We start from the raw sequence: 120,904 nt of genomic DNA, 5'->3' as shown, positions 1-120,904 counted from the left end.
CAGATAGGTAATTCTAACATTTTTGTCATGTCTGTGTTGGCATCTATTGTTTGTCTTTCTTCACTGTGTGATGTTTTCCTGATTCTTAGTGTGAAGAATTATTTTCGATTGAAAGCTGAACATTTTGGGTATTGTATTATGAGACTTTGGGTAGTACTTAAACTTTTTGTCTTAGCTGGCTTTCTGTTACATCACTCCAGCAGGGGAGAAGAGGTGAGCAACACCTCATTCCTTCCAGGTGTGGGGAAATGTTCAGACTCCCCATTGCAGGTGGAGATCTTTTCCCTGCTGGGAGGGGGTAGGAGTGCAGACTTCCCACCAAGCCTCCACAGATACTCCCTGGATGGGAGAGGTAGGAGTGTCTCCTTATTGATGCAAATATGCCTACACTGACTCCAGGAGAGCAGGGCAGCTCATTACCACATGGCAGTGATAAAGGTCCCCACTCTGCTCTTGGCCTGCTCTGTGTCTACCTCTGTGGGTATGTGGAGGAGCACCCACCCCTTCACTGCTGGGTGGAGAGTGGAAATCCAGCACCCACAAGCTCTCTACTGATGCCACAGGGAGAGGGCTGCATTACCACCTGACATTCCTCCCACTGAAAGCTGGGGTCTAGGTACCTCCCTCTACCCAGAGCTGACTCTAGTGCTCCTTGTCACTGCCCAATAGCTTGGAAATGACATTGTGTCATGCTTAAAGTTTTGTTTGAAATGACCATGAGACTCTATCTGGTCACTCAGGTCACTCCCCTGTGGAACCCTCATCTGAATGCCCTAGGACTGCCCTGTTGTGAGGAAGCCCAGGTCACTTGGGGAGGTCTCACGTAGGTCCTCTAGCCAAATCCGGCATCAACTACACACATGGGAGTGAAGTCACCTCCCCTGGATTCCAACCCCTAGTTTTCCAGTCAGGCCCAGCCAGGGGGTCTTCTCTGCTGAGGCCCCAACATGATAGAGTAGAAAGAAGCTGTCCCCACTACATCTTGTCTGAATTCCTATCTTGTGTCCATGAGCAAAATTAAGTGGTGTTTTTATGCCAATATTTTGGGGAAATTTAAAAATTTTTTCCTTGTTGATTTGTTTCGTACAGTAATAGCAATAAGAATAATGCTCTCATAGAAAACTCAAAATGTACAAAAGTGTGTGTATTAAAATCTGAGTTTCCTCCTTCCTTCCTGACAGCTTTCCAGTTTCTGCCACTGGAAGAAACATGGTTAAATTTCCAATTTACTTCTGGATTTATTAATTGAACAATCATTAGCACCGACTCTGTAACAGGCATTTTTCTAAGGGCTTCACAACACTGCCACCATGGTCATCCCCACAGGAGGTGACCTAGTGTGGACTGGGCCCTGACAGGGCGGAGGAGGGGAGGACCAGAGAAGGGATTGGAGGGTACACATTTATTCCTCTCTGACCTCACCTGATTGTAGTTACCTGGAAATCAGCCTGTCTCCTTGGTGGATGGGCTGCCATTTAGGGGACTTCTTCAGGGGTCAGCAGACAGCTCTAGGTCTGAGACATTTCTGTCCCTGTCCCTTTGGAGCCTCATGTTCTCACTCCCAGTGAGTCTGGCTGTGGCCACCTCACAGCGATGCTGTCGTAGAGGAGCTTGCACAGGTGGAGTGCTGGGCTGCGGGCCTGGCACCAGTCACTGTGAGATGCTGCGTCTGATGCTGCGCTCGGTTAGTGCTGTACCTGGAACCCCCACCCCCAGCATGGCCAGGGTTTGCAGACATCCCATCACAGGCTCCTTAGTTTCCAAAGTGACGTCACAGCTGCCCCAAATCTCTTACAGGACTCCAGCCCCAGAGCAAAGGTGGGGGCCCTTCACCCACATCTGCATCCTCTGATCTTTCTGTGCCTTTCCTGAGTCAGGGTGGGGGAAATCCCTCTTCTACCCTTCTTGTGTTCTTATGGCCGGACTAACAGTAAAATTGACACAAGACCAGACTAACAAGAGAAATCCCAGTTTAATATGTACATATTGGAGATCACAGAGAAATGATGCTCAGAGAGTGAACAAAGCAGGCAGTAGGTATATATTTTATACAGTGAAGCAATACATTTGTGAGGAATGACAGGACAAAGAAACTTAGATTTGGGCCTGTAATTGTGAGGTGTTTCAGCAGAGTTCAGCCTTTGGGGGGGCATCAGCAGGTCTATGTTGCTTCTCAGCCCGAATCCACAGCTCTGGAGCTCAGGACGCGGGGAGCGCACCCTCTACCTGGGGATGTGTGCCCTGGTTTCAGGGGAAACAGAACAGGAGGGCCAGGATGCCCTTTGTGCTTCTCAGGTAACTTTCATTCAAAGGAATGAATATGCTTGTGGGGTGTTCAGGGGCAGCCTGTTCTGGGCCCTGAGACCTGGATTCTGTTTACAGAACAATCTGAGATGAGCACTGAAAGAGGATGCAGCCTGAACCCTGAGTCCCCACAAAGACCCTGAGAGCTCAGAGTCTCAAGGAAGCACAGGGCAGAGATGCAAGGTTCCCCAAAGCGTAGGACCGCCACGGTGCACCACCCCAGGGCCAGGCCAGCACACCGTGTGCTGCGGGGACACTCTGTCACTTTCTGAGGCAGTTAGAACAGAAGCGGAGTGATCTACGATTTAATGAAAGGTTCTGGATTCTTTCCCCTGGAACTATGAACTTGGGTCCCAGTGATGAGCCTTGGAGACACAGTCAGGGATCCTGAAATCATATGTCATCTTCTGTAAAGAGCCCTCTGGGCCTTGATTCTCCTATGATGGGATACAGGTCACAGGGTCCTTCACTTGGGGGAGGTGATGCTCAGAAACAATCACTCAGGTGCACATTGCAGGTGTCGGCACAGGCCCAGCTGCAGAAGCACCAGCCCCAGGCCTGCTGTGCCCACGCTCTGCCACAAGGAGATATAGCTGCAAATTCTTTAGGTTTTCTTTAATTTCTTGCAGGAACGTTTCCTAGTTTCCAGTGTACAACACTTTCTATTTGTTCTCATATTTTCCCTCATTAATATGTATTTTTATGCTGTCATAAATGGTACTGATTTTTATTTTCAATGTTGAGTGGCTGATTGCTAGTATGTAGAACACAGTTCCATTCTGCGTGCTGTACTGTTTCCAGAAGCCCAGACTGAAACACTCAGACCAGAAGCACCTCTGAGTGTCTCCTAGATGCTGAGCTTGGTGTGACCAGATTCGCCCTACCCTCGTCTCCTCCACTGTCTCCACTGAGAGACTGTGTCTCTGATCAAGGGCTTTCTGCCTGTGAAACACGAACCAGGTGAGACACTAGCGGATCCACTCATCTGAGGAAGTCAGGTGCTGGCTGAGGAAGTGGCAACAGCAGTCACCCCCTGAGCTAGACGTGGGGGAGCCAGTGCAGGGTGGCTGCTCCAGGCCAGGAGGGTGGAGGGAGCTTTGTGTCTCACTCTCCATGGGGCTGTGACCTGAGTCAGTATTGGAGTAGCTGAGGCATGTGTCACAGTAATGTCACCCTCTTCAGGCTGCAGCCCAGAGAAATAAAATATCTGAGTCAGTGGAGGCAACTTTGGATCCAGAGAGGTGGCTGGGGAGCCTGGAACCCTGATTCTTACCTGAGTCTGACTTGAAACTCAGGAGATACTGGGGAGGGCTCCCTCCTTCTGCTGCTATGAGCTCATCCAGAAGCCCCCACCACTGAGAACACTGCTCAGGATGCAGATGAGTCTGGCTGATGTTCCCAGAGGTGCAGAGAGGGAGGACACTGAGTCAGCAAAGGCGGGGAGATGGGACCTGGAGACAGACAGACAGGAGTGATGGGGAGGGAACAGGGAGAAGATGCTGGGGTTCTGAGTCCAAGGGGCTGACATCTAGTCAGAGCTGGCTGGGTCGCTGAGGTCTGTCCCTGTTTGTGCAGTGAGAGAGGAGCAGAGGAGGAGAGAGGTCGAGGCCATGGGGACACAGCCATCCTGAGTGCCAAGCTGGGGCTGGATGGCCCAGACCTCTTCTATCTTCTCCAGAGGCCTGAAAGATGAGAAGCTGCTCACATAGACTTTCCCTTACTGGAGAATCTGCTCCATCCTGAGCATTAACTGAAGTCTGAGCTGGGCTCTGTAGACAGACTAGAGTCTGAGGGTGAGACCCAGAGTTTGCTGTGGAAGGGACCAGGCAGGAAGCAGCTGCTGGAACCCTACACAGCCCTGTGAGCAGGAGACTCTGCCCAGCCCAGACAGGACACAGCTGCAGGGTCCCCATCAGCACAGGAGGCTCCAACGCCCCAGCCCTGGGGAGTTTGTGGGATTACACAGCAGGGGGCACCCACTGTGCAGAGCCTGGGGAGATCAACAGTGCCCCCTTCTGTTCCCTAGTCAAACTTCAGTCTCTCAGCGGAAGTGATGTTGGGGGAGACTCGCCTGAAACCTGGTCACTGTCACCACAAACATTCCTGGGGCTTGCTGTGAGCGAAGTAATGGATATTATCTGATTGTCCAATTTATCAGAGAGCAAACACCTTCCCAAGTCAATAAATGATTTTAAAATCTACCACAGTCAATATTGAAGTTTAGAGAAGACTTTAAATTACACTATTAAAAAGGTAACACTTTTTCATGGTTAAGTAAGTGATACTCAAAATCACAAGGACTGAAATGCTTGAGAAATAGATATCAGGGAGCATGAACTATCTCTGGCAGCATTAAAAAATGAACTTTCCCAAGTGCATTTTGCCTTCATGATCTTCATTGTGCAATGATGATGAGCATCTGGCCTGTGAAACAGAACAGCAAATGTGCTGTGGATTCAGCTTATGTATATGAAGAAATGTTGAACATTAATTTGGTCTCTAACATCAAACTAATGCATGAGAGTAGGCCTGTTAACGCTCTGTGAGTCAGAAGAGTCTCACAGTCATGGTTGGGTCTCCGAGTCTCACTGTCGGTTGATGTATTTTGGAGCTGAACCTCCCTCCATCATCACAGGCAGAAAGGGAGAGAGGAAGGAAAGTCTTGGAGGAGTCACCCTAGAGGGATGGACACAGCCTGGGAGAACCTGGAAGGGGCACATGGAGATGAACCTCTGGATAGGAGGATGGGGGCATGGGCCTCCCTCCCAATGATGGTGTTACCGTCTCCACCTTCTCACTTGCTCTCCTGCCTCCGAGGGCTGAGCCGTTCTGAGCATAGGAGGAGGTTTTGGTTGCACTTCCCCATGGGTTTACATCACTGTGGAAACACCACGATCCACATACAGATCACAGTAATAGTTGGCATGTTTTGGTCTCGGTTCCCCATGGGTCCGGAGCACTGTGTTATTGCTGATGCTATCGTCCCATGCTGAACAGTAATAATCAGCCTCATCCTCAGGCTGGAGCCCAGAGATGGTCAGATAGGCCGTGTTGCCGGACTTGGAGCCAGAGAACCGAGCTGGGATCCCTGAGGGACGAGAACTTCTGAGCGTCACAGTTTTGGGGGCACCGTGAGAAATTTGGTACCAGCCCACATCAAATATTCCAACGTTGTTGCTATTTCCAGCACAGGAGAGGGTGACTTTCTGTCCCACAGACCCAGACACTGAGGCTTCCTGTGTCAGCCCAGACTGCGCCCAGGACCCTGGAACAGAGGAGGTAGAGACACGGAGAGTTGAGACTGGGGTTATTGCCCGCAGCATGTGCACAAAATTATGGTTAAAGAGCAGCCAAATTGTCCCCCATAATCACTTCTCCTGCTTTCCAAAGCCAGTCACCTGAGCAGTGAGTGAGGAGGGCGAGGAGGAGAGGGGTCCAGGCCATGGTGGAGACACCCAGGCTCTGCTTCGGAGCCTCAGGAGTGAGGGAACTGCAGAGTCCTCTTATCTCTTCCCTCAGGAGAGCAGAGAGGGCCCCTTCATGCAAACCACCCCCTTCCCCTGGAGTGCCTGGGCCCACATTTGGTGGAAGCTGAGTATGGGTGGGGCTGGGGAGCCTCTCCTAGGGCCCTGGGAGCTCCCAGCTGCTGGACCCCAGTGAGCACAGAGCAGATGCACAAGGCAGGGCTCCAGGCTCTGGGTTCCCAGCTGAGATCACCCCACAGACCCTCCGGACAGGCCCACAGCACCCCCTGCTGTCTCAGAGCCCAGATTCACCTGTGACTGGGATGGATACCCCAGGGCTGAGCAAGGAGAGAGAGAGACTCTGGACTCAGCCCTGCCTCGCACCCCACCCATCCTCACACAGGGGCCGGGGCTTCTCGTCCCCAGGGGGCTCCTTGCTGTGCTGCAGGTGTCACCGCATCTTTTCCTTACTTCAAAAATATGGCCTCTTCAGTATAAAGTCACCCTTCTGCCCCTTCCACCGTTAGTTAATTATGTGTTGGGGCCATGGGTGACTGACCCCTCAGAGAGACCATGTCCTGCAGCCAGTGAGCAGAGGGCAGAGGGCAGAGGGCTTTAACCCTCCTCCACACCCTCTCTGTGGGGGGCCTGAGGTGACCAGTTCCTCTCTCCCTCATCACAGGTCACTTCCAGCCATGGCAGGCCAGTCTCCATAACCTTCTTTACTTGTCCCCACCTTTACCCTCAGTGGGGCAGGGGTCCATTAATAACTACACTCAAGGAATTCTTCCAGAAGAACCTTTATTATTTAGGAGAGAGACCTGCTTCTCCTGTTGCTCGTCCACCCTGGGGAAGATGATCAGGGACATCAGTCCCCCCAGGAAGCAGCCAGGAACCCACAGCCCTGAGGGTGGACAGCAGGGTGAATGGGTCTCCCACACACGATGCGGGCTGTGCATTAGGACAGGGCTGGACCTCCGGGGAAGTGCAGAAGGGCTGAACCTGCAAGCAAACGGGTGAGGAAGGTGGCACAGATGTCCCCAGATTTCTTGTCTAAATCCTCTACTCTCAGCCCATGCATCATTTATTCCTACTCTACAGATCCTTCTGTGGCACTGCCATGTGTTAGATATTACCCTACATGCTTTATGAACATTAACAAAGTTATTTCTCCCAGTGAGCAGATCCACAAGTGTAGCTACAATGGCTTTAATAAACTTCAGTCGATTACATACATATATTTCTAGCCAAGCGCTTGCTTCTTGACCTCAGTCCTCTACACTCTATTCCTGCAAGGACTTACTGTGTCCGACTGACTGAGTCACAGAAAACATCTGCTCAACTTCTCCACCGCTGAGTCAGACTAAAAGCCAAAGGATGCCCGTGGCCTTAACAGTGTTGTTTCACTACTGTGGCACTCAAACCCGGGAGAGTGCTGAGACTTAGTAGTAGCCAGTCCAAAAGTAATTTTGAATGAAAACGTAAATGAGTCAACAAAAAAGACAAAAATGCCTCTCCCCTCCCCCACACAGGGTGAAGCATGGATAGAGACACTATGCCGGACCTCTTTTATCTGTGCTCTAATCGACTGTCCACATCCCCAGCTGTGTACATGAGTCATCCTAGAGACATCCACGCACCTCTCTCATGCATCCCAGCAACCCCCCAGCCTGCGGATCCTTCAACACAAAGACCCCCAGGGTCAGGCCCCTAGCCAAGTGGTTAAGTTTGTGCCCTCCACTTCAGCAGCACAGGGTTTCACGGGTTCAGATCCTGGGTGTGTAAATGGCTCCGCTCATCAGGCAATGCTGAGGCAGCGTCCTACATAGCACAACCAGAGGCACTCACAACTAGAATGTACAACTATGGACTGGGGGCACTTTGGTGAGAAGGAGAAAAAAAAAGTCAATATTGGCAACAGATGTTAGCTCAGGCGCCAATCTTTAAAAAAAACAGCTCTAAATTCTGATGAATCTTCTTTGCCGGTGGAGGCAGCCTCTCCAACCCCTGTGGAAACAGCCTCGTGAGGAGTCCCCTGTGATCAGCTTGGGAAGCAGGAGAAGCCTTGGGCCAGATTTCCAGAGCACTCTGTGATACGCAGGTCCCACCCAAAGGTGCACAGCAGCATCCCTGTGCCCCTTTCTGGGGCATCCACCAAGGTCAGTGATGAGGGGAAATCTTTCCAGTGAGCAGGACTTCCAGCAGCACTCCTGGCTGCTCACTTTGCTTGGAATAGGAAATGTGATCCGTGAGTGGGATCACGCACTGACACATGGGCTGTGGACAACTGCTTGGCCTGATGGTCAGGTCCCTGGAAGCAATACCGTTGGAAAACTGCTGACCAAGAAAATGCAGACAGGTCTCTCTGAATGGGCAAAAAATGCGCAGAGATTTGTATCACATGTGAATGCTCCCCAAAGGGTGACCTTGGCACAGGAGGATTTTAATCAAATGGATGGCCTGTTTGTGGATACCAATCAGCCTCTTCCCCAGCAGCCCTGGCATCACCCAATGAGCTACGAGCAAAGGGGTCCTGGTGGCAGGGATGGACGCGGTGGCAGGGAAGGACGTGGTGGCAGGGATGAACGCGGTGCCAGGGATGGACATTTTGCATGGGCTCAGCATCATGGACTTCCACTCACAGAGACTGATTTGGCTCCGGCCACTGCTGGGCACCCACTCTGCTGGCAGCGGAGACCCACACTGAGTGACTCACACAGCAAGCATCGCCACAGCCATCAGTCAGCTGCCTGGGGTCAGGGTAATGACACTGGACTGCATCCAACATGGAAGAGGTAGTGTGCTGTTCTACCTGAACAGACACTCACTGTGAATATGGACTTGGCTTCCCTGAATACAACATTTCTGCGAAAACTACCGTTAGTGAGCTCAGAATCTCTTTCCCACAGTTATGGTTTCCACATAGCCTTGCTTCTGATCAAGGAACTCAGTTCATAGCAAATGATGTGAGACAATGGGCCCATGCTCATGGAATTCACTTGGCTTATCATTTTTAACTGTCTATTCACTTGTCCATTCACTTGTCCATCCTGAAGCAGCTGGCTTGGCAGAATGGTGCAGTGGCCTTTTGAATTCCCAGTACAGTGTTTGCGAGGGGACGATCCCTTGTAGGGCTGGGGCATGGCTTTTCAGGAGGCTTTAAATGCACTGAATCGTTAATTGACATGTGATGCCCTCTCTCCCACATCCGGTATTCAGAGTTCCAGGAATCAAGGAGTGGAAATGGCAATGACATAACTATTACCCCTAGTGACCCACTAGCCAAGTGTTTAACCTCTGTCCCCTTGACCTTATGTTCTGTTGGCCTAAAGCTCTTAGTTCCAAAGGGATATATGCTGCCACCAGGAGACACAACGATGATCTCATTGAACTGGAAGTTAAGACTGACAACTAGCCACTGTGGGCTCCTCGTGCCTCTAAATCAACAGGATAAGAAGGAAATCACTGTGCTGGATGGGGTGACTTCTCCTGACTGCCTTACCAAGGAGAAATTAGACCATTATTTCACAGTGAGGTAAGGAAGAGGGTGTCTATAACACAGAAGACCCCTTAGGGTGTCTCCTACAATTGCCATGCCCTGGGATTAATGTCACTGGAAAATGACAACAACTCAATTCAGGCAGGTCTACTGATTGTCCGTACCTTTCAGGAATGAAGGATTGGGCCATCGCAGTGACATCTAGGAGGTCACACTGTCTGACCTGGAGCCAGAGAATCTCTCAGAGACCCCTGACAGCAAGCTGTTACTCCTGTGGATCAGGAGTTTGGGGACATGGCCCAGGAGCTGCTGCAGCCATGCTGCTCTCTGTTGGCCAACACTGTTGCTGTTTACCATGCAGGTGAGTGTGCCTGTCTATCCCAGGGACTTGGGCCCTGAGGGTGGCTGAGTCAGTCCCATCTGGACCCAGAATCAATAGCGGGAGACACAGGGAGAACAGTGAGCTGAGTGAGTGAGGGGGAAGCAGAGGTGAGCTGAGGCTCCCCAGAGTCTTGCACTCAGGAGAGGCCCCCAGCACCTGTGCAAAGTGAGGAGGCAGATGGGGAAAGGGGCCCAATGCACCATGCAGGTGCTCAAGAGCTCCCCTCCCAAGACCCCTTCAGGGACTCTTGGGTCCCCCATATCTCTTTCATTATCTAAAAGACCCAACAGGGGAGGAGTTCCTACATTCAAATGTGTGTGGGTCCCTGACCCCCTGTAGCACCCCTCAGCTCTAGGCACAGTCTCTGTTGCCTGGAGGAAGAGGAGGAGGAAGAGAATTGCACCCTCCCAGGCCCCAGGTGGTGAGAGAGCCTGGCCCTTCATGGCCCAGGGTCCCGGAGGTCCTGACTGCTGCAGTCTCATCACAGCACAGCTCAGTGAACTCACTGCTCACTTCCCTCTGGCCTGCGAGACTTTCCCAGGTGGCAGGGCCAGGCAGACTCACCTCTGAGATAGCCCCACGGTGCCCCCTGCTGGCCACATGTCCTTGCAACCTGAGTGTCCTGCAGGTCTGCACTCGATGGTGCAGTTGCTTCGGGAAAATTCCTTGCAGGTATTCAAACAGTGACACCAAGAGTTACCATGTGACCCAGCAATTCCACTCCTGGGTACAGACCCAAAAGAAATGAAAGCAGATCTCCACACAAAACCTTGTACGTGAATGCTCATAGCAGACAAATACATAATAGCCAAAAAGTGGACACAACCCAAATGTCCATCAGCTGAGGAATAAACAGACTGTGCTGCAGCCACACGATGGAATGCCATTCAGCATCGAAAAGAAATGGAGGGCTCACACATGCAGCAACATGGGTGGACCCTGAAGCCGTCATGCTGAGTGAAAGAAGCCAGACTCAAAAGGCCACACATCGTATGATTCCATTTATAGGCAATGTTCAAAATAGGCCAATCCACAGAAACAGAATATGAATTTCTGTTTGCCTAGGCCTGAGGGCTTAGCAGAAATGGGACTGTCTCCAAACGAGTAGAGTGTTTCTTCTGGAGCAGTGATGGAAAGCTTCCAAAATCGATTGTGGTGACATTGCACAATTCTGTGAGAATATTAAAAACACTGATTTACACACCTTAAAGTGTGACTCGTATTACATGTGAACTATATCTCACTGACGCTGTAATGATGACTAAAGACTGCACGGTGAATCAGCAACACAGAAAACATCCCCCAGAAGGGAGGACAGAGTCTCGTTCACTCACTTTAAAGGGTCCCAACCAGGGCAATGAAAACACAGAGGAATTCCAGTAGCGAATGTTCTAGGTACTAGGACATCCTGAAACATCCATGAGGATTTCTATGTTTTAATTTTTTTAAAAAAGGCACCTAAAGTTTAAAAAAACATATTCACAAGTGTCATAAAAGAATCATTGTAGCTCAGGGGGAGGAGAACACAGGGAACCATCAAATGGAAAAGAAGTGGAAGAGTTCGGATCATGTGGATCTGCACCCCGAACATGAATGTGGACCCGCGTTTATTACTGCTCCACCCCAGAGAGATGTCAAACAGCCCAATTAATGAGATCTCTTTCAAAAGCATCAGTTTATGACAAAACAAAATATTAGGAAATAAATATTTTGCAATCATGAATTGAATCTTCCAGATTCCAAGATTTATAACTAAAAACTCCTGAAGGTTCCATTTCATAGGCATTGAAGTGACTTTCCTCCTCGTCGTTGTAGTGGATTCCAGAAGTGACAGATGCCTTCAGGATCAAACTGAAAAGAGTCCAACAGTGTGTGTAAAAGGCTGTTCTCGAAGCTGAGTCTGACCCTAAACTCTATATAAGATCAGAGACATGAACAAAGAGCAGCACAACCAGCAGGCAGAGCAACAAGGAACTGTAGAAAATTCAGCTCTGTGTGCCGGGATATTTCAGGGCACGTGTCTATTAAAATTCATCAGGCTTTAACGCACCTTTCACGGTTAAACAAAAACAAATACAAAGACATTCTGGATTTGTCCAGGCGTGTGCCTGTTCCTGATACCAGCCTTTGGTGTCCCTTCAGTTCACATGACTATCACCGATCACAGTATGCACCCCTGGGTGAAGACACCGCTCACCAGGGCCAAGGTGACTGAGGCACTGGTGCCATGGAAGTCTGGGCTACTTAGCCAGGGGACACCTCCTACCTCCGCCTCCTCCACTTCTGTCCTGGGCAGTCAGGAGAACCCCACCCCACCCTAGGGGCTCTCAGATGGCTGTCATGACGTGGTCAAGGTTTTAATGACATTGTGGGCATAGGGTTGCCAGGTAATGAATGCACAATGAAGCTGCCCTCTATCTGTATTATGATCATATCAAGGGACATTACTCACACTAAAAAGGAAAGACATTGTTTATAGAATAAAGGACAGACTATCCTAGGACAGACCATTTGCCAAGCTTCCCCTGACGTGTGTGTACATAACACATAAATCGCATTCACCCACCTTTCTAAGGGGTTTCCTCATCTCTAAATGCAGATGATGATAAACCTCCCTCCCAGGGGTGTGGCGAGAAGGAAGCACAGGGAAAGTGTGGATCCAGCCCCAGAACAGAGTGAGAGGGAAGACATGTCAGCTGCTGGATTCTCACACACGCCTCCTCCTGGCCTTGATCTGCTCACTGCCCTCCATCAGGGAAGACTGCACAGGCCAGCCTGGAGAACCAGACCCAGGTGAGAACACCAGGTCACAAGGAAGAGGCCTGGCCCTGAGTCTGCCACCAGGGGCCCCACAGCTTCATTTGTACAAGACAGCTCTGGTCCACTCTGCACACCCACCTGAGCGCTGACCTGCTTTATACCAAGCACAGCACTGGGGGCCACGGTCGGGAGCAAGACAGCTCCTGCCCCCCAGGAACGTCAGACCCAGGGAAAGGAGAACCAATGACGGCCTCGGGTAACCAGTGGTCACTGATCTAGTGCTTCTCGTGGAGGTTTAAACAGAAACATAAAGAAGCAAGCCATTTGAAAGACAGTCTACAGAAATTGGAAAAAAAATGAAATCATCTAGCTAAATGAGCATGGAGGTATTATCCGCTTGTCAAAATCTTGGCAGGATGCTCATGAGCTGTGCAGGCTGCTGGCTGAGAGGGTAGTAGAGGCAGCGGAACAAACCACCCTGTGCGGGAACCAAGCGCACTGGCGGGAAATCTCCACCAAGAGCAGGGTTGTCATCACCGCTCCCCCAGATTACCTGTTGCACAATCTGACCCTCACCCAACATCCCCCCTGAGGGTCATTTTCATTGATGGAGACTCACGCGAGCACCATGTGCTTCCAGCTCTGGAAAGCAAGGGGTCAACTGACCCACACATATCAGGACCTGGCCTTGGTCCTGCTACCCTGCAGGTGCCCCAGTGCCAACAGTGAGCCTACCTGGATCTGCCTGAAGTCCACGGTGATGGTAGCAGCAGAGGTGAAACCTTTAATGATGGCACAGGAGACGAAGTCCAGCAGGAACCCTGGCAGCCAAGAGGGAATACTGTGTTGGTCAGAGCTCTGCCTGGTCCCAGAGGACATGGGTGGACATGGTGGGGAAAGGCAGTGTGGATGAGACTGAGGCTGAGGACTGGAATGACATGCCCTGTTTGGGCTGGTTGGAGAGCAGGAAAGGGAGGCTGGGGTCTGAGGCTCTGGGAGCTTCTCCAAGTGTCCTGGCCTCTCAGCAGAATAGGGGAGGGCTGAGGGGTGAGGGTCCCCCTGCCCCTACTACACGCCCACAGGGATAGCCCTTGGAATGCAAAGAAGGAAATGCTGAGGGCAGGGCCATCCTCAGGAGGCAGGGGCCTCAGTACTCTGGGAAGAGCAGAACCACACCTCCCCCACCATGGAATGAAGGCCTGAGAGTCTTACCCAAGCGCAGGGACCCCATGGCTAACTGCATGCAGCCCACAGGAAAGCCAGCAGCACAGCACAGGTGGGCTCAGGGTAACATGCCAGAAGGTGACCAGGAAGAACTACACGAAGCACCCATGAAGGCAGAGTAGAAGCCACACTGTTGGGGAGAGAGTGATGAGCACCCAGGAGGCACTCGGCACACCCATGGTGCCCCTGGTGTAGACATCTGAGCACAGGGGTCTGCGGTGTCCACTGTGTACTTGGGGCACACGAGCGCACACAGGCAGGGTAACCACTCACCCTCGATCATCCATGAGTGTGACCTGCTGTGATGAGGGGACCTCTTTTCTACCTGCACCCAAGTGGGGCCACAGGTACCACCTGTGGGAGCACAAAGACCTGCGTGTTTCTGTGTGAGTCTGCGAGTCTGAGAAATAATGCTTAAAGCTACAGTGAGTCATCCTGCTGGCCCCATCACACAACCCAGAACTGCCCTGATACCTGTGTGTGACAAGTGTGACAAGAGAAGTTATAAGGGTGCGCGTCTCCCCAAAGGCAGTCACATGCTCTAGACTGTAAACCAAGGCTTCTTGGTTCCCATGGGGCTGGAGCCCTGGGTGCCCTGCTGTCTGGAGGGGATACTGTGCATTTCTACTCTGCTTCTGGGCAGGTGATGAGGCCTAGTGTGGGGTCAGGGCGGGGATGTGGCCAGCAGCAGGGGCAGACATCTCACCTGGGGCAGGAGTCAGGTCACCTCAGCACAGGCCAGCGCGTGGGGAATGACCTTGAGCCCCACTGAAAGTCCAGTGATGAAGTCCATCTTCAGAGTCCAACAGCCAGGCCAGGATGGGCAGCCTCCTCTGCATGGCCGCAGGGGGGCAGCAGTGGTCTTGCAGGGCCATGCTGGAGCCTGAGGGCCTGGCCTCACTCAGCGTGGGATGGAGCAGGGGCAACACAGACCAGCAGTGTCTGGGCCTCAGAGGACCCAGCAATAGGGCGGGGATCCAGGGCATCAGGGGAGGCACAATCTGTCTCTCCTCCAGGGGGTCTGAGCTAGATGGCCTACATCCCACCTCCTTGCTGGTCTGAGACAGGAAGCCAGAAACCTGTGCAGAGGGGGCCTCCACCAAAGATGGAGTGTCCCCACACCCCTGCCCCGAATCCCAGAACCCCACTTGCCCAAACCCTAGCTGGTGAACAGTTTCTCAATAAGAATCCTAAACACTCAGTTTTTCCTCCAAGGAAAATCTGCTTGCTGCTTTTTTTTTCCTCCCCAGGGAATTTAAGGAGGCACAGTGCAGAGAGAAGCAGGGTCCAGGGGGCTCCCTCCTCTGGCTGGTGTGGGTGGGAGGACTGGAGGCCCTGAGGGCCCGAGGCTTTGCAAAGGCCAGCCATGGAGACTTCCACCCACTAAGGGGACTGCAGCGCTGGAGGGGCTGTCTTCCATTGAGGCCTTGCCTTACCCCCGCCCCCACCTGTGGCATTGGCATCCTAGGGGGCCCCAGGGGTTCTAGTTGGTTCTGGGAAGCTCAAGGCCCCTTGATTAACTCAGAGTGCACAGCATCCATAGGATCCTGGCACCACCTGCCCAGAGTTGGCCCCAGACTGCCCCTCATCCCCGCCCCTGTGAGGCTGCTCTGGGCACAACATGGCCCCCACCCCGAAGCCACTTACGGCGAGTCTAAGGGTGGGACACCACGCTGCCTAAGTGTCTATGGCCTGCGGGCTCCACCAAGTTCGGGGGAGGCGGCAACCTGGGTTGGGACGCAGTGGGTGGGGAGCGGGGTCCACGTGCAAGGCGCCCGCATCCTTGGCCCCTGCGCCGGGCCCCGCATAGGCCTCCCCACGCGGACCCGCTTTTCTCCCGGGAGCTCACCTACCCTTCCCTGGGCCCAACGCCACCCACTGCCGCCGCGGACTCACCAGGAACCGCAGCAGCTGAGGGTCTCCTAACATCACCACATCAGGGTCCACGGGAAGCGCAGTGGTTGAGCGAGGGGCGGGGCCAGGGCGCCTGGGGGCGGGGCCTGACGCGCACGTGTACTCGGGAGGGGCCAGAGCCCCGGGTGCGGGCCTGCGAGGCGCTGTCGGACCCTGAGCTCTGCCGTGCGCATCGGGCGCCTAGCCGGAAAGTGCTGCTGGTCCTCGGTGAGTGCGTCCCCCGCAGGCCCGCTGACGGCCTGAGCGCTGCCTTCCACCGCCGCCTGTTGTTCCGCCAGAAGTGGCCTCTCGTCCCTTTACACCAGCGGTTAGTGCTGACCCGAGCGTGCCCTGCAGCCCCACTGCCTTTCCCTCCCCATCTCCCCTCTCTGCTTCTCGGACTTCGTGGTCGGCTCCTTGGAGAGGGAGGCAGGGGCGGCCTCGCCCACCGCGGGGTGTGCAGGGGTGGGCACCAGCATTCAGCCCCCAACTCCTGCCCTCTGCTCTGACCCTGCTCTCCCACAAGTGCCAAGAGCAACCAGAGCTAACCCTGCGGGCCCCCAGCTCAGAAGGCTGGGCGGCTTTCCACAACTCAGGGACCCACAGATCCTGAAGGAGATGCCATAGGAGGGGCTAGTGCCCCAGTCCCCAGAGACCAGCCGGGGTGCCCTGGGGCTCTCATCTGCTCCCCAGTCCTTTTTTCAGACTCCGGAGCGCTGTACTTCAGCTCTCCTTCTCCTGGCTGAAAGGTGCAGCCCCTGACAATGCATCCCCTGGCGGAAACCCCTGGGATGTTTCCAGAGCCCTGCCGTTCAGGAGATTGGCTGCTGATGGGGATGTTTCCAGGGGCAGCAGGGCCCCAAGTGGTGGTGGTAGCAGAGGCAGCGGCAGGTTCAGCCTTAGGAGAAAGGAGGGCCACTGCACGGGGGTGTGCCAGGACCCGCGGTTGCAGGCTGTCTGGTCTGTCTGTCCCAGGAGCCTGTCCCCGTGGCATCTGCACAAATACAATTGTCAAGCCCGAATGCAAGGACACGAACTGTGGTACTCAGGCAGAAAACTCGAACCAAGAAATTCCTGCAAAATAAAAGTGGATACTGGGCATTGCAATAAATCATATCGGGGAGAATTGAAGAGTGTTAGAATTATTCAAAAGATTTAATATCTCTGGTTTCACAACTGCTGCAATGTTGCAAAGTAAATATCCACAAACAGAAATAGTAAAGAAAATTAAAAGATCATTGCAGTCAGCAGAAAACACTTTTTTCACATGAACCTTCAGAAGAACCACGTGTTAATAAGAAAGACAAGTATAAAATTAATATTCCATGTAACCAAAGACACAATGGTAGATGAATAAAAAGGCATTTTGAATTATATGCAAATGCAGAGCACGCTTTCAGTTATTTATACACCCTCCATAAGTTATGGGAAATGTCAGAGGAAACATTGAAATGCCAAAGTATAAATTTACATTTAAAATTAAATTCAGATGGCATGAAATTGATTTGTTTGAAGGGTTAAATCTTCTTAGAAAAATTTTTCCACAAGGATCATCAGCTCTAGGTGTAATAAAATTTGTATTTTGAAATAATTTATCAGAAATCCCTTCAATGTTGTCATAGCCTATAAAACACTCTTCATGGCTCCACGAGTGTTTATACCAACACAGACTCTTCTCCTCAGCATAAGTGAACGTGATCTGCAATCTTGCATCTGCCAAAAATAACAGATACCTCTTTCAACTGTATCAATTTAAAATAAAAGTTACTAACTTTATATATTTTCATGACATAATAAAGGAATTTGCATAAGTGAGACAAAAATCTTATGATCTGTTTCAACATATTGAGAAAGTGTCATGTACTGTATATGTTATATAAAGTAAGACTGATAAGATTGCCTTGTAATGTGTAAATTTATGTTATTCATGTCTTTTTCAGTCCTGTTATGTTTTATAAGTAATAAGATATTTTAAAGGAAAATGCTTCCTATTTTGGTACCTTTAACTGCGTATTTCCCCCTGCTTCCTGCATAAGGGGTTCTGAATGTTCATTTTTCAATGGGCCCCACAAAATATGCAGTCAGCCCTACAGCTGTGTGAAAGGTTTCCAGCCCCCCTGCATGACAGCTCTAGTGAGGGGACAAGGCATGTAGCCAGCAGAGGGGCCTTGGGTCCAGCTACACACAGCGACACAGGTTGAGACTGTTCACACTATTTAGAAGGACTTTAATCAGAGTAGGATTCAAACTGAGTCTCTTGGCCAGTACAAAGTTGTGTTTTGGGCCATGATTTTAAAGCATAAATACTAACTAAAAGCTGAACATTGTCTTCTTAAGAGCTCAGAATCATAGTCCTTGTGATGAGGATTTTTAGGCTGCTTAATTTTAAAACAGTTTATGTTCAGGATTTTTAGGCTGGTTACTTTTAAAACTACAGATAAGAAGCAGGCTCCGAGGAGTGGAATTTGTTTGCCCTTTGATCAGAGACAATTGCATTTGTGAAGGAAATCTCCATGCCTCCCTCTCTGCGCCAGGAGGAAGGGGGGATGGCTTTATCTCTGGAAACTCTTAATGGGGAAGGCAAGAACTTAAGTTGTTTACTGTCTGGCAACCTCATGTAACTAACCCCCCACCCCAAAATCCTCCTTTGTCTTTAGCTGAAGATAATATTTGAGCGGTGACTTCTGCCATTTACTCAATCCGGTTTGATTCTTATCTAAAAGTTGTGGGACCGCCCCATGGCCGGACCCTACCGGCACTGGTACCATTTTAACTTTTTTTCCTTTGTCTGGTAAAGAGATGACTCACATACCTATGCCTTAAATTTAGCCCTAACCCTCAACTCCGGGCAGCAGCAGGAGCTCTGACTGCCCGTGGGTCCTGTCCCCACGCACCAGCTCTGCCTGCCCATGGGTCCTGTCCCCATGCCAGCGGGGGCAGCAGCAGCGGCTCTGCCTGCCCATGGGCTCTGTCCCCATGCCAGCGGGGGCAGCAGAAGCGGCGGCAGCAGAAGCTCTGACTGCCCATGGGTCCTGTCCCCAGGCTATTCCACACTATTCTCTAAATAAAAGAGCACTACTGCCAGATCTTGAGAGTCTAAGAAATCTTTCTTTCGACTCCTCGGGTCACCAACCCCGCATCATTTTGTTTACAACTAGGGCTGCCTGATAAAATAGAAGACCTCTAGTCAAACTTAATTTCAGATGAACAACAAATAATTTTTAGTATAACTAGGTCCTAAATGTTACATGGGACGTATTTTTTATTTCCTATATCTGGCAACCCAATTAATAGCACTATCATCATTAGTCCATACATTGCCTTAATTAACTTAATAATTAATCTGATATTCGTGTTTTAGCTGCAGGAATTTTTAGTAACTATCCTCTTAAGAAACCTTGTGGCAACTCTGAGGCACTGAGAACTTATTTTAGATACTGAGAAGTGACTGATTCTCGATCCTGTTAATCAAATTGTGATTGACCCAGGGTATCAGCATCAACCTCGTGCTTGTTAGAAAAGAATCTCAGGTCCCACCTAGACCTACTGAATTCAGAATCTGCATTTTAACAAAATCCCTATGTGATTCATATGCACATTAATATTTTAGGAGCACTGATTTAGAAAGCTGTGCTTTGGGAAAATTCCCAGGGCATATGCAGGGTGGACTGAAGGGGAACTGACTGCAAGTATAGAAACCCCTTACAAGAATATTTTAAAAGTTCAGGCATTGCTTCAAGATCTGAATTCTGGTGCAGGCGGCAGGAATGAAAAGAAAGAAACTGAAATGAGAAACACTCTAATGGAAAAAAAATCAATGGGACTTGGTAACAGACCAGATGGAGGAGAGAAAGGAAAGATGTCAGAATCCGAATGTAAATCAAGTAGAAGCATCAAAGTGTTTCTAGTCTTCTTGGCAGGGGTTCTCAACCTTAGCTGCATTGTGATCACCATGAGCTTTAAAATACTCATGCCTGGGTCCCAACCCCAGAGACTCTGATTTAAGGTGAAGCCTGGGCATTAGAATTTCAGACTACTTCCCATGTGATTCTACTGTGCAGCCAAGGTAAAGAAACACCTGACAAATAAAAATGGCAAGCAATAGGATATATTGGAGTATATGAGGAAGCCATTTGGTATAAACCTAATTCGGCCTGACTTTTTTTTTTTTTCAAAAGGGCCTGACTGTGGCTATTGAGCACGCATTGCATATCTACTTAGACATTTCCTATGGCCAGAACAAAGGCCCTTGAGATAAAGGTGCAACTTTCCCCCACATTAGCATTTCCTTAGGGATAAGCATTTTTCCTTAGGCTAGGAACTGATTGCTGCACTCACCTCCCAGCTCACCTGTGACCACCCAGCTGGAGACAACAGACTGCCACCCTGCTGTGTTCACAGAGACAGAAGACCTACCTGCTATTTCCATCAATCGCTGTGGCGACAGAGCAGTCTCGCGACTATTGTAAAAGGGACATTTCAATCCTATGTGAAACATCCTCTTTGAGGGTGTATAACCACCCTTATACCCCCACTTCTTTGGAGTGCTCTGTTCCTTTGTGGAAAGACTCTCCCGGGTTATAATCCTCAGATTTAAGCTCAGAATAAACTCACCCAAATTTTCATTTATAGATTGGTTATGGATTATTTTTGTCGACACCACCTATGCTGGTGGAGGGCTGTGACGCTGAGACGACACTCTGCCCCCGAGCCTGGAGGAGTCACAGCACAGGAGGAGCACAACTCGAAAAGCAAATGAAAGCCCAGCAGCGAAGAGCTCCACTGACCACCCACTGCACGTGTTTGTCAAGTAACTTAAACTCCCCAAGCCTCAGTTTCCTCACCTGTAAATTGGAGGTGAGAGCAGGACATACCACTCAGGGACGCCATGATTCACATAAACTCTTCCAAGAGTGTCCACACTAGAGTACACCCCTAGGAAACTGGGCCCTTCAAGGGTTCAGAGTGGAGAGACAGTGTATTTCCAGCATCCACAGTCACATGGCTGGTGAGAGAAGTCAGAAAGCCTTCATGGATGCCTGAGCCTTCAGCTGAGTCATTTCCTGGCTCTGGGACTCAGTCTCCTCATGTTTTCGGTGAGGAAGTTGGACTCGAGTTGATCCCACCCAGCTCTTGCTTCCTGTTTGATTTGGGCCAAGAAAAATGAGCCAGATTTGGACTTGCAGAGATAAAGGAAGTAAGGACGTCCCCAGTGGGGACTGGAAGAGAGTGTTCTTTAATGAGGAAAATCACCTTTTCTGAGCACTATCCATAGAACTTCTAATTCAGCAATTGCTTCCAGGGGACCTACTGTGTTCAAAATACTTAACAGCCAGGCTTGGCGTCACACTGACCTACAGGAGTGGATGCTGGCCAAGGGGCTTGGGCAGGGTCCAGAGGCCCCTCTGGGCCAGCATTACCTAAGAGTGGATTTTGGAGAAGTTCTGGGGAGGAGCAGGTATAGGTTGGACGATAAGCAGGGGTGGTCCTTTGGCAGCTCAGGGTAACAGTTGCCAATCAACATGGAGGAATTCCAACGGCCCCTCCTATGGGTCAGAGTTGAAGAAGATCCAGCCCCTGTCCTCAAGGGACTCTGAAGGAAGTAATGCTCCCATGAGCTGGTAAGTTCAGCAGTGGGAATTGTGACCAGGCCCAGTGGAGCCAGCCAGCCCTCAGGAGACAGGGGTCAGCTCTCTCGAAGCTGTCAAGGAAGCGGGATCTGACACGTTCTTCACCTCCAGGTCCACTCCTGACCTAAACACAGTCACTGCTATGATCTGGGGGAAAGGGACAGAAATTTCCCTCTGTGTGGAGCCAAGTGGCAGACTGAGGGTGAGGTCTAGCCTCACAAACACAAATGCAGGATGGCAAATGAAGGCAAGGCCAAGGGTGTGAGCCCGCATGTCTGGGGTGGGGAACGTTCCATGTCAGTATACCCTGTCTCAGTCTGTTTGGGCTCCTGCAACAAAATGTCATAAAGTGGGCAGCTGATCAACAACAGAAATTTATTTCTTACGGTTCTAGAAGCTGGAAGTCAGAGATCGGAGTGCCAGCATGGTCAGGTTCTGACAAGGTCCCACTTCCAGGCTGCAAACTACAGACTTCTCATTGCACTCTCATGTGGTGGAGAGAGAGCAGAGAGAGAAACAAGCTTTCTCCTATCTCTTCTTATAAGGGTACTAATCCCATTCATGAGGGCTCCACTCTCATGACCTAAGTACCTGATTACCTCCGAAAGGCCCCACCTTTAACACCACCACATTGGGGGCTGGGATTTCAGCATATGAATTTTGGGGAGACACAAACACTCAATCAATAGCATACCCCTACCTCTATTAACAGCAATATCAGAAGAGACATTGGCCATAGACAACCAGGACAACAGACCAGCTGAAAATGGGCCCTTACATCCGATGGTGACAACATATCTACTGCGGGCCTGATGCTGTGTCAATGCATTATCCTGCTGGGCTAGCTCATTTGATCTTCAGAATAACTCTGTGAGGAAGGTACTTGATCATCCTCCAGTTAGAGAGGAGAACTGGGGCCTTAGGGGATTGCGTGCCTCTCCCACGTTCACAAAGCAAGTTAGTAGCCAAGCCAGGCCTTGCACTAAGGCCCGACTGGCCTGAGCCTGGTTCTTCATTTGTTTATTGAAGTATGATTAACATACAGTATATTAGTTTCAGGCGAACTCATAGTGATTGAACACTTGTATACATTGAGAAATGATCATTACAGTAAGGCTGGTTACCGTCTCTCACCTCTCAAAGTTAGTGCAATATTATTGACTATAGTCCGCAAGCTGTACATTACATCTCCATGACTTATTTAATTTATAACTCCAAGTTTGTAACTCTTAATCCCCTTTACTCATTTCACCTCCCCCTCAGGCTCCCCCCCACCTCCCCCTCCACCCACCCGCCCAGCGACCATCGACCTGCTGTCTGTGTCCATGAGTCTGGCTTTGTTTTGTTTTGCTTGTTTGTCTAGCTCTTAACCGCTGTGCTGAGCCAGCTCCGAAAACTTGAAAGGTTACCATGTAAGGCTGCCGTTAGCTGAGAACACATCGCCCGTGTGCCGGCTGACAAGTCCTCAGTCCTGGAGGCACCGTGAACACTTGGCCACTTTGAGATTTGTCTAGACCCTAAAATCAGACAAATGGAAACACCGCTTCTGCTCATGGAAGACGTCATTAGTCTTCCCAATAGGTAACATTACTGAGAGTTTTTCCCACTTTATTGTAGCTCTTGCCTTTCCCCCTTTTCAATCAGTAGGTCCTTTCCTGTCAACTTCCTGAGGGAAAGAATGGTCAGGGGAAGGAGACAGAGCAAGGCTGTGGGGCGGCATCCATGTCCCTTTGGGGCCTTACCATTTTCCCCTCTTGCCATATAGCATTTCTTTACCTGAGAGCTCTCTACCAGTGAAGGCCTGGAGTGCTGGGGAAATGACAACTTCTCACCCAGAAGCTACGGGAGCTGGTGGGCACATGCCCCCTGCCCGTCCTCAGGTGGGATCACTCAGGTCGTCTCCTGCACTCGCTCCAACACTCCCCAGCAGGAGGAAACCCCACTTGTCCACAGTGGTTCCTGGCTTGTGGACTTCCCCATCTTGCTTTTCCACTTCTCCATGGTGCTTCCTACAATCACCTCCCAATTGAGCTACTTGCACTTAAATCTTGGTCTCAGATTCTGGGCCTAGAGGAAGACAGCCCAAGGCAGGAGCCAGTTCTTCATTTTTGAATCTTAAAGTTTAGGCCCCATGGAAGTCAAGGCATAGAATATTAGGCTCAGAAAAGGCAGGTTTTTTACCCCCCAGAACTTAGAAAATATCCTTTTATTTTGAAGAAAGAAAACACCAGGAGCTTGGGGAGGCTGAGAAAGTGACGCCCAGCTCCATCACCACCTCCCCACCCCTTGCTCTGATCCAACTAGAGGGAAAAATAGAAACTCCAGAGATGTGGGCGTTCACGAGAGCAAGGGCTCCCTCCTCTGATTAGGAGCAGGGAGGCCCAGGATGCTAGAAAGGAAACACATGTGCCAGGGAGGTCCAGACCGACACACCAAGCAGCCTCAGAGAGCACGCAGGAACACAGCTCTTCCATGACCCAGGGCCCAGAGCAGAGCGTCTGCTGCCCACCATGGGAGAAGGGCAACCAGGTGGCAGGGACTTGGCACAAGACATCTGATACCCTGAGACTGAGGCTCAGACAGGGCACACATGTCATATACACTGAATAGGACACCCTACACACCTGCCTGTCTGTCTCACACCCTCTTGGCCACACCCCTGGTTTCACTGCGGCTGCAAGTGCAGCTTTGACAAACTTCAGGCTGACACTGTCTTGGACCAAGTGCACATGGTACTTCTGTAACTTTCTTTGCTGGGGCTTCTCCAACACTTCCAGCAGGGGGAGGAGGGGGCAGGAAGGAGCCCAGCTCAGCCATGGGAACATGGAACTCCTAGAAGTTTAAAGGAGTTTACCCCCGCCCTTGAGACAAGCCTCAACCAAGGTGGAAAGCAAGCGATGGAGAAATAGTGCTCAGATGGACAAGTCTGAGATGCTGTCCTCGTATTCCTCAAAGCGTCCTGGTGAGACTGAGTGCCACTACCCACAGTGTGACCGCTCGGTAACACACCATGCTCTGATCATTCCCTGGGTTACTCACTGTGTTGGCTCCCAAATAAACCACCTGCATACAAGTCCTTATCGCAGGTCCACTCCCAGGGGGACTCGGGCTAGGACATATGCTCAGAGAGGCCGAGAGGACAATGACCACACTGAGGGCCTGACCCTTGACACTATGGAAGCCCCTCAGAGCTAGATTAACCCCTGAACGTGCAAAACCCCAACTGATTAGAATTTCCATCCCTGCCAAGAATGGGGACTCACAAACGAAATTAAGTTTAGTTGTAGAAAGAACAGACAGAGTTGCATTTATTGTACACAGGAAAAAAATGATCTGCAGCCCAGAGACGAAATGAGAGGCCAAGGCGCTCCTGTTCATCTGTCCATGCAGGGCCCGGGGGACAGCCAGCCTGCAGTGCAGCCTGGACTGGCCCTAGCTCTTCATCCACAATTGACCGTGATGAGCTGGACAGCCTGTGTCTGCACATGTTCAGTCAAGAGGGCGTTTGAGGACGTTCTCCAGGTAAATCTGGACGGAAGAGATTTTGGAGAAGCAGGCATGTCACAGGGCATCACTGCTTCCACAGCGTGAAAGCTGACCTGGTTTTTCATTTCTCTTTACTTGTGTCCAGAGCCCACACTGGAGCCAGTGTCCAGAAGTCTCCCCTTCCACAGACAAGGGGTTCCAGGGCCTGGGTTTTCCATCTGGCTCTGTCACTAGTTGAAACAGGATCTGTAGACTAATGGGGGCTCTGATGGTTTCCAGGCTCTATCAGTAATGGGGTGGCCTGGCTGTCCTGCATTTCCATGTGAAAAATGGAGGAGATACAGGAAGAAATGACGAATGACAAGTGACTCCTATTATGCATAGCCAAATCTCTAGGTAATTAAACCAAAAATGGGAGGAAAATGTTCTTAAAGATGTTATTAACAGACCAACATTTTGAGTTTCCCAACTTCTGTTGCATTTTTCCTTAATCCTGGAGACAACGGACAGGTCGTGGCAGACGCTGAGGCTGGCCTCCCAACAGCTGTTTCACATTTCTGTCTTTTCTTACAGGATATTGACTTGTTTAGGTGTTGAGCTACAACTCTGTTTAAGAAAGGGGTAAAGTGACTCTGCAGCTCCAGAGGGCTCATTCTGATTGGTCCCAGCCGATCATCATTATTTCATTCACCTCTGCAGGGATTGGCCAGATGCCCACTCTTAAACAAATAAATGATGCAGAAGCACGTGACCCAGCTCTTATAAATAAGTTGTGAGAGTTCTGCTAGGTTGCTTCTAAGGAAAATGTTCTTTTCTGATACAAAGAAGTACATTTAAAAATCCCTCTTTGCAGCTGAAAAGTATTGTGCCTATGTGTGACGCCTGTAACGGTAGCAGCCATCTTGTGTCCATGAGGGGGAAAACCTATGGAATAAGCCAGTATGCTCTGCATGGCATAACAGAAAGATGAAGGAGCCTGTTTCCTTGAAGTCATTGCAAAGCCACTGAATTAACTCTGTCACTGCCGTGTTTTTGACTTGTTAAGATAAGAAGTCTTGTATTGTTTAAAGTATTTTTAGTTGACGTTTCAGTCTCATCTGTGATCAAATAAATTTGAAAAATGGTGGTTTAAATAGAATTGAACAAGTTACGACTACTGGCGTTTCAGAACCTAAGTGTTAAACACAAATGTTCACCATGAATTTTCAAGGAGGAAATCTTGCACATATGTCTGGGATGGAACTGGATCACTGGGGTTTCCAGGCCAGTGGAAATTACTGTATTGATTTCCCAGAACATTTTAATTTCACAGTAACAATTTAAAAAGGAAAGCCTAGAGGCCAGCCAAGTGGCGCAGCAGTTAAGTGCACACGTTCTGCTTTGGCAGCCTGGGGTTTGCAGGTTCGGATCCCAGGTGCGGACATGGCACCTCTTGACACACCATGCTGTGGTAGGCGTCCCACAAATAAAGTAGAGGAAGATGGGCATGGATGTTAGCTCAGGGCTAATCTTCCTCAGCAAAAAGAGGAGGATTGGTGGTAGATGTTAGCTCAGGGCTAATCTTCCTCAGCAAAAAGAGGAGGATTGGTGGTAGATGTTAGCTCAGGGCTAATCTTCCTCAAAAAAAAAAAATAAATAAATAAATAAAAATAAAATAAAAAGTCAAACCTACAGCATAACTTAAACAGAAATTCTAAATTTTCATGGAAATTTTTCTATAGTGGAATAATTATAACAAATTGTAATATTTATTTTAAAACTTTAAAAGTTTAATTCACTTTTTTAATGTGAAAAACAATATTATAATATAAAAACACTGAATCACTAAAAAACGTTAATTTAAAATAATTGTCAAGCCTGTGGCTAAACCATTCATTTGAGTTGCTCTTGCTGCACGTCCTCAGCCAAGAGCCAGGATCATTACGGTTGTTGTCAACAAAACCTTGAATCAAGCCTTGTTGCAGGAGAAGCTGAGAGTGAAGCAGTAGGTGATGTTTAGACCACTGGTTTTGGCTCTGCTATTTCTGTGTGGGCGGCCTTAATGTCTCCGAGCCTAGGCCCCCATTTGTAAAATGAGAGTCTCATTAGTACCCACCCCGTACAGCTGCAGAGGACAGAAACCGAGAGAATGCACAGAAAGATGCAAAGTGCTCAGCATGCCAGGCACAAGACTGATACCAGATGGAGTGGGACCCGGGTCCCGAGTCAGACCCGGCCCTTAGTGTGAGTTCTTGACCTAGAGCAGGAAAGAATTCAAGAGCGGGTCAGGAGACAATAGGCAAGTTTATTGAGAGACAAAAGCCAGGCAGATCAGAGAAAAAGTAAACTAATCTACCTAAGGAAGGCGAGCAGGCCAGACTGATGGGGCGGAAACTGACCAGCCAGCCCTGGGTGAGGTCGGGGGTACTCGTTATAGTGGTTGAAGTGGGGAGTGAGGTTGGCAGCTGGGGATGGTCAGTCTCTGGGCAAGGTAGTCACTTCCTGGAGGTCAGGCACTGGGCTCGTGCTCAGGTCACCGGTTGGCCACCTGGAGTCAGGCATCTGTTTGTGTGGTTCAGGCGCCCACCTCATGCATTCTCATAATAGAGGAGGATGTGGTCCCTCTTGTTGGTTCGGGAAATGGCTCAGAGGAAGCTGAATCCACGTAGAGGAACTGTTTCCCCTCCTGTATCACAGGGAGAATGCAATCATGGTAAATGTCATGGCTTTCAACCATCTCTCAGCCCTCCTCGTGGGGTCTTCCTCTGCACCCCGAGTAAACTTGCTTCCTCCCTTCCTTGAACCCGCAGCACCCTTTGCAAACTGCATACTCAATTACCTCTAATGTGTCTCTGATGGTCTCTAGCTTTTTCCTGTGTTGAAGTTTCATCTCTAATAACATTAGAATCCCCCTGGGGCAAGGCCCACTGCTCCCCCACCCATACCATCCCCCAGCCCCTTACTCCATGCCCGGTGTACGTCTGCTGGAATCAGTTTGCCTCGGCCCCTTCTCAGGTGGACAGGGCACTTGGGAGAGGTGTCACGTGAAGGGATTTGTTCCTCCTGAATGCCAGTTACTGGGTCCATATGGATTCTACTAGAAATTATTTCCAGTGTGCACTTCAGCAGATTACAGAATGAATAGTAGAGTTTTAAAAAAAAGCTTTCCTGCAATTCAACATCACAGATGACAGCCTTTCCTCTTCCTCTCATCACAGCTCATAGTTCTGGCTATGTGGCTGCAGCTGCTGCGAGAAGGTCTCCAAAGGCTTTCCTAAAGAACCATGAGCCCTGAGTTCAAGGGGATTAATAGCTAAATTGTCAAGAAGTGCTGTGTGTTAGGCCCCACGCCGAGGCTGCTAGAGTGGCTGTCCATCTTTTCAGAGTTCTGGACTCAAGAAGGAAGGTAGAAGAATACTTTCACCTTCTGTGGTGGACATCCACTGGTTTTGGTCATCCAGCCTGGTTACAGCTCTTCAGTTTTCTTTTGGGGAGCCACCTCTCCCCATAAGAACGGGATCTCCTCCCCTCATATGTCCAGGGATAAACACGTAGACCCAGCTAAGCCAAGTAGCACCGAGTGTAAGCAGATGCAGGGCCTCAGTGCCAAGAAGCATGCCCGGTCCTGACGCTGAGACGGCAGAGGCTCCCATGCAGAGGGAAGCTGCCCGCGAAGGAAACACAGGTGAGGTAGAGCCAAGAGCAGCCCTGAGCCCCTGGAGTTTCTGCTTATATGTGCAATCAAATTTCCTTCCACACTTTCTCTTAAATGTTTTTATAGTGTTTTTAAGACAAGTTGAAAATGTTCCCTGCAACTTAAAGAGTGTTAGGGAAGAAAATAATTTTCCCTCTACCTTTCATGATTTTTTGGCTGAGATACCCCCAGTGATAAAGGACAGGTTAACAGGAAAAAAACAAACACAAGTTTGCTAACATGTATACACAGGAGAAACCCAGGAAAACTGAGTAACTATCCAAAACAGCTGAAGCCCTCACCTTAAATACCATCCTCAGCTAAAGACAAAAGAGATGTTGGGCTTGAGGAGAGTCAGCCACTTCAAAGAGGAGGAGGGCAATTCACAGGTAGGTGAAAAAGGACAAATGCTTGGTAAACAAGTGTTTGCTCAGCCACACAGAAGCAAGGAGCACAGAGGGGGCCCCACAGGAAGGCTTCGCATGTTCCCCGTCCACCACTGGCTTCATGTTATGATGGTAGCTCTCTTCCTGAAACAGGTTCTCATCTGAATTAGTCTAGGTAGTTAAGGAGAAGGTAACACGGAAAACTTTCTGAGTATTTTGTTTCTTAAAAATAATCAGCCTAAAATAACCCTCATGTTAGACACTTTTGGAGTGGCGAATTTTATTCTCCTTCAAGAGTCTGAGTAACTAAACTTTCAAACAAACCAAATAGAAATTTCAGCTAGTAACAATTCATTACAAAAGCAGCCTTTCTTTTTTAAAGCAATCTCATATGTGTAGTCTCATTTTGTCCTGAAGCAGTAGGTCAGGAATTAGAGTTTTATCTTACAGATGAGGGAGCTGAGGCCCAGAAGGTGCTATGAATTGCGCCAGATCTGTCGGTGTTGGTAAAGGGCCAGCCCCACTGCAAGGCTGCCTGTACCGGGTGACGCTCTCCTTTGTAACTTCTACAAAGCATCACCTTCAAGCTTTGTAAGGTCAGGATGAATTTATTCCTTATCAGTAACCCAACTCAAAGCGCCATTTTTGTAATATGGCAACTGTGTTGAGATAAAGCACAGGTGAAATCTTTCTGCAAGCCAGCTTCTTTCCCAGCATATTGCTCTCGTAAACCGTGTGTGCTCTGCAATGCTTAACTCACTGATTTCCTGGACTCGCTGGGAGAATAAGAGGATTAGTAAGAGATTAGATTATACATCTTAAATCTGTGGGGGAAAAATACCAGTCATTCTGTCAGCTCCCGAAGATTCCGCGTCTGGGGAGGGCGGAGGGGCGAAGATTCCGCGTCTGGGGAGGGCGGAGGGGCGAAGACCTGGCCAAGGCTTTGCTTCACTAACCATCTTGGCTGCAAACATGCAAGAGAAAAGATTTTACAAATCTTGGGTGATGGCTAGATGTGTTTTGAACTGTGCAGTTCAAAACTAATCTTTAGGGAATTATGTTTTCTAGGTTTTCAGGGACTTCTGGGCCTCAGTAACTCTAGAAATGAGGAACAAGTTTCATGGGCAATGTTAACTGTCATCACACACACTGCACTAGTTAGGATAGACTAGGTTTTGCTGTAATAACAGATGACTTTGATAGCTCAGGGCTTAACACAACAAACTTTGGTTTCTTGATTATGCTCCAGGACAGTCTGACTATGCCAGAGTCTCTGCTCGTAGTGGTCCCTCTCAGACCCGAGCGAACCAGGGTCTAATTTTGACATGTGCTTCCATCATCACTGCAGCAAGGGGGAAGGAAGCTGGTGAATTGTGTGTTGGCTCTTACAGCCTCCACCCAGAAATGACACTGGTCACTTCCAGGGGCATCACTAGCTCGTCAATCACATGGCTGTGTCCAGCTTCAAAACAGGCAGGGACATCAGCCCACCAAGTGCTTGGAAAGAGAAAAGGAGAGCACAGACATGGCTTAACATTTTGTGACCCTCACAACAACTCTACAAGTTTGGAGAATCAGAGACAGTTCTTTCCAATTTAGATGGAGAAACTAACAGAGAGGCCATGTGAAATCGGAAGAAGGAGCCCAGGTGTCCTGTCTCTAAACCCAGCTTTCTTTGCACTATATCATGAACCCTTTACCATCAGAAATGGGATTCCCAGAGAGCAGTCACTTGTGGGCGAGTTAGCAAAGTGACATGAAAATAAGTTTAAAATATATCCTGGGAAGTCTGAGTTATTACAGTTGGCAGAATATCAAAGCTACGTGGGGTAGTGGAGCCCTGCTTGAAAACCACTGGGTCATCTCGCAGTGTGTGTGTGAGTCCACTCATCATGCTGTACGCCTTAACCTCACAGTGCCGGCTGTCAATTGCATCTCAATAAACTGGGGGAGAAATCCTTGGATGAGATGATGTCTAAGTGTCTCAGTGAAGCCTTGGAATGTCCTATGGAAAGTCAGAGAGGGAGGAGGGGCCCTCACAGCCAGTCCCCTTGCCAGTCAACTCAGAGGAACTTTGCTTTAGCAGTTTCATATATTAAGTTTCAGCACAAGATTCATTTAAAGAAAATCATCAACTTAATTATATTTTAAAATGAAAACTGCTGATTCCGGTCCACGTGCTTCATTTTGCAGATAGAGAGTGAGGCTCGAGGAAAGGAGAAGACTTCCCCAGGGAGACGGTGGCCGAGCCGGGACTAATCCTCAGACCCGGCCTGGGTGGAGAATCAGAGCCTCGGATCCACACTCAACATGCCACTCACTGGCTGTGTCACCACAGGCAAGACACAACTTCTCTGAACCTGTTTCCTCATTTGTACAATGAGCATAAAAATGTCTGTCCCGTCAAATATAACTGGAAAGTAAACATGGAAAGATGATCAACTTCATAGTAGTAAGACTGAAAATGAGAATATCAATGAAAAATTGTTTTTCACATATTAAATTAGTAATTTAAAAATTCCTATTTCCTATTTCTGGCAAGCATGTAGAGACTTAGTACTTATGAACCAGTATATTTGCTGCTTGCACAACCCTTTGAAAAACAATTTGGTAGTAAAAGTCAATAATGCTATAAATGTTCACGTCCTTTGCCCCAATAATTCTACATCTAGGAATTTAGTCTTAAGGGAAAAAAAATCCTCAATACCAAAAATTATGTGAACTGAAATGTTCCTCTCAGTTTTATTTAGAATAACAAAAAAATTGAAAATGAATGAAATATAGAGTAAAATATGATAAATCCATTAAAAGTCATGACTATAAAGAATATAGAAAAACACAGGCAAATGCTTGGGTGAAGAGATTCAAACTGATTAAGCAATATAATAAGAAAAGGACACCTTTTTAAAGACTAAACAGAAATAATGGAATATTGCTTTATTTTCCCCTCCTTTTCTCTATTTCATAAATTTTGAAGTATGCCAATATATTGCTTTTATAATGAAAAATAAACATACTAAAAATATTCCCAATATCTGTCCTTCTGTAAAGGTTACTGGCAGGAATAAATTATATAATTGGTGTAAAAGTACTTTGTTCTCCTTAAAATATGGTCTGCGGGTAAGAGATCATTATGATCGATGTTAAATTATGTTTGGTTCCAACCCACTCACTTTCAGTTGAACACTGCTGTCTCCTTTTTTCTTATCTGGAATTAAAGTGAAAGCATAAGAGAGCAAAGTCTCACCCATTCCATATTTAATTAAGCTTTTAGGATACATTCTTCTCTTGTAGATTTGATTAACTGCAATTCACCGGAGGCTTATCCTTCTATAGAACAGAATACAGAAGATGATTCTTTATGGCTCCAACATGTGTGATTAAAAGGATTTGAGTAAGTAACCTTTGTACTCACAGAGCCACGAAGAAGCTCCTCCAAGCACTTCCCTAGTCAGGGCCAGCACATAGATCAATGCTGCAAAGTCACTTCCTGAAGCTCAGAACAAGTCAAAATGCTCAGAATGGCTTCCACACCATGGGAGCAAATAGATGGGGACTGGAAGAGCGAGCCCGTTAAAACCCAGCAGGTGCCAGCCCGGGACTGTCCACCTGTCTCCGGAGACTCTCACTCCAGGCACGCGCTTCACTCTCCCCCATTACTCACCAGTCACTCTTCCTTTTGCCTCCCAGCATCTGAACAGCTTTATTTATGTTTCTCATAACAGTTTCACTTTCATATAAATGAGGTCTCTTCAAAAATTATCCAAATATTTAGATTTTATCATAAGAGCAGGTAAATCCAGGAATGAGGAAATACGTTAACCATCGTCCCCTTAACGTTCCCACCCACGTACAGTTCACACTGTTTCAAACATTTCATACCAAACGCAGTCTGTGAAATTGTAGTACTACTTTTTATACATGCATGTAGGATTTTAGAAACAAATAGCATACCGACAAATGACTTAGCTACTGAGTGAGCAAACACGCTCCAAAGTGCACTTCTGGCACTGTGCTGCATGCTGTGTGGGCTACAAAAGAAGGGTGCATTGGCTTTACCTGCCAAGAGTGTAGTTCAGTAAAAAGAGAAACATTCACATATAGACGAAAGGAGATAATACACCAGGGTTTTGCCCACACAATGTGGCACTGCAGGAAATACCAAAGTGTTAGAAAAGATCAGACTGAGGGAAGAACATTTGAGGCTGAAGGGGTCATGGAAGGCTTTCTGGAAGAGGTGGAAGTGGAGCTGGGCATAGATGGGTGCAGAGGGTTTGGCTGGACAGAGAAGATGAAGAACGGCTGGAACACAAGGACCAGCCTACAGGAACAGGGGTGAGTGGGAGCACGGGGGCTGGGGAAGCTTCCGGGGGAAGTTCAAGAGATTGGACTGAATATGAAACAGAGGCCAAAATACTCCTGAGAATTCTTTTCTTAAGTGAAATCCCTCATCTCAGCTTGCATGTGATGCTAGGAGCAGACTGGCCATCCCAAAGAGTAGTGGGAGGGTAGATGTGGTCCACCTTCCAGGTGAAAGCAACGTGCAAGGGCACCCAAGACAAAGAGAAGCATCGCAGCCACCAGACTGCTGGCAGGTGCAGTGAAAAGCCTGGCCTTCCCCAGAGCTAGCTCTAATTATCTGGAAACAATGAGCAAAGGGAGTGACAACTTTCCGCAGCCTTCATCCTCAGCAGCCTGCCGGACCCCCACCTTCCCGAGAGGAAAGCAAGCTTTCCAGACTCAGTAGCATTAGGGAAGTTTTAGGGAAGTGAGGTCTCTGAACAGAAAGATGCCCTCTATGCTGGAGGCTTTTTCAGATGGAGAGCAAGCAGCATCATACATAAGCTACGGCCAGGGGCCTCCTCTTACACAGAAATTCCCGGGAGTACTTTGGCCTGCATTTCCATTAAGCCCAGTCTCCTTAACTTTTTCATTCAAATCTACACAGCCAGACAAATCCATTGATTTCCCGAGTGATAACCAAGGGATGCTGGAGAAGAAAAATGTCTCCTATAGACATTTTAGAGAGAATTTCTGTAACACGGTTTAAGCAGCAGGGTTAAACCTCAGTTGTCTAGACCTCCAGGAAAGCCCATTTCTTCACCTGACCCTGAGTGGAAAGGTGTGAGCCCTTCGTGCCAAGCGTGGTGTTTGCTGCAAGGAGGAACACGCACAAGCTGCAGAAGCTCAGGGATGAGAGGAGTGTGAGTAATCGTGATAGACAAGAGACAGCTTGACTCCTGTCTTTCTTGTAAGCTACATGGCCAGCAGAAAATAATTTATCATAAATGTCCCCAATGGAAAAATGACTATTTATGGTTAAGAGAAGAAACAAAGGGTGTTGAGGCACCTAGACACTAGAAAGAGCTGGAAGCTGTTCCCAACCCTAGGACTGAAGAGGCAAAGGGGAGACAGTGGTGTCACCTGAGAGCAGGAGTCATGGGGAGAGCTGCCTGGAAGGAGCTGCAGACATGGAGGGACACAGCTGCTGCCAGGTCACAGCAATGAGCCAGGAGGAAGCAGTGCCCTTATATGTCTCCTCTCTCTCTTCTACCCTCTGATTCTTTGCTGGCACCTCCCCTTGGCCAAATTTAACCAGAAGCCAAAGGGAAGGGGAATCCCAGACGATGACGTTGGCAGGGCCAGCCTCCCAGGGCACAGAGCAGGGCAGAGAACGGAGGGGAATCGATCTGGGGATGCTAATGGAGAAGAAGCAGATTATTATTAGGAGAGCCCTTTTCAGATCAGATGCTACTGAGAGTATTATCCTTATCACTAAGGAGGAAGCAAGACAAAACTCCTCCCCTTTCCTCCAGAAACAGAAAGCAGAAGACAAGACACAGGCCCAATGTTCTTGACACAAAGCAAGCACATGCAAACACACACACCATTTCAAGTTGGTTTTCCATAATAGAAACAGGAGAAATACGTAAATGTTAACATTCTAAATATTGAGGATCTTGGTGTTCCTTGTTTACTCTGCCCCCAGAAAAGTGGCTACCAAGATTTATTCCTAGAAGCTAAGAAGAACTTTCTCTGGGGCATCTGACTACCCAAGAGAAGCAGCCTGAAGATCCAGACACAGACCCCAAGTGAAACGGTCCAGCCTTAATTGGAGCCTTTCACTAAAGTCCAAATATGAGGGCATCTGCATCCATATAGGCTTACAGCTTCCAATCACCATTTTAGTCTTCCCGCCATTGAGCATGAGCAGATAGCCAAGGATGACCAGACTTCTAAGGAAACACTCCAGTATTAATGACAGAGGCCAAGAAAAGAAAAAGACAGCTAAGATGAAATAGAGAGTGTGCAAAGAGAAGGAACTTTCAAAAAACTATTATTAACATCATCAGATAAGAGAAGGCAAACACTTAGAGAGCAAAAGAGGTATCTTTGGAAATAGAAAATATGGTAGCAGAAAAAAAGCCCTCAAAAGTCAGGAGGGAGGATAAACTTGAGAAGATATTCCGGGAAATAGAACACAACGAGATGGAAAGCAAACAGAAAAGAAAATGAGAAGACTAGTCCAAGAAGTTCAGATAATGGGAATCCTAGAAAGAGAAAAAAGATAATATTATAGGGAAAAAACATAAAGAAAATCTCACAGATCTAAAGGATGCAAGATTCTAATTTGAAAGGGTCCCACCAAGTGCCAAGCACAAGAGATAAAAATAGACTCACATAGTGCACGTCATTACAACATTTCAGAACAATGGAGTAAAACAGAAGATGCAGAAATTCTCCAGATGAACTGATGACTCAGCAAGGTGGAGGAGCAAGAGCTCCCTGGTTCTGGTTCCCCTCACAAAGATAGTAACTATCCACAGAGCAGAAGGCCTTTGTGAGAATCTCAGAGCCCAGAGACGAGGCAGAAACACCTGCTGGGAGGACAAATTGAGAAAGTTAATTCAAAGGGTAAGCGGAGTAACTTCACTTTGATGGTGTCCCCTCCCCCAGGCCAGCACAGCAGACACTAAGAGGCCCCTGGGCCTGTGGTGTCCCCACTGGAGAAAAGAGAGCCCAAGACAAACATCCAACTCCCCCAGCATTCCAGGGCAATCACTGGGAGGACCACTCTGTCTTGCCTCACAGGGAATACTGGAGGAACTGGCAGGGCTAGATGACCTGGGGTCAGACATATGGAACAAAGAAAGAAAGGAAGGCTCACAGTGACCAGCACATGCAGTACATGACAGCATCGCTACCTGTGACCTTGTCCAACCAGAGAGCCTAACTGGCAGTTCAGCCTACCCATGGAGCCAAAATGGCAGCCCCATCTGGTCAGGGAACACAGTCAGCAGTTCTGTCCAGCTGGGATCTCCAGCCAGTGGTACAGCTCAGCCACAGAATCTAGCCAGCAGCCCTACCCAGCTATGGAGCACAGGCTTCAGCCACACAAACCAGAAGGAACAGCCAGTGAACCTGCCCAAACATGGCGCCCAGCTGGTAAACCCCCAGGGCAGTTGCAGAGCCCAGCCTGAAGCCCTGACCAACAGAATGGTATAGTCTGTGGCCCCACCTACTCTCAGAGTCCAGCCTGTGATCCCACTCAACTGTATAGCACAGCTTGCAGCCTGCCCATCAGCAGAGCCCAGCCTGTGGCCCTGCCTTAACACAAAGTCCAGCCAGCAACACCAACAGGCCATGGCATACAGCCTATGGTTCCACCTGACCAGAGGCAATTGTGGAGCCTAGCCTGTGCCTGCCCCCAGTCAGAGTGTCCAGTCAGCAGCACCACTCACCTGCACCCCGACCTGACCAGAGGTGATTGTGAAACCCAGCCAGTGGACCCACTGAACTGCAGAGCCCAGCCTGTGGCTCTACCTGTCTAGAGAGCATAGCCAGCAGCCCCATCAGATCATGGAGCACAGCCTGCAGTCCCATCCAATTCCAGAGTCCAATCAGCAACACTATCAAGCAAGGGAGCCCAGCCAGTGGCCCCACTTGACTGTGGCATCCAGCCAATGACCCCACCTGACCATTAAGTCCAGTTAGTAGCCACACCTAAATGCAGAACCCAGATAATGCACCCTTCCAAGGAGTGAGCTTAGCCAGTGGTGCTAGCAGAACTCAGAGCACAGGCAGTGGCCCCCATCTACTAAGGGACCCTGGCGGCAAGCCCCATCCATGCATGGATGCTACCAGTTGGGCCATCCAGACCCCCAGAGCTGACTGGTTAAGGATTTCCCTGAAGAAGCAAACCTGTAAAGACTGGAAGAGGTGACCATTTCCACAACTGTACAGACACCAGCACAAGGATACAAGGATCATGAAGAATCTGGGAAACACCAAAGGAAACTATCCAAGCTCCAATAACTGACCCTAAAGAAATCTATGAATTGGCTGACAAAGAATACAAAGTAATCCTCTTAAAGAAGTTCAGTGAACTACAAGAATACACAAATAGACAACTAAATGAAATTAAGCAAACACGAACAAAATGAGAAGTTCGACAAAGAAAGAGTAACCAATAAAAGAAACACAACAGGGGCTGGCGTGATGGTGTAGCGGTTATATTTGTGGCTCCGCTATGGCAGCCTGGGGTTCACCTGCTTCGGATCCCAGGTGCAGACCTAGCACTGCTTATGAAGCCATGCTGTGTCAGGTGTCCCACATATAAAGTGGAGGAGGATGGGCACAGATGTTAGCTCAGGGCCAGTCTTCCTCAGCAAAAAGAAGGAGGATTGGCAGTGGATGTTAGCTCAGGGCTAATCTTCCTCAAAAACAAACAAACAAACAACAACCAGAATTCCTAGAGCTGAAGAATACCATGACTAAACTGAAAAATTAAAAACAGAGCTTCAACAGCAGATACAACAAAGCAAGAAAAAAAGAATCAGTGAACTCAAAGACAAGTCATTTGAAAGTATCCATTCGGGGAGAAAACAGAAAGAAGAATGAAAAGGAGTGAAGAAACACAACAAGACTTAAGAGATATGATCAAAAGAAACAACATACACATTATAGGAATCTCAGAAAGAGAAGAGACAAAGAAAGGGGAAGAAAGACTGTTTAAAGAACTTACAGAGGTTCTGGTTCAAGATGGTGACATAAGAGGATCCTGAACTCACCTTCTCTGATGGACACACTGAATCTACAACCACATATGGAACAACTTTCTCTGGAAAAAAAAAAAAAAAAACCTAAGAACTGGCTGAGCAGCTACAATGCATCAAGCAAATAAGAAAAGGTCCACATTGAAGTGAGAAGAGAGGCTGGGATGTGATGTCACCGTAAGCCACCCCCCAGCGCAGCAAACCACAGTCAGAGGGAGCTCAGAACCTGGAGCTTCTCCCTGAGGATGCAGGATTTGAACCTCACATCTGGAACACCCAACTTTTAAGGCCTGCACCTGAGAGATCAGCCCCCAAAACATCTAGCTTTGAAAACCAATGGGGTTCACATCTGGAAGGCCCACAGGGCTTTAGTGATCTGAGAAATGGCTCTTAAGGGCTTGTGTGCTTGGACTCAGCCTCCCCAGGGCCCAGCAAGGAAGCAGCCAATCAAGGGGCACCCAGACTTTGTGTAGAAAAGGCTCATGTGCTTGTCTTGGAGCATCAGCCTGAAGAGCAGGCATCTGATTTGACACACATTTGGGGGCCTGCTGGGTTGTTCTACGGGGATGAAGACTGGTGGGCACCATCTTTGCACTCTCCTTATGCCTTGCTCTAGCTGGTAGGCGCCATCATTTTTTTAAACTCTAGGCATTTTTTTCTTTCCTGGTGGCCACCATCTCTATGCTGTCCTCCTACCTCATACCCCCTGGTGGACACCATCTTTGTCCTCACCCTCCACCTTGCTCAAGCTGGAAGATGTCATCATTTTTTCTTTTCTCTCTTATTTATTCAAAATTCTTGCTCCATGGATGCCATTTCCACACCCTGCCTCTGCCTCGCTTGAGGCGTTGGATATCAGTTTCATGCTCTCTGCCTTGCTCCAGCTGGCAGCCACCATCTTTTTCTTTTTCCTCTCTCTTTTATTTCTCTTTCACCACTGGCACCATCTCCACACTCTCCCCTTGCCTCCCTCCATCAGGTGGGTGCCATCTTCACACTCTCCTTATTCCATGCTCCAGAGAACTAGTATCTCCAGGAGCGAAGTGTCGTTTTTACCCCAGTTTTATGTTTGGTGCTCTGGTTTTTGTGGTTGTCACTCAGGGGATACCTCTAGATATCCTGGCACTGGTGACCAGCAGGGTACACACTTGCAGTCCCATAGGACTGTATATACTTGCATACTTTAAAAACTATTGCCCTGGGGCCTGGTTTCCAATTAGCCTGAATCCAGGTGCCGACTGAGATCTTCCCCTTTGGGACACTGACGTGTTTTGGCACATGTTCAATTTCTGGAAGCCATAAAAAATAAAATAGGATGTTTGAAAAATCACAAAAGCTTGAGAAACAATCAAGAGCTAGGGCAGGGTTGAGAGATAAGTTTCATGTCCGATGCAAGGCCACTCCTTTAAGACTGGGAGAGGTGGATGTCTTATCTATTACATAGAAACCAACAGAGTCAAGCAAAATGAAGAAACAAAAGAATATCTTCCAAATGAAAGAAAAGATAAAACCTCAGACAAAAACTCTTAATGAAATGAAGATAAGTAATTTACCTGTTGAAATGACCAAAGTAATGATTATAAATATGCTCACCAAACTCAAGAGAAGAATGGATGAACACACTGAGAACTTTAACAAAGAGATAAAAAATATAATAAAGGACCAAATAGAAGTCACAGAGCTGAAGAATACAATAAATGAAATGAAAAATACACTGGAGGGGTTTAACAGCAGACCAGATGAAACAGAAGGAAGGGTCAGTGAATTCCAAGACAGGGAGTGGAACTGACCCAATCAGAGCAACAAAAAGGAAAAAGAATGAAAAAAAGTGAAGCCAGCTGAAGAACTTATGTGACACCATCAAGCAGACTAACATTCACATTAAAGGGTTCCCAGAAGGAGAAGAGAGAGAGAAAGGAGCAGAAAACTTGCCTGAAGAAATAATGGCTGAAAACTTCTCTAATTTGGGGAAGGAAACAGACATCCACATCCAGGAAGCCCACAGAGTCTCAAATGGGATGAACCCAAAGAGACTCACACCAAGACACATAATTAAATTGTCAATAGTTAAAGACAATGAAAGAATCGTAAAAGTTGCAAAAGAAAAAAAGCCATTACATCAAGGAAAACTCATGAGATAATCAGCAGACTTTTCAGCAAAAAATCTACAGGGTAAAAGGGGATGGCATGATATATTCAAAGTTCTGAAAGAAAAAAACTTTGAACCAATAATACTCTACCCAGCAAGTTACCATTGACAAACAGAAATGGCAAGCAATAGGATATATTGGAGCATATGAGGAAGCCATTTGGTGTAAACCTAATTCAGCCCGACTTTGTTTTTCCAAAAGGACCTGACATGGCCATTGAGCATGAATTGTACATCTGCTTTAAACATTTCCTAAGGCAAGAACAAAGGCCCTTAAGAGAAGGGTACAACTTCCCCCCACATTGGCATTTCCTTAAGGATAAGCATCTTTCCTTAGGCTAGGAATTGATTGCTGCACTCGCCTTTGACCACCCAGCTCACCTGTGACCACCCAGCTCAAGACAACAGACCTGCCACCCTGCTGTGTCCACCAAGACAGCGACCTACCTGCTGTGTCCATCAATCGCTGTGCCAACAGAGCAGTCTCCCGTCTATTGTAAAAGCGACATTTCAATCCTATGTGAAACGTCCTCTTTGGGGGTATATAATGGCTCTGTACACCCCACTTCTTTGGTGCCCCTTCTTCCTTCGCAAAGAAAGGCCCTGGGCCATAATCCTCACATTTTAGCTCAGAATAAACTCACCTAAATTTTCATTTATAGATTGGCTATGGATTATTTTTGTGGACACCATTCAGAATTGAGGAAAAGATAAAGGATTTTCTGGACAAGCAAAAGCTAAAGACGTTCATCAGCAATAAACTGGCCTTACAAGAAATATTAAAGGAAGTTCCTCAAGCTGAAAAGTAAAAAGTAAAGATAGTAAATGAATCACTTATAAAGCTAGTATGAAGGTTAAATGACAAAAGAGGTATAAATAACTATAACTACAATAATTAAGAGATACACAAGATAAAGAGATGTAAAATGTGATATCAAGAACATAAAATGTGGGAGGGGAGACTAGAAATGTCGAGCTTTAGAATTCATTCACATTTAAGTTGTTATCAACTTAAAATAGACTGCTACAGATACAAGTTGTTATATGCAAGCCTCATGGTAACCACAGAGGAAAAACCTATGGTGGATACACAAAAGACAAAGAGAAAGGAATCTAAGCATACTACTACAGAAAGTCATCAAATCACAAAGGAAGAGAGCAAGAAAAGAAGAAAAGAACAGACATGAACTATAAAAAGACAGAAAACAATTAACAAAATGGCAATAAGTACATACCTATCAATAATTACTTTAAATGTAAATGGATTAAATTCTCCAATCAAAAGACATAAAGTGGCTGAAAAGATAAAAATTAGGACCCATCTGTATGCTATCTACAAGAGTCTCACTTCAGATGTAAGGACACACACAGACTAAAGATGAAGGGATGGGAAAAGATGTGCCAATCAAATGGAAACCAAAAGAAAGCTCAAGTAGCTATACTTAGATCAGTCAAAATAGACCTTACAACAAAGAGTGTAATAAGAGACAAGGAAGGGCATTACATAATAATAAAAGAGTCAACTCAACAAAAAGATATAACATTTGTAAATATTTATGTACCCAACATAGGAGCACCTAAATATATAAAGCAAATATTAATGAACTTAAAGGGAGAAATAGACAATAGTGCAATAGCAGTTGGGGATTTTGATACCACACTTACATCAATGGATAGATCATCCGAACAGAAAATCAATACAGAAACATCAGCCTTAAATGACATGTTAGACCAGATTAACTTAACAGATATATACAGAACATTCCATGCAAAAGCAACAGAATACATCTTCTTCTCAGGTGCACATGAAGTCTTCTCTAAGATAGATATGTTAGGCAAAAATTGTCTTAAGAAATTTAAGAATATTGAAATGATATCAAGCATTTTTTCCACAGACCACAATGATATGAAACTAGAAATCAATTACAAGAAAAAAAACTGGAGAATTCATAAACACATAGAGATTGAACAACATGCTACTGAACAACCAATGGGTCCAAGAGAAAACAAAAGAGAAATCAAAAAACAGCTTGAGACAAATGAAAATGGAAATAGAATGAACCAAAACTTATGGGATGCAGCAAAAGCAGTTCTAAGAGGGAAGTACATAGCAAGAAAGAAGCCCAGAAATGAAGGATGGGGCAGGCAGAATTAGAGGAAGGCAATCCAAAGGTACAAACTTCCAATTATAAGATAAATAAGGTTTTAATGTACAACATGATGACTGTAGCTAACACTGCTGTATGATGTAGAGCAAAGTTGTTAAAAGAGCTAACCCTAGGAGTTCTCATCACAAGGAGAAAACTTTTTACCTTTTTTTTTTTATCTCTTTTTGCGTGTGTGTGTGCGAGGAAGATTGACCCTGAGCTAACATCTGTTGCCAATCTTCCTGTTTTTGCTTGAAGGAGATTGCTGCTGAGCTAACATCTGTGCCAATCTTCTTCTATTTTATGTGAGATGCTGCCACAGTGTGCTTGATGAGCAGTGCCCAGGATCCAAACCTGAGAACCCTGGCCCACTGAAGTGGAGTGTGAGAACTGAACCACTACACCACAAGGCCAGCCCCTCTCTTTTCTTTTTATTGCATCCTTTTATTGCATGAGAAGATGGATGCTGGCTGAACTTATTGTGGTGATTATTTAATGATATATGTAAATCAAATCATCATTCTGTACACCTAAACTTATATACAGTGATATACGCCAATTATTTCTTAGTAAAACTGGGGGTGGCACAAGAAAAATCTAAAAGAAACAACCCAAATTTACACGTCAAGAAACTAGGAAAAGACTAACTAAGGAAGCCCAGAGTTAGTAGAAGGAAAGAAATACAAAGATCAGAAGAGAAATAAATGAAATAGAGACTAAAAAGATCAACGAGACCAAGAGCTGGGCCTTTGAAAAGATAAAAAAAAATTGACAGGCTTCTAGCTAGACTCACAAAGAAAAAAGAGAGAGGACTCAAATAAATAAAATTATAAATGAAAGAGGGGGCAATATAACTGATAACACAGAAATTCAAAGGATTATAAGAGACTACTATGAACAATTATACTCCAACAAATTGTAGAACCTAGAGGAAATGGATAAATACCCAGAAATATACAACCTCCAAAGACTGAATCATAAAGAAATAGAAAATCTGAACTGACTAATAATAAGTAAGGAGATTGAATAAGTAATAGAAGTTTTCCAACAGAGAAAAGCCTAAGACCAGATAGCTTCATGGGTGAATTCTACAAAACATTTAAAGAATTAATGCCAGTCCTTCTCAAGCTCTTCCAAAAAACTGAAGAGGAGGGAATGCTTCCAAACTCATTTTACAAGGCCAGCATTACCCAGATACCAAATCCACACAAGGACACTACTAGAAAAGAAAATTATAAGTCAATATCTGTGATGGACAGAAATGAAGAGTCTTCAACAAAGTACTAGCAAACTAAGTTCAACACCACATTAAAAGGATCATGCACCACAATCAAGCGGGATTTATCCCTGGGATGCAGGGATGGTTCAACATATGCCAGGGCATGGGGAAAAGGATAGTTGTTAGTGTAAGGGTACAAACTTTCAGTTATAAGATGAATAAGTTATGAGGATCCACACACAGTATGATGACTATAGTTAATAATGCTGTATTGTATACTTGAAATTTGCTAAGAGAATAGATCTGAATTGTTCTCAACACACCAAAAAAAAAGTGAGGCGATCGATGTGTTAAATAATACAATTGTGGTAATCATTTAATGATGTTTATGTATATCAAATAATTACATTTGCACCTTAAATGTATATAATTTTACTTGTCAATTTTACCTCAATAAAACTGGAGGGAGAAATAAAATAAAAAATATTTTTTCCAGAAAGTGGTAAAATACAGGGGTCATAGAAAAATCAATATTCAGAATATTAATGAACTTCTCCAAAGCCACATTGAAAAAAGGAGACAATGGATAAAATGCCTTCAAAATACTGAGTATAAATTGTTCTCAAACTAGAATCCTATATTTAGCGAAATTACTATTCAAGAATAGAACAGGGCTATTTTAATACATGCAAAGTTTCAAAAAGCTTACTTTGATGGGCCCATTCTCAGGACACACTCTGATAAAATGAAGTAAATCCAAACAAAGATATAAACACATGTAAACACAAGACGCAATGCAAAAGTGAACAGGGGAAATCCTCCAGATGTCAGATCCATTACAAGAGAGCACTAGCAATAGAGAGCAACCAATGCAGATCAGAGCAGATCAAAAGCCTCAGGAAGATATTTCTTTAAAAAAAAAAAAAAAAAAGGAAATGAGAGGCTGGTGCAGTGGTGTAGTGCTTAAGTTTGCATGCCCCACTTCAGCGGCCTGGTGTTCACGTGTTCAGATCCTAAGTGCAGACCTACACACTACCCATTAAGCCATGCTGTGGCAGCATCCCACATACAAAATAGAGGAAGATGGGCACAGATGTTAGCTCAGGGCCAATCTTCCTCACCAATAAATAAATAAAGGAATTGGTAGACTATCTGTTGCGCTTAAATATAACAAGTAGAGATTACACAACTAGGGCGACCTTAGGGATAACTTGGTGATAACTACACAGAAAGCTAAGAAACTGGGAGGGAAAGGAATAAATCCAGAAAATACAAAAAGTTATGTACAAAAAGAAAAATGAGATGCCACACAGCTCAGCTGTGAATAGTGCTTAATAGTCCTAGTAATGTAAACATTGAATATTGATGCAACCAAAATTATCTCCATATTGACACAATGAAAGATGACATGCATGCAAATCCATGATGATAGCAAGGGGACAGGTAAAAGAGAGCCAAATCTTCATCTTTGATAGTGAGAATTAAATAGATAACAGAAAATCTGGGAAATAAATATATACGTGTTATTTAGAGATATGGAGTTAAATGTTCAAAGAGTCCATGGAAAGAGTTAACAGAGGTCACCTCCAAGGGACAGGAATAAAAATAGGGGTCTGGGGCTGCTTTTTGTCTTCCTAAAAATTCTTTTAGAACTGTTTGACTTTAAACGTTATGTAGGAACATCTTGGATAAAAATTTAATCTAAATTTTTAAAAGATTAAGGAAATAATTAGACGAACCCAAATTAAGGGATAGTTTACAAAAAACTTAGTTTCAACTCTTCAAGAGCATCAATTAATAAAAATCAAATAAAGGCTGAGGAACCGCCCCAGAGTAAAGTAGACTAAAGAGATTTGGCAACTAAATGTATTAAATGACCTGGGACTAGATTCTGGAATAGAAAAAAAGGTGATTTAAAAGACATAATTGAGATAATTCAATTGTAAATTTTATGAATTTGATAGCTGTATAAGGATTAGGTAAAAGATAGTTCTCTCTTAAAAAATGCACACTAAATTATTTAGAATGAAAAGTAATGCTATGCTATTTGAATTTAGTCTCCAATGGTGCATCAAAAATATATGGTATATGTCAGGCACTATATTGTTTATATTCCATCCATTGTCTTATTAAATACTTATAGTAACTGAATCAAATAAGTTGTACAGCCACTTCTATTTCATGGTTAAAGCAAACGAATCCCAGAGAGGCTCATATATCCAGTAAGTGGCAGAGCCAAGAATTGAATGCAAGTCTGTTCATTTTCCCACTTTCTCATTTTCTCCATTGTTCATTTTCTTTCTTTAATAGACTTTTATTTTGAGAACAATTTTAGATTTACAGAAAAACTTGAGAAGATATTGCAGAGAATTTCCATGTACTCTTCACCCGTTTTTCTTTATTATTAACATCTTACATCACCATGGTACATATATTACAATTAATGAACCAAGACATTAAGTAAACTCCATACTTTATTCACATTTCCTTAATTTTTACCTAAGGTCCCTTTTCTGGTGCATGACACGATCCAGGATACCGTATTACATTTCGTCATCATGTCTCTTAGTCACCTCTTCACTGCACAGCTTTCAAGATTTTCCTTGTTTTTGATGACCCTGACATTTCTGAGGGCTACTGATGAGACATTTTGTAGGATACTCCTCTGTCTTCTGATGTTCTTCTCATAAATAAACTGGGGTTATGGAGTTGGGGAGGAAGGCCACAGAGATAAAGTGCCATTTTATAAAATTATGTCAAAGTTAGATACTATCAGCATGGTTTATCTGTTGATGCTGACTTTAATCACCTGGTTGAGGTAATGTTTGCCAGGTTATACACTATATAGTTATTCTTTTCTCCTTTCCTTTTCATACTGTACTATTTCAAAGGAATCTACTATTTGCGATCCATGTTAAGCAATGAGGAGTTATGCTTCCTTACCTTGAGAGTGGAATATCTACATAAACTGTTTGGAATTCTTCAGTCTCTTATTCCCCATTTACTTATTCAATCATTCACTCATGTCACTGTAGACTGGTGGATATTTATTTATATTTTTGGTTATAATCCAATATGATTTTGTTGCTTATGTTGTCCAGTTTTGACCATTGGGAGTTTCACCTACTCAACCCTTCTTTCTCCTTCCAAACACCTGGCAATTTTTTTACTGTTTCTATAGCTTTGTGTTCTTTACAGAATGTCATATAATTGGAACCATACAATATGTAGTCGTATCAGACTGGCTTCTTTCACTTAGAAATATGCAATTGAGGTTCACCCATGTCTTTTCGTGTTTTGATAGTTAATTTATTTTTGTCACTGAAAAATATTCCACTGTATAGATGTATCATAGTTTGTCTATCCATCTCCTATTGAAGAATAGCTTGGTAGTTTCCAGTTTGGGTGCTCATGAATAAAGCTGCTATAAACACTCATATGTGAGTTTTTGTATGGACATAACTTTTTAACTCATTCGGATAAATACCTATTAGCATGCTTCCTGGATTGCATGGTAAAACTGTTTATTGTTGTAAGAAACTATCTTACTGTATTGCATAGCGGCTGTACCATTTTGCATTCCCACCAGCAATGAACGAAGTTCCTGTTACTCTGCATCTCTGCCAGCATTTAGTATTGTCAGGTTTTTGGATATTAGCCATTCTAATAGGTGTTACTCATATCTCATTGTTGTTTTAATTTGCAATCCCCTAACAAAAAATTGTGTTCAGTATATTTTATGTTATTAATTGCAAGTATGCATTTACATATGCAAATTTAAAAATTATTTAGGAGGTTTGGGGAACCCAGGAAGCAATCCTCTTTTATGAGATGTCTTTTTCCCATTTTTTAATTGGCTTCTCTATTATAGTTGAGTTTTAAGATTTCTTTGTATGTTTTGGGTAAAAGTCCTTTATCAATAGGTTTCCTCTCTATAATGATACTACTTCTCTACCAAAAATTGAGAGAAAACAAGTAACAGGTTCCAGTCCAGGCAGCCATAGAATTAGAGTCAACACAAGACTGAGAAGTTAAAAAGCAATTATCAGGATGACATCAGAAAAAGTGATGGATTAGGCACCTCCAGAAAGCCTGTCTCTCCAGAAAAGCAGTGAATAAACTGGTAAAACCTGTCAGAATGAACTTTATCAGAACATTGAAAACAAATCATAATTTTATAGCAAACAGGTAAACACTTAAGGAAAAAACACCTGAATCCCAGTAAGAGAGCTTCGTGCCATTGTAACTCAACCCAGCCCATTCACTGCCCCCTGGTTGGTGGAAGACTTGGAGACAATAGCCTGCATTCTCAATGTAGATTCCCAGATTCCTAGCAGCAGAGGGAGAAGAATGGACTTCAGTTTCAAAGAATTGTGGTTGTTTCTTGTGACTTGCTTGGTGGTTCCCAGAAAGACCAAATCAAAGAGTTTGCTTTTATTTAATCTACTTCAGACTCTCCCAGAGATGTGACAGCTACCCAGGGGCATTTATCAAAAATATTTGAAGGCAAATGTATTAGCTTCCACTGCCAGGGACAAGGGATAACAGTTGAGGAAAACAATAGACAAATCAAAAAGCTTAGAAGGAAAGCCTGGAGCATGAGACACTTTGGAAAATAAGGGCTTTGAAAAGCACTCACTTACTCCTGGGAATTGAGGAGGCCATACACATGCCATGGGCTGGCATATTCTCAGAAAAAACTTGAGAAAGACATAAGTTCTCCCCTCTGGATGACTTTCAGGCTCTGGAAGGAAGTGAAGGCTATAGTCGAGGTGTAAATGGCCAGGCTCACTGTTAACAGCATCAGCATAACACAAACAGAGCTGTAATAAATGACAAGGGATTTATTTCACCCCGTTTCTAGGGTTTAAGGACATCTCCGTTGAATTGGTAGCTGCCTTCAGTTGCTACACATGACAAAGAATACAGACTTTACAAAATTAGGTCCAAAATTAACTAAACAAACAACAACTACAACAGGGAGCAAAAGCAAACCCTGGGGAGGGGAGATAACCTCATTTTCAGACTTGCCACTTTATAGTATCCACAAGGTCCAGTTTGCAACAAAGTAAGTTATGAGGCATGCAAAGAAACAAGAGATGATTGCCCACACCATGGAAAAAATCAAATTGACAGAAATTATCACTGATGAAGCTAAACTGTTGCTTTTATTACACTAAGACTTCAAATCAACATTTTTAAATATGTTCAAACTGTTAAAGAAAATCAAGTACAAAAAACTAAAGGAAACCATGAGAATTATGTCTCACCAAATAGAGAATATTAAAAAAAAGAAAGTAACTATACAAATGAACCACATAAACAGTCTGGGGTTGAAAATTACAATAATGGAAATGCAAACTTTACTAGATGTGTTCAACAGAATATTCGAGTAGGCATAAGAAAGAACCAGATAGGTCAATTGAAATTACCCAATTTGAGGCACACAATGAAAAAAATGAACAGAGCCCAAGAGAGCTGAAGTCCAACATCAAGCATACCAACTTATGCATAGTGGAAGTTACACAAAGAGAGGAGAGAGAAAAATGGCAGAGATAATATTTGAAGAGATAATTTCTAAGCTTTTTGATTTGTCTATTGTTTTCCTCAACTGTTATCCCTTGTCCCTGGTAGTGGAAGCTAATACATTTGCCTTCAAATATTTTTGATAAATGCCCCTGGGTAGCTGTCTCATCTCTGGGAGAGTCTGAAGTAGATTAAATAAAAGCAAACTCTTTGATTTGGTCTTTCTGGGAACCACCAAGCAAAATTTTCCCAAATTTGATGAAAAACATTAACCCTCATTTCCAAGAAGCTCAATGAATCCCAGGTAAGACTAGCTCAAAGAGATCCACAGCAAAATCTTAAAACTCAAAGACGAAGGGAGAACTGTGAAAGCAGCAGAAGAGATGTGACGTCCACACAAGTGATTCTCAATAAGACTGACTGCCGCTTTCTCATCAGAAACCATAAAGGCCAGAAGGCAGTAGGATGACACATTCAAAGTGCTGAAAGAAAGACTGTCAGTCAAAAATTCTATATCTGGCAAAACTATCATTCAAAAACAAAGAAGAAATTAAGACTTTCCAGTAAACAAAAACAGAGAGTTTGTATGTAGCAGATCTATCCTATAAAAAATGCTAAAAGGAGTCTTCAGGATAAAAAAAGGACATTAGACAATAACTGAATACGCTGAAATATACATGAAGAAATAAAGAACACTAATAAAGGCAATTATACAGATAATTATAAAAGTCAATATGAATTTTTGTTTTATTTGTAACTTATTTTTTCTATATAATTTAAAAGACAACTAGATAAAACAGTAATTATAAATCCATGTTCATGGGCACATAATGTACAAATGTATAAAGATGAAATTTGTGACAACATAAAGAGGGGAATGAAGCTATATAGCAAAATTTTACATATTATTGAAACTAAGTTGGTATTAATTAGAAGAAGAGTGTTATAAATTAATTGTTACAAATGTTACCTGCAATTCCCAGGGTAACCACTAAGAAAATAACTTAAGAGAAGAGAATCAAAATGGTACACTAAAAATTATCTAACAGAAAAGGCATTAATAGAAGAAATGATGGCCCCCCCCAAAAAAAGATATGAAACATACAGAAAATAAATAGGAAAATAGAAGCAAGTCTTTCTTATAAGTAATTACATTACATGTAAATAGATTAAATCCTCCAGTTAAAAGGCAGACATTGGCAGGATGAATAAACAAAAATGATCCAATTAGATGCTATCTACAAGAAACTCACTTTAGATCCAAAGACACAAGTAACTTGAAAGTGAAAGGATCCAAAAGATATTTCACAAAAACAGTAAACTAAGAAAGCTTGAGTGTCTATATTAATATCAGAAGACAAAAACTTTGTTACAAGAGAAAAAGAAGGACATTATATAATGATAAAAGGGTCAACCATCAGGAAGAAACAATTATGAACATATATGCACCTAACAACAGAGCCCCACATACATGAAGCAGAAAGTGGCAGAATTGAAAGGGGAAATACACAGTTCAACAATAACAATTGAAGATATCAGTTCCCCATTACTTTTAATAATTGACAGAACAATACACAGAAGATCACAAGCATATAGACAACTTGAACAATATATATGCCAACTACATCCAACAGACACTCCATGCAAAAATAGAAGAACACACATTTTTCTCAAGTGCACATGGAATATTCTCCAGGATAGACCATATGTTAGCCTATTTAAAAAGTCTGAAATTTAAAATGATTGAAATCAAACAAAGTATCTTCTCTAACTACAATGGAATAATATTAGAAATAAATAACAGAAGGAAATCTGGAAAATTCACAAATATGTGGAAATTAAACAACATTCTCTTAAACAACAAAGTCGGAAAAACTCACAAGGGAAATTGGAAAATACTTTCAGTCAAATGACAATTAAAATACAACATACCAAAATTTAGGGGATGCAGCAATAGCAGTGCTCAGGGGAACATTTATAACTATAAAAGCCTACATTTAAAGACAAAAGAATCTCAAATAAATAAGCAAACATTCTACCTTAAAGAACTAGAAAAAGAAGATAAAACTAAACTCAAAGCAAATAGAAGAAGGAAATAATAAGGATTATAATGGAGATAAGTGAAAATAGAGAATTAAAAAACAATAGAGAGAAGCAACGAAACCAAAAGTTGATTCACAAAGAACAGTAAAATTAATATACCTTTAGCCAGACTAAGAATAAAAGAGAGAAAACTCAAATTGCTAAAATCGAGTGAAAATGAGGACATTACAACTGACTGACTCTACAGAAATGAAAAGGATTAAAATAGAATTTGATGAACAACTGTAGGCAACAGACAGAAAGGGCAAGTTTCCAGTAATATACAACCTATACAAATGTACTCAAATAGAAATACAAAATCTAAAGAGACCTATAGAAATAAAGAGATTAAATTAGTAATCAGGAAAACTTTCCACAAAGCCCTGTTTCAGATAGCTGCACTGCTGAATTCTACCAAACACTTAAAGAAATATTAATACAAATTCTTCACAAACCCTCCCAAAAAATAGTAGAGTGGGAAACATTTCCCAACTCATTCTATGAAGCCAGTATTACCCTGAAATCAAAGACAGACAAAGAAATCACAAGAAAATAAAACTACAGAGCAATATGCATTATAAATATAGAAACAAAAATCCCCCCAAAATACTAGCAAACCAAACCCAGCAGCATATTAAAAGGTTAGACACAATGAGCAAGTGAGATTTATCCCAGGAAAGCAAAGGTAGTTGAAAATATGAAAATCTCAATATAATACATTGTATTAATAAGGTGAAAGAACAAAACCACATGATCATTACAACTGATGCATGTCTTCATCTGCTCGGGCTGCCATAACTGAGTACCACAGACTGGGGGGCTTAAACAGCAGAAATTTACTTCCTCACAGTTCTGGAGGCTGGAAGCTCAAGATCAAGGTACCAGTGGAGTTGGGTTCCTCTGAGACCTTTTTCCTGCCTGGCAGATGGTCACCTTCTCACTGTGTCTTCAGATGGCCTTATACCTCTGTGTGCACACTTTTCGTGTTGCTTCCTCTTCTTATAAACACGTCAGCACTACTGGATCAGGGCCCCATCCTGAAGACCTCAGTTAACTTCAATCACCTCCTAAAGGCTTTCTCCAAATACTGTCACATCATGGGTTAGGGCTGCAACATAGGAATTTGGTGGGGACATATTTTAGTCCATAACAATGCAGACAAATATTTGACAAAATCCAATACTATTCATGATAAAAATATTCAAACTAGAAACAAAAGTGAACTTCTTCAATCCTGAAAAATGTATCTATGCAAAACCCACAATTAACATCATACTTAATGGTGAAAGACTTAAAGATTTCTCACTTAAAATCAGGAATAAGAACAGGATGTCTGCTCTCGTCACTTCTATTCAACATTGTACTGGAAGTTCTAGCCAAGGCAAGCAGGAAAGAAAAAGAAAGGAAAGGTATCCAAATTGGAAAGAATGAAGTAAACTCTCTCTATCCACAGATTACATGATCTTATATATAGAAAATCCTAAAGAAACCACACAAAAAAATATTAAAGTTAATAAACAAGTTTGTCAATCCATAACAATACAGAAAAGTGGCAAAATACAAAGTCAATATACAAAATTCAGTTGCATTTCCATACACTAGCAATGAATAATCCAAAATTGGAATTAAAAAACAATTCTATTTACAATAGCATCTGAAAGAGTAAAAACTAGCAATAAATTTGACCAAGGAGGTGCAAAACTTGTACAATGAAAAATACAAGACATCAGTGAATGAATTAGGATGAATCTTAAACAAAGGAAATCCATGGATTGGAAGAATTAATATTAGGATGGCAATATTACCCAAGGTCGTCTACAGATTCAACGACATCTGTATCAAAATTTCAGCTACCTTGTTGCAAAAACGGACAAGCTCATCCTAAAATTCATATGGAATCGCCAGTGATCCTGAATAGCCAAAATAATGTTAGAAAAGGAAGAACAAAGTTGGAGGACTCACATTCCCAATTTCAGAACTGACTACAAAGCTACTGTAATCAAAAAGTGTGGTACTGGCCTAAGGATAGACATATGGGTCAATAGGATAGAATTGGCAGTCCAGAAACAAACCCTTATATCCCCGGCCAAGTGATTTTCAAAAGACTGCCAAAGCCATTCAATGGGGAAAGAATAGTCTATTCAACAAATAGTGCTGGTACAACAGGATATCCACATGCAAAAGAATGAAGTCGTACCCCTACCACATACCACACGCAAAAATTACCTCAAAACAGATCAAAGACCTAAATGTAGGAGCTAAAGCTATAAAACTTAGAATAAAACATTGCAGTAAATCTTCATGACTTTGGATTGGTCAATGGATTCTTAGATATGATACCAAAAGTAAAAGCAACAAAAGAAAAATAGATAAATTAGACTTCATCAAAATTTAAAACTTTGGTTCATCAAAGGACAACATCGAGATAGAGAAAAAAGTACCTACAGAATTGAATAAAATATTTACAAATCATTTATTTGACAAGTTATTAATATCCAAAGTAGACAAAGAACTCTTACAATTCAACAACAAAGAGGAAAACAACCTTACTTTTTCAATGGGCAATGAGAGTGATGTCAGCATCACAGAAGAGTGAGTTGTTCCCTTTGTTTCTCTCCTCTAAGTTACAACCAATCAGACATCCATTGACCAACAGAAGGTTCCCTACATAGCACAACAGGACACCTAAGAGATCCACACTTCTATACATCTGAAAGTAAATGGACTGGACCTGCAGGAGGCAGTAGAACTAGAGGAGGAGCTCCCCTCCCTGTCCTCCAACAGCAGAGATCCAGGGTGAAGAGACTTATACTGGCGAACATGCCTGCAAGTGGCCACAGTGGGGGCAGAAAACAAAGAGAAAAAAAGCAGGCAAGGCTTTCTCCCTGCCCATCTCCTAGCAGATCCTGACCCCACACCTGCAAACAGTTGTGGCAGGGGTGGAGAAAATGGATGCAGCTTGCTCTCTGCCCACATCTCAGTAGATTCAGCCCATGCAACTATGAACAGCTGTGGTGGGGGCAGAGAAAGTGGGCATGGCTTGCTCTTGCCCATCTTCCAGTGGATCCAGAAAACATGTCCCCTCAGCCTCCCATAGGAGCGGCCAGGTCTTCCAATACTAAGGAATATATACAAAACTCAGATTTTCCCAGGTGAAGCAGGGCCCCCTGACCTGACTTCTCAAAACAGAACAGCTAGCACCAGAGACCAGAGGCAGCACAGAAAGCAGTAACCAAAATGTCTACCTGCTTAGTCCCTAATACACTGTAGCAGTGGCAAGTGGAACCTGTGTCAGAGGCTTCAGGAACCACAGAAGAACCAGTGACCCAGCCCCCAGTGCTGGGATCCCTGACACCAGCTCCACCAGCAGCAGGGGCTGCAAACAAGTCCCTGGATCCCTGGGATCCCAGCAGCAACAGCAACACCCATGAACCCAGCACCCCTAGAAGTAGTACAAACAGCACCCACGGACAACCCAGGATCAGAAGCACAGGCAGTGCACAGGGCAGCAGCACCCAAGCCAGCAGAGAGCCCACAGAGAGCCAGCAGAGGAACATGAAACCCAGGTGACCCTGGAAGCAGAAGTGCTCAATGCCTGGTGACCCCGGTGGCATCACCTGAGATTGCAGCAACATCAGAAGCAGCAAGACACCAACAACGTCAGAGTCACAAGTAGCACAAGGAGGGTACTGACAATACCTCTAGTAGAGGCAATGGAGGGTGGGAAGTGCAGGCTCTCAGGTACAACCAGAAGAAGCTCAGAACAAATGTAACCAAGCCTTACCCAAATAAGAAAGATGTTTACTACCACAAAGGTGCCAGCAGAGGATCAATTCATCAAGCACCATGAGGAACTACAGTAACACAGCAGAACAGAAGGAGAATGACAACTCTCTAGAAATCAAACATGAAGTCACAGAAGATTACAATCTGACAGCAAATTCAAAATAGCTGTCATGAAGGAACTCAATAAGTTACAAGAAAATCCAGAAAGATAGTTCAATGAGCTCAGGAATAAAATTAATGAACAGAAGGAGTATGTCACCAAAGAGACTGAAACTCTAAAAGAAAAAAAAACAAACAATTTCTGGAGATGAGGAACACAATTAATGAGATTAAAAATAATGTAGAAAGTATTAAAAATAGAGCAGACCACACAGAGGAGAGAATTAGTGAGCTCAGAGATAGAAAGAAACCTAGAAATGATTCAAGTGGGGGAGGAGAGAGAACTAAGACGTAAAAAATTTAAGAAATTCTTCAAAAAATATCCAACTCAATTAAGAAAAGTAATACAAGGATTATAGGTATTCCACAAAGAGAAGAGAGGGAGCAAAGAGCAGAGAGCTTGTTCAAAGAAATAAGAGCTGAGAACTTCCAAAACCTGGAGAAGAAACTAGACATAGCAGTATAAGAAGCTAATAGAACTCCTAATTACCTCAACGCAAAAAGACCTTCTCCAAGGCATGTAATATCAAAACTGTCAAAAGTCAAGGACAAAGAAAAAATATTAAGGGTAGCAAGATGGAAGAAAAGAATCTACAAAGGAAACTCCATAAGGCTTTCGGTAGACTTCTCAGCAGAAACCATAAAGGCTAGGAGAGAGTGGAGTGACATATTCAAAATACTGAAGGACAAAAACTATCAGCCAAGAATACTCTATCCAGGAATTGGAAACTCTATCCAGCCAAGAAAACTCTATCCAGAAAAATTGACAGCAATCCAGTGAAACTGTCCTTCAGAAATGATGGAGAAATAAAACCTTTCCCAGAGAAACCAAAGCTGAGGGAGTTCACTACCACTAGGCCTGCCTTACAAGAAGTGTTGAAAGGAGCCCTCCTACCTAAAGCAAGAAAACAAAAGTTTACAAAACTTTGAGCAAAGAGATAAATGGACAGGCAAAATCAGAAAATTACTGCTCTATATCAGAATAGCTTAGTAAACAACAAAGGTTATAGGTTCTAAATGACAAAGGGAAACAAAGTGTCAAAAATAAATATAACCACTTCAACTTTGCCACAAACTCACAACACGAAAAAGAATGATTTGTGACAACAAACACATAGAAGGTGAAGAGGAAAGAGATGAAAGCTGCTTAGGCTGATGGAGATAAGAGGCTATCAGAAAAAGGACTATCTCATCTATGAGATCTTTTATACAAACTCCATGGTAACCACGAAACAAAAAATCAGAGCAGAGTCACCTATCATAAATAAAGAGGAAACTGAGAAAACAATCACACAAAGCCACCTAACTGAAATGACAGACAGAAACACCAGGAAAGGAAAACAATGGAAACATAGATCAACCGGAAAACAAAAGATAAAATAGCAGTATTAAACCCTCACATATCAAGAATCACTCTAAATGTAAATGGATTAAATTAATCAATCAAAAGACACAGGGTGGCTGGATGGATTAAAAAACAAGACCCAACAATATTCTGCCTCCAGGAAACACATGTCAGCTCTAAAGACAAATGTAGGCTCAGAGTGAAGGGATGGAGGATGATACTCCAAGAAAATGGCATCCAAAAGGAAGTGGATGTAGTGATACCTGTTTCAGACAAAACAGACTTCAAGATCAGAAAGATAACTAGATACAAAGATGGGTATTAGATAATGACAAAAGGGACATTCCACTAAGAAGACATAACATTAATATATATGCACCTAACACAGGAGCAGGAAAGTATATGAACCAACCATTAACAGTCTTAAAGGGAGAAATTGACAGCAACACAATAATAGTAGGGCACCTTAACACCCCACTTACATCAATGAATAGATCATCCAGATAGAAAGTCAACAAGGAAAGAGTGGCCCTAAATGAAGCACTAGAGCAGATAGACTTAGTAGATATATATAGAACTTTCCATCCAAAAGCAGTAGAATATACATTCTTCTCAAGTGCTCAGTCAACATTCTTAAAGATAGACCATGTGTTGGAAAACAAAGCACAACTAAAAAAATTTAAGAAGATTGAAATCACATCAACCATCTTTTCCATCCATGATGGTATGAAACTAGAAATCAACTACAAGAAAAAAACTGGGAAAGTCATAAATATGTGGAGACTAACTAACATGCTTCTGAACAACTATTGGATCAATGAAGAAATCAAAAAATACCTAGAGACAAATGAAAATGGAAATACAAAATACCAAAACTTATGGGATGCATCCAAAGCAGTACTAAGAGGGAAATTTACAGCAATACAGAACTACCTCAAAAAACAAGAACAATTTCAAACAAACAATCTTACACTATACCTAAATAACTAGAAAAAGAAGAGCAAACAAAGCCAAATGTCAGTAGAAGAAAGGGAACAATAAAAATCAGAGCAGAGATAAATGAAATAGAGATTGAAACACAATAGAAAGATCAATGAAACTAAGAGCTGATTCTTTGAGAAGATAATAAAAATGACAAACTCTTGGCAAGATTCACTAAGAAAAAAAGAGAAAATTCAAATAAATAGAATGAAAAACAAAGTAAGAGAAATTACAATGGACACCACAGAAATAAAAAAGATTATAAAAGAATACTTTGAAAAGCTATCCACCAAGCAATTGGATAGTCTAGAAGAAATGGATAAATTCTTAGAATCATACAACCTCCCAAAAATTAATCAAGAATAAATAGAGAACCTGAATAGATCAAGCACAAATAACAAGATTGAAACAGTAATCAAAAACCTCCCAAAAAACAAAAGTTCAGGACCAGATGGCCTCCCCAGTAAATTCTAACATTCAAAGATTTAATACCTATCCTTCTTAAACTATTCCAAAATAGAGAAGCGGACAGAATGCTTCCTAACTCCTTTTATGAGGTCAACATTACCCTGGTACCAAACCAGACAAGAACAACACAAAAAAGGAAAATTACAGGCTGATACCACTGATGAACAATGATGCAGAAATCCTCAACAAAACATTAGCAAATCAGATAAAACTATACATTAAAATGATTATACACTACAATCAAGTGGAATTTATTCCAGGGATGCAAGGATGGTTCAACATCCACAAGTCAATCAATGATTAATTAACAAAATTCATTATTAACAAAATTCATTAACAAAATGAAGAATAAAAATCACATGATCATTTCAACAGATGCAGAGAAAGGATTTGACAAGATTAATATCCATTTATGATTAAAAACTCTGAATAAAATGGGTATAGTAGGAAAGTACCTCAACATATTAAAGGTCATATATGACAAACCCACAGCGAATATCATACTCAATGGTGAAAAAGTGGAAAGTTGTTCCTCTGAGAATAGGAACAGGACAAGGATTGCCACTCTCACCACTTTTAATCAATATGGTGCTGGAAGTTTTAGCCAGAGCAATTAGGCAAGAAAAAGCAATAAAAGGGATTCAAATTGGAAAGGAAGAAGTAAAACTGTCACTATTTGCAGATGACATGATTCTATACATAGAAAACCCTAAAGAATCCACAAAAATCTGTTAGAAATAATCAATGAATACAGTACATTTGAAGAGTACAAAATAAACATACAAAAATCAGTTGCATTTCTATACGCTAACAACAAACTAGCAGAAAGAGAAATCAAGAATACAATCCCATTTACAACTGTAACAAAAAAAAAAATGAAATACCTAGGAATAAATTTAACCAAGGAGGTGAAAGACCTATACACTGAAAACTATAAGACGTTATTGAAAGAAATTGAAGAAGACATAAAGAAATTGAAAGACATTCCATGCTCCTGGATTAGAATAAACGTAGTTAAAATGCTCATATTATCTAAAGCAATCTACAGATTCGATGCAATCCCAATCAGAATCCCAATGACATTCTACACAGAAATAGAACAAAGAATCCTGAAATATACATGGAACAACAAAAGACTCTGAATATACAAAACAATCCTGAGGAAAAATGAACAAATGTGGAGGTATCACACTCCTTGAATTCAAAATATCCTACAAAGTTATAGTCATCAAAACAGTATGGTACTGGCACAAAAACAGACACACAGATCAATGGAACATAATCAAGAGTCCAGAAATAATTCCACACATCTGTGGACAGGTAGTCTTCCACAAGGGAGACAAAGAACATACAATGGAGAAAGGAAAGTCTCTTCAATAAATCGTGTTGGGAAAACTGGAGAGCCACATGCAAAAAAATGAAAGTAGGCTGTTATCTTACACCATACACAAAAATTAACTCAAAATGGATTAAAGACTTGAATGTAAGACCTGAAACCATAAAACTTCTAGATGAAAATATAGGCAATGCACTCTCTGACATTAGTTTTAACAGCAACTTTCTGAATACCATATCTACTCAGGCAAGGGAACCAAGAGGAAAAATAAATAAATGAGACTACATCAGACTAAAAAGCTTCTGCAAGGCAAAGAAAACCATCAACAAAATGAGAAAACAATCCACCAACTCTGAGAATATATTTGCAAATCATATATCTGACAAAGGGGGTTGATTTCCAAAATATATAAAGAACCCGTGCAACTCAACAACAAAACGGTGAACAACCTGATCAAAAAAAATGGGCAGAGGATATGAGCAGACATTTTTCCAAAGAACATATACAGAGGGCCAACAGGCACATGAAAAGATGTTCAACATCACTAATTGCTAGGGAAATGCAAATCAAAACTACAATGAGATATCTCACACCCATCAGAATGGCTATAATTAACAAGACAAGAAAAGACAAGTGCTGGAGATGACATGGAGAAAAGGCAACCCTTGTACAATGCTGGTGGGAATGTAAACTGGTGCAGGTGCTATGGAAAACAGTATGGAATTTTCTCAAAAATACAAATGATTCAGCTACTCACTACTGGGGGTATTTATCCAAAGAACATGAAATCAATAATCCAAAAAGATATATGCACCACTATGTTCACTGCAGCATTATTCACAATAGCCAAGATGTGGAAGCAACTCAAGCGCCCATCAATGGATGCATGGATAAAGAAGATGTGGTGTATATATATATGATGGAATCCTATGCAGCCATAAAAAGGGACAACATCATCTCATTCGCAACAACATGGATGAACCTTGAGGGTATTATGCTAAGTAAAATGTCAGCCAGAGAAAGACAAATACTGTATGATTTCATTCATATGTGGAAGATCAACAAGCGAACACATAGATAAGGAGAACAGAATAGCAGTTACCAGAGGACAAGGGAGTAGAGGGAGGGTGAAAAGGGGTAAAGGGACAAATATACATGGTGATGGATAAAAACTGGACTCTCGGTGATGCAACAGGGCAATCTATGCAGAAACTGAAATACAATAATGTACACCTGAAATATACACAATGTCATAAGAGAATATGACCTCAATAAAATAATTTTTTTAAATAATAAATAAATTAAATGGACAATGAACTTAAATATACATTTCTGTAAAAAAGATATACAAACGGCCGATAAACACCTGAAAAGATACCTAATTTAACGTCGTTAGTCGTTAAGGAATTGCAAATCAAAACCACAATGAGCTACTACTTCACATCCAGCAGGATAACTCTAATCCAAAAAAAAAGCAGAAAATAATAATTGTTGGTGCGAATGTGGAGAAACAAGAATCCTCATACACTGATAAGGGGAATGTAGAATGGTGCAGCTACTGTGGGAAACGGTTTGTCAATTTCTCACAAAGTTGAATTTAGAGTTACCACTGGGCTCAACAATTTCACTCTTAGATATATACCCAAGAGAACTGAAAGCGTATGTTTACACAATAACTTGTACACCAAGTTCATGTTAACATTATTCATATTATAAGGAAGAAGTGGAAGCAACCCAAATGTCCACTGATTGATGAATGGATAAACAAAATGTGGTATACTTATACAATGGAATATTATTCAGCCATAACATGGAATTAAATTTTGATGCATATTACATCATGAATGAACCTTGAAAACATTATACTAGGTGAAAGAAGCCAGATATAAAAAGCCACATATTTATGATTCCATATATTTGAAAGACCTAGAATGGGCAAATTCACAGAAACAGAATGAAGAGCAGTGTTCGCCAGGGCACGAGGGAGAGAGAAATGAGGAAGGACTGCTTAATGGGTCTGTGGTTTCTTATTGGAGTGATGAAAATATTGTAGAATTAGATAGTTGGGATGGTATCACAACATTGTGAGTGTTTTAAAAAGCATTGAACTTTATACTTAAAAATCATTAAAGTGGTGATTGGTTAAAATGGTTATGTGAATTTTAACTATTTTTTTAAAAAAGCAATAGTCATACAAGACATTCTCCCTTCCCGTTCACATCTCTTTAATTCTGACACTTACTTTCATGGAACATGACCGTGGGAGAAGAGACTAAGTCTTACACATTGTGATATGTCTCCTTTCCCATCAAGAACTAAATTTCTTTCTTATTACTTGCTAAGAAATCCAGAAGAAGGCATAAACTTGACAGGAAATCACATCTCAGCCTCTTGTCAATGTTTAAACAATTTCCTTGCTAATGAAACTAGAGGTCAAGTGTCCACAGGGTCAACAGCAGCCCAAGTGAGTGTCTGTGCCTCAATCCCCTACCCTTTCTCATAAATATTTCTTGACTCTTTGTTGTTTGAATAAATGACTACAAGGCAAATGCTCCTGAAAGGTTGCTGATCAAAGTGCGCTTTATTGTTACAGACATAATTAAGTAATGCTTCTATGTATCCTTTCTTTGGGGAGATGGAACACAAAAGATACTAGAATCTCAAACAACTTAGTCAGAAAGGCATCCAATTACTAATACTTTTTAATTATCACGGCTAGCTGCTCTGCAGTCACATCTGCAAGGTTTAGCTGTATTTACAGAAATTAAACCGCAAATCAAGTTGTGAAACTCTCCCCTCTTATGAGTTGTCCAAAGACTATTAAACAAAATAGAATTTAAAAACAGCATGGAGTTATAAATAGCCTGCTGTTTGGTATAGCTTGTCAATCTGTTACCACTTACGCATATTCTCTAACAGCTCTCTAATTAGCACTCACTTTTGATACTACTGCTCCTAAAATGTTTACGTTGGAAGTTACAAATTACTGTCTAATTATACTGGCTACTTTGTTTTGCATAAAGTTTTAAAAAAATCCCATTCGTGCTATAAAAAAAGTGTGCTGTCATCACTTTTTCTATAGAATGACTAATAAAGTTTGCCAGTTTTAAGCTGGATATCAGCAATGAGCAACTTTAATTAAATTTGGCAGTGTAAGAATTCAAGACTTTACTTCCTTTAGGAGCGAACCCCTTGCAAGCATGAAACGTTTGCATAAATGAAGTCAAAAGATATAATGCCAGTAGAGTGGCAAACTCAGCATTTGACTCGCAAATTCCAGGAAAAACTTTTCTTTCGAAAGTTTCCAGCTTCCCAAAGGTTGCTGTGCGCAAGGAACTTGAAACATTTGTGCTTCTACAAACCCAGTCTGGGAGAACCTTGGAAATCAGTGCTGCGAGGGGTCAAAGCAAGAGAAAAACTACTGCTTTGGCAGAAAAATATCAGGGCGATGATCTTAATAAAACTGAACTTTGCCAGATCCATTTAAGTTCTTCACATTCTGTGAAGTCTCCCTGCTGTGAAACGAGCCAAACCATTCATCAAAACCAATCATCCTGTCACTGGGAACTCTTTATCCAGAGTCTCCTGGTGGTTACACTGATGTAAATTGTATCATTTGTTCAAAATATTCCTGCTTCTACTACCAGGGAGAGGGGATTCCAGAAGGACTGTAATCTCACTCCACTGACACCAGGGGGCGTTGTGACTTACTTTGACCAATGATGTGCGAGTGAGTGCTTCTGAACAGAGATTTGAGGGCCATCATGTTGTCCATCACAGCTCATGAAGCCAGCATGTATCAGATAAAGGCTGCTCCTTCTGCCTTGGTCCTGGAACGCAGATAACCTGGATGAGCCACAGCCAACCCATGATGGGCATGAATTTACAATGAACGGAACATGTAGCGGCCATTTGGTACTGCAGCATCACTCAGCCTATGCTGATTGCTACATACACTTAACTGCCATGTGCTATTTCAGTATTTAGTAAATATCCAATAAATATTGAAAAAAATGAATGAACTAATGGATGAAGGGAATAAAAACTGCAAAAATTGTTGTTATTATTATTATTATTAAGATTAAATCTGCATATTCAAATGCAAGTTGTCTGTGTTAAGAGGAAATTGTGTTACACTGTATTGAGACCAGCTTTATTTTCTAGGCACAAGGCCCACACCTCTCCATTTTACCCAAAAAGTCAGACGTGATCAACACACCACATGTTCTCTGATTACCAGGAAGTGTAGACCATGTGAGAGGCCAGCTTTCCTTCAGAACCTGATCAGTAGGGGCAGGCCTTCCTCATCACTGCGTTCCTGCCCATGCAACGTATCTCTAACACAACAGCACTGGTCCATCCCTTCAGTGTGTTTCACAAGCTCTTTTATGATGGAGACAGGGTCAAGTGGCAGCTCCAACGCATCTGCACAAGGGACATTTGGATTTGGAAAATAATCAGGGCACGACACAGGGTGAGCTGCCTTCCACATAAGCAATCTCCTGGCTAAGCCTCAACACACAGGATTTTGGATTGGCTTGTACGCTAATTATCAGCTGTTCTTGTCGGTATATAAATTATCAACACTCCATATAAAACCCCAGATTGAACTGCCCATAGTGATCCCCATTACGTGTCATACACTGTGGAAATTATTCTTCCTGGTCTGTAAGTGCTGGCCACCATAGCTTTCTGGTAGAGTTCTACTGGAAGATTATCTTCAGAACTGATACTGTTTCACATACTCCAAGTCCTCCACACAGCCATAATGAAGACCCACTTCTTGTGAAACCAAAAGCCCTGAGCAAAGCGAAGCATTTGTGGAACTGCTTTTCTGGTGGGAACAGTGTCACTTGGCACTCCCTGCCGCACTGGGCCTGGAACATTGTAAAAATGGAATTCCTTCTCGCTGGTGGCAGAACGGACTGAGACTGCTGCTCCCTGCCATTACCCCCAAACAGCTTTCAACATTTCACAAGCTGAGTTTGAGACGCCCATAAAATATTTGAACAGCCAAATTACCCCTTGGGAAGAAAGGAAACTTCCCCTTCTCCTGTACAATGAGCTCCTGCGATGTTCCAGGCCTATGTCTGCTTTGCTCCTTGCTCAAGCTGGGTAAGAGTTAAGAGGCACATAAAAACCTTCATACTAGAGTACTCAGTGTGGTGGTAGAGAAATCACAGCGTGCTGTGGGAGTAAAAAGAGCAGCTCTCAGCCTTGTCCATAGGGCGGGGTCAGGAAAGAAAGATCTCCTTGAGGAGGGAATACTAAGCTGAGGCAAAAAAGATGCCAACAAGGCAGCCAGGTAAAGGGTGAGGAGAAAGGAAGCTCCCAGCAGGAGACACGGCAAGTGCAAAGGCCTGCAGGGGAGGGTGAACATGGCGCCAGGAGAAACTGGAAAAGACTGACTGTCAGAGTCCAGAGTCCAGAGAGAGAAACGTGGGAGATGAGGCTGGAGAGCTTCAGTCAGTCAAAAAGATCTTTGACCAAGTGTTTGGAACTTTGGGCTTTATCATGAGTCAATAGGAAATCAGATTTACATGTTAGTAAATGTGCAAATTTGGCTACAGTGTAGTTTAGCAACAGTGGGTATGGGAAGTCCCGTTAGGATGCTGTATTTAGTTATCTACTGCTATTTAACAAATTATTCCAAAACTTAGGGGTTTAAAACAACACTTATTATCTCGCAATTGCTGTGAATCAAGAATCTGGGTACAACTTAACTGGATATTTAGGTTCACAGTTGCTTCCAAAGCTGCAATCAAAATGCCATCCAGGATTGCAGTCATCTCAAGGCTCAGCTGGAAAAGGACTTTCTTCTAAGTTCAGTCATGGTGGTTTGCAGCTGTTAGACTGAGGGCCTCGATATCTCACTGTCTGCTGATCAGAAGCCCACAGGGAGACTCACAACATAGCCGTATGCCTCATCACAGCCAGCAAGAGCGACGAGCCAGAGAGAGAGAGCAGGCAAGCAAAGCTGAGGTCGCAGTCTTTGATAATCTAGTCTCAGAAGTGGCGTCCCATCACTTTTGCCATATTCCTCTCACTAGAAACAAGTCACTACACCCAAACCCACTCTCAAGGGGAAGATATTACACAGGGTCATGAACACCAGGACACCGGGATCAAAGGGAGCCATCTTAGATTCTACCTGCCACAAAAGCTGTTGCAATGATTCACGTTTGAGATGCTGGTAGACGTAGTAGAAACGAAGAAAAGTAGACAGATGCGATGACTATTTAGACAGTAGAATCAACAGGATTTAGGCATTGCAGTGAGGAAGAGGTAGAAGGCAAGAATGACTCTCAGGTTCTGGCTTCAGCAAAGGGGAGAATGATGATGCTACTTGCTGAAATGTAAACACTTAAGGAGAAATTAGATTTCTAGGCAGAAATTTTATGAGTTTTGTTTTGTACATGTTGAGCTTGAAGTGCGTGTGAAACATCAGAGCAGAGTTGTCCTTCCAGGTCTGATCTGGAACAAGAGATTTTTGGGTCCTCCCTCAGAGGCCCAACTTCTGGTGAGTTTTTTATGAACACGTATATTAAATTGGATTCTACCCACCTGTTAATCTGGTTATGCGAAGCCATGGATGGATGGCCCTTCTGGTCCGAATATGGAAAGAAGACCCTAGTAGTCACTACTCTAACTGAATAATTATCCTTCAGGAAAAATATAGACTAGTCCAGCAAAAGCCTTCTCTAGTTGCAGTATATTGAGACTGTACAAATCCTTCTATCTTCACATTGGATATAAAACAGAGTCGTCCAGCTGGTGATCAAGTCAAATTTTAAGTTGTAAAGAATCATCAGGCACCTGAAATGCAAAGGACTTGAAAGACAAAACTTCCATTTTCTGACGTCTCTAGGTAGTGGGAGGGAACAGAGGGGCCTCAGTGGATCAGAGATGCAGAAGCAGAGGCGTCTCCCTGCAGAGATCCACAGACACCCCGTGAGGCAAATCAATTTGGGGGTGAGAAGTCTGATGCTCATTAAGAAAATGCAAGCACATGGTGGGAATCAGTGAACTGTTTTAGTTTCCTTGTTCAATAACATCTCTTTATTATAGCCTTCCCTGAAACACGAGATAGCTCTGAAACTTTATTGTGTGCAAAGACAAAAGATGGCAAAGCTTTTCAGAAAAGTCTCATGAGAAAACAGGTAGAATTATCTTGATCACATAAATTAGACCCAAAAAATCCAGGTCTTACTCAAATTGATGATGAAAAAGGAAGGGGAATACAGTACTGAAAACAAATGTTCCTGTGTATTACTCCACTGGCTTATACATGGACCGAGATCCTGAGGTCCATCAGTGTTCAAGATGGTAACCGGAGAGGCAGGTTCTTTGACCGCACTGCTGCTTTTCAGGAGTGCTAGAAAGCAAGCCACGTCCTTGTATTCCACTCAGTAATACCAAGTCAACCACTTCCTTTTGTTTTTGCATTTCAAGGATGCCTACAAATCTTTGCTAAGGAGAATTCTGGCAAAACTGCCAACAAAGACACAACAGAAAATTACGATAATTAGTTCAATTAGTTAGTTAGGGAAAATCAGTTAGTAATGATGGAGTAACTACTAACTAACCCAGAATTTTGCTAAGTGCAATTATAAATCACAAGAAGCTATCATATGTGCTGAATGTCTCCTTGAATATATAAGAACCAGGTATTCTATAAATAATAGTACTATATTAATTATCATTAATAATTAGCTGATTTATAATTAATCTAATTAGCCCGCTGGTTATTAATAAATGTTAAATATTTATTGCATACTTACTATGTGCCAGGCATGGCTCTAAGCAGTTTATGTTGAACCTCACAGCCACCTCATGAGGTGGGTACTTTGTGCACGAGGAAGCAGATGCACCAAGGGATGAAGCAGCTTTCCCAAGGTCACTCAGCAGGGAGATGGTGAATTTACTATGAGATGCGGAGTCTCTGAATTCAGAGCGCTGCATTATGACCTTTAAGTTCATCACAAAACTCAGGCTATACAATTGCCCTAGGAGGCAGGCACTCGAATCAGGCCATTTTATAAATGCGAGACTGATACTCAGAGAGAAGATATAACTTTATACTTTATACTGCATGAAGGCCAAGATATTTGCTCTCCAATAAAAAGATATACATTCTGTATAAGGAGGATTCCACACATTCCACACACCTCAGCAGGACAGAATTAGTGAGACACAGGAAAGCCGAAGTCACTCCACATGAAGAAGAACTCCACCACCACCAAAGCCTCCTAGAAAGGTCACAGCAGTGCGAGGGCCCCTTCACTGATACATCAGGTCAAGGCTGACGGGGCTGATGAAGAGGGGATTTTTGCATCAGGAAAAGGTTCTACCACTGACCTCTGAGGTCCTCTCCAACCTCAGGATGCTATGATTCACATGACTAAAGCACCGGTTCCTTTCATTCCTGGGAACCTTGTTCTTTGTATTCTGCACTCCTTACCATAAAATCGAGAAACAATGCAGGCTGGCAGCATAAAACTAATTTTGTTTTTTTTTTCTTTTTTTTCTATTTTTTCTATTTATAGAAACATAATTAGAGATCAGGTTAGGTGATCTGAAAAATATAAGAAACTAACTTCAGTGTTTGACTCTCCAAGGAATAAGACCAGTCTTAATATTAGTTGGAGTCATTTTCTAATTTAGCAGGGACATTTCATTTTTCAACTGCCAGTGAGGTGATTGGTGTGGCAGAGACAGACAGATCGAGCTGTGAGCAGCATGGATGGATGGTCCAGTGGGGACTGCATATGCTTGCCTTGGGTATTAGGTTTCGTACTTTCTATAGACGCATTCCTTTAAAGAGTTTTGCAAATTTGATGCAAGGTTAGAAACCTGCCTCACTGCTTCTGACAAACAATGCAAACATCCCAAGTGCTGTCAGCCTGTTCAGCCCTATGACACGAGCATACTATTCTTCGAGCATCATGCTTCTTTCTTTGTCAAGAACAAGCTTCTTTTGTCTGCAAAACTCATGGAGAGGATTATTTCCAGCAAAGGACAAAAGCAGAGAATAAGAGTAGTGGCCAATTTGCGTGTGTTCAGCTCAGAGTCTCCCTCTGTTACCCTACACAGGCTGAAATCAATCCTTCCAGATATGTGGGCCCAGGAGAAATAACAGTGGACTCTAGAGAAATACGTAGTTGTCAGAAAAAATAGAAGCCAGTAGATGGAAATTCTCTTATCTTCCATCTACCAAATCTCTAAACTTTGCTGCATCGGTACCTCTCCTCTTTCTCTCCCCTTGCAGTTGAGGAAGAAGTCCTTTCCCACATATGTGGAAGCCTCCTTCCCCTGCTTGTGCTGTGAACCTCAACCCTTCCATCCGTCTAAGGAACCCCACTGACTCTGTTGTTCTCTGCCCCTCCTGTAACTTCATCACCCCCTTATTCTTCAGATACATCCCATAAACATTCAAAAATGTTCTACTCTCTCCCATCTTTAAAAAAGGAAACTATTTACACCCCACATGCCTCTTTAGCATGTCTTATTCCTGTCTTATTCCTCTCCTCCTCGTTATAGTCAGTCTTCAAAAGAATTTGAGTTGTCTGTATACACTGTCGCCACATCTTCTCACTTCCATTCGTTCTCTCTTAGATCCACTCTAAGCTGGCCTCATCATCATGACTCCACCAAAAGTGCTCTCACCAAAGGTACTAGGGGCCTCCATGTTTCTAAATCCAATGGCTACATTTTAATCCCCACTTCACATAGCCTTTTGGGAGGATGTGTCATTTCTCTTGAAATGTCCTCTGGTTTCTGTGACTGCATGCTCTGCTGGCTTTCCTATATCTCTCAATCCCTGTCTCTTGGGTGTACCACCTCCTCCACTCAGTTTCACATATCAAAGTTCCTCAGGGTTTAGCCCTAACTGTTCGCCTCTTCAAATTTCTTCCTAGGGATTTCTCTCATTCTCAAGGCATCAAACACAATCCATCTGCAGAATCATGTCTGTCTTGTTCAGCAGAATTTCTCAATGCCCAGGACAGTACCTCACACATGTAGTCTCTCCATTATCTTTGCTTTATTAATTGACTTGAAGCCAGAAATTCCAGGTTAATCATGGAGAAAGGCACAGCAAGTGACAGGGAGTTAAACACAAGGGTTAAAAGTGACTTTGAAGTCAGATCTTGGTTCATAGCCCAGGTCTTCTTCTTACTAGCTTTGTGATTTTGGACAAATTACTTATGCTTTCCCCTTATTTCTAAAATAGGGTTCAGACTAGATTGGGTGTATTCAGGGTGGTCTGGCCGTTAACCATATGACTTCACTCCTATGTGGAAGATAAACAAACAAACACAGGGTTATAGAGAACAGATTGGTGGTTACCAGAAGGGAAGGGGATGAGGGGAGGGCAAAAGGGGTAAAGGGATACATATGTATGGTGATTGATGGCAACTAGACTTTTGGTGGTGAACACGAGGCAGTCTACACAGAAGTCAAAATATAATGACATACACCTCAAATTTATATAATGTTATAAACCAATGTGACCTCAATAAAAAATTAGCATGCTAAATAAATAAATAATAGAATAAAATAAGGTTAAATATGGTATCTATGTTGGATTTCTCTGAGAATTAAATGTACACTAGAGTTAAAATTTCATAAGGTCAGATATTTTCACCTATTCTGTTCAGTGAATAATCCATTTCACCTAGAGTCCAGCTATGCTCAGTAAACTCTTCCTGCACACCAAATGCAGCCCACCACCTGTCCATATGGCCCAAGAGCTAAGAAGGGTCTTTACATTCTTTAAATATTTGAGGAAAAGGAACAAGAATATGTGATAGAGACAGTATGTGGCTTACAAAGTGTAAATTATTTACTATCTCATTACAGAAAAAATTTTCTGACCCCTAGAATAATGCCTGACACAGATTAGGTGTCCAAAATAAACTTTTATTAAATGACTAAATGAATGAGTGAAAGTATGCACGCATCTAAAGTGCCGAGAGGCTAATGCGTACTGAGTGCTACGTGAAGCACTGTGCTGCCATCGTCATCACTGTCTTGTGTGTGAAACCTCTCTAACAGAAGGCAATGTCAGGGCTCCCACCACCCGTCAAAATAACCTGCTGAAAAATGAAGCATTCAAAATGCCCCCATTTATCTACCATCACACTCTTCATTTGATGATGCTTTAAAACTACTTTATTAAATTGAAAAGTTGTTTTAATAATTTTATATCTATTATGAATGATTTATTCCATTGCTAGTGATGCCGGCATTGTGATCCCCTCACCCTTAAGGACAGTGTTTTCTAAGAACTGACAGTCTTCTGATGAGTTTTTCTAGGCAAAAAAACCATATTTACTGCAAGGACACACATTGTTTTGATACACAACATCCGTACAACAGACAGTCTCCCTTCTTTGGGTAATTCTGCCATTTCTTATAGGAAATCACCCCTCACTACTCTCAGTCCATGAACATCAGGCAGAATTGACATCCCCTTGGCTGAGGAGAGGGCATGACACACAGGACTGACCAGCCAATGCATCACAGTCCCCTGGCCATGGCAGGTAATTAAAGGACAGGTGCATGGCCCAGCCAGAACTCTCTTTTTCACCAGCTTTTAACCCGAAACATTAAGGAGTTTGAACCACTAGCAGCCATCTTGCTCTTAGTAGAGTTTGATCTTGCAGCCAAAACAGAAAAGAATAGCCAAGAAATGGAGAGAAACTGAGCTCAGCGACATCTTTCTGAGCCTCTCTCTCAAGAGCTCACTTGACTAGTCTGTTTGGTCACCACGTGGCTTAATAAATCCCCTCTTCCCTGCAAGCCGGATTGAGTTAGAGCTGTTTGGTTTAGAATGAATGGAAAATCGAACTGACACACTTGTCTAGGTCATTCCTTTTCATTCTATGCTTTAAACTAGCTACCTAAGGAAGTGAAATTGTGCCTTTAGATGAAACACTATCAAGAAGCAGTCATTCACTCCAGAAACACGTCATAGAAGCCACTGCATCAGAGATTACAAGCCTGCAAGAGGCCACTATAGGATCTTTAGAGACAGAGTTCCAGAATTTGAAAGACAGATGTGACTTTAGAGAAGACTATATATTAAGGGGGTCACAAATCCAAAAACATACAGAGCCAGAAAGAGAACGTAACTGAGTAGAGGCCAGGAGTGAGAATAGAAATAGCACAAGGACAATGAAAAATGGCCAACATCACTCAGCTGCAGGGACCAGGAGCAGGAAAGAGTGGTGGCCCCCATCTGCACTGGAGGCACCCCCTGCATAAGCAGCCTCCACTTGGCGTCAGTTGACCATTGCATGTGGGAACTAAGGTTCAAGATGCAAGAGTTTAGGTGAAATTTTTCTGTCTTTAAATGATGTCAAATAAATTGCTTTCTTAAAAACTGTGTGACTCAAATATAATATATATTGAGGCCACACTCAGCCCATAAGTTGCCAGAATATCCATTGTGCAGGTGCGGGGGGTGGTCGCAGGGAGTAAACTAAACCCCACAATGGGCAATGTCTTACCCAGTGCCACCAACCTGCTGGCAAGAGGCAAAGACCAGACTCAAATTCCGCTCTCCTGATCTGTGCCCCAACGCTGAACAGACCAAAGATCACACTGTAATAGAGTAATCCTTCATACCTGGACAGCAACGCCGATTTGTATAGCATTCTCCCATAAGGTGAGACTTAATCCTTAGAATAACTCCCTGGAATGTAGATACTATTCCTACTTCTACTTTACAGAGAAGCAAACTGACGTTCCTGTTGCTTGAGTAATTTTCCTGAAGTTGAGTACAAAAGGCAGAACTCATGTACTGCCAGGACTTAACTCATCCTCTTTCCTTCTAACCATAACCTCCTTTTCTTCCTTGGTCTCAGATCTCAGCAAAAGGTAGCACCAGTCCCCCTCCCAGCTCTCAAGCCACACACACACATATACTCACACACACACACATATACACACACACACACACACATATATACATACACACACACACACTCACACACACACATGCACTCACACTCACCTCACACACCACACATACTCACACACACACACCACATACACACACTCACACACACACTCACACACTCTCACTCACACACACACCACACACACACACACACAGACAGCTGATTCTGCTCTAAATTTCTCTCTGATCTCTCTTTTTTTCCTCCACCTCCACTGCCAGTTGTCATCACCTCTCACCTGGATCAGGATCCAGACAAAAAGAGCCAAAGTGAGCTTCCTAAAATGCTATCCCCTCCTTGGCTTGTACTATCTTGCCCTTCTTTCACAGCACTTACACTGTGTTGTAATTGTCTTTTTTTATTGAAGTAACTTTGGTTTATAACATCATGCAGATTTCAGGTGTCCATCATTATAATTTGACTTCTGTATTCATTACCTCATTTTCACCACCAGAAGTCTTGTTTCCATCCATCATCAAACAACTGTCCCCCTTTATCCGTTTTACCTTCCCCACCTCTCCTCCCCTCTGGTAATTACTAATCAGTTCTCGGTACCTATGTGTTTATTTGTGTGTTGTGCTGTTGTTCTAACAGTTTTTGCACATAGCTCTCTCTCTCCCCCACTCAACTGAGAAGTCTTACAAAGAAGGGATTTGCCACTGTATTCCTAGGACCGAGTACCTGGCTCAGAGTAGATGCTCAGCGGATGAGGAGGAAAAGAGAAGGGAGGAAATGTGGAGGAAGAGAAAGAAGAGATAAAGCTTCCAGATTCTTAGGGGAAGTGAGTTCAGAGATCACCTAGTTTCACCCTAATATTTCACAGATGAAGAACCAAGGCCTAAAGATGAAAGTACTCTTTTAAAGTCTAAACAGGCTATTACTGGGGGAAACAATATCAAGTTTAGGTCTTCTCAAGCCCATTCCATGCACTGTTAAAAAATCATGCATCTGAATGAATGCTTCAACTTTTTAGAAGGTTGGGCATAATTTCCTGCTATTTCCAAAAAAAGCCATTGCAAATTAAGAGCATCTGATGCTAATTTCAAAGGCCTTAGTACTACCCTGGGTAAAAATGATGTTAGCCTTAAGAGAAAAGTTGGACACTCAGTAAACACTTGCTAATTTGCCTCTGATTTCAAAACAAGTCATACAGTATTAATCCAAGTAAGCTGGTATCTGTTCACAGACCAACGGGCATGAATGACCTTGGTCTCTTCAAGCTGCCCTTCCTAGGGGTTAAAACCTCTAATTAACTTTTAGCTGATCATTGTTTATCCAGGAAAAATGCAGAAGTATTCCCTTTATGTCCCTTAAGCCATTCAGTTTAGGGAAACATCTAAAACCAAATCTTTGCTGTCCTGAGATGTCCATGTCCAGAGAGGGATTTATTTTCACTATGAAACATGGCATGCCATTTGGTCCTAATTCTCTGTCACTATAACATTTTAGATGAGCTGTTACCGAATATTTTTGTTGCAAATGGTTATATAATAGCAACATTGGAGCCTGGTGCATAATCAGTCATGAAAAATTGTGTCCAGCTCATGAAATAAAAATCAGCAATCCTTGGAATTGTGGCCAGACACTTTTATTAGCTTCCTTGAAATTTGGAGGCTAGGAATCTGCTCTAAGAGTTAATGAAAAGGCAGGGAGGCAAAAAGGACAATTTCTTCTCTCTTAGAGGTACTCTGGCTCTTCTCCACCTCTTGGAATATGCAGTGGTGCTTTTCCAAAAAATACAACGACAGGAATCCAAGGATGGCAGGCTAGGTTTGCACACAGATGAAGGAAGGCTCTCCTTGGGGTACATCCACATTGTTATTTAATTCTCTCAGACGCAATTAGTTACCTGTTGTTTTCACTCTGCATATTGCCAAAAGAAAATGAGTTTATATGTGGCAAAAGCCTAAGGGGAGAAAAAAGTACAAGTTTCCAACTTAGGGCCCTGGCTTCAAGTCTTGGCTCTCTCTCTGACTGGCAAGTTATTCAATCTCATCAGTTTTAAAAGATCCAATAAGGGTTGGCCCATGGCCAAGTGGTTGAGTTTGCACACTCTGCTTTGGCAGCCCAGGGTTTCACCAGTTCAGATCCTGGGTGCAGACATGGCACCACTTATCAAGCTGTGTTGAGATGGCATCCCACATGCCACAACTAGAAGTACCTACAACTACAATATACAACTATGTACCGGGGGGCTTTGGAGAGAAGAAGAGGAAAAAAAAAGATTGGCAACAGATGTTAGCTCAAGGCTAATCTTAGAAAAAAAAGAAGACCCAATAAACTGCATATGTAAAGCTTTTGTTCAAATAAACCTGACCAAGACAAACCTCTACTAAATGCATCTGTCCTTAAGAAATCTTATCACAGTTGTCATTTTACGGGTTTTTCTGGGTTAATATTTAATTAATCTCTGTATCCATAGGAGATATTGTCAATGCCACACCCATTTCCCTCCAACACTATCATTTTAGGAGGCTCATCCAGTTTCTGTATCTCTGGTCCTGAGAGATTTTCTTGGAACCCTGGAAGGCTATTGTCCAGTGGGCTGAAGTACCAAGGAGTTAACAGCTTGTGGCAGCAGCACTCAAATCATGATCCTCTGGAGTTGGCATAGAAATACCATAACTCCCTTTCCCCTTGGGAGGGACAATTCTGAGGTGTGTATTTTACATGTTTCCTCAGTCTCCCATGGGTTTAAGCTTCAGTCGGTCACTGTGGTATCTGGCATAAACAGGACACCCTTTGCTGACTGCTTTCCCTTGCCTGTATCACTTTCCCCGTCTCACCTATTTCCTGTACCTCCCAAATAAACTACTGGCACTGGAATCTTTGTCTCAGGATCTGCTTCTGAGGCAGCCCAGACTAAGATAATCTCCTTCCTAAGACTGTAAGCCTATGATGACTATAGATGACTTATTTGTCGCTGCGTCTGGTAATAGATGCTCAGTCATTAAGTGAGGGAAAAAAGAGGAAAACATTTATTATCATTTTGTTGGTGTTGTCATTCTGCATAAAACACACAGCCCACCCTCCACTGAGAAGATTCAGCAACATATCTGATTCTTGGAACAAAATCAGGTTCTGGGACCCCTGTATTTCACTTCAGGAAAATGAGGAAAGATTTGGGATTTGGGATCTCTGAGGAAAGGCTGCCAGGTGAGAGGTAATGCCTGCCCTGTTCTTCTGTCTGAGTCATGGTTCCAAAGGCAGAGACTACTAGCTCTTCAGTGTGAAAATCTCCAAGACTGTCAGCTCTGTGATGGACATTTAACAAGACTTCAGAAAGTATTGACCTTAGCCAGCACAGTCTCAAGGAGCTAATTCAGCATTAAAGCCAAGTCGACAAGCCACTTGTATAATTGAGGCTGAAAGCGGGAGAAGTGGGAGATAGAGTTTGTGGCATAAAGGACGGGTATGTCACCTCTGGAAAAAATACGAGTCACGTCAGCATGTCACCTCCCACTGCTGGCTACACGGAGATTTTAATGAAACAGTCTTGGGATTAATCTGCACTAAAGGCCTTCCTCACCCAGCTCCAGACAGAGGGTAATTTATAGCTTTAAGAGATGTCATCAGGTTTAATAGGCTTCAAATCTCACCTGAAAATCACTGACTCCTTACAGGGTCCAGTTTTTCAGTACAGCTCTTACATGCCTACCCATTTCACCTCATTCAGGAATGGGAATGGAGAGCAAAAGAGTCAAAACAGCCTCAAGCTTAGGGCCTGGAGAGGACCTTACTAGCCAGGGAATCACAGAGTCAAATGCCTATCGTAGCCAGCAGGGAGCATGAGGGAATCAAGTGGCTGGTCAGGCTCCCTCAGGGAAAGAGAGGACCTGTAGGAGCAATGACTTTTCAATCACAAGTAATTGTTGCCAGGCAGGAATTCTGATCCATTGTGGCCAGATAGGTTTTTCAAGAGAAGATGTATATTGATGTTTATAAGTGAAAATGTCCCTGTTCTTAAATATTGATAATAAATTTAATATTTAAAAAGTAATAAAACCAAATAATAATATTAATAAAATCACTATACAGGTAAGAAAGATAGCCAGCAGGTACTCACCAGCTTTGCTGCAGGGTTTGTGAAATCGTTCTATTTAAATTGTCAAGTAGACATTATCCCAGGCCCTTCAAATGATCCCCACCATCACCCTGGCAGCCCAGCCTGCCCAGAACCTCTGTCAGACTGTACCATCATCCAGCGACTACAGGGTTAACACCTAACGACAGACCCCAAGGAGCCCGTTTCAGCACCACGGCCAGCGTCTGTGTGGCTTGGTGGGTGCCTGCACTATGCTTGTGAATTATTTTCACTACCATCTCTGTGTACAGTTCAAACAAAACACACGCCAGGAGCATTGGCCCTACAGGAAATCAGTTTGAGGCCTCTGATTTGTTCCAAATCTCCTTATTTATTAGTTATAGAAACAGAGGCCGAGACAGAAGAAGGTACTTGATTGAAGTCAAGATACAAGCCACTGACAGATCCCTGATAGGGACCCAGGACCCCAAGCTCATAGGCTGGGACTCTGTCCTCTTTGTCAGTAGCTACCAAACCTATGGAGGCTGTGGACTGTTAAAAACACATACTTCTTGGGGCTGGCCCCGTGGCTGAGTGGTTAAGTTCACGCGCTCTGCTGCAGGCGGCCCAGTGTTTCGTTGGTTCGAATCCTGGGCGTGGACATGGCACTGCTCATCAGACCACGCTGAGGCAGCGTCCCACATGCCACAACTAGAAGAACCCACAACGAAGAATGCACAACTATGTACCGGGGGGCTTTGGGGAGAAAAAGGAAAAAAATAAAATCTTTAAAAAAAAAAATAAAAAAAATAAAAAAAATAAAAAAAAAAAACACATACTTCTTTACTCTACCCACCCCTAGCAAAACTCCATAGTGGGCCCAGGCATGGTATTTTTTCAAAAGCTCCCCAAATAATTCTGATGAGCAGCAGATCTGCAAAACATCGCCACCAACTGTGCCATTGCACACCAACAAACTTTAGCCTGTGGAAGAAACTCAGAAAGAAGGGAGAAATCTCTGTGAACATATTATTTAAATAATTCTTATCAGAGACTCATGTAGAAGACGTGTGTATATATGTTAGGACCACAAAATGGTTTTTCCCAAGCCCCTTAGATCTGTCTTACTGTCATACTGAACGGAAGAAAATAAAAGGAGGAAATTTTCAAAGATTGATGGTGATTGAGCAGCAGAGGAATGAGGATAACACAAGCACCAGCATCAGAACAGGACAGACAAATTTCAGCCCTGTTGCTGACTAGTTGTACATCCTCAGACACCACACTTAAGGTTTCTGGGTCTCACATCCTCCGTCTGTCAAATGGGGAGAGCAATACTTACCAGGCAAAGTAATTACAGGTTTCAGAGATAAACCAGTCAATTCTGGATTATCTTGGCAGTGGATTCCTGAGAGACAGTAAGAGCCTCATCCAGAGAGCCAGGTGGATATACAGCTTCCACCCAGCCCACAGGGGTAGCAGCACAGCCTTATCAGCCCCTGCCCAATATCCAAGCCCAGTCACAAAGGGAAGGACAGCCAGGCCTCTGTGGTACCTTCACCACCTCTGATGAGCACACTGATGAGTCCAGTTCAGGTGTCAATAATTGACTCTGGAGGTTTGCTAGCAGTGATTTGCAATTACCCATGAATGACTACTGGTACACTCTGCAGGTAACTGTAGAACCACCCTTAGTCACTAGGTACTCTGCACAGTACCTGCCATATAAGGGCAGCCATTATGACCATGATTGTGATTGTAAGACATGGCATAGTGGCTCAGAATACCACTCTAGGAGCCGGAGGAGTCAGTCCGAGGGGCCAGCAGGAGCGATTCCGTAGGCAAACGGGTCAATTTGAGGAAAAATGACAACTGAGTCTTCCGATCCATGAACCAGTATCTCTGTCCATTTATTAAGATTTTTTTAAGATTTTTTTAAGATCTCCATGCGGAGGCACAAATCAACAACATCAAGCAATATGAAAAAATACATTAAATCTCCAGAACAGAAAGAAAGCAACAAATACACAGAAAACAATCCCAAAGAAAATGAGATATATAACCTAAATGACGATGACTTCAAAACAGCCATCATTAAGATTCTCAATGAGTTAAGAGAGAATTCTGACCAACAACTCAACGAGTTCAGGAGCTATGTCACAAAAGAGTTTGATACGATAAAGAAGAACCAAACAGAAATATTGGAAATGAAGAACACAATAGAGGAGATTAAGAAAAATCTAGATGCTCTGAACAGTAGGGCCGATAATATGGAGGAAAGAATTAGCAATTTGGAAGATGGCAATATAGAATTGTTGCAGGCAGAGGAGGAGAGAGAAGCAAGACTTAAAAGATATGAAGAAACTCTCCGAGAATTATCAGACACAATTAGGAGATGCAACGTAAGGATTATAGGTATACCAGAGGGAGAAGAGAAGGAGAAAGGGGCAGAAAACCTATTCAAAGAAATAATGGCTGAGAACTTCCCAAATCTGGTGAGGGAGATGGATCTTCAGGTGACAGAAGCCAATAGATCTCCAAACTTTATCAATGCAAGAAGACCAACTCCACGGCATATAGTAGTGAAGCTAGCAAAAGTCAACGACAAGGAGAAAATATTAAGGACAGCCAGGCAAAAGAAACTAACCTACAAAGGAACCCCCAACAGGCTATCAGCAGATTTCTCAGCAGAAACTTTACAGGCTAGAAGAGAGTGGAATGATATATTCAAAAATCTGAAGGACAAAAATCTACAGCCGAGAATTCTCTACCCAGCGAAAATATCCTTCAAATACGATGGAGAAATAAAAACTTTCCCAGATAAACAAAAATTAAGGGAGTTCATTGCCACAAAACCTCCTCTTCAGGAAATCCTCAGGAAAACCCTCATTCCTGAAAAATCCAAAAAAGGAAAGGGGCTACAAAACCAAGAGCAGAGGAGATAAGTAGAAGGACAACAACAGAGAGTAGCAGCTCTACATCAGAACAGATTAAACCATGGGACGAGAAACAAAGGAAACTGAAGAAAACCGGAAAACAAGACACAAAATGGGAGTGGTAGGCCCCCACGTCTCAATAATCACTCTAAATGTAAATGGACTGAACTCCCCAATCAAAAGACACAGAGTGGCAGGATGGATCAAAGAACAAGATCCAACAATATGCTGCCTCCAGGAAACACACCTCAGCCCCAAAGACAAACACAGACTCAGAGTGAAGGGATGGAGAACAATACTCCAAGCTAATAATGAACACAAAAGAAAGCAGGTGTCGCTATACTAATATCAGACAAGGTAGATTTCAAAGCAAAACAGATAAAGAAAGATAAAGAGGGACAGTATATAATGATAAAAGGGACTCTCCACCAAGAAGACATAACACTTATAAATATATACGCACCCAACACAGGAGCACAAAAATTTGTAAAGCAACTCTTAATAGAACTAAAAGAAGACATCAACAACAATACAATAATAGTAGGGGACATCAACACACCATTAACACCAATGGACAGAACATCCAGACAGAAAATCAACAAGGAAATAATAGAATTAAATGAAAAATTAGACCAGATGGACTTAATAGATATATCTAGAACACTTCATCCAAAAACAGCAGGTTACACATTCTTCTCAAGTGCACATGGAACACTCTCAAGGATTGACCATATTTTGGGAACCAAAGCAAACATCAATAAATACAAGAGAGTTGAAATAATATCAAGCATCTTTTCTGATCATAACGCTATTAAACTAGAAATCAACTACAAGAAAAAAGCAGAGAAAGGTGCAAAAATGTGGAGACTAAACAACACGCTTCTCAACAAACAATGGATCATTGAAGAAATTAAAGAAGAAATCAAATATTATCTGGAGACAAATGAAAATGAGAACACGACATACCAAATCATTTGGGATGCAGCAAAAGCAGTCCTAAGAGGGAAATTCATCGCAATACAGGCTCACCTCACTAAACAAGAAAAAGCTCACGTAAGCAACCTCAAACGACACCTAACGGAACTAGAAAAAGAAGAACAAACAAAGCCCAGAGTCAGTAGAAGGAGGGAAATAATAAAAATAAGAGCAGAAATAAACGATATTGAAACAAAAAAGACAATAGAAAGGATCAATGAAACAAAGAGTTGGTTCTTCGAAAGAATTAACAAAATTGACAAACCCCTAGCCAGACTCACCAAGAAAAGAAGAGAGAAAGCACAAATTAATAAAATCAGGAATGACAGAGGAGAAATCACAACAGATACCAATGAAATACAAGAGATCATAAGAGAATACTATGAAAAACTATATGCCAACAAATTGAACAACTTGGAAGAAATGGACAAATTCCTAGACTCCTACAATCTCCCCAAACTGAATCAGGAAGAAATGGAGAATCTGAATAGACCAATCACAAGTAAGGAAATAGAAACGGTAATCAAAAACCTCCCCAAAAACAAGAGTCCAGGACCAGACGGCTTCTCTGGAGAATTCTACCAAACATTCAAAGAAGACTTAATACCTATTCTCCTCAAACTGTTCCAGAAAATTGAGAAAGATGGAGAACTCCCTAACACATTCTATGAAGCCAACATCACTCTGATCCCCAAACCTGACAAGGACAACACAAAGAAGGAGAACTACAGGCCGATATCACTGATGAACATAGATGCAAAAATCCTCAACAAAATTTTGGCAAACCGATTACAGCAATACATCAAAAAGATTATACACCATGATCAAGTGGGATTTATACCAGGGACACAGGGATGGTTCAACACCCACAAGTCAATCAACGTGATACACTACATCAACAAAATGAAAAACAAAAACCACATGATCATCTCAATAGACGCAGAGAAAGCATTCGACAAGATCCAACACCCATTTATGATAAAAACCCTCAGTAAAATGGGTATAGAAGGAAAGTACCTCAACATAATAAAGGCCATATATGATAGACCCACAGCCAACATCATACTCAATGGACAAAAGCTGAAAGCCATCCCTCTGAGGACAGGAACAAGACAAGGGTGCCCACTTTCACCACTCCTATTCAACATAGTACTGGAGGTGCTGGCCAGAGCAATTCGGCAGGAAAAAAAAATAAAAGGAATCCAAATAGGTAACGAAGAAGTAAAACTCGCGTTGTTTGCAGACGACATGATCTTATACATAGAAAACCCCAAAGAATCCACAGAAAAACTATTAGAAATAATCAACAACTACAGCAAAGTAGCAGGGTATAAAATTAACGTGCATAAATCAGTAGCATTTCTATACACTAACAATAAACTAACAGAAAAAGAACTCAAGAACTCTATCCCATTCACAATCGCAACGAAAAGAATAAAATACCTTGGGATAAACTTAACCAAGGAAGTGAAGGATCTATACAATGAAAACTACAAGACTTTCTTGAAAGAAATAGGCGATGACATAAAGAGATGGAAAAACATTCCTTGCACATGGATTGGAAGAATAAACATAGTTAAAATGTCCATACTACCTAAAGCAATATACAGATTCAATGCTATCCCAATCAGAATCCCAAGAACATTCTTCACAGAAATTGAACAAACAATCCTAAAATTCATATGGGGGAACAAAAGACCACGAATTGCTAAAGCAATCCTGAGCAAGAAAAACAAAGCCGGCGGAATCACAATCCCCGATTTCAAAACATACTACAAAGCTACAGTGATCAAAACAGCATGGTACTGGTACAAAAACAGGTCCACAGATCAATGGAACAGAATTGAAAGCCCAGAGATAAAACCACACATCTATGGACAGCTAATCTTCGACAAAGGAGCAGAGGGCCTACAATGGAGAAAAGAAAGTCTCTTCAACAAATGGTGCTGGGAAAACTGGACAGCCACATGCAAAAGATTGAAAATTGACCATTCTTTTTCACCACACACCAAAATAAACTCAAAATGGATCAAAGACCTAAAGATTAGGCCTGAGACAATAAGTCTTTTGGAAGAGAATATAGGCAGTACACTCTTTGACATCAGTTTCAAAAGAATCTTTTCGGACACTGTAACTCCTCAGTTGAGGGAAACAATAGAAAGAATAAACAAATGGGACTTCATCAGACTAAAGAGCTTCTTCAAGGCAAGGGAAAACAGAATTGAAACAAAAAAACAGCTCACTAATTGGGAAAAAATATTTACAAGCCACTTATCTGACAAAGGGTTAATCTCCATAATATACAAAGAACTCACACTGCTTAACAACAAAAAAACAAACAACCCGATCAAAAAATGGGCAGAGGACATGAACAGACATTTCTCAAAAGAAGATATGAATATGGCCAATAGACACATGAAAAGATGTTCATCATCGCTAATCATCAGGGAAATGCAAATCAAAACTACACTAAGATATCACCTTACCCCCGTTAGATTGGCAAAAACATCCAAAACCAAGAACGACAAATGTTGGAGAGGTTGTGGAGAAAGAGGAACCCTCATACACTGTTGGTGGGAATGCAAACTGGTACAGCCACTATGGAAAACAGTATGGAGATTTCTCAAAAAGTTAAAAATAGAAATACCCTATGACCCAGCCATCCCATTACTGGGTATCTATCCTAAGAACCTGATGTCAGATATCTCAAGAGTCCGTTGCACCCCTATGTTCATCGCAGCATTATTTACAATAGCCAAGACGTGGAACCAGCCTACATGCCCAGAAACTGATGATTGGATAAAGAAGATGTGGTATATATACACAATGGAATACTACTCAGCCATAAAAAAAGACGAAATTGGCCCATTCACAACAATGTGGATGGACCTCGAGGGCATTATGTTAAGCGAAATAAGTCAGTCAGAGAAAGACGAACTCTATATGACTCCACTCATAGGTGGAAATTAGTATATTGAGAAGGAGATCTGATCGGTGGTTACCAGGGAAAAGGGGGGGTGGGGGGAGGGTACGGAGGGGGAAGTGGTGTACCCACAACATGACTAACAAAAATGTACAACTGAAATTTCACAAGCTTGTAATCCATCATAACATTAATAAAAAAAAAAAAAAAAAAAAAAGAATACCACTCTAGAGCCAGACACACCAAGGTGCAGCTATTGACTTTGGACGTTATTTCCAAATGTCTCTAAGTTTGAAATTCATCATCAGTGAAATGAAGGCAATAATGGTATCTCTGCAATGAATTATTGCAAGGATTATATGAACTAGCATAGAAAAGGGTTTAGCATAGTGCCTAGCATGTAATAGATGCTCAGTAAATGCTCCTCTTGGTGATAACACCATTAATGTTAGTATTAATTTCACCATTCAACCTTAAGTTTGAGGGAGCCCTGACAACAGCATGTAAGATTTAGAGGTAGGACTAGCAGCCTAACAGGCCACCAGGGCCTAAGCAGGGGCCAGGCCTAAGCCCACAACTTACCCCATATACAGCAGTGTCCCATCAGGCCCCATGTGGTGCACACAAGTACCAAGGAGTACAGGAACCTCCTTCAAGTCCCTGAGTCCAGCAGTGGGGTGTTGCATCACAGTCTCAGCCCATAACCACCAGCAGGCACCTCCCAGCCTCAAACCCGTCAGAGAACCTGCTGGAAACTCATCCAACCACAGTGAGCCCTGCTCCTGGGGCTTGACTGAGTGAGGCAAAGGACGAATGCTGAGAGATCTCAAGCTTCTGGTGGCTCAGGAGACTCCAGGAAATGCCATGTGTGGATCCCAGGTCTCCACCCACCTCTTCTGCACAGATCTACACAACAGGTTACCTAGGCAGGCAGGCAGCCAACCCAGGATTCCAAGACAGAAGGCTTTGTGTATTTGATCTACATGCGTAGCCTTCCCTGACTGCTCTGGGATGCAGCACAGAGCCCAGCGACAAGGAGACAGGCTTCCAGAGAGAGATCGCTTGTATTCAGGGCCCAGCTCTATCTCATGCTCAGTGTGTCATTGTAAGGATCAGACAGACATGATTACATAAAGTGCTATAGATATCAGGATAATTGTTATTAACATTCATTATCATTACACAGTCTATGAATTTTCAGTCACAACACTCAATGTGCAAAAATGTAGTTTGCTATAATTGAACTCAATTTTTGAGTTAAGCTCCCATTTTGCCTGGTAAATAAACTTAATCTAGTTAACCCCAGGTAAAGTCATTCTCTCCCAGCTAAATGCAGAAATGTCAGGCTTCAAAGCCAATGTTTTCTCCTCTCTGCCCTCTTCTCCTAGATAGGAGATCTCAGCTATCCCAAGGCGAAGGTGAGGGACAGGGCTGTATTTTCATTGAATCTTCGTGTGGGAGAGCATTGAGTCCACAGTCACTCCAACATCCACATGTCTCCTTCGGACCCAAAGACTTTCCTGCCCATTTCTAAACTCAGATGCAGAAAACTTTTGGCTTCTTTGCCTCGCCCTTTATGAGGGGCTGTCACAGGCCCTTTGGTATCTACACGCACATTCATTGTTCCCACTGCCAAGTATTACTGCACTGAATTAGGATAGGAATGCTTTGGGGCTCCCCCAGACACACTGGGCAGTGAGTTTAGCACCCCTCTGCAGCAGGTCCCTCCAAACTCATTGAGGGTCTCTACAGCCACTAGCTGTCCTCAGGGCTCATCCAGGGCACAGGGTCACAAACCAAATAGACTTTGTCTCTGCCCTTATGGAATCAGTGACAGAAAACAAACAGCACACAGTGAACAAGTAAATGAATATGAGATTACAAATTGAGAAAGTGCTGTAAGGAAACAAATAGAGGCGGTGGTAGCAGAAAATGGTGGGGGAGGGGCTACTTAGACACAGTGATCAGGATCAGGGAAGGCTGTCTGCGGAGGTGACGGATATACTGAGACCTGAAGCAAGGGCAGGAGCCCACCCTGTGAAAGACAGGATTAGGGAGAGGGGATGGATGGACATTCCAGGCAGAGAAAATGGCATGTGGGGAAAAGGCCCTTAGCAGAGCCTGAGCTTGATGTGTGTTGGAGCACAGGGTCAGGGTGGCTGGAACAGAATCAGAGAGGAGGTGAGCAGAGCCTGTGGGTCATGGTAAAGAGTTTGAATTTATCCTAAGCAAAATGTGAAGTCATAGAAACGTTCATTTTCAGTTATTTTGTTTCTATCATTAAAGGATTTTAAACAAGGATGAGATGGATTTCTTGCTCCTAAAATATGTTAACAATCATTCTCAACACAGACAGTACAGCCACCCCCAGGAGACATTTAATAACGTGTAGGAACATTTTTGGTTGTCACAATGATTTGAGTGCACTACTGGCATTTAGGAATGCCCGGGGATGCTAAATACTCTGCGACATACGTGACAGTCCTTCTCAATAAAGAATTGCCCCACCCCAAGCCCTGGTGTTCCTGGTAAGATTCACCAGGGATCTGGCAGCTTGTGGAGGCAAGAGCAAAGGGAGGACAAGAGTAGTCGTGGGGGCGCTGGCTCAGTGGCGTAGTGGTTAAGTTCACACGCTGCACTTCAGCAGCCCGGGGTTTGCAGGTTCAGATCCGGGGCACGGACCTAGCACCACTCATCAAGCCATGCAGTGGCAGCATCCCACACAAAGGAGAGGAAGATTGGCACAGATGTTAGCTCAGTGACAATCTTCCTCCAGCAAAAAGAGGGAGATTGGCAACAGATGTTAGCTCAGGCCCAATCTTCCTCGCAAAAAAACACTTTTAAAAAAGAGTGGTCATGGAGACATCATTTGGATGGCATTGGTGTTGTCCAGGTGGGAAAAGATGATACCGAGAATAAGACTGGGGCCTCAGAGATGGAGAAAAGTGAAAAACTGGGCGGGTATGAGAGGACATTGTAAACTGGCCACTCTGCATTTCTTGTTAAATGAGACACAGTCCCAGAGTCTTTATCCACACCACTCCTAGTGGCCATTAGCAATTGTTTCCAGTAAATGATTGGAGCGAACCTACTTGGAAAATACCAGATTTGGGTAGTCATTCAGAGATAGAGAAAGAGAGCACGAAAGGAAGAAATGGGAAGTAAGTCTGGAAGGGACCCTGTGGGCAGGTTGTGATGGAATGACATCTGCTCTTCCTTCTTTTACAGGCTTCCTCTTGGATGACTGCCACCTCTCTTCCTCACTCCCACCCCTACCAAAGCCTCACAGCTGTAATTTGCATGTTCTCCACAATTCTTTTTTTAAAAAGCCCTAAAGACTTGCCTATCATTCAGAAAATTAGCTGTCATACATAATTAGGTTAATTTGGCATAACAGTCATCTGAAATGTGAACGGGCTATTAACAACGAAAGCAAACAGATGGAGTGGGTGTCCTTCCTCTGCTGAGCAGGGTGGTTAAGTCACGAGCTCTGCACACAAACTCCCATCATGCCTCTCCCAGAAGAGAAGCCAGCATGCTTGGACAGCCTTCACAGAGCCCAGCATCTCAGGAGAGCCCCACTCAGAAGCACTTATGGTAACCGATAACCCTGCGGAAACAGAGCCAGCATTCACCCCAGGAAGTGACCCAACCTTGGGCAAATTCAGAAACAATCCCATTCAGAATCAGTAACACTTACTGTGTCTCCTGTCTGCCTCTTGATCAACCCCAACCTGTATCCTCTTGTGGACTGACAAAGATTACAGATGGATCCCTAGGATGAGGACAAGTCAAGTTTTCCATTCATGGGGAGAAAGGAAATATACCAGGTGGGAAACAGATGCACGTAAGTGAGTTTCTTGTTAAGAATGCCAGATTCATTAGAATCTTTACCAACTGCAGCTTCTTCACGTCACACAGATGCCTACACATCATCGACCCTTCCTGAAGACTGCCTGCCCTCTTGCTCAGGCAGTGTGGCACTTCGATGCACACTCACAGGCATAAGTGCTCATATGATCACTCAGACATCTAGGAAAGAGTTTAAAACATACCTACCTTAAGCCAAGACATTGAAACTAGATATCAAGATAGGCCACAGTGAGGAAGCAAACCATCTTCCCTCTCTTGGTCCCCTGATTAATTGGCTATGGCTATTAAGTCTACCTGTCACACTAAATCACCTGAGGAGGTGTTTTACCTGGTTTACCATAAACCAAACTTTCTCTTAAGGATGTTCTTATCAAGAAAGCTTGCCTAATTATGTTCAGTCAATCATAACAGAAAGTGGAATGGGGAATCCATGCATTAAAAGGCAGTCTTTCAATGGTGCTTGACTAGTAGGGGCTAAAGACATGAAGCTGGACACATTTCTGAGCCAAAGACAAGAGGCAGAAGCCCCAGGACTAGAGATGGGCTTAAGGTCCTGCTGGTTACAGATTGGCACCTAACCAAGCGTCCTTTTGACTCCGGAGGTAAAAGCATAGCATAAGAGGGCAAACTGCTCAAGTCCCCACATATTTCTGAGTGGTAACATCACACACCTAGTTAGTATTATGTCTGAAATTGACCTTCACCAATCCATATTATCCATGCCACTATCCAAGACTGGCTTGTGGAAAGTTACATAAATAATTTTCCTATTCTAAATATATCTGGAGACTTGAATCTTTCCAGAATCATTTATAAGGTTATAACAGACACTATTGATGGCTCCAATTCCCTCAGTTCGCTTTAGGTCACCTGAAACTGTGATAGATGGTTCCAAAATGGTGACGGCCTCCTGCCTCAAGCTTTCGCACTTCTCTTCTTCACTGCCTGAGGACTTTCTCCAGCAACACCAGAGTTTACTCCCCTAAATGGAAGTGTAAACTGGAACTTCTGGTGGCCAGGGCACCAGGGACCATCCTCAAGAGAGATGGAAGGAAGGAAGTAAATGCCTTAAATTCCCTGCCTTCTGGTGGACAACTCCAGATGTACTCCATACAGTTTCTTATAGGGTCCCCGGACAGATGAATTCCCAGTAACCCACTCATTTACATACCTTTTACGGACCTGTCTCCCTTCGCTGTCTTACTCTTCCCAATCCCTCACTTGAGCTTCCTGGGTGCATCTCTGAAATAAAACACCAGCAGAAGTCCTAGAATGATAACCTGCTTCTGCAGGAATCCAAACTAAGACAAAGACAAAGGTAGTTTTAATCATTCCCTAACTGATAAACTTTATAATATGGTATTTTCTTACATGCTCTTGGAAATGTATGCACGCATATCTTTCTATGCAGATACATACATAAACGTTTTTAATGAATGAGGTTAAGTTATTCAATAAATGCAAAGATACACCATCCAGATCTTTTTGCCCCAGATGCTGGGAGTGCTGTCAAGGTCATCCTCTAGCTATCAGCCCACTCAAAGAATGCTTACCAGCAGAATGTGCCTAGCCCCTCAGTGAGTCCAACCCCCATATTGGGTCCTTGGCACTTTGGATAGGGGAGATCACAGAGGGGAAGACCAAGTGAAAGCCACTGAAACCATGCCTCCACCACTGGCCAAAACAGAAACTCTACGATGTCACATTTCAGGGAGGTAGGGTAGGTGGGGAGCTGGATATTAGCCACTCTTAGAGATCTTAAGAATGAAGGGAGAATGGTCCCTATCAGCTATTTATTTAATTCACTAATCTAGTCCTTGAAGAAACCAGATGGATCCTGAAGAATGACTGTAGACTCCTGCAGACATAGCCAAGTAGTGACCCCATTTGTTCTTAGGAGTAAACTCATGAAGAAATGTGTGGACCCTTCATAAAGAAAGAAGCAAAATTTTACTAAAGAGCATGAAAGAAGACTTGAATAAATGATGAGCCATATCGTGTTCCTGAAATGGAAGATTTAATATTTCAGAGATGGCAATTCTTCCCATATTTATCCACATTTTAACAGTCTCAATCAAATACCAAAAGACTTATTTTTAGAATTTGAAGACATTATTCTAAAATTAATTTGAGGAATAAATGAACAAGAATGGTCAAAGATGTATTAAAGAGAAAATTATCAGTGGGGAGAGGAGTGGCAGGATGATTCTATCATGGGATATTTAATTCACTATAAACCAAAATAATTCAAATAGAGACATATCAAGTTTAAAAATAATAAAAAGAGAATTCAGAGTGAAGCTTTAAAATGTCAAAGTAAGGACCTCCAAAAATTTGTTCCTCCGTAAAAGCAATGAGGACACTGGAAAAAAAAAAAATCAAAATCTTTTTTCAAAAGATTTTTCAGAACTCTGGAAATTAACCAAAAATTGTCAACATCTTGAGAGCATTTATCAAGAAAAACAGCTGACTCTTGGTAAGAACAGTGAACTTAGTGGTGTTTCAACTTGTCCTGGTCCCCTCCCCTTCCCCTCAGATCCACAGCAGCCTTGAAAACCAGAAGCCTTGAAACCATGGTAGCTGCTAAAACCAGCAGCCTCAGAAACAATAGGAGATAATTGTTTAACCCCACAGATGTCTGAGGGAGTAATACTTGTTGGGTAATCATGAGGCTCCGCACAAAACTTAAAAAAAAAAATTGGGGAAAGAGCTATTCATAGGAGGTCTTAAAAGTAGATTCCCACATTCCAGGGAATCTAGTAGGCCATGTGCATGCGCAAGGCCCTGGCATGCCCAGAAAAGACATGAGAGGGCCCTAACTTCTCACCTACCACTGATCTTGAGGCCCTGACAAGCAGGAAGTGAAGGCTAAGGTAGAGCTGCCAACTTCCTGAGCATTGGAGGGCTGCCCCCAACACAGAGAGTGCCCCTTGGAAAAGTGTAGATGACTTATTGGTTCAAGGAATTTAAGGAAATCATTGTCCAGTCATGAGCTGACCACTAAAATAATCAAACTGAGAAGTCAGTGCTCTCACATGACACGTAACACAGGCTTTACAGAATTAGTCCAGAAAAGTCACTAAACAGCGATAAATTCTGAGAAGAGGGAATGTCTGATTTCCAGAATTGCAAAATTGTATTATTTTAAATGTCCCATTTTCAGAAAAAAGTTATGAGACATGCAAAGAAACAGGGAAGTATCACACACACACACACAAACACACATACACACAAAAGCAGTCAATAGAAACTGGTTTTTAAGGGAGTCCGCATGTTGTACTTAGAAGACAAAGACTTTAAATCAGGTTTTATAAATATTTTCAAAGATTTAAAGGACACCAGTTCTAAAGAATCAAAGGAAAGTTGTGAGCATGATGATCACCATATAGACAATACTAATAAAGAGACATAAAATATTAAAAAGAGCCAAACAGAAACTCTGGATATGAAAAAGAACAAACAGATTTTTTAAATAAATCACTAGAGAGATTCAACAGCAAATTTTAGTTGAAAGAAGAATCAGCAAGCTTGAAGATAGATCAGTTGAGATTACCCAGTCTGCGGAACAGAAAGAAAAAAGAATGATAAAAATGAACAGAGCTTCAGAAAACCTGTGGGACAATGTCAGATATACAACAACATAGGTATAATGGAAGTCACAAAAGGAGAGCAGAGAGACAGGCAAAAAGAATACTTGAAGAAATAATGACCAAAAACTTCCCAAATTTGATTAAAACCATTTCTCTACATAGGTATGACACTCAATAAATTCCTATAGGATAAGCTCAAAGAAGTTCACACCTAGCCATGTTGCAGTCAAGCTGTCAGAAACAGAGTACAGAAATAGTCCTACATAGATCTGGGAACTTAGTGTACAATACAGGTGGTATTTTGATTCACCGAGGAAACCTGGAGAGTTCAGTTAATAAAGCTGGGCCATCAGATTAGTGACTTTGGAAAAAAAAGGCAATCCTGATTCATTCCTTTTTCCAAAATAAACTCGCAACTGATGAAAGATTTGAATACAAACAACTGAAAGCATAAAAGCACTGAGAAGAGGTTGCAGTCCCACACGGTGATGCAGGAGGCTCCCGAAGCCCCCTGCCCTGGACACACCAAGCATACAGCTGCCTATGGAGCAATTCCTCTGAAAGAAATCCATAACCCGCCTGAAGGACACCTACCTGAAGGGCCAAGGAGAAAATACCCACATGGAAACAGGTAGGAAAGGCTAAGATACACTCTCACCATAAGCTCCATTCCTCACACAGCAACACACGATTGGGAGGGAACCCCCAACTCCAGCTTCCCCTTGAGGAGTGAAGGTTTGGGCCTGACATCCAGCACCCCAACTCTTAAGACCTCTACCTGAGGGAGGGGCCCCCAAAATGCCTAGCTCTGAAAGCCAATGTGGCTTGCACCCACAAGACCCATAAGACGGTAGTAAATTTAAAAAATAGTTCTTGAGAGGCTCAGTGGGACTAGCTGTGGCTATCTCTCCAGGGCTCAGCCCAGAAGGAGGCCTGTCTCCCAATCTTTGCCTGAAAGAGCCCTATTTGTGCCCTTCAAAAGCTGTTGCCTGAGGGTCAGGCTTATTTAGCACACTTCTAGGGGCTGACTGCAATCCTCGCCAGAGACTGGGGATGTCAGTGAGCACCATCTCAGCATCCTCCCTCTGGCCCAATTCAGGTCACTGGTGTCTCCCTGGAAGGAGTCTCTGCACACATCTGTCACCCAGCTTTTGCAGCCGCCACCCAGAGGATGCAATCCTCGATCACTTGCCTCTCGTGGCCAGCAGAGCTTGCTTTCACCAGTCCCACAGGACTGTAGCAAAGAAAGAAATAGTTCTTAACCAGCTATCCTCCAAGGGCTCTGAGCAGAGGGAGGAGACAGAACACTCATCTTCCGGTCATTCACTGAAAGAGGCCTATTTGCATACTTCAGAGTGCGGGCTGAGGGTCCAGCCTCCAATCAGCCTGCATCTAGTGCTGATAAGACTATTCTCTTTGGGAGACTGACAGGTCTTGGCAAACCCTCAACTACTGGAGGCCACTAAGAACAAAGAGGGTGGCTTGGATGATCCAAAGGTTTGAGTGACAACCAAGAGCTCGGGTGAGGCTGAATGGTAAGGTCAATCTCCTGCAGGAGACCATGCCATCGAGACCGGGAGTGGTGGCTGTTTTATCAAATGCACAGAAAACAACACAGAGCATCAAAGAAATCAAAGAAATAAAGGATCAGACAACAAAAGCAAAGATAAGCAAGTGGGACTATATCACACTAAAAAGCTTCTGCACAGCAAAGGAAACTATCCACAAAATGAAAAGACAACCAATGGAGAGGGAAAAATATTTGCAAATCATATGTCTGATAAAGAGTTAAAATAAAAAATATATAAAGAACTTGTACATCTCAATAGCAAACAAACAATCCAATTTAAAAGTGGGCAGAGAAACTGAATAGACATTTCCCCAAAGAAGACAGACAAATGGCCAACCGGTACATGAAAAGATGCTCAACATCACTAAAAATCATCAAGGAAATGCAAATCGAAACCACAATGAGATATCGCCTCACGCCTGTTAGAATGGCTATCAGAAAAAAGACAAGAATCTAAAGACACCATAAAAGACAGAAAAGACAAGAATAAAGACAAGTGTTGGCGAGAATGTGGAGAAAAGGGAAGTCATGCTGTGTTGGTAGGAATGTAAATTGGTTCAGCCACTATGGAAAATAGTATGGAGGTTCCCCCCAAAATAATAATAAAGCTTCCATATGTCCAGCAATCCCACTTCTGGGTACATAGCTAAAGGAAGTGAATACAGGATATCCCAAAGATATGTGAAACACATAAGACTTAACACACGTGTGTTTACAAATCAGAAAAGAAAGGCATTCACAGAAGAAAGAAAAAGCAAAATAGCTAATTAACAACAACTATGGTATATCACTCATATTTAAAGACAAAATTGAAATACAGTCCAATGTAATTTTCACATATCAGATTATATTTTATCTTCTTTAAATTTATGTCAGAGCAGACAAGGATGTGGTAAGTAATTATTGTGATAATAATTTTGCAATATACATGCATATCAAATTATCGCATTTTATACCTTAAACTTACTCAATGTTATATGTCAATTATATCTCAATAAAACTGGAAAATAAAAACTTAGAAAGATATGGTAACTAAGAATAGTCCTGGACAATGTGGGGGATCAAAATTTGCCACCTCAAAATGTGTCTCTTTTGTTTGATTATTTTTAAGGATAAAAGACTTCGAAAGAAACTTCAAACTTTCCCCTAGCTGCCTGAAAGAACTTAAGATAGAAGGCCTGTCCCAGGAAGGAGCTGTCGCCATAGAGAACTCTAGGTGTGGTAGACAGGAAGGCACCTGGCGAGGCCCATGTTTACCCAGCTTAGATGGCCCAGCAAACAACAAACATTCGTTTACCAAACATTTGCTTCTCCACCTCCGTGTGAATTGCCTTCTTCTCCTTTGGAGTCCCAAATCACTACCCCCAACATCCTCCTTTTGTCCTTAGCTGAAGGTGGTATTTAAGATAGCAGCTTTTGCCATTTTGGCAAGTTACTCAGTTTTCCTGCGTTTCTCCCATGTATGCATGTTATTAAACGTTGTTTGATTTTCTCCTGTTAATCTGTCTCATGTCAATTTAATTCCTAGACCAGCCAGAAGGACCTAGAGGGCAGAGAAATAATTCCTCCTCCCCTGTGACAGCAATTTGGTAATATTTACATTAACACTTTTGCTGTTTATATTTTGCTTCAGTGTTCCCACACACAGCTATTTTAGCCTGTAGAAACACTTATACCAAGTGCAAAAAAATATATCCAATAGAATGTTTATTACAGTGAAGTAACAGTAAAAAATTGGAAAAACCTAAATGCCCATCAACAGATTTTGATCAAATTATCTGTGATTGATGATGATGATATTTAATATGTTACCTACCTTTAAAACTATATAAACTTTAAATATGTTAATCACAATGGCTGTCTCATAGACTACAAATATGAAAACATTTCCTTTACTACTTTATTAACTCTATGCCAAGACTTCATCTCTGAAAGACAGAATACACAAGATGCTGCTGAGAGGCAGAGGGATTGGAAAACAAGAATCAGAGAATATCAGAGTTGGAAGAGCAATTAGAGACCATCCAGTCCCCTATTTCATTCTTCATTGGGAGAATTACGACCCAAAAAGGTGAAGTAACTTGCCCAAAGTCACACGCTGATAGAGAAGCTGTAAGACCTCAGGGCTTCTGACTGCCAGTTTGCTACCCAACATAAACACAGGTTCATTTACAGCCACACAAGAGGCACCAAAAGAAAAAAAAATGAAACTCTAGGCTTGTGGCAAGGAAAGGGGACTTTATCGTTGAAAGGCAGGCAAACCAGGAGATGGGAGTTAAAACCCAAATCCACCTCCTGGCAGGGAAAAAGGTAGGGTTATTTTTGTTTGTTTGTATTTTGGTGAGGAAGATTCGCCCTGAGCTAACATCTGTGCCAATCTTCCTGTTATTTATTTTTCTTTTGCTTGAGGAAGATTCACCCCGAGCTAAGGTCTGTGCCAATCTCCCTCTATTTTGTATCTGGGCTGCTGCCACAGCATGGCTGACTCGGTGTAGGTCCGCACGGGGATTGGAACCCAGGCGGCTGAGGCAGCATGCACTGAACTTAACCGCTTTGCCACAGGGAAGGTAGGGGTTTGACCTGGGGCTTTAGGTGGGGGAGAGGGAGCATGGGGCCGTGCTGATTGGTGCCTTCCCACCAGCCTGCATCTGGCCTGGTGAGGCTGAATCTTGGTGTCTGGACATGGACTTCCTGGGAAAGAGAGCTCACTCTTACACTCAGAAGGGACAGAAAGACCTGGTTAGTTTTGAACAACCGTTGATTATGCTGAGTACCCGTAGCTGCATTTAGCAAAGCTGATCTCAGAGTCTTTTGTTCTGGGGAAGACTTTTTAACTTCTTTGTTCTCAGCTTAAAGTTTAGTCTTTTGCTCCCAGAAAAATTGTAAGCCACTTGGGGGCAGCTCTTTTCTCTCTCCCTGGCTTCTCCTCCTCCACGATTTACACAGCAGAGTCTTGATGCATAGGTTACAGAAGGAAGACCAAATGGTTCAATTAAATGATTGACTGATTCTCATCCAGGCAAACTGCTTGTGCTGTCGAGACATAGGACTTCCCGTTATGACCTGTCTGCCCTGGTCATTTTAACAATCAGATCCACTGAACGGCCAGGCATACATCGCTTTCAAAGCAGTGACTAGAGTCAAATAGCTAAGTGCCTCCAGGCCAAAGATCTCTCCACATCATAATGGAAATTTCTTAAGGGGTCCTAGGAAGACTTTACATATAATTCACTGAACCTTAAGGCCAACATTTGAACTATTTTCTACCAAGTCCTGTCTGTTACAAGACTGGTATAAAGCATTACCCTGGAACTCAGAAAGTTTATCCCCAATCCTGTGCTTTCTTACTGTAGCAAGACACAGACTGGATGTTCTGTTCCTCTTGAGGGCACTTTTCTGTCTGCTTCTTCCAGAAACAAATCCTGAGACAAGATTCAAGAGTAAGACATTTATTTGGAAGGTGATCCCAAGAAACACAGGCAGGGGAGTAGCAAAGTAAGACAGAGCAGGAAGTAACCAATAAAGGGTAGGTGACTGAGCTGATGACTGCAGCAGGCAACTGGGGCTCGACCCTTGTGGGGAACTCTTGAGATCCAGCCTAGCAACAAGAGTTATCTCCACAGAGGGTAAGGGAGGGGGCATCCGCACACCAACTCAAGCTAGCTGCCCGTTGTAAGCTGTTCGTGGGGGTGTATTATGAGAGAGCTCTCAGGCAGTTGGAAGTCTGCACTACAATGTTAAGACCCAAGGGTGTAGGGTGGGCCACAGGCGTTATCTCCCACAGATATTTTATCAGCAAAGGAACAGCTAAATTTCAACTAAAAGGAGGGACTGAGTGAGAAAGAATTTAAATCTTGAGATAGGGCTTTAAGCCCCACCCCAAATCCCCACCCCCAGATTGTACTTATTGCCCAAAAGGCCCACCTACCCATTCACTAACTTCTCCAGGTCCCCCAAGCAAAGAGAGACATAAAAACCGTTTCAGGTTAATCAGAAGTAAAATATTTTGCATAATAAGATCACTGTGGATAGTAATTGGAGCTACTCCATGGCAGAGAGTGTGTGCCTGAGTGCAGAGCTGCCATATGCATTTTATTGGTACTGAGAAGAGGTAATTGAAGCAGAGCAGTTTCTCTCTATGGTGGGTAAATGGGCTTTAGCAGCAACAGCAGGAACCTCATTATCACCTGGGGACTCTGGGCATGCTCCATGAAAGAGACCATCTGTGGCCATTTTTGAGGATGTGCCCCCAGCACTGGGCAGGCTCCACAAAGAGGGTCGTGGCACCACTTCTGAGTTCTTCCATCCCTCGCTGACCCCATTGCGCCTTGTGCCAAGAGGTTCTCTCCCTCATCATCATTCAGCCACAGGGCAGTCATGGACAATCCCATTTCTCAAGGTGGGCCCTCTACCTCCAGGGTCTCTTGGTCTGGGAGAGCAATCACAGGAAAATGGGGCCCTGGAGGAAGGGGATGAGTACCTCGTAGTTCCAAGTTAAGAGCAAGGAGAAAATAAAAAATTCATGAACCAAATCATTGGTTCATAACTCACCTTATGATGCCAGCTTTGTTCCAAGTGCAGGAGATGAAAGGAGAGGAATGCTAACAGGGCAGCTGTTACTGCTCCAAATGGGCAGGCAGGCAGTTCTGGCTACAGGGCTGCTGGGGGCAACAGTCTCTGGCTGATTGATTCGCCACTGCCTTCCATTAAGTTGCTGCGCATTGCGAGGCTCCCTTTTGGACACTGGTCATGCACTTTATTTGAAAGGAAATCTTCTTGGTGGGGAGGAGGAGACAGGCATGTGATTTATTGACTGCTCAGGCAGCAGCGGCTCTGTGCTTCAGACTCCCTGCACGTCTTTCCTGCTGTCTGTGCCTCGTGTACCTTATAAGACAGGACTCAGGAGTCGGGGAGCAGGAGAAGGCAGAGTGGGCAGATTCTGCATTTTATGGAACTTCTGAACCCTCCCATACCCACCCAGCGATATTTTCACAAGATACAGAGGTCATTAGGAGATGAGGGAGGAACTAAAAGAAAAAAAAACAAGGAAACATGAAACTTTGCTCTTCAAAGAGTAGAAAAGTCAACTCCATGTGCCACACGCATCCACAACTTCCAGGCACAGTTAGAGGCTTTTGCCCAAGTGCTTTTCAAAGGCAAATTAACCTGCCTTTTCATGGGTCCTGTGTTTTTGTAAAGTCCAGGAGTCCCATGGGGCATAACTCTCCAAAGTGTGCCACCCGCAACTCCGCAATCTGCCCGCAGGGCCCCTCCTTTTCCCACCCCTCCAGGGGAAGCTCTGGGTGCCTGCCCTGAGTGAATCGTGGCCCACCACCTTCACAGTGGTCTCTGCTGCTCTCCTTTCCCACCAATGACACTGCAGTCAAGATGCATTCTTTTTAGTCTCGTGAAGTTACCGTGCACGCCCTTGCCGTCTGCTCTAACTGGGCTGGGTATCTCCTGGCTCTCCACTTGCGGAAGAGGAGCTCTTTGACACTCAGCTCGACTGCCTCCTCCCCACAAGGCCATAACAAGCCCTCTTCTTGTGCTCTCCTTGTGCTTGCCGGTCCCTCTGGTGCAGCTGTCAGCGGCCTCTGCTTTGTGTCCTACCTACTGGAGCAACACAGGTCTCCTCTACCAGGATCTGCAGATCCCAGATGCAAGGATCACACTGGTCAAACGTGTGTGTGCGTGTTTATCATGTACAGGTGTATGCACATGCACACATATACATATATACAGTAGGCACTCAACAAATTCTTGTTGAATGAATAGATAAATGAATAAATATTTGCCTGAGCTTTCTATGATGTAACATTCTTACCTTCACTAAGATTTGAAACATCAAGGGTGAACGGCACTGGCTGAGCAACTATTTTCCAGACACTGCTATTGTAATCTACACATATGTTTCCTCATTCTGATACTTAATCACATTGTGGTCAGCGTGAGGTATAATCCCGATGTCATCTAGGTGTACCAGTCTGTGAATAAGAAGGCAAGTACCAGTAACATTTAAGTTTGAACCACCTGCTGAGTGAGGAACATGGTTTTCCAGGAACATGGGGCCTCCCAATATCACCTCCGGGTATTTCTAAGAGTTCCCCTGAGGATAGTCTCAGGAGCCACAAACCTGGCCCAGCTACGTCTTCACTGGCCCAGCACTGGACTGACTCCCAGCCTGCCCGTGGCCAGACGCCCATCAACGTGTTTGCAAAGTGTACACTGCTTCCCAACATCTCAAAGCCACCAGACACACTGGGGCCCGTGCTGGACGAAGAGAATCCTGCCTCCAGCCACGGCACTCTTCATGGTCTGTGGACATGAGCAGAGTGGCTTCGGGGCCCAGTTCATAAGACTTTTGTCACACCACTTCTGTGGCTTCTGGTCCCGACTCGTGTGGCCATTGGACTCACATCTGACCCGGAGGCTGAGCAAGACATCCAAGATGCAGCCCCTCATTATCCTTATCAGCATATTCCAACACCAACAGCAATCTCCTCCCAGCCTCCCAGTCATGAAACAAAATCCCCTATACATTCAACCCATGTGGTGGAAAGCAGAGGTACAGAGCAGGGGCACGTGGGCAACCCCAGCAGCCTGAGCCCTGGCCCGCTTGCCGACGTGCTCTGCCAAGCAACCGTCTCTAATAGGTGCAATTACACTTGCCAAGCTCTGGGCTCCGTGCTCTACATTCATTTTCTCATGTTAACTCTTGCCTCAATTCTGTGAAGATACCTATTATTTCCTCCCATTTCCAGATGAGAAAAGCAACAAGCAGGAGTTAAATAAGTTGCCTGAATTCTCAAAACTAACATCAGGGTTGGAATCTGAATCCAAGCCCATCTTACTCCAAAGCTGTGCTTTTAACAATAGGATCCACTACTTCTCATGTTAGCCTTTTCCCTCTAATTAACCTGTAAGTTTCTCCCAAGCTGTTCGGATATTTGCAGTTCTGTTGTTCATGGGGCGGATCCTTGTGCTGAGCAGGAAGTTGCTGAAGTTACAATCCCGAGGTCATTCTAAATTGCAAAGGGAAGTTCCCCTCCCCAGAAGCCCATTACTTCTCTTGGGAGCTCCCTATCTCCTTCCTTTAAGCAGGAAATATACATCAAACAAGACCTTTAATTAGCCCTCACCATTCGCTCCTACATCCTGTAATAATTATAGTTGGCGATGTCATTCTGAGTCCCCTGGGTAGCATGGATATTATGGACTATTAGAGGCTGTTCTGAAAGCTGGCCGGCAGTCTGATTCATATTAGGCCAATTGCTTTAACTGAAATTAAAATCTGTCAAGGATAGTTGGACGATGGGTCTTGGCAGCTGACAGGAACCCTCACCGAGCCGAGCAGAACTCCCTCGGGGAGCGCAGCCGTCTCGTCTCAAGGTGAAGCCTGGATATTAGTGAGAGACCAGACTTCGAAGGGACACATTCTCTGGATTTGTAGCCCTGGACAGACCCCCTGGCTCTGGTAACTACCTCCACTGGAATCCACCCGGGCAGTAAGTGTTCCGTTCTTTTGCACGGCCTTTGGGGGTTCTCAATGACGACCGACGTTGAAAACACGGAGCCAGTGGTCATGGATTTTACAGTTTAGTTGTTATAACAAGTCTATTAGTTGCCTGCCTAACATCTATTTCCCTCATTTTTAACAAAACGCTGGGTTTGTGGGAGCAGCAATATGATCTGCTAAAAAGAACCTTTCACCCAGTCTCGTTTTAGCGAAAGCCAGTCGGGTGACACAGTTATGGGGAATGAGATCAAAAGGAACTCTGCTTCAAGATTTCTGGGAAAACTCTTTTCTAACAGAAGGAAATGGATATGGTTATGCTTCCTTCGTCTCTGCCTCTCCTGCTTGGAGGAAGCCTGCATTTCTGGCAGCGCCCAGTTACCTCGCAAACATGAGGAAACGAGCGCAAGGGTGGAATCAGACCTGCTGCAAATGGCAGAACAGCACCGTCCAAAGCGCACAGCTCCTTGAGGGCACAATCTCTCAGCTGGCCACTTCTAAATTAAGTGACTGTGGTGAAGGGTTTCTGTAACTTGCTGCTGAAAGCGTTCCCAACAGGGACAGTTGGAGAGACAAGAGGAGAAGGACACAGGATGAAGCCCGTTGAGCAGGCAAATGACATAGTGTGGTTGGTGGTCCTATCTGAGGACCATGGAAGGCTGTGGCTGAGGGTGGAAAGCAGATGAGATCAGTGTGGGCTGTGAATCCCCCTCTGCACGGACCTTCATACCAATATTCACTCATTATTCATTCTCATGTATGGAGCACCTGCTATGCTAATGAGCTAGACATTGGCCGTGGGATGCTACAGGTGCAATACAATTGTTCTGTAGTTGTTTAAAAACATGCGTATTTGTAGCTTCAACATTTCCAAAGCATACAGTGCTCCACTCCAGCCACCAAACCACACAAGCCCCTGAGAAGATTCTTCTCTGCTGTGTGGGACTCACCCATGGCGTGTGCTCATCATCGTATGGAGTACCAAAGCAGAACATTCTAGAATAGAGGAGCTTGCCAAGACTGCCCCTGAGGTCATCGTGTCCTGAAGCATGAGGGCCGCGGTTTGCACCCTATGTTGCTTGGCCTCATCTTCACTTTCTTTGGTTGACTTTTATGCAATAAATATGTTTCTGAAAATTTATGTTAAACTGATTCACATTTTATGTATACTATGAGGGTCTACTCTTTTTACTATTAAAATCAATTCTAGGTCTGAACTTTTTTGAAAAGGGAATACCTTTTCCCTTAATCTTTCTGATTTTTGAAACTAGATAATTGGGTATCAAATTTTTATGTAAAAAAAATCAAGACAATGTCAATAAAGTATTATGCAGACTTCACCTGTGATGGAAAGAAAGACAAAAAAGGGTGTATTACAGTCAGGTTACCCTTGTGGGCAACTGGGGCTCATCCCATGGGGGACCCCAATGACTCTGTAACTGGGGCTAGTGCCACTGGGGACCCTGATGACTCTGTAGAATATACCTCATATATCTCAGAATTGTTCCCCAAAGAGGTGAAGAAGCCAAAGTATTTATCTGTCATCCGTCGTTGGTTAACTCTTTGGCATTTCTGGGCTTCCTTTTGTGAGAGCAGCACAAACTCCAGTGGCCAGAGACATTCTGGGGCAGAGAGACCTAGGGAGCCACCAGCATGAACTGGACATATTTGTAAACATCCTCCTGGTTAGGCTGGGAGGATACAAGTGTGGCACCCACAGGATTTGTTACAGGCTCCTTCTCTGGCTGCTCTTCTTCCAATTATCCCCTCAACATGGGGCCTGGACAGAACTCTACTCTTGTCTTATGACCTCCCTGGTACACTTCGCTTGTGGAGGCTCTAGACTTGCTCATCTGTAAAACGAGGTGATGATAGTTTCTTATAGGAGAGATCTATTGATTTGTCTGTCCATTTCTTTATTTTTTCTTGGAACTGTCCCATCTCCATCCCTTAATCTGGGAAACATTGTTTTATCTTCCTTCTAATCACATGATTTCTCTGCGTGTCCTTGCCCCCTGGCTACAGGTGATTGGCTCAGAGATGGGTACCACCCAAGCTGGGCCAATCAGATCACTCCCTGGGAATTTGTACTTTGGATTGAGAAAGAGTGCTGACACATATCAAGCTTGGGAGCTGTCGGTGGCCATGTTCCATTTAATGAGCTGAGGCCCAGGGCAAGCTGCTCTGCCGCTATGGAGAAGTGTGAGCTGACCTTTAGAGAGGAGGACAGACCAGACACGGGAAACAGTCCTTCCTCATCTCACTCTCCAACTCCCTCATCCTGCTTCCTTGGAAACTACCTGAACACGAATCATTGTGTCACGGTCTGCATGTGAGGGAACTCCAAGACAAAGACTGTGAGCGAGTTTCAAGGACCGTGCAGACAGAGAGCCCAGATTAGAACTCAGCAGAGAGGGCCGAGAACAGGAGACCAGAGGCCAAGACCTTCTGCCTCCAGGGGATGCCCACTCCTCAGAGTGGGCCCCAAGGCAGGACCCTAGGCATCTTGGACCAAGGGCCCTGAGGCATCTTGGCAGCCACCCTCCACAGCCATCCCCTGCCTCAGCAATGCTCCAACAGGCAACCTGAAGGGAGTCTTTTCATTATTCTCCAGATCAGTCGATGGATCAAATGCACAACCAGCAGCTCACTCCTTCCTTGTCATCGCTGCCTCGGCTCTACTCCAGCCTGTGATCCCTGGCCCACATCCAGGGCTTTGCTTTGTTTGGAAAACAGCAGAAGAAACAACATGATTTTTCCGTTGTCAAAATAGTAAAGGTCCTCTACAAAGCTATTTTTTATTTCCTGGCTGGCAGTCCTTTCATAAACTCCAGTGGGTAGGAAATTAATTGGGGGCTTGAAAATACAATTTTCCGTAGGTGATTATTATAAACCATCGGGTACCTGGCAGAGAGGGGATTGGTTCCAATCTCAGGCTAGGAAAATTCAGTGCATTTGTGCATTGTCTCTAAAACATCATTTGCCAATTACCTTTGAAATGCTTCACTGGCAGCTCTCCAGAACAACCCCCTCCTTGCTCACAGGGTGCATGGGGGAGTTCTAGCCACATCACTTAGACAGCTTTCTGTGCACAATCTCCCCCAACACAAGCAATCCCTGAAGGATTGGAGAGCAGCTAACAATTCCCCAATATCACAGGTGAATAATTACCAGCTCTTCTTCTCTGAAGAAGGAAAGATAGAAGTGGAAGGGCAGAAGGACCTGGAAGAAGAAAGAGAGGAGACAGGACATTTCCATTCCATTCAGAGAGCAGTAGGTTACAAACTCTCTGTCTCATTCTATCTCTATCTCTCTCAGATAACGTTCCCAGTTTCTCACCTCTGTGACAATAAGTTGGCTGGGCTCACAGAGTTTACAGGAAAAGCACGCATGTAAGCCTTGCCAAATATGGCTGGGAGTCCAGATTCACACAGAGACAGTGATTAGAGCAGAGACAGCAGAAGGAGCAGGAACTGTCTCAGGAAAGGAAGAGATGGAGGAGGGGGAGGACGATGAGCACCCTGGAGACTCCCACACCCCACGCAGGTTGTGACAGCTTGCTGTACCCTGCCCGTGCAGGTCTTTGTTTGGTGATGCTCACTCCTAAAAAGCTCCTCTATGTTGGGCTGAAGACTGGCTCCAGACAGCTCTGATCATCCTTCCCTCTGAAGCCTCAGGAGTGCTAAGTTCATTTCTTCTTCCCTAAGATGTGAGAAGGAGTTATGGACTAGTTACCCTGAGGAACTCAAGGATGGGCTTGCATATTTTAACTGGTTTTCCAAATTGCTCTTTTCCCTTTTGTTATGTTAAACAGATGCAATGACCAACCTCCCTGAACCAGACCAAGCCTCACCAGGAGAGCAATGCCTGTGACCTTTGCCTTATTCTTAATGCCGAGATCTCTCCAGGAGGAGCTTAGGCCTTGTCACCATCAGCTGCAGTGTATGTGGAAGCGTATTTTCCAACTGAACCTGTGCAAGCAAATACCCGCCTCTCCCTTTTGAATATTCATTCCTCATCCGAAATAAATGTCCCTGCTTCCTGTCATTCGGGGATGCCGTGACTCTGGAAATGATTCCTCATGGTCTCCTGTTTGCCACAAATACACTTTACTTTGTGAGACAACTACTTCTCGTGGAGAGTCTGATTTAACTTGCCAGGAGGGAACCCACTTTGGTTTCCGTAACAGAGGTGGTCCCCAGGAACTCACAAGTATTTTCTTACTTATGTCAAATTCCCTAACACTAAAGAAAGATTTTGTTTAAACAAACAAATTAATCTCACTCTACATCCAACTTTTTTAAAGATGTTTTCAAATTAGAGAAGTCAGACGTATTTTAGGATTAAAGCTTGACAAAACCAAGCCCAGCTCAAAAGAGTTGAAACCAGAGATTTGAATATATATTTGTATACTAACGTTCCCAGCAGCATTATTCACAATATCCAAGAGGTGGAAACAACCCAAACACCCATCGGTGAGTGAATGTATAAACAGAAGGTGGTACTTACACACATATATATTCTATATACATATTATATATAATGGAATATTATTCAGCCTTAAAAAGGAAGGAAATGTTGACACATGCTACACCATGGATGACCCTTGAAGACATTATGCTAAGTGAAATATTGTCATACAAAAGGGCAAATATTATATGATTCCACTTATATAAGGTTCCTAGAGTAGTCAAATTCATAGAGACAGGAAGTAGAACGGTGGGTGCCAGGAGCTGGGGGAGGGGAGACGGGGACAGAGGTTCAGTCTGGGGTGATGAAAAAGTTCTAGAAATGGATGGATGGTGGTGACGGTTACACAACAATGTGGAGGTATTTACTGTGACAGAACCGTATGCTTAAAACTGGAAAAATGATTAAAATGGTAAATTTTTTGTTATGCATTTTTTACCAAAATAAAAAAAAAGACAAAACCTGACCAAAACTCACTGAAATCCTCTTGACCCTCCCAATCTGGTTTTCTGAGTTGATTGTGGTCTGCTTAGACCACACTGGACAAAGAAGGCTTGAAGTTCCCCTTGAGCCCTTGCTGAAGCAAACACCCGGAACGCTCACCTCACAGCTGCCCCTGGAGACCTGTGGCCAAGTAGTACATTCTCATGAGTCCTGTCCGCTACGGCAACACTCTCCTTTGGCCCACGTTCTTGACCTGGCATCTCAGACACTGTGGCCTGGGCAAGAGCTGGCAGCCTATGGGGGAGTGGCTAGACAGCCGAGAACCAGTTTCTACATGGCGGTGATGGAGGAACTGGATGGCAGAGCTGGACTGAAATTAGAGTGTTACACACAAAGCCAGAGAGAGGAAGGGGTTTGCCCAGTGTCGCAGGAGAACGCAGATTATTTTAATTAGCACTCAGGAGTGTGTTGATTCTGACATCACCCTTGATGACATTCCTGGCCCCAACATCCCCATCTGGTGCAGCTCAGACTGAGTGCAGAGGGCATATGCTCCTGAGTGTTTGTTGTCTGACTCCATGTGGTTACAAGATTCCAAATGGAAACAACTGATGTATTCTTCAATAACCTGACCACTTTTAAAACAGGTCCAACTAGAAGCTCACATCCACAGGTTGGCCACACCAGTCATGGACTTCTTGTAGAAGCTCCTGGATTATTAGATGTGGCAGGTGCCTGCCAACACAACACAAATGCAATGCAAATCAATTGCCGATGAAATTGAGAAATTCTGCATCTTCTGCAAGATTTGCAAAGTGAATGAAAGTGACAATGGCAACTGGCTTGAATCCCACTTAAATCACTGACAAGTGAGGGTAAGGCAGAGCAGAGGCAGTTAATGTAAAGGAAAGGCCTACAGAGTGGCGATTTGACCAGATGTATGCTTCGGAGGAGAAAACTGCCTTCAGAAGCTCTTATGAAAATTGAAACTTCTTCCCACTTTTCAGCAGAGCAGATCTTAGGATGTTTACCAGAGTGAGTGAGTTAGGTTTTCAGCAAAGTTAATTTGTTCTTTTGTGCATGATTGCAACTAACATAAATATAAGATATATATAAATATAAGATAATATAAACTGGCTTTCAATTTTTAATTTTATTTCTCAAGGTAAAGTTTCAATTAAATCTTTTTGTGACATTTAGTGTGGAATGTTGGTCACACGTTAAGTGGCTTCACTTTTAGAGGAACTTTCCCAGTGCCACCAGCCTGAGAGCATGAGCCTGCTGAGCCTGGACTCAGCAGAGACCCTGCCTCCCAGAACACACCATCCGACAGGCGCCGAGATTACCAGCTCCATGTTGAACAAATTGGTAAATGGAGACTTTGTCCACACCATGTCATTTCTCAGCCACCATCCCAGAATAGTCTTTTCGCTATGATTGCAGGAACGGGGAGTATGTTTGCAAGGAGCACCTTCCCTCCGCCGGGCCTCTCGTGATGGTCATGCTCTACATTTGAACCTTCGCTTTCAGCTTTGTGAAAGGGCTTTCACATGGTGTCTGTCTTGAACTGCACAGCCAGCTTGTGAGAGTTTGGAGTAGGAGTTCTCGGGTCCATCGCACAGGCTGAGCAGGCCCTGATTCCCACCTGGGGGCTCCTCCCCAGACCAGGCAGCAGACCCCGGCCCGTAGCCCTGCTCTGACTCTCTCTGAGGGCAGCTTGCGCCCCCTGTCTCCTCGTCTCCATAGCCCAGCCCCATAATGTGATACTCAGCATCCAACAACCCCAGGAAAGGGGCAAAGAGAGCCCAGACACATGAGAACTCTGCCTCCAATGAACAAGAGGACATTGGGTTTCAGCGCTGAACCAGAAGCCGGAAACCAGGGGTTGGAATTCCAGCCTTCTCCACACTAGCTGCTTGACTCCCAAGGGCAGGTTATTGAACCATCTGAACTGCAGTTGAGTTTAAATTGAAAATAATGGTTTTTTTGAAATGTATAATCTTACTTAGTTCCAGAAAGGGCCTAAGGGGTCAAATGTCTGCCCTGCCCTGAACCTTACGGGAGTGTCTGAGGGGCAAATGAGCTCATGGAAACTTTCTAAACTATGACGTACAAAAAATGGCATTATGGATCATTATTATCCCACATGACCCTCAATACCTCATTTAGGCCAAAATAACCAACATTTCTTTAAGCAAAAGTATATTTAAAACCCAATCATTTTAATAGCAATAATGAAAAGAAAATCTCCGTCGTCCCACCAACCCAACAAATCAATTTTTTCTTTTTCATGTGTGCTCTACTTCAGGCCTTGTCCATAAGCTAATCTGTCTTAATATAATTGTAATTGCAGTATATCCTATATTGTAATTTCTACATTTATCCATGTTGCTATATCATCCACCACCAAAAATTTAAAAAGTAAAAATACGTAATCAGTCATTTCTCCTTTTTCACATTCTGTGCCCCACTCTCTCCATAGGCAAACAAGAGTAAAATACCCTTGGAGTTGATGTCATATAAGATGAAGATAGGGAGAAAGGTCTGTGTCACTCACCAAAACCTCTAATGCTTTCTTTTTTTTTCTTTTGCAGAGGAAGATTTGCCCTAAGCTAACATCTGTTGCCAATCTTCCTCCTTTTTTCCTTCTTCATTTGCCCCCCCCCCAAAAGCCCCAGTATGTGGGTGTGTATAGTTGCAACTTCTTCCGATTCTTCTATGTGACCCGTTGCCAAAGCATGGCTACTGAGAGATGAGCTATGGTCAGCACCCAGGAACTGAACCTCAGGCCAAAGTGGAGTGACCTGGACCTTAACCACTAGACCATCAAGGCTGGCTCAAAATTTCTAATGCTTTCCAGTAATACGTTCTGAAATTACAGAAGTGCTCTGTATCTGTACTGAGCAATGTGGTAGCAACTTACCATCTGCAGCTCTACAGCAGTCAAAATGTGGCAAATGCATCTGGGGAACCAAACTTTAATTTTATTTTCTTTTAATTAATTTAAATTTAAATAGCCACATGTGGCTAGTGACTACCGTATGTGGACAGCACAGGAATGCTTAGGCTGAGCAGAGAGCTGGCTGAATTTCAATAAGAAATCCTAGCAAGGACCAGGCTCCCATTCAGTGCCAAGGCCCCTGAGGAGCAGGAGTCTGTCCCTAACCAGCCATATTGGTCCTTTGTCACTTTTTGGCTGCCTAGTGTCCATTCTCCCTCCTAAAAGCATCCTGATTCCTTTGGTGACCTACTCTTACACATAGTCTCCATGAGGCAGTAAACCCAGGATCTTGTCTCGCACCAGAGAAAGTAAAAGGGCACAGCTAGGAAAAGGGCGTGTGGCCCAAGCCCACCTAGTCAGATGCCTCCTCCTAAGACTTGGAATATACAGAATCCAGAATGATTCCAGTTATCTATTGTAGTGGCAGCAGCTCATCAGATGTTGCTGGCTGCATGGTAAGGACCACAATATCTATCCTTTGGACGCTCAAACTCCACCAGTCCTGCTCATTCCCAAACTTGGTTCTTCGAGCCCTATCAGACTTCCCATAAACTCCTTTTTGCATAAATTATTCAGACACCACTGTCTGCAAAGTAGGACTCCTGCTGGGTCACAAGATGAGCTAGCAGTGGGGCTGAGAGTACCTCTCCCTGTGTAAGGCGAACCCATGCTGTGGTCCACATACTCCTTCAGTTCCATTCTCCCCTTAGTACCGTCCAGCCACCCAGAAACTAACATCATGACTATGTATGTTTGCAGCCTGTAGCGTATCAAAGGCAAACAGTGCTACAGATTTTGCTCCCTTTCTATGAAGTAGGGGTGTCAACTTCTAATCTTCGCATACCCAAGGTCTGTCAGGGGCCTGCTGCTCACGATGGATGTGTTCATTCAGAACCAGTCAAAGAAACCCCCTTTGACCTCCAAAATGCTCATCTAGAGCCCCAGTACTGGCCCAAAAAAATCTTTTCTTTTTTTTTTTTTTTGAGGAAGATTAGCCCTGAGCTAACATCTGCTGCCAATCCTCCTCTTTTTGCTGAGGAAGGTTGACCCTGAGCTAACATCCGTGCTCATCTGCCTCTACTTTATATGTGGGACACCTACCACAGCATGGCTTGCCAAGCAGTGCCATGTCCGCACCCGGGATCCCAACCGGCAAACCCCAGGCCAGTGAAGCAGAACGTGAACACTTCACTGGGGCACTGGGCCCCAAAAACGTCTTTGCTAGGCAAAGAAACTCTATATCGGGGGTTGGAGGGAGCTCTTAAAAAGCTTTTATGCCCACTCAAATGCTCAAAGGATCAGCCAGAACCAAAGTAGTAGCCTCAAAGTACCCCTTCAAAGGACTCGAGCGATAATAGCGGCACAGCATTTCCAGTACTCCACTTAACTCATTTCATTAGTGTGACAGAACCCAGTAAAGCAGGTAGCTTTGCTTTCGAGATTCTGACACTTGGAAGACAAGTGCTGATTACCAACAGCACAACCATGAAACGGCACTGTGGGGAACACTTTTTAACATATTTTCCTAATTAGCCGTTATAAAGTGTAATGTGATTTCTTGCCTTATCCTGCCATTAGTTTTATGAGAATCTTTAAGAAATGATAGATTCAAAGGGAAAAGGAACAGGCAGATGCTGCCCGACTCCACGTGCTTCCCAATGGCCACACCGTCCTGGAATTGAACAAGCTGCACATGAAGCGCCCCAGAACTCGGCACAGGGCTCGACTGCCGTACCGGAACACTGGGAGAGGCTCCCTCCAACAGTTCACATGCTCCTGAAGATGAGGTATAGACCCTAATCACTGCATATTCCATTCCAAAATAGCTTTGGAGAGATGAGCACTGATGGATCTGTAAGGAAAATTCAGTTCCGATCTCAGCTGTGCCTTTGACTAGTGAAATGAGCCACCACCTCACTCTACCACTTACCCACTGGAGCCTCAGAGGAGTCCTCAGCTGTACGGTGGGAATAGCAGTAACCACCAGAGTGGGCCGCCAGCATTGGGACCAGCCCACGAGGTAATGGATATGAAAGTGTTTATTATAGTCATTGCTAATACATATTGAGTGTTTACCACATGCAAGACATTTGGGACAATTTCTCAACAGCACAATTAAAATGGTCAGAAACTTCTAGTCATTCTGGTTTCAATTTCAGAGACAACTTCTTAAAATCAACATTCTCAGAGAGGTCATCCCTGATCCCCCCAAAAATAGGTGTCTTCTGCTTCTTTCTCATAGCATTTGTTCTTTCTCTTCTTAGCCCTCAAAACACTTATATTCATAGCTTGTGTTAAGGATTTGACTTGTTTAATCCCCGTCTCTCCCATAATACTATAAATTCCTTGAGGGTAGAGACTATGTCTGTTTGCTCACCCAATTCCTTAACATAAAGCATGCCACAGGGGGGCTGGCCCGGTGGCACAGTGGTTAAGTTCACACATCCCGCTTTGACAGCTTGGGGTTTGCCGGTTCAGATCCCGGGTGTGGACCTATGCAACGCTTGTCAAGCCATTCCGTGGTAGGCATCCCACACATAAAGTAGAGGAAGATGGGCATGGATGTTAGCTCAGGGCCAGCCTTCCTTAGCAAAAAGAGGAGGATTGGCAGCAGATGTTAGCTCAGGGCTAACCATCCCTCCAAAAGAAGCCTGCTACATAGACAGTGCTCGATAAACCCCGGCATGGCTGCTGCCTGCTTTTCGGGAGAGGGTACGTTCAGAGGGCCTGTGCTGCTGCAGACGGATGCACTATTTACGAACAGAGCTGCAAAGCTAAGACGGCCTAAATACTGCCTCTCATCCCAAAGATTCCACACAGCGAGGACAGAGCCCCGGGGCCAGTCTACCAACTGAGGACTACACTAGTGGGAGGATAAACTCCTGTTTTTAGACTGTTACTCACGTTATTTACTACTACCCCATCTCACTGCTATTGCAACCTTTCATATTAGGCATTTTAGAGTCGACACTGGGTATGTACAGCCCAGCACTGTCCTCCTTTCATTCCCTCAACACGGATCCATCAAGTGCCTCAGATGTAGCAGGCACCAAGCGCTCCCTGAATAATGTTTACAGAAAGAATGACTAACTGTATTCTTAGAGTTTTGGACGATAATCTGAGTGCCAATATTATACATCTCATACCATCCGCCCCCCGCATTTTCACTTTCAAGGGCCTGACAAGAGCAGCGAGTTTGACGTCACTCTGTAGCCAGGTTACCGTGAAACCAGGAAAGCAGCTCTGCTCTGCATGGGGGCTGGTGGGCTGGGGTTGGACCTGCTTCCAATGCTGGCTCCCTGAGTGACTTACCTGCTCGAGTCCATTCTCTTCTCCTGGCCTCAAATTGGTCAGCCAACAATAAAGAACTGGGACCAGACTTTTTCTAACACTCTCCCAGCTCTAGCGTCTATGGCCCTCCCTCTGTGCCCTGCGCTCAGTGTTGCCAGCTTGCTGCAAGGCATCTGTCATAACGGAAAGTCTGATCCACCAACAGATGGGCAAGACGAGGCACAGCATCTGCACCCCAACAGGCTGTTAACACTGGCTACCTGAGGGGAGGAGGAAGAGGATTAAAATGCTAATAATTATTATTATCATTATAATAGAAAAATAAAAGATTATGCCAAACTGAAAAATACACAGAGGATAAATATTAAAGTGTAGAATATAAAATTATAGGGGCCGGCCTGGTGGCGTAGCAGTTAAGTTTGCGTGCTCTGCTTCAACGGCCCAGATTTCACCAGTTTGGATCCCGGGTGTGGACCAAAGTACCACTCTTCAAGCCATGTTGTGGTGTCGTCCCACATATAAAGCAGAGGAAGATGGGCACAGATGTTAGCACAGGGCCAGTCTTCCTCAGCAAAAAGAAAAGAGGAGGCTTGGTGGCAGATCTTAGCACAGGGCTAATCTTCCTCAAAAAAAAGATAATTAATTAATTTAAAAAAGAATATAAAATCATATCAATTCCATACTACAAAATAGTGAAAATTATGAATAGGTATATCAGTCAGGGATGCCATTGTTGCAAGCAGCAGGAACCAGGCTAATTTAAACAGGAAAACAACTTAATAAGAGAATACTGGGAAATTCACTTAAACGTTCAGGGGCTTGGAGAACTAAGATTGGCGGCAGACTAAATGTTGTCCAAATCACACCACAGAATGGCTTGCTCTGCCCACTGATCCTGGACCTCGGACACTGGACATCATTGCAATCCCTGCTGCCATGGTGGCCCCAGGGCCCTCCCTGCACAGGAAGGGTGCCCTGACCCGCCTCGCGTAGGGTGGGAGGTCGGAGGGATGGCGCAAGGGAGGGAGGAGAGGCAGGGGCTGCCTTGTCTCACGGGTGGGGGAGCCCGGGCGGGAAGGGAGCCCAGACACCAGGCGGCCAGCGAGAGCCCCCAGTGTGGACTGCCCAGGCTTGTGGACAAGGCTGGGGGTCACAGGGACAAAGAGCAGCTTTCGTTTGATTAGTTGATGGGAATAGGGGAAACTTTTGCTTTATATTCCTATCGTTATTGTAATATTGTTTCTGCAAAACCACCTTTTAAAATAAGGGCTTAAAATTAGAGAAAAAGAAGAAAAAAATACCCTCTCCAAAGAAAACGAGCTGCGTGTCGCCTGCCCCTGAGGCCAGCGGCCAGCGCCAGAGTGCCCTGAGCAAGGCGCTGGCACCGCGCGGGGATCCCGGGCCATGGGCTCACGCAGGCGCTGCAGCGCTGGGGTCAGAGCCAGGCCACAAGGCAGGGGGAACTGCAACCAGGAGCCCTGGCACACAGGGAGTTGGGGAAACACGGCAAATCTGTTTTCCATGCTCTCAAATACCAGAAAGTTCACTAAAATGGATCACTTTCTCTACTTCCTCATGAAAACCACAGGGAATGAGCCCCCGAGGGTGTGGCAGCTCACTCGTGTGTTTGTAGTGGCCTTTCCTGGAGCCGGCTGGGCCTCAGGCCACCAGCGCCGGCTCCGCCTCCGGCCCGCGTTCTTGGGCCCGAACTCCATTAACTCTCTGGGCCCCGTGCAGCCAAACAGAACTTCCGGTCACCTCCTCTGAGTTCCAGCAAGCTCAAGGCCTAGGCGGCCTGGGAGACAGCACTGACTCTTCCAGCAGCTTCCCAGTTGGGAAATGCTCCTTAGAATCATGTGAAGGAAACTGCTTTATTAAGCATGTGCACAGCGAGAGTCCCTGAGACTCAGTCCCAAACTCAGCTGGAAGGTGCATTTGCAGAAATGTTTGTTCTTCGGAGCACAGGGATAACGGGAGCAGCTACCTAGTCTCAGGCCCTTTTGTCGACACAGGACAGTAAGCCATGAACTAGATAGACTGGGGACTCAGGAGGCGGGGCTCCACCTGCTACTCAGATCAGTGCAGATGTGATGGGGGAGCTGAGGAAGAAGCCTGCTGGACAGCTTGACCATTCTTCCTCCTGCCAGCAGCAGAGAAGGGAGAGGCAGCACAGAATTGCAAGGACAGAATGGTCTTCCTCAGATCCCCTGACCACCTGAGGGGCTTTCCTAAAGAAGCCCAGGCCTCTTTCTGCAGGGAGGGCGTCATGCACTCCTCCCCATGTTGCGCAGGCTAGGGCGGCACACCAATTCCAGCCGCAGCGGCGGCCACGAGTCCCCACTTGGGTTTCTGGGAACAGCTCAGAAGAGCAGAGGTGAGATTCTACAGGGCCTTGGGGATTTGCAGGCCCGTCATCCATCTACCAGCCGCTGCAGAGCCTGCAAGGCTGAGTACAGTTGGTGTTTCATTACCGCAGATGCTTCGTGCCTCCCTAATGATTCTGTACACCCGGAGGGCCTCAGGTGAAACCACAGAATGCATCAGGACAGAGCCAGCAGCTCCAGCCCGCCTAGGCCTGGGTGAGCACCCGTGTGGGAGGGACTTAAAGCTCTGGGTGCCAGCTGAGGCTTCTTCTCTCTTAACCATGACCCCTGAAACTCGACTGTTGCATTCCCTTTGTGTCCGGTGTCTCTAAGCCTTCCCCACTGAGGTACAGGTATCATTGGAGGGGCACACTGTGGAGTCATCGTGAGCACAGCCTCACAGCTGGGAGATAATGGAAAGAGGATTGGCCTGCAGGCCCAAGACCTGGGCTCCACTCCCGGTGTTCTCACCAGCTAAGTGTGGGGCCTGGCCCTCTTTGGACCTTCATTTCCTCGTTTATAAATGAAGGAAAGGGTGACCACAATGGTCTGCAAAAGTCAGTGCCTCCTGGCCAGGCCCTGTGCTGTAAGTGGTGACGCTGACATTCTAGCTGGCTAACTGGAGTTAGCTGCACCTGAAGGCGCCTGAATTCTACTTTCAGTTTGCACAGGCAAATAAAATGTTTCTGTGGTGAAATTCAGCTGGCAGCCATGAGTTTATAATCCCTGGACTAAGAAGCTTTCCTCTTCTGACCACCTTTTCAATGGGAACCTTCCTCAAACAACAGCAATTTCAATGCTGACTTGATCTGCTGCCACAGACAGGGAGGGGCCTCCCACCACGTGACGGGAAGTCCCATGTAGGAGGAGGGGTGTATACACAGCAGGCTGAGTGTTCTAGAGTTCATGGGACCTGGCTTTTTTGCAAATAAACTGTAAACAGACCCCAGGATTGCCAAAGCAATGTTCCCATCTTGTAGTACCCAAAGAGAAGTTGGGGACCCAATTAGGGAACTCAAGTGGGAGCTTGGGGTAAAGAGAAAGGAAGAACACACGTGGGATCCATCCCCTCCTTTCCAAGGCCCTCCTCTGAAAGGTCCTCACCTGAATAACACAAGGAAATGCCTTAGGTCACGTCAGGGCTCCTGCTTCTCCAGGCAAGCATTTATTCTGAGATGGCCTGATCCTTCCTTTATATTCGTCTGCCACCAGAATAGAAGATTCTCTGTTTGGTCTGGGGCAGACTATCCAGGCAAAAAGACTGAAGAAGACAGTAAGAGTTCTCAATCACTTTGTGGGGGCTCCTGCAGAGACAGGAATGGGGGCCAACAATCTACCCTCAGCCTCCCACCTTGGATTACTAAGTGAAACCCCCTGTGGCTATCAGGAAGACCTGCGGTGGCACATGCATGCACGCACACACGCAGGCACCACCAGTGAAGAGACAAGAGGGAGGGAATTTCCTAGTTACCTTGTGGGTTATCAGGAGACACCCTGAAACAGGAAAGGAGGGGCTGTGCACTGTGAGTGAAGAGAGCGGTGCTTGTCCACTAAAAGAGGGCATGCTGGGGAGGGCAGAGGGAAACCGACTGACAAAAGTCTCCCAGAGTGTGGAAGACTGAGACCTCACAAGTACATCACAAACACCTTGGGACTTTTCAGGGATTTGGCCTGAGTTTGAAGGACCAGCTGATGCAGTTGATGAGGATTATTTTGGGCTGGTTACTTTTAAAAACTGCAGCTGGGAAGGAAACTCTGAAGGGTGGCATTTGCTTGCCCTTTGTTGAGAGATATTTGCATTTGTGAAGGAAGTCTCCATCTGTGGGGGTGTCTCCCTCTCTGCACCAGGAGGAAGGGGGGACGACCTTATCTCTAGAAACTCATAATGGGGATGGCAAGGACTTAAGACTTGTTTACCGTGCTTGTGTGGTAACCTCATGTAACTGATCCCCCCACCACCAACATCCTCCTTTGTCTTTAGCTGAAGATAATATCTAAGGTGGTGGCTTCAGCCATTTACTTAATCCGATCTGATTCTTATCTAAAGTTATAGGAACACCCAATAACCAGACCCCACTTGCACTGATACCATTTTAATGACATTTTTTACATATTCTACCTTTTGTCTTGAAAAGAGATAACTCACATACCTATACCTTAAATTTAGCCCCACCCTCAACACTTGTTTGCAGCCCTTCACTGCCCATGGGTCCTGTCCCCATGCCTGCAGCTCTTCCTGCCCATGGGTCCTGTCCCCATGCCTGCAGCCCTTCACTGCACATGGGTCCTGTCCCCATGCCTGCAGCTCTTACTGCCCATGGGTCCTGTCCCCATGCCTGCAGCCCTTCGCTGCCCATGGGTCCTGTCCCCATGACAGCAGCTCTTTGCTGCCCATGGGTCCTGTCCCCGTGCTATTCCATATTATTCTCTGAATAAAAGAGCACTACTGCCAGATCTTGAGAGTCCAAGAAATCTTTCTTTCAACTCCTCGACTCACTGAGCCTGCATCACAGTCACTCACCTCTCCAGCCTCTCTCTCCTTAAGTTTCACTGAGCAAGTGACAGAAGTCTGCTAATAGGATCCCTTTACATATTCGCCTCATTCCTGTGCTCTCAAGCTGAGGATGATCATCACTGGGGCCATCCCCCAGGTACACCCAACCTGTGACTCAAACCTCAGGACAAATTACGCCACCTCACTTCCACTCAAATACAGAGCACCAGGTTCCTGGGCCAACACAAAAGAAAGCAAGCAGGATAGGAAACTCGCACCCTGGTTCCCGTGGGCTCAGTCTCTCAGGCAACCGAGTCAGGGCAAAGGACAACTCCACCATTTCCCCAGGGCATTTGATGATTTTTCACCAGCCAGCAGTCATTTGCCTTTCTTCCTGGAGGAAGAAATTTGCTAGGCATGGCTGCCTCTCCACCACACTCCATCCATTCAGAAGGCTCCATCCCAAGTTCTGAAGTGGAGCTTGCCATCTGGGAATGAATCCCCCATCGCTCTAGGGCTGGCCCAGGGAAGGGGTGGGACCTGACAATCCAGCCACCAATCCCAGGAATTGTGAATAGCAACCAGTGGCAAGAGAGGGTCTTCCTTTTTTCTTCTGAGGCTGGGAGCAAAATGGTGGTGCTAAGACTAGAACCTTTGTTTTCTGGCTGCCAGGATTCCCTTCTTCTCACCCTGCAAACTGGATAACTACCTGGGATTCCAGAACTCAACATCCAGAGGACAAAGACCAAGCTGGGTGTGTAGGCTCTTGAGTGACTTCGGTGAGTGATCTCTCAGCTTTCAGATCTAGACAGGAGAATGAGAATGGGAGTAACACTCATTCACACACACACACACACACAACCCTACCATAGCTCCAATCCTGGGAAACTGAAATTTCATGTTTTATTTACAAATATAAGCCCCCCCCCCAAAAAAAGAAAAGAAACACGAATACTGTACCACTGAGAATTTAAAGTAGCACATTGTGGTTTCTAGTGTCAGGAGAAAGAACCATTAATCTGATGGGGAGAGAGAGGAAATGAAAGGAACAGATTAATAGCACCTTAAAAATTAGTTCTCACCCTGAAAGGCGAACGGAAGTGTGAACTCTGTGCTGTCCTGCATGGGGGACAGGAAAGCGTGCGTCTCGGGTGGCCTCCTGCAGTTGTTTGGCTGTGGCTGTTGTCCTGTTGTCCCTCCCCCATTACAGTCAGGTCACACAATGTTTTCCAGGGGTGCAGACTTGGAGTGTTGCCATTAACACACTGTCTCAGCCCTTCGCTGTTCCCTAACATCCAATTTCCTTTCACAGGGAGAGATAACAAAGCTGAGGTTCTGCAGCTGGTGACTGATGACGGTAATAAAGAGAGTGGAGGGAGAAGAACGGGGTACAGGGACTGACGGGGGCTCCCTTGCTCTGAAATCTGCTTCTCTAGAAATCTGGATCCTGAAAGAATAATGGGATGGCTAGGGAGATGACTAGTGTCATGAGTTGAATTGTGTCCCCCCACAAAAGGTATGTTGAAGTCTTAACTATACCTCAGACTGTGACCTTATTTGGAAATAAGGTCATTGCAGATGTAGTTTGTTAAGGTGAGGTTGTACTGGAATAGGGTTGGCCCCCCCCATGCAGGATGCTTGGTGTTCTTGTCAGAAGATGACCATGTAAATTCAGAGACATGGGGAGAAATGCCCTGTGATGACAAAGACAGAGATTGGAGTTATGCAGCTAAGCCAAGAAATTCCAAAGATTGCAGCCAACCACCAGAAGCTAGGAAGAGATGAGGAAAGATCCCTGCAGGTCTCAGAGGAGCCTGGCCCTGCAAACACCTGGATTTCAGACTGCCGGCCTCAAGACTGTGAGACAGTGTGTCTCTGATGTTTGAAGTCTGTGGTGCTTTGGGCTGGAGCCCCAGCAAACTAACAGAACACAGTTATCTTTTCACCTCTGACAAACCCTCTGTCCACCCCCCAGGCCTGCTCACACTCACACCCCACTCGCCACCCATGGAAATGCTGGTCTCAGGGAAGTGAGGAATGGTACAAGAGAGTGAGGTGAAGTCCAGCTGACCCTTGCCTCCCGTGAGGGCTCTCAGGGAGGACGCTGTGGTGGGCCTGGCGAGAGCGCCACCTCCAACCCAGCCGGGTAGTGTGGGCAGAGGAGGGCAGGCTCAAAGCCGTCCTACCTGCGGTGGCCCGTGAACCAGAGCACTGCTCTGAAAGGCTGGCAGAGCCTGGGACACAGGAACTGGAGGCCTGCGCTTGGCTTTGAACCAGAATGGGCCACCCCAGTGGCACAGGGCCCTTCACCATGTGCCCAGCTTGCAAAGGAACAGATCACGGAGGCCACTCAAGCACTGAAAGGACTGGGGGGTCATGAGGGGTCATGAGGGGTCCTGGGGCAGTGAACCCCAGCGGGAGAGTCCTGCAATGGTATGAGGGCTGCACAAGTGGATGCCAAGGGCCCATCCTTCTCTGAGATTCCCCATTTCTACCAGGTGACAGCCTCCCATGCCTTCATGTTCCTATGAAAGCACTGAAATGCTGGTGTCGCCTGCGGTGAAGACAGTTGTAAACCACACCCACAACCCTGGGAGGTCAGAACTCAGTTCCACGTGGCTTATCAACCCGTCACCTGTCATCACCATCTGTCCCACGGTCTGGGCTGCTCCAGAGATAACCAGTTCATACATTCGCACTCGGGGAACAAACACAAACCCCGACACTCGTGCTGTCCACCAAACGTGACACGCAGCCATACCCTCACAACAACCAGATACACTCAGCATCAGCATCACAAATATCTGTACACATGCTGCCACTCACACTCCAATCAGAGCCTCTCACCGTCACAGAGACACACGGCCAGTCACAGGCACCCAGCACAAATTCACAGAGAAACAGCCACGAACACGTGCACACCTACCTCTGCTCTCCACAATCCAGAGGCACGTGTTCTCTCTCTCACACGCACACATACACACACAGAGTACTCAGGAAATCCCACAGGCCTTTACAGCAGAGCCCGGAGCTTTTCTCAGTCAAGGTCCTCAGTCTCCAAACGCCCAATTCATGCCACAAATAAAATCGTTACGAACATACCTATTCAGTGTGGAGTTTTACTCAGTGCTGATTTTCTGAGAGAAGGGAGCTATGGTTCACCCTCCTCAGGTGCCTCCTCCGGAGAAGGCCTTGGGCAGGGCCTGCTCCAGGGCCAAGCAGGACCTGCCTGCGTCCTCTGACTCCTGTTGCATTAGTGTCTGCTTCATTCATGAGGAGCTTAAAGGTGGAGCAGAAATCCAGGCCCAGCCTCAAGGAATGCCAAAGCAAGATGGAGAGGGGCCAAGGGGAAGTGGGCAGGAGGGAGACCAGAGGAGAATGCACCGGGACCCAGAGCCAGGATGGAGGGTCGGACGGCAGAAGCAGGACAAGAGGGAGGCCAGGGCCCCCCACCATGACAGCCAGGCTGGAGGAAGCGCACAGAGTCCCGACACGCAGTCACCCACTGGAGGGAAACAGGCCCTCGGACACACGCTCACAGGCCACACTGGAGTGCAGAACAGAGGAACAGACCTAGGGGCTGCCACCAGGCAGGTGAGAAGAAAAGGGACTTGGCTGTCCCTCCTCCAGCCCCAAAGTGTTGTTTTCTTGAGGCCATGCTGCCCTCTCGTGAACGCGCTTGGTCAAGGAACCGGAGTGCACGGCCTGAGCCCCCCAGAGCCTGCACCCTGACGCAGACATGAGGACTGACAATGACTGCTTCTCCGCTAAAACCATGTTTCAAGGTGCTGAAACAGATGGAGTATACGAACGTGCATGTCAAATTAAGTGAGGAAGATTGAGATGGGCTCTTGGTAGACTTGATATTTTATTTCTTGGAGAAGAGGAAAGAGAGCACAGAGCAGAGACCAACCTGTGGACAGAATGCTGGGTGCACGTGGATATGCTACACTATTCTATTCTATTCTATTCTATTCTATTCTATTCTATTCATCTGTCTATCTTTGTAATATTTTGTAATTAAAGATAAAAATTACAATGTAAAAGGGGGAGAGAACTCTGTGGTTAATCCCAATTAGAAAAAATTACTTTAAAAAATGAATGCCCATCACTTTTGCCCCTTCAGTGATGGACTGTGTTGCTCCTGATCCTGTATCTTTCCTGCATTCAAGGAACATGGAGACTTTTCAGTTCTTCCCGCTGGAAGCATAATGCACTTCCTTTCCCTTTGACTTTGGGCTTGCCCAATGACTTGCCAATGGGGTATCAGCAGGTGTGACAGAAGCAGGGACTTGAAACGTGTTGCATGGTTGGGCTTGTGCGCTTATAATTCTTTTTTCACCATGGGAAGAACATTCTCCAGCTAGCTCACTGGTTCAAGGAAGATGAGAGACCCATGGAACAGGCCTGGACCCGACCTGACACCAACTGGATCAGCCAATTCACAGTCAACCTGCAGAGGAGTCAGAATAAATTATTGTTGTTTAAAGTCACTGGGTTTTGGGGTGGTTGTCACACAGCATTATTGTGGCAATAGCTAATTGATACTCCACCTTTCTTCCTTCCCATTATCACCACCTAATCCATCCCTAGTCTTCCTGACTCTTGTCTCTCCCCACTCGCTGCTAAATTCATCTCCTTAAACACCAACCCCCACTATGCCACTTTTCTGCTAAAAATTCCTTAGAAATCCACTCTTCTCCTGACCCCCTAGGGCTTTGCATGCCCTGGATCCAACCAATTGACCGAGCTGCCAATGACGTCTCACCAACATGCCACCCTAGCCAGACCATTCTCCTTTCTGTGATCCAAATACATCACTCACATCCCCATGTCACATCTTTGGTCATTCTAGACCCCTGGCCTGAAATGCCTTCTCCGTTCTAGATGAATCCTAGACATCCTCCAAGACACTCCTCAAGTCCCACCCTTCTCAGGAAGCTTCCCTCTAAAGTGCACAGCTCTTATTTTCCTTCACCCAGCACCATTCCCTCTCTTTCTTGTTCAGCATCTGATTTTTCTTGGGGACCCATTTTTCCTCCAGCTTCCATCCCTGCAGTCTGGGTGTGGCTCAGTCCACCTTCTTGGCTCCAAGGGTAGGCTATGATGAAAGGTTGGCCTGTCTGGGAGGGAGTTGTACCTCCCTGGCCAGCAGTCGGTTCATGTCTGGGCATACGACCAGATCAGAGCCAATGAGAGCCTGGGACTTCTGCTGGAACTGTTGGGAAAGAAAAGTCCTCTTGTCAGAAAAACAAAGTCTGGAGCTGCTGGTGGCCATGTGTGCCACCCAGTAGGGAGGTTTGTCTGAAAATGAGGCCAACACCCAGGAAAGCAGACCCAAGACGAGAAAAGGCAGATTCCTAATGGGAACTTGGAGGCCCACATCTAACCTTGCCTGAAGCAAACCCTCCCTCTGGTCTTTCCAGTTCACGAGCCGATTAACACCCGTTTATCACTGGGTCTCTGTCACAGCAAACACAGGCCGATCCGATGCCTCCTGAGGGAGGCATCTCTCAACTC

General features: G+C 44.4%; 3 long non-coding RNA genes across 4 annotated transcripts; all 3 read right to left on the bottom strand.

Annotated features, from left to right (window-relative positions):
• Positions 1-11,119: 11,119 nt before the first annotated feature.
• Positions 11,120-20,538, bottom strand: LOC139041602 (uncharacterized). The gene is made up of 4 exons (XR_011497060.1): positions 14,340-20,538; positions 13,622-13,763; positions 13,145-13,230; positions 11,120-11,500 (listed from the first exon to the last, which is right to left on the bottom strand). It is a non-coding gene; the product is annotated as an uncharacterized lncRNA (long non-coding RNA).
• Positions 20,539-26,397: 5,859 nt separating this feature from the next.
• LOC139041601 (uncharacterized) lies at positions 26,398-32,396 on the bottom strand. The gene is made up of 3 exons (XR_011497058.1): positions 32,366-32,396; positions 29,543-29,665; positions 26,398-27,307 (listed from the first exon to the last, which is right to left on the bottom strand). It is a non-coding gene; the product is annotated as an uncharacterized lncRNA (long non-coding RNA).
• A 17,136-nt stretch (positions 32,397-49,532) lies between these two features.
• On the bottom strand, positions 49,533-96,745 carry LOC139041600 (uncharacterized). 2 transcript variants are annotated; one of them, XR_011497057.1, is made up of 3 exons: positions 96,360-96,745; positions 62,667-62,785; positions 49,533-51,988 (listed from the first exon to the last, which is right to left on the bottom strand). It is a non-coding gene; the product is annotated as an uncharacterized lncRNA (long non-coding RNA). The 2 variants fall into 2 exon arrangements; XR_011497056.1 differs by lacking the exon at positions 96,360-96,745 and adding an exon at positions 63,193-63,365.
• Between the last annotated feature and the right edge of the window lie 24,159 nt (positions 96,746-120,904).

Source organism: Equus asinus, chromosome 22 (assembly GCF_041296235.1).
Source record: "Equus asinus isolate D_3611 breed Donkey chromosome 22, EquAss-T2T_v2, whole genome shotgun sequence".
Classification (NCBI taxonomy): domain Eukaryota; kingdom Metazoa; phylum Chordata; class Mammalia; order Perissodactyla; family Equidae; genus Equus; species Equus asinus.
This window is presented reverse-complemented; position numbering and strand designations above follow the sequence as displayed.